The following is a 144,179-nucleotide window of genomic DNA, read 5'->3' as shown; positions in this document are numbered from 1 at the left end:
AAACCCCGGTTTTGGAATTAACCAAGAAATGAGAATGCTGTAAATGTAAATGTTTGTAATGTAAACAAGTACTGATACCTTGTTGTAAGAATGTTTGTATTCTTACATGCAAAGGTGTAATGTATGTAGTATGTTGTATGTTGTATGTGATCTCCTCTTCAATGGTTGAATCCTTGTCTTGAATGCAACATCTAGCCTTGAATGGAGACTTAGAATGATCAATTGCTTGAAGGAATGCTTGAATGTTTGAATGTTTGAATGTCTTGAATAGATATGTTTCTCTCTTTTTTGACCTCCTCAAATGGGAGAGGAAATGTAGTTTATATACTTGTCAATTAGGGTTGAAAGACTGATTTTCCCGACCTTAGGCCGACCAGGAAATATTATTTTCCAATTTGCAAACTTAAAGACTCGAAGCCCCAAAAGAGACTGGGCCCAAAATAGGGCCAGGGACCAGGGCGCTGGGCGCCATGGTCCCACCTCTAGGGGCAGCAGGGTGCAAGGAGGATCAAGCCAGGGTGCTGAAAAATGCAGTTTTTGGTGTCATGAACAAGTTTCGGGGTCTCCATTCAGGTTCCGTGTTGCATCGCCATCGTGAAGACCCAAATGCGGTCGAAATTGCAAGTGTCGCAATTTTAGGACGCTACATTTTTTAATAACTTTTTTTCATTGTTTTTATACTGTTTTTGCATTTTTCTCATTTTTCTTTTTAGGGATTTTTACTACTTTTCTGATTTTTAGGCTTTTTTTTCTTTTTCACTATTTTTGTGCTTTTTCTCTTTTTGCTGATACTTTTTAAGGATAGAATTTCTTTAGATGTGTAGTATTGATAGGCTCATCAAACCAATCTCCTTCTAGTGTAGATAATTTGTATGCTCTTGAACCATATGTTGCTACCACGATAAAGGGACCTAACCAATTTGGCTCAAATTTACCTTTCTTTTCTCAATCTTGCTAATTTCATGGATTTTCTCTTAGAACTAGATCTCCAATATGAAAAATGCATGGCTTAAATCTGTGGTTATAACTTCTCACCATCCTTTGTTGATATGCTTTAAAATTATCTGAAGCATTTTGGCGATGTCCTAAATCGGCTCAAATTCTTGAAGCCTAGAGACTCATTGTTCTTACTCGTAGAGAAGGTATCTCTACTTCTACTGGTAATATGGCTTCTAATCCATAGACTAAGAAATATGGAGTTGCGGCCGTTGGTGTGCGAAAGCTGGTTCGATATACCCATAAAGAAGGATTTAGCTGAATATGTCATTCTATACCAACTTCATTAACTATTTTCTTTAGGATCTTTAGGATTGTTGTGTTTGATGCCTCAACTTGACCATTTCCCTATGGGTAATATGGTGTAGAAAACCTATGTTGGATATGGAATCACTCACATAGTTACTTCATGTCTTGATTCTTAAATGGCCTCCCATTATTAGTGATTATGGTCATAGGGACTCCATAGAAACAGATTATATAATTTAGGATGAATGGTGATATTTGCTTCCCTGTCACCTTTGTCAAAGGTATTGCTTAAATCCATTTAGTGAAACACTTAATAGCAGTCAAAATGAACTTATGTCCATTAGAAGACGAAGGATTTATCTTACCCACTAGGTCAAGACCCCATTAAGAAAATGGCCATGATCCTTCCATAGGATGTATTTCATGTGCTGGTGCATGGATGAGTTTCCCATGGATCTGACATTGTTTGTATTTCTTGGCATATGTAAATGAATCTCTCTTAGTAGTAGGCCAATAGTAACCCAATCGAATGAGTTTCTTAGCTAGTGTTAAACCACTTGAGCGCATGCCACAAATACCTGCATGAAATTTGTTAAGAACTTTCTTAGATTCCTCTTGTTCAAGACATCTCAGTAAAGTGTTATCTAGACCTCGTCTATATAAGGTATCAACAATGATAGTATAGCGGGATGACTAATGGATAAAGTTTCTCTTCTAATTAAGGGATAGGTCAAGAGGAAGGATTTTGTCTTTCAAGTATTGATAAGTTTGTCTATATAAGGATTGACCAGTTTCAGATATATGACAAATCATATGGGTGTTCTGGGATTCAATAGTAGGATTCAAGATATCTTCCACTAGGAATTTGTAATGTTGTTGATTCTCTTAGTTCTGTAAAACAGATGTTATTGTATTCATTGCATCAGCTGCTTTGTTCTCATTTCTTGGGATCTGAGTAAATGATATTTCTTCAAAGTGATCTTCAAATTATTCAACCAGTTGTTTATAAGCCATAAATTTGTCATCTTTGGGTTGATAATCATCATTTATTTGGTTGATTATGAGTTGTGAATCTCCATAAACATGCAATTATTTGATATTCCATTCAATGGCTATTTTTATCCCAATAACCAATGCCTCATACTCTGTAGTGTTGTTTGTGCATGGAAATCGCAATCTATATGATTTTGGAATTGTGTGACCTTGAGGTGTGATGAACAAAATTCTAGCACCTGATCCATTTTGTGTATAGGAGCCATCAGTGTACAACTTCCAAAAATTTGTTCTAACTGTCAGAATGTCTACATCAGGAAATTCAATGTGCAATGGTCTCTTGTCTTGCAGGGGTACTTTAGCCAATTGATCAGCAATGACTTGTCCTTTGATAGATTTCTGATCAATATATTCTATATCAAACTCACTTAATATAAAGACCTATTTAGCCAATCTGCCTGTCAAAGTTGGCTTTCTTAACAAATACTTCAGTGGATCTATTTTTGCTATCAATTTCACATAATGAGTCAGCATATAGTGTTGCAATTTTTGAGTTGCAAATACAACTCCTAGGCATGTCTTCTCAATTGATGTGTAGTTCAACCCATAGCCTACAAGTGTTCTACTGATGTAATACACTATTCTTTCTTTTCCTAGTGATACATTTGTTGCTGAGATATAAAGCAACAATGTTTTGCCTTTGATTGGTGATAACAGTACAAGAGGATTCACCAGATATTCCTTAATTTTCATAAAAGCTTCCTCACATTTCTGATCCCATTTTAATGGGACATTTTTGTGTAAGAGGTGAGTGAAGGGATGACATATATCTGCTAACTGAGAAATGAATCTTTTGATTGATTGCAATCTCCCTTGTAGAGAACGCAATTGACTTATATTCTTAGGTGACTCCATCTCCATGATAGCTTTAACTTTTTCAGGATCCACTTCAATTCCACGAGCCAATATAATGTACCTAAGAAGTTTTCTAGAGGTAACTCCAAATGCACATTTCTTTGGGTTCAATCCTAACTGATATTGTTCAAGCCTATCAAAAATCTTACCTAAGATGTTCAAATATTATTTTCTTGTATGAGATTTTGCAAGTATGTCATCTACATAATCCTCCATTATTTTGTGCATCATGTCATGAAAAATTATTGTGATGGCCCTCTGATAAGTTGCTCGTACATTTTTTAGCTTGAATGGCATGACATTCCAACAATAGGTACCCCATGCACAAATGAATGCTGTATTTTCTTGATCTTCAGTGGCAATTCTTATTTGATTGTATCTCAAGAATCCCTCCATTAGGAAAACATCTCATGACCTACTGATAAGTCTACGATTATATCAATGTTGGGTAGTGAGAAATCATCTTTGGGACATTCTTTGTTCAAATCTTTGAATTTAGTGCAGACTCTTATGCTTTTATCTAGCTATGACATTGGAACAATGCTTGAGACCTATTCTGGATAGGCGACAGGTCTTATAAAACCCACATCCAATAGCTTCTTTAGCTTTGCCTTGAAAAGAAGAGTGATGTGTGGATGCATCTTCCTTAGCTTTTCCTTAACTGGTTTTTCTTTTGGATCCACATTGAGATGGTGCATTATAAGATCTGGATCAAGTCCTGGCATGTCTACATAGGACCAAGAATAAATTATCTATCTTTTTTTGAATAATTCTATGTAGTCTTTCTTTTCTTCATCTGACAATGATGCAATAGGATGAAGGACCTTAGGATCCTTTGGTGTGCTAATATTTATTGCTTATGCTAGCTCTACCAATATAGCAAATCTCTCCTGAAAAAATATGTAGGGAGGGTGTCAAAATTTCCATCTTTTGGTGCCTCAAGGAGGTTTTCACCATCAGATACGTCCTTTATTTTTCCTCTTGATTGATCTAGTGTTGCCATGAAATGGTTTTCAGCACTATGTCTTTTTCCTTGTTTTAGTTTAATTTTGCGACTGGAAAGTTTCACACTCTCCTGGCTGCAAGAAGTGTTACTTGATTCTCTGATGGAAAATATATTAGATGTGATTGGTTCAATGATATTAAGATATACAACTAAGTCATGATCACTGGAGAAGACACCCAATTCAGGGTTTTCTAGGTTATCCCAATCAATCAGTTTTGTATGAAGCAGGGGTAGGTCATAGTCATCGTCATCATTGGGTATTTCAAGGTTCATGACGTAATAGTCATAGTTTGGTGTAGAATAGTTAATGTCATAGATAGAAGTCTCTTGAGGATAATCTCTCCCAAGTGCTCTCCAATTAGCTCTAACAAAGTCAAGATTGGTATTTTGTGATTCCCTCTCAAGTGACTCATCATCTCATGTATTTTTCTCAAACAAATAAATTATATCAACAAATACATCTTTGATACTGTAGGTTCCTTCTAGATTAATTTCAATAGATTCGTTTGTGGCTTGAATTTGACATACTTGTGCACATGGCATAGAGTATTATTTTTCTATCTTCTGTCTTTTCTCAAACTCATCTTCTTCTGGACTAATAGTCATTCCTGCTTGAATTTATATTAGTTCTTCCATACCTTGGTATCTCTTGCTCAGTGTTTGATATAGATTTGATATTCTATTGAGTGACTATTTGTGTTTCCTGTGATGTCACTTCTTGATCGTTCTCATTCTCTTTCTTTTTTTGTCTTGCATATGCCTCTTTCCTCTGAATTTTGATTTCTTCTTGTCTTCTTTCCATCTTTATTCTCTATTTTGTGAAAAGTGTGTCTTCACCTGTAACAACAGCTTGTTCCTCGTCATTTTCTTCACTTGATACACTGGATGATGGGTCTGGACCCCATTCATATTTGTTTGAATCGGTTTCTTTATCATTGTCAAGCATCACACCACTATACCTGACATGAATGTTTTTTAGTAAGGAAAAACAAGTTTTCATGGGCCCCTTAAACCCATTACAACATAAGATCAAAAGATAGTCATTAAAGTACTACAAAAAAGCAAGAGACAACAAACATAGAAAAGACAGTTGACCAGCAAACAAAAGGCTAGCAATAGAAAGACAACAAACAAGACCAACAAAGAAAAGCCAAGGCTAGGTAAAGTTCTTAAGCAACTCGACAGCTTCCATCTCTGGTTGCTCCATGTTCTTAGCATCCACTTAATTTCCTCAATCTCCCTGCTTTGGCTTTTCTTTTTTTTGGTGCTCACTCGAGTTCTTCTACCATGACTGGTCTCCTTGTCTTCAGGGGTGTCTTCCTTCACCTTAGTGATGTCCCTAGAGGCCTTTTCCCCTTGATCACTATCAAGCTTGATGATAAGAACCTTCATGCTTGTAGGGGCAGCCTTTAAGATCTTATGACTCTGCTTCCCAGTCTTCTTGAGCATATTATCAACCGCTTCCATCAATTTTTCAGTAGCCTCAGCTCTGTTCTCTAGGATTTTGAAGCTATTATGTTGGGCATTAATGATCTCCTCAGCATTACTCATTTCTTTGGTAAGTTCACTTAAACAATTAGGGAGGGAGCTAAATTTACTAGTGTCGATAGCTTCTAAAGTCTCAATTTTTCTAGGTTCCTAGGTTTGCTTATCTTTTATGATTTTTATTTCCTTTTGAACCCAGAGGAAAACCTTGTTGAATCTATTTGTTCCATTTTTGAAACAAAGGTCAATATCTAGATGGGATCCATCCTGGGCCTTGTCTCCTGCAGGATCCAAATTAACCTCCAAACCCACCTCCTTCAAATCGGCACTCTTAACTTCCTTCATGGAGGTGTCCTCCCCAGCTAGGCCCTTATCCTCAGAGCCAATCAAGAAGGGAGAATAGTTCTTACCTTCCACATCCTCATTTCTCAGAGTTTTCCTTTTATGCTTCTGGCTAGAGATAAATTGGACCTCCTCGCTATCAGTCTCCATATCATATTTAGTCTCGTCTTCCTCCTCATACCATCTTTCATCATCATGCCCCTTCTTCTTCCTTCTAGCCAACCCCTTACTGTGATCCTCTTGCCCTATTTTTCTTCTTCGCCTGCTCGACTGAGCGATATGGGGGTCGTCTTCAAAATCAACTTCAGTGTCGTAACCTTCACCATCATCATCATCTGAGTCTTTTAATTCCTTGTCTGACTTAGAAACCTCTACAATGTTTAGATGAACCATGGTATTCTTGATGTGATTGTACAAAACCACCATCAGACCCTCATGCATAGCAGGATTGGTTTTGAGGTTGGAGATAGCGTCCTTTATCCCAACATTTAGGGCACAAAACAAATAATATGGGATGGAAATTTTCTCCTTATACCGGAAATGGTTGAGAATAACAAAATGATATTTTTAAACCCTAGTAAATCTCCCATCTAAACTGATAAATTCCATAAATAGAAAGCAAAACCCATTGCCATATCAACTTAATTACCTTAGGGGAGTAGTAAGTGTGACTTCCCTTCACCAGCCTGGCTTTCTCCTCCTCGTCCTTAGGGAATTTTTTCACTGCAACATCTGATAGCTTCCTATCCCTATGGAACTTGATACCATCCATCGGTAGACCTGTAGCCTCAGTGATCATGGTCTCATTCACCTTGACCTTTCTACTACCAATGGTCAAGGTGCCCTTATTCCATCCCTTTTTGAAAATCCTTGTAATTTCTAGCCATTTCTCTTGCATTTTCTTCATAAAATCAGTCATTTTAGCTCTTGCAACACATCCCAGACTTGAGGACGGTCCCACCATTTATCAATTTTGGTTGCCTCTGTTCTTTTGCAATTTCCTCCCATTTTCTTAAAGATTTATGTCAATTGTGAATTCTAGGAAATACCACTCTTCGTTGTGGACTTTCTAATTAGCAAGGAAGAAACCACTAGAAGCCAATGGATATTTCTGAAGCTTCCACTCCAAAAGGAAAAAAGCACCCACAAAGCATGCGAGGTGATCCAACAATTATTAACGTACCTCCTTCTCGGCTACATACAAAACCATTTCATGATGCCACGACCTCCTCTATCATCTCAAGAAATGATTTCAAATCTGGCCTTGCTTACCATGATATCTTTCATAATTTAAAATGTCACATGCCACTCGAGGGAGCTCCCCCTCACTATTCCAAATCTTGATTTGCCCGCTCCATACTACCTCATTGGTGGCCCAGTCAGCACTCCTATTGGCCTCTCTATAATTATGAGAAATGTAGCACTGATCAAACCCCTCCAGCATCTCCCTGACCAAATCAATGATATTTTTAATCATCCACGATGGTTGGTGTTTACCAAGGACGCAATTGATAATGTTTTTAGAATACCTCTCTAGCCATAACAATTTGACAACTAGATTGTGTGCTAATTTGATAGCTTGGAGGGCACCCATAGTTTCAACCAGATGATTAGTCTGGTTCCTCAAGGGAAAGGCAACAACCCCAATGCAAAATCTAGCACCATTCCGGATAACTCCCCCACAGCCAGCAAGCCCTGGGTTCCCTTTAGCAGCCCTATCGAAGTTAACCTTAAACTAGTCATTAGGAGGAAATAACCAGCTACACATACTTCTTTTGAGTTGGTTGGAATTGATGTCCATGTAGGCTGGGATGTTCCAGCTTTTGAGAACATCAAAATCCTCCTTACTATTGCAGTAATGATCTCCCCTAGCCATCACATTCTCAACAAAATTATATTTTATCTTGGCCCAAACCACCTCAGAGGGGTTAAAATCATTCCTGAAGATTTTTTTATTCCCCTCTTTCCAGATACCCCAAAGGATATGTAGAAAGGAAAAATTCCATAAATTTCTTATGGTTGGATTGTTTTTATTGCAGTGCTAACTCCTAAAACAATCTTGAATCTCCTCTGGGAGCACCCAATTCAAACCCTAATGCTGAAAAACATAGCCTGGATAGGTTGGACATAAGGATAGTGTATAAAAATTTGGTTCACAGATTCCTCATCATTGAGACAAAGATAGCATCTGTTGGGGATGTAGAAACCCCTCTTTCTCAAGTTATATGTGGTTAGTATCTTATTTTGCAAAAGAATCCATAAAAAATATTAATTTTAGGGGTCAAACCTAGATGCCAGGCCTTAGCCCAACAAGGGCTAGGGTCTTGAGACTAAGCCAACATAAGAACATCAAACACCATAGAATAAATCCCTAAAGAGGTACCGCTCCACACGAGGTGGTCCTCCCTTCTAGGATTTAAAATTGCATGGTTGATCACTAATTTTACCTGCTTTAGGTTGGGATCAATAGAGCTGAGGTCCACCCACTTTTGATCTCTCCAGTAGTCAGCAACTTTAACACCGAATTGCTCCTTGCATGTTTGGGTGATTACCTGAGAAACACAATTATTATTGAGAGGAGCTCCTCCAATCCAAGCATCATGCCAGAAATTCACCTTCCTACCATTACCTATGGCCCAAATGTAGCCTAACTTACAATACCTTTAGCATGGATAACATTGTTCCAAATAGTAGAGCCACTCGGTATCTCATCAGAGGCAAGGAAATCTTCCATGGTAGGGACCACACATAAGTATTTAGCCTTCCACTCTCCATTTCCCTGCTAGATTCTCCAAATTTGTTTGGCCGTAAGGGTCTTGTTCAAGGTTCCAATATTTCTTAATCCCAGACCCCCCACCTTTTTGGTTTTGCAGACATTCTCCCAAGCAATGAGGGAAACTCTCCTCTTCTCCTCAACCCCGGACCGAAGGAAAGCTTTCTAAATTTTCTCAATAACATTTGAAAATTTTCCAAGAATTTTGAATAGGCTTAAAGCATAAACCAGAAGACTCTGGAGAGAAGATTTTAAAAGCTGGATTTTACTAGATTGACTAAGAAGGGTCCCTTTCCAACTAGCCAACTTTCTACTGAATCTATCAACAAGACTGTTCCAAAACAAATCTGTAGGTTTTGTGCCCAAAGGAAGACCCAAGCAAATAGAAGGGGCCTTTCCAATTTGGCAACCAAAGATCCAAGCCATCCTGTTATGTCTATCCTCTAGGGTGTTGAAGAAGAAAACAGACCTTTTCTCCCAATTAATCATTTGACCCAAAGTAGAACTATAAATTTTGTGAAGGTTCTTCATAGTGGAAGCTTCTTTGATCGATGAAATGCCCATTAAGATGGTATCATCAACAAATTGCTGGTGGGAACAGGATTTGAAACCAAAAGAGGGAGAGACTCCCAGTAGAAGACCCTGAGAAATAAATTTGCTAATAAATCTACCCAGACATTCAACCAGAATAATGAAGAGAATGGGGGAGATGGGATCCCCCTACCTGATGCCCCTAGAAGTTATAAAGAAGGGGGAAGACACACCATTCACAATGACAGAGAAAGAAGGAGTCGATATAAGTTGGTCAATCAACTGAATAAACCTATCACAAAAGCCAAAATCACCAAGCACCTTACCCAAGAAGCCCTAGTCCACACGATCATAGGATTTAGACAAGTCCAACTTCATCAGGAATCCTTGTTTCTTTGATTCCACCAGTGAGTGTATGTTTTCACGAATAGTAATGATAGAGTCAAGGATTTGTCTACTAGGAACAAAGCCACTATGTTGGGGTGATATGATAGATGGGAGAATCATTGGCAGTCTTCCAGTAACCACCTTCGAGATAATTTAATAGAAAAAATTGCATAAGCTTATCAGATGAAACTGATCCATCGATTTGGGAATCAAATCGAAAAAAGTAGCATTGAGTTATTTTAATATACTCCTAGACCCAAACAATTCTTGCACTCCTTTAACCACATCACATTTGAGAATGTTCCAAAAGGTTTGAAAGAAGAACAGCGGGAACCCATCCAAACCCAGAGCTTTATTGCCATTAAAGGAGAAAAATGTTTTCTTAACTTCCTCCTCAGAGGGAATGGCCACCAAAGCCTTATTCTGAACATCATTAATGATGGAAGGAATGGTCTCTAAGAGGGCCCTCTGAGAAAGATCATCCAGACCACAATCCGCTAAGAGAAGAGATTTGAAAAAATTCCTGGCTTCATTCTCAATCTCATCGCCCTTCCTTTTTTCAATTCCACCAATTCTCAACTTTGAGATCCAATTAGCAGCCTTATGTTTCATAGCAATCATATGGAAGAACCTAGTATTTTTGTCCCTAGCTTTAAGCCAAAGAGTTCTGGACCATTGTTTCCAAAACTCTTCTTCTCTTCTGATAATCTTATGACACTTAACAAGCACTTCATTTTCCTCCTTGATAAACACTTTATTATATCCACTAGTTTGGATTTTATCCTGTATTTCCTTTAGCTCAAGTTGGGTTTTGGACTTGGCAACAAAAAGATCCCCAAAAACTTCCTTGTTCCATTTCTTTATATTATCTTTCACATGCCTTAGTTTTTTCGCCATTCTATACATCGTGGTTGTAGACGTATAAAAATGACCACTTTTCTAAATGAATATTTAATGTTCATTTTATTCTTGTTCCTCTATTTAATTAAATTCAGTTTAATTAAATCATCCACATTCATCTATTTGATTAAATAAGTTATTTAATTAAATTCACCTGGACCTTTCATATCATTTAATTGAATAATCACTTTATTTAATTAAAATCTCCTTTCTACTCTTTTTAATTAAATTTACATTTAATTAAATGGTTCACTTCAAATAAATAATTCTAATTTATTTAAATCCTCCACTTGCATCTATTTTGTTGAAATAAAGCAATTTATTTTAAATGAAATTACCCTCCATCCACTTGCATTCTCCTACATCTCCCACTTGCATTCTCCTACATCTCCCACTTGCCTCCCTAAACCCCCTTCTAGATTCTTCTAATCACTTCTAATTTAGCCTAATCCATCTCCTAAACATTGTCACATCCCTAAACAAAGGGAAGTCACTTCTCAAACCTTTAAAGTCTTCAATAACCATTAAAGGCTTTATGTCCTCAATAAGTTAACCATTTAAGCCTCTTACATAACCATTAATGGTTAACTCAACCTTCTTACATGGTTAGAGACTTTTGCATAACTCAACCCTCATTTAACCCAGGGGTCTTAGCAAACATTCATTGCTTTGACCATGGTTATTCCTTTAAACCTTGCACAAGAGTTTATCCTTTGGGTAAAAGCTTTATCCAATGGTTTTTCTTAACCTGACCTTAACCTTTACCTTCTAAAGTAACCATGAGGTCTTCTCAAGCATTTAATGCTTCTGGCATCTCCTCTCAAGCAGTCCCTTGTTGACAATTGTCACCATTTCATTGGTGAGAATTGAGTGCGTGGATTGATAACTTTCAATCCCAGCCCTTAATAAGATTATCCAATCTTGACCCTTCATTGCCCTATTTTTCCTATAAAAACATCCCTCATTCTCTCATTCTAGGATCCAAGTTTTTAGCATCACACTTATACTCTTTTTTATCAAGCATTTCAATCCCTCTTTGAATATAAATAGTCTTATAAGCATTTTAGAAGTATTTCTCTTTATCATGATAATCATATTAAGCTAGTATATCATGTTAGGATAGTTCTTTTACTAATCTTTTTATCTTATCATCATATGCATACTAGTTTAATTCATATTTGTTAATATCATGCATATTTGGGATTGCATTCATGTTAGATTGATCAAAACATCCCTCATTCTCGTGATTGTCACCCCTAAGTCACTTTGCTCAGTAATCTGAGAGCAAAGGCATTGGCTTAAGGGGTCTTGTGAGATAGAGAACAATGGAACATCCCTTGGGAAGTTGAGCTATTCTATACAGCTCCATAACTTGCACCAAGAGTCCCATTGGTGTGTGGACTAAGTCATGATTTCGTAATTTTCGTTTCATCAAGCCGTTTTTGCCGCATACATTTCTGGCGCCCACCGTGGGGCATAACCCCATTTATCAAATCGTTTTTGATGCAGGACTAACTTTGAATTTTATAGTTATTGTTTTCCATATTAATCAATAAGAAGAGAGAAAATTTGACATTTTTACAATCATTAAAATGAATATTAAATATAAACTTCAAGATTTTTGTTTAATTTGAATTAATAGAAAAATATAATTCAATAAATGCATTAATATCCTACCTTGACAGGAACTAATAAATATATTCTCCACTACTTCAGATGATGTTACTACATACAATCTAACCCTGCAATAAAAGATAATTGAATATTAAAAATTAAAAATATGAATTTAAAAAACCAAATTTAAGCAAATCTCAAACCCTAAAATTTCGACCTCAGCTTAACAGAAACTTCAATAACTCTTTTTACTGGTAATTATGATATGATATCTTAAGCTTAATCACATGACCGCGGTTATTCTGACTTTAAAACAGACCTTTCGTAATGCGCGACTAACGCGTGTGTTAGTCAATCCATACTACCATTTTGAAACCAAAATAGACACATCCATATCACATTTCCTCTACACAGTAATACCGTAAAGACATGCAGGCAAAGCAACTAATTGATGCTCTTCAAGATTAAAGAAAAGAGAGCTCCTACGGTCAAGCAAACATTGCTTTATTCTTCCATTACATGAGACCTAAAGCAAACCTTACAGTCAAAAGCAACGTATCCTCATTGTTGATTTATTCAAAGTAATTGCGGCCCACTCTTACTTTTCCCAAAGTAACGGTTTCTCATTCTCTACTCTACCGACATTTTTAGACAGATATGTATCACTATTTCAAAAGCAGGGTGCAGGCGAGATACGAATGCTTTGACTGAACCAGAATTATGGATTTGTTATTATATTATAAAGAAGAGAATAATATGCATACCATTGTATAGTGTGTCATTTGATTTGTTATGTGATTGTAAAGAAAAATAATAAAAATAATATTCTCCAAATGTTAATCTACGTTAGTTAAATTCAGCAACAAGACATAAAAATCAATAGATATTAATGTAGGTTAAATAAATTTGGTAATAGGTCAGAAAGAAATAAAATATTAATTTAAGTTAATTAAATTTGGTGATTATATATATGTTGTTGTGAATAAGGTCTTGTATTAAGGTGTTGTATAATTAGTTTCTAGTAGGAGAATTATTTATATGTTAAGTGAATTCGGGACTTAAGTGTCAATTTTGAACTCTTAGTTGTTTAGATAAAATCTTATCATATCTCATCTTTATGACTTTTATTTTTATTCTAATTACATAGGTCATTTAATAATTTGCACTTTAGTTGTGATTAAGACACATAGCGTGATCTTGTCTAATTCCTATTTCTAATCCTTATCTTTATAAGCAAGATCATTTCATTGTGTATTTTATATTTAATGGATCAATCAACCTTGTCTAATGGAGAAAGCTATTCTTTCCATTATCTCTCTTGTGGAAGTTGGTTTGGTCTAGGAGCTCATCTTGGGGTGTTGAGTCACCATAAACTCATGCAATGTATATCAATTTAGATTAACTAATGTTAGTTGTGGGGGTGTGTAAATGAAAGAAAACCTTCTCTACTTCAAGATTATATTAAAAAATGATAGATATGGATATATATAATTTATAATTAAAGGTTATTTTGTAGAGATAAATGTAATAAATAAGACTTATTTAATGTTATGTTAAATATTGTTTAATTTGGATTCTTATAGATTTACAATTCATGTCTTTTATCTAGAAAATATTTCAAGATTATTATAATTTTACCTTCAAAAAGAGTAGAAAATGTATTTATAGATTTTACTTTTAGTTAAGATGTGGTGTCCCAACAAAAATGACTTACTAAACCATGATAAGGCATTTTTCCAAGCTAAGTGACATGTGATGTTCTTCAAATTGTTGAAGGACTTTGTCCAAGTTATGTATTTTCAAAGTTACTATCACATATTTAGAAATCATACATATAAACTTGTATTCAACATTTATCAATTCAATAAAAATATTGAATACTACCCTGTAATTGTTGCATCGACATTGGATAGACCAAATGGAAGAACCATGTATACAAAAACTCTTCATGGATATGTAAAAGTAGTTTTGTTTCATTATTCTAGAGAAACTTGTATCTAGTTATACCCATTGAACCTATCCAAAAATAAAAAGTAGGTAATCCCAATGAGATTATCAAGGACTTGATAAATAAATGATAAAAGACCAATCTCTATAGTTTGCTTTATTAAGTTATATATAGTCTACATAGACTTTGTTTCCCTCCTTTCTTAGGAAACACTACTAAGGGGGAAACCCATTAGCTATCTAAGATTGGATAAATATATCACACTTGAAAAATATTTTCTATTTTTATTTTGACTATTTCCCTAAGTGTAGCGTTAAGTCTATATTGAGGTTGGCAAATAGGTCTAATAAAATTAGTATACATATGATGTGTACAAATCTTTGGGTGCATTCCTTTCATGTCTTTGTAATATTAGGAAATTTATTTGGACCAATTTATTCGAATTTTGAATAGATTTAACTTATGTTTTTATGTAAGATAGTTATTGACGTTTAAGGCTTTTTCGGGTACTATCTTTATTTTTTTCATCTTTGGATCTGACAAGAATTTATTACATTAGTTGTACTAAATAATGTGTTCAATAGGTAAATGTTAGGGTGCATCATGTAGAAGATGGCTGATTTATGTGGAAATGAGATCCCATGCCTATGGATGCAAACTAACATCTAAAATCTACATTACATATCATTGGAACATGAACATGCTTAGTGAAAGACCCAACAGGATACATAAATAATTGAGATTCTATCTTGCTTTGTTGCGATGGATTTGAGATTGTGAAGTGTGTTTGAGATCTAGCTTTAATGATAGAAAAAGGTGACTTCCAACAATAACAATAAGTTACAGTACAAAAAAAACAATAGGATAAATTTGGAAAGAGGTCATAGAAAAGAACCTATGACTACAAACTAAGCCTTGAAGTGGTAGTCTAGTGTGTTGGATGCACTAGAACAAGTGTTTCTATGCAAAGAAAAGGGAGAAGATTTAAAGTAAAAAGGTCTTGTAGGTTTTTCTCTCCAAAATTTATCCAAAAATAGTAGGACACATGTGATGTGTTCCCTATTCTAGGGGTTTTCAAATGTTTTCAAAAACTATGAATATCTATCACTGTATAGTATAGAATCTTGTAACAATCTCTATTGCCAAATCTTAATCTACACATATAAAAATGGAGAAGAATGATTGTGACGTATAGGAGCTTGTCTAAGTCAAACCCCATATTGGTGTTCCCACCTCCACAACAACTACGATTGATACAAAAGTGAGTTTTTCCTAGGAGGACAAAGGCTAAACAACAATAGAAATGTTGAAATAAAATGATTATACCTTAGGTATTAAATCCTCTAATGGAGTCCCACATATAAATTGCTTATGCAATTGTCTTTATAGAAGTCTTGCAAGTGTTTTAATGCAATAATGTGATTACAAAACTTGATAAACATGAAATAATACTTCAATGTTAAATGCTATAATCTACTAATCTAGTATGATGAATATTCACCTATCTATAATTATTTCTCAATAATAATACCATCTTAGACTTATCAATGATAGAAGATGTACTTTATATAGGGTTTATAAGGTATTTTTTAAATATAGGTTAGCAACCAATGATCAAATAAAAAGATTGAGACTAGATCATGCATGATGGAGACCAACTCTCATAGACATATTCCAAAACCTTTTAGAGGGACTAGGGTATTGAGCACCCCACTCCACTTAAAATGGGATTGGAAAAAGGGGTAGTAAATATTAGGATCCAAAACATAGAACCTAGTCTTGAAATTAGCATATGATGACAACTAATTTATGGGTTTAATAATTAAATTATAAGGTATAATAGGGGCCCAATAGGCTTAAAATTATCTATGAGAAAACACAATTAATTAGGGGCCCAAGTAGAGTGTGAAATTGTTAAGGGATACAATTTATGACATTACAATGGTAATGTATTTGAATAAACTTTTACTTGGTTGGATTATGTTTACAAGAAAAAAATATAATACTAAAAGATGGTTTCCTTATATTTTTGTGAAAAATATATAATACTTGTTTGAATGCATTTTTATAGTGTATAGTTTTTGTTTATGTCTAGTTCATCATCTATATTCAGAGAATTGTTATATTATATAGTATCATCTATTTATCATGGTGTTTCTTGATCATAATCGTTACCAATTATGCCAAATTTTATATATTTCTAGAATCAGTTAGTTCATCTACCTATATTTTCTTATTTAAATCTAGTTGATTAGGATGACATAAGGATAAGTATTCTCTAAGGAGATCTACACAAGTCAAAAATCCTCCTAAAAGGTACATGATAATTTTGTTTTATCTATTGCTTTGATTTTTAATGATGGGGAAGCAATTTATTGTTAAGAAGAAATGGATGGCACTAAAAATGCTAAATGGAAAATAGCAAAGAAAGAAGAAATAGACACCTTGGAGAAGAATAAAATAAGAGACTTGGTAGAACTTCTGAAGGGTAGGAATATTATTGGCTACAAATGGGTCCACAAACTGAAGAAGGTTGTTGATGATAAAATTGAAAGGTACAAGGAAATATTGGTAGAAAAAGGATATTCTTAGAAGGAAGGTATTGATTTTCATGAAAATTTTCACCAATTATTAAGATTGTATATATTTAGGTTGTGTTAGTATTAGTTGCATTACTTGATCTTGAGTTAGACAAGCTAGATGTTAAAACACTATTTTTATTTGTAGACTTAAATGAGGATATATATATGGAACAACTAGAAGGTTTTTATCAAGATCACGATAGAAAATTGGTTTTCAAACTTTATAATTTATTGTATGGCCTAAAGCAGTCACCCACAAAATGGTAAAAGAAGTTTGATTCCTTCATGCTGAACCAAAAATTTACAAGAAGTTTGATTCCTTCATGCTGAACCAAAAATTTACAAGAAGTTTGATTCCTTCATGCTGAACCAAAAATTTACAAGAAGTATGACCAATTTTTTTACTTTCAATGTTTAAAAAATATTTTATTCATTGTCTTAGTGTTATATTTTGATGATATGCTTGTAACTAGCAAAAAGATGGGTAAAATTAATAATTTAAAGGCTCACTTTTCTAGTAAATTTGATGTGAAGGATCTAGAAGAAAAAAAATGGGCATAGAAATGCACAACGACAAGGAACTTGTGGTAAGATTTGGTTATCATAGAAAAATTATGTGAAAAAGATCCTCATAAGATTTGGCATGCAAAATGGGAAACTAGTAAATATCCTTTTAACTTCCTATTTTAAGCTATCTTCAAGTTTATATCCTAGTAATAAGGAAGAAAATAATTATATATCTCATATACTGTACATGTTGATACAATAGGAAGTTTAATGTACTAGATGGTATGTATAAGACCAAATATTTGACATGTGATTAGTGTTGTTGTTATATACATGGAAAATCCAAGAAAAGAATAATGGGTAGAAATGAAATAGATGCTTAAGTATCTTAGAGTCACGAGTGATCATTGGATAACCTATAAGGGTTGTAGTGATTTTGTGCGATGTTATGTTAATTCAGATTTTGTGGATGATTTGGATAAAAGGATATCAACTTCAGGTTATGTCTTTAATTGTGCAAATTGATCATTTTTTTGATGTCAAAGCTTCAAGAAAGAGCTAATTTATCCACAACTAAGGCAGAGTATTTGGATTTCTCACATGCATATAAAAAGGTAATTTGGTAGAATGATATTTTGGATGAGTATGGAAAAGTTTGGGACAAAGTGATTGTATTTTGTGATAGTCAAAGTTCTATTCATTTGACTAAAAATATAGCTTATCATATTAGGACTAAGAAAATTGAAATTAAGTATCATTTTGTAAAATAGGTTATTGATGGAGGTGTAGTAACTCTTAAGAAAATTCATATACAAAAATTGTGTGGATATGTTTACAAAATCAGTATAGATAGAGAAGTTGAGGTGGAGTTTGGCTTCTCTTGACTTACAAAAAAGGTGTTGAATGGACATGGAAAGGTATCAGGTAAATTTTTTTCAAAGTGGATAATTTGAATAATGATAATAATAAAATAAGAAAACCATAAAATATATATAATCTTGTCTTTTAGAAAAATAGTTTTTTCCTAAAGAGAAAATTCTTAACCTTTTTAAAGGAATACGACATAGTTTTTCTATCTCTGATGATGATTGTTATCTTGAAGATATTCTATCTTTATTTCCATGAATGAAAAGTAATTGAAATGTAATTATGATAGCAAATGTTATGCTTCCTTGGCATATTGTCAAGGTTTTACCATGTAAGGCTATGTCTTATTCATTATTTTACTATTCTATTTTAAATTTTCTTCATTACTTCTTTGCATCTAATTTGTGATGCAATATTTAATTATTCTAGGTTTATGCTTCATCTTACACAAATGTCAGGGGTAAAATAAAATCATGTCATTTTGAATAGAGATTTATCCACATAATTAGGAGGCTTTACAAATTATTCACGTAAAAAACAAGACTATAGGTGTTAAAATTTAGATTATTATTACAACTATACTTAGATTTATGTATATGTGATATTTGTTAACTATAATAATAATTAAATTAATATATGTATAATATGAATAATATAATAATGGTTACATTTTAGTAAATAATAATACTATAATAATTAAATTATTCTTAAAGAACAATAAATAAAATCTAGATAAAAGCTTCATATTAATGATAGTTTAATAATTGATAATATTAATTAGCTAATATTTATATAATAATAATTAAGGAATAATAATAGTAATAATAATTGATAGTACAATTGACCAATAATTTCTAAATAATATCAATTAATAATAGTGAAAAACAAAGATCATGACTTCCTTCCCCACAAAGACTCTACATTGCTTAAATGCAAAATAAATTCAAGAAAACAAAAATTTAAAGAAATTATTGATATTTAATATTTAAAACCAATAGCATATCTCCTTTTTTTTGACATCTTGGGACCTTCAAAATTTTGAAGGGCCCACAAGAAGGAGACTAATGGCAACATTCAGAAATACACTCGCATTTTTTTCCCAAGTAGCCCACTTTGGAGATGAATAACTTGACACCCAATGATTTTCATGAGGAACCACTATGGGGTATTGTTTAACTCTTATTAGAGATTTCTCATTTATGTTTACAATTTCTCATAATCAGATTTGATGGGTGTTTGAAGTACCATTTTTGGGCTCTTGAGAGAGTTGGTTGTTTGCACATTGTCAAACTTTCTAAACTAGCCATTTTCAAAGAATTATATTTTTCTACCATTTGATCTTCATGTCAGACCAATAATTCCCTATAATTTTATTCATCTCATTGTACCTCTGTGTCAATTTCTAGAGCCCCAAGATATCATTTGATATTTTTCCTAGGTCAAAACCAAAGGCAGATTACTCAAATTTGTTATGAAAACAATGTTAAATCTACCAAAGTGACCCTACTTCTTGATTTTTATTTCATGACCCAATAACCTTCATGTTAAGAGGATTGGTCCTCATGATTATCTGCATATTCATATCCTCCCTCATCTCTCAATTTGATATTCTTTCAAGCTAAAAAAACAAACTAATTTTGTAGAGGTTTGACATTGTCATTTCTATAAAATTTTAGAGAAGGCAACTTTGGCTATTTATATTTTGCACACATGATGGAATTAGGAAAAACGCCTTGGCAAACATACTCACTATATTGGCATGAACCATTCCAACTAGTGGCATTTGATATTTTTTCAAGACACCTACTTTCTGGGCTTTAGACAATTCTTGAATTTGCATTTTCAGAAAGTGCTCGAATAGGCAACTTTGAGCATGAATATCTCTCCCCCCAAGCATAATCATGTGAACCCACATGGCATTTTGATTCTCAAAATAACATTTAGCGTGTGTGTTAGTTTTTGAAACTAAGAGATTATGTTTGATCAGTTTTTTAGGGTTCTCAAAGGTCGTCTAGCTTGTTTTGAGCATTGAGCAAGAAAATTAGGAGTCAATTTTTTTTAGTTTCCCATCTTATATTTTCACCCCAGATGTACTCAATTGAGGTCTAAGCACGATTCCAAGGTTAGTTGTCTTAAAATGAGAAAAAAAAATTAGGTCGGACCCACAAGAGGCTTGGCTTACATTCTAGTGTCGTGAGGATAATCAAGGTTCATTTCAAATGTTTATTTAAATTTTATTTTTTTAATTTAAATGATAATGTTAATTTTTTTTTTGTTTCCAAATGTTGGTGAGCGGGATAATACAAGTAAAAATTATTTAAATCATTTTTAAAAAAACTTAAATATATATTTTAAAACATTATTAATGTTGCCATTTCAAAATTGGGAGCTGAGAGGGCTATATCTTTTCAGCCTGCTACCTTGCAATGAGTTGAGACATCATAAATAATTATAACGAGGGAGAAGAGTAATTGCATATGTGGATCAGTGGTAGAAACACAACAAGTTTGAAAAAGATCAAAAAATAAACATCCTGAGTTTATTATTATATTCCCCTTCCCCCCCCCCGCCACGCCATATTGCGGGGATGTCGAGAGAGTTTGGTAATCCCAAAAATGAGCACAACAAAGACATCCAAGATTACAGAATCCATGATGTGCACAAAAAATACAAATTAAAATGGATCGATAAAGGTAAAACGACATCACAAAGTACACTAAATGAGTGAATTAAAGAAGACATTAACACTACATGAATCGTGGTTTTTTTTGGTGTAGATAGTTCTGATAAATCTCTTGCCTGCTATGAGTAGTGTATTCTCAGTATTGAGAAGAGCATGATGTATGTATGTTGTTCCTATTGTGGGCATATAAAAACTGACACTTGGGCACAGTTGATCTCAATGTATTTCTTCCCCTCTTATATGTGGATTAGACAGGCATAACCATAGGCATTTCCTTAAACCACAAAAATTTGTAATATGTAAGCTGATTTTATGTTTGGATATATCATGCGGAGGGGAGATTTGTATTATAATAGAAATTGTGCTACATTTTGAAAAGAGTTTCAGAGGGTTTTAATGGAAAGTGTTAATGGACTAGTTGGCAGCCAATACATGGATTTGTAACCTTTCTGTAGTGATGGAATAGAAGACTATTTGTCAGATCTTTTTATAGGGATTATTGCAAGGTGTGAACCCTTGGTCTCCTTGTGTTGTCCAACCCACCACTCGGGTTTGTGACATGGCTTAATCGCCTCTTGTGGATTCTATAAGTCTAGTGATTGTATTGGCCATTAACAGGTTGATCTTTTGGTGCAATGGCAACCACTCTTGTAACAAGTGGTATCAGAGCTTGGGTCACAGGTTTAAACTCCTTCGCTTACACTGGGGGGTGGATTGTTGCAAGGTGTGCACTCTTGGTCTCCTTGTGTTGTCTAGCACAATGCTCAGGTTTGTGACATGGCCTAACTACCTCTTGTGAATTCTAGAAGTTTACTAGAATACCAGTTAGACTTTCTTAGGTTGCCTAGACGTCTTATCATGGTGCCTATAGATTAGAAGGAGCTCTTAAAAAGTATGTTGAAAGAACCACATTTTAAGGTTGAATAGTGACCCTTGGGTATACCAAGAAATGGTAATAATGCATGCCTACTACAAGTTGTGAGGTTGAATGAAAATAGTGAAGAGGCAAAGACTTCCAATCAGAATCTTAGACCCCATTTTGAAATTACATTGTCAGATTTTCATTTGATTTTAATCAATAGAAATAGGTACTGGAGCCAAACCATGGATCATAAAATGTGTTTGGATGTCACTCATCAAAGAAAAATAGTTTCCACAGTTCAAGACATGAAACAAAATAGAGAAAATGTAAGGAAGTCAAGTAGCGGAACAACTTCTTACACTAACCTTGAGAGGAGGATAATGCAAAAAAATTTACAAATCATCACAACAGTTATAGAAAAATAACATAAATAGACATAAAAGCATTCATACCACAACATAGTGATTTACGTAGGGAAAACCCTTTCAAGACAAAAACCCCACACTCCAAAAGTAGCTCAATATATTATTCAACAATCAATTATAGATTACAATATACTTGCAGAGCAAGCTCTTCGAAGGAGTACCACTAATCAAAGATTCAGAGGTAGCTCAATATCCATAAGGCACTTACACACAACCTCTATCTCGCACCTCGTATATAGGAGATACAATACAAGAAACTGTCAAACAGTATTACAAAACCATGGGCTAAAACCACCTAATAAAGTATAGCCAACCTTATCTCCAATATAGATTCCTTATGACATGTTAAAACAAACATCAACACATGTCCCTCCCTTTTACAGCTCATTTATGTGTTCGATGCAAATTATATTTCCTATTTCAGGAGTACAAATTTCTGAAGGCCATAACTTGTGAACAGGGTGTCCGATTGATGAACCATTTGAAGCTTCGAAAATCTTGTGAAGTAATCTATCACCTCGTAAACCTCTACACCATTTACGCCCACTTTTCAGGGTATTTTAGAGGGTCTAAAGTCCTCAAAATTAAATTTAAACATTTAATTGCAAGCCCTCCAAAATGAAAACTTTAATATCTTCAAAACTAGTTGTGATCTTGCGATAAAACTTTACAAGCATGCTTATCTAACCAACCAAAAGCTTCTGAGAGAATTTCACACCATATCATGCTCAAATGAAAACCTATTATAAATAGTAACCTGATGTAAATGCAAGGGTGAGACACCATTTTTCCAACATTCTCCCACTTGTCGAACACCTTGCAAGAGAAAAGGGAGTATTAACACAATAAATTAATTGCTAGGGGTCATGAGGCCCATAGACTCTAAACACCATTTGAACTTCTCTATGTTCAGAGCCTTAGTTAAAGAATTTGTAACATTCATCAAAGTTTCTATCTTAACCAGCTTCACCCTGTCATCTTCGACCATATCTCTGATGAAATGATACTGAACATCAATGTGTTTGGTCAAGGTGTGAAATGTTGAGTTCTTAGCTAGGCAGATCGCACTTTAACTGTCATAATAAATTGTCACTGCTCCTTGTTTTATTCCAATGACTGAACACAGTCTCTTAAGTCAAATGGCTTATTTACAATCATGAGTAGTTGTCATATACTCTACTTTAGTAGTAGACAAAGCAACCACATCTTGTTTCTTTCTCATCCAACTAATTGCACCACCAAATAAAGTAAACACATAAGCACTAGTAGATCTTCTACTATCAATATCACCTACCCAGTCTGAATCCACATAACCATGAATATCAAGGTAAATCACGTCTCCAACCAAATTACCATGATAACACAAAGAATATTCTAAGGTACCCTTCAAATATTTGAAGACTCTTTTGACTGCAACCCAATGAAGTCTACAAGGATTAGACATAGATCTAGGCATAACTCCCACTGCTTGGGCAATGTCTAGTCTAGTACAAACCATAGCATACATCAAACTTTCAGCTTTGCTCTGGTAAGGAACTCTTCTCACGTCTTCCATCTCCGATGGGAATGTAGGACATTCTGCAACAAATAATTTTGTTCTAACTATAAAAGGAACACACAATGGTCTACAATCCTACATGTTGAAACTCTATAACACGGAATTCACATACTTACTCTAGCCTAGCCATAGCTTTATGTTCACTCTATCTCTTCTAATTTCCATCTCAAGAATGGTTTTTGCTGCACCAAGATCTTTCATTTCAAATTTAGCAACGAGCTGAGAATTCACTTCTGAAATCATACATTTCCCTTTACCAATGAATAACATATCATCAACATACAATGCAATGTATAAGAAATGATCACCATCAGATTTATAAAAACACAATGATCTAATTTAGAATGCTCAAATCCCAAACTCCACACATATGTATCAAATTTCAGGTACCACATCCTAAGACTCTATTTGAGGGCATACAAAGATTTCTTTAATTTACAGACCAAATTACTTTTACCTTTCACCACATAGTGTTTTGGTTGTGTCATATAAATATCCTCCTCCAAATCACCATGAAGGAAAGCGGTTTACACATCCATTTTCTCAACCTCTAAATCATAAGTAGCAGCAATAGAAATTATTTTTGCAACTAGAGAAAATATCTCACCATAATCAACCACCTCAATCTAAGAGTAGCCTTTTGCGAGCAACCTCACTTTATACTTCTCAATGCCTTCATCTAAGCTAATCTTCTTGAACACCCATTTAAATCCAACAAGTTTTCATCCTTTAGGCAATGTTACAAGATCCCATGTGTCATTCTTTTTCAAAACTGTCATTTCTTCTTCCATAGCAATCTTCTAGGATTTTGCATCATTCATACCTAATGCCTCTTCTACAGATCTAGGTTCATCCACATTAGTATTCAAAGCAAAACTACATCTCCATTCATCAGGTAAATACCTTTCAAGTGGTTTTCTATGTCTTGTAGACCTTCAAACAAGTTGTGTTGAAGGTTCTTCCTCCTCTTCTAAATATTCAAAGCTAGACGAGCTCTCCTCAAATTATAGCCTATCTAGGGGTCTTGATTCAACTCTTTCAAGAATAGAAGGTGATGCAGGAGCATCCCTAATCCAAGAGCAATCTTGCATCAACTAAAAATATTTCCCTTTTGTTTAGTTCTTGTTATGTTCAATGTGCAGTTTTCTATGTTCATGTCGATATGTTCTGGTAGTTGCTTGCTTTTCATTATAGCTCATATTCTCAATTTCCAGGCTTGATCATGTGCTTAATTCCATATTTTCAGTCCATTTGGATTTTTTTCCGGCAAGATATTGCTTCCGGTTTGGTTGTTTTTGAGTTCTCTGGCATTTTTGGGCTTACCGGTTAAAAATTCCTTCTTTTTCGGAGTGGTTTCTTGGCATGTGGATCTATTTTAGGTCTTTCTCAATGTTATTTGATGTGTGGCCAACCTCCCTATTGATCTGCACTTCTTGGTTGTCCTTTTCTGGAGAGATCTCCTTTCATTCTTAGGGTGACCTATTTACACATTTCATTTTCCTGCATTGGTGAATGTAATCTTTTATGACCGACCCGGATATGTTATAGAGGGCATATATATGATTTTATATGATCATTTGTAGGGCAGTCGATGGATAGGAAGTTTTAGATTGATAATTAAAGGTCTGGATGGCTCTAAAATTTCTAAAGGGATTGTAATCTGGCATATTAGCATGTGTGTAACCAGTTGAATACCAAATGTTCTCTGATGAATGTATGATGATGACCGATTGATTCTAGAGGTTCTATGATGATAATATGATCTAATTTTGTAATCTTTCTACGTTTTATTGTTTCTTTCGTTGTGTTACTCTTGTTCCACAAGCTGGTTAGTTGTCTTTAAGGATCCACCGGTCATGGCTACATCACTTGGTATCAGAGTAGGTTGTGGACCTGTTGATGGAGGTTGTGAACCTTGAGGCATTCCTTTGGGTGGATAGATCGTCGATTAGAGGCAGGTTGCAAGTTGGTCTAGTAGATTGTCGAGGAGAGGCAATTGGAATCGGTAGTCATATCGCCAAGTTGAGGTAGTTTACCAGAGCAGATGAGGAGACGTCTCCTAGAAGGATGAACCCCTGGAAGGTAGAGTAGATGATGGAGGATTTCAAGAATGATATGAGGAATGAGATCTGTAATGCATTAGCTAGTTTGTGGAGGAATCCAGAATCTGAGGATGAGTATGAAGAAGTCAATGAAGAGCTTGAGGTCGATGAAGCTGAGAGACCAGAAGATGAAAGAGAGGAAAGATTACTGAGAGAAATCACACAAACGAGTAAAGTTCATAAAGTGGAGGTTTCTAAATTTTTTGAGATGTTGAATCTGGAAGATCTGATTGACTGGATCAGAGAGTTGGAGGACTACTTTGAGTTTGAGGATATCAAGGACCTGCAGAGAGTCCGGTTGGCACAAACTAAGTTAAAAGGGCATGATGCCTTGTGGTGGAAAGAAGTGCAGAGAGATGGAGTTGATAATAGTGAATTGAAGATCATCCAGTAGAGAAGACTGAAGGCTAAGTTCATACTAGGAGAGTATGAGTTGGAATTGTTGAAATTGCAGAACCTGAAGCAGAGAAACATGAGTGTGAAAGAGTATACTGAGGAATTCTACAAGGTGATGATCAAATATATACATAGAGAGATGGATGGAGAGAAGGTGGTGAGGTACATAAATGGACTTGCATTTAATATTCAGGATGAGATAAGTATGTTGAGGATTTCCACAATTGAAGAAGCTTACCAGTATGCTTTGAAGGCTGAGGAGAAGGTGAGAAGAAGACAAAAGAATAACCCTAGAGGGAAGAAAAGATGCAAAGGATAGATGAGTGATAATATGGAGAAGTCGGTGGTTGAAGATGAATCAAAACCTAAGTGGAGTAAAGAACCGGATCAGAAAACACAGGGGAAAGGGAGTGACAATAGCAACAGAGGATTTCCCGACAAATGTTTCAAGTATGGAGAAATCGAACATAGATCTTATGAATGTAAGTAGGAAATCGGAAGGAGTTGTGTGGCAGATGAGAAACTGGAAGATGGATTTATCAGAACTGAGTGTGCACCGAAACAAGGAGAATCCCCTATGTTCAGAAGAGTTCTGGTGGAGGGGAGAAGTGAAGATACTGGACCTACTTTGAGAAGGAGTCTTGTTTGGATTGTGTGCAAATCAGGAGGTAAGTGTTGCAAGGTTATTGTGGATAATGGGAGTACTAATAATTTGGTATCTCAGAAGATGGTAGTGAAGCTTGGATTGAAAAGGCTTAAGAATCCTTGTCCTTATCAAGTGAGTTGATTACAAGATGATCAGAAGTTGGAAGTGAAAGAGCAGTTTTTGGTGAGTTTTAATATTGGCCCTTCTAGGGATGAGTTCTTATGTGATGTTTTGTCCATGAGTGCTTGTCATGTCTTCTTGGGAAGACATTAGCAGTTTGATAGAAGAGCTATTTATGACTGTAGAAGAAACCTAATCACTATTGAGAAGGATGGGTAGAAGTTCACATTAGCTTCTTTCAAGGAGAAAGAAAAGGAGGTGAAGAATCTCAGTCTTGAGAAGAGTTGTAGTGTTGAGAAGCTGGTTTCAGAGGCTATACCAGAAGGTGGCATGAGCCTATAGAAGACCTAGTTGATCAATCTAATTTCAGGATGAAATCGGATGGCAACATGGTTGTTACAGTGAATCGGATGAAGTCTTGTGGTAGAAACAAATCAGAGTTGCAGAAGAATAAGAGCATTGGTCAAAAATAGTGAATAGGTCTGAAGAAAAGGAAGAAAGATAAAGAGAGTCATGAGTTAGTGAATCCGGTTGAGATTTCGGAGGAGCTGAGGAAGAGGTTTGTAGATAAGGAAGATGTTTGGACTAGGAATGAGCATGGGATCTATGTCCCGAATCCTTTTCAATGTTCATGAGATTCCAATCAAGGAACATCTCTTTCTACCTAGGGTGTCTGATATAGGAGCATCCCCGGTCCATGAACAATCTTGCATCAACAAATAATATTTCCCTTTTGTTTAGTTCTTGTCATGTTCAGTGTACAATTTTTTGTGTTCCTATCAGTATGTTCCAGTAGCTGCTTTCTTTTCATTGCACATCAGATTCTTGGTTTGTAGGCTCGATCGTGTGCTTAATTCTACATTTTCAGTCCATTTGGATTCTTTTCCGGCAAGATATTGCTTCCGGTTTGGCTTTTTCTAGGTTCCAGGTTAGTTTTGGGCTTACCAGTTAGAGATTCCTTCTTTTTTGAAGTGGTTTCTTGGTGTGTGGATCTATTTTGAGTCTTTCTCGATATTCTTTGGCGTGTGGCCAACCTCCCTGTTGATCCTGACTTCTTGGTTGTCCTTTTCCAGAGAGATTTCCTTTCATTCTTAGGGCCAACCTATTTACACATTTTATTTTCCTACATCGGTGAATGTAATCTTTTATGGTCAACCTGGATATGTTCTGAAGGGCATATATATGGTTTTATATGATCATTTGTAGGGAAATCGATGGATAGGAAGTTTTAGATTGATAATTAAAGGTTTGGATGGTTCTAAGAGTTCCTGAGGGACTGTAATCTGGCATATTAGCCTATGTGTAACCAGTTGATTGCTGAATGTTCTTTGCTAAATGTACAATGATGAATGGTTGATTCCAGAGGTTCTATGATGATAATATGATCTAATTATGTAATTTTTCTAAATTTTATTGTTGCTTCCATTGTGTTACTCTTGTTGCATGAGCCGGTTAGTTCTCTTTGAGGATCCACTGGTCATGGCTACATCAGAAGGGAATTGAATCGCATCTTCTTTTTTAGTATATTCTAGATACAATGTAACAAAAGGAGACTTAATTTCTCTAAAAATAATATTTCTACTATGTATTATCTTTTGTGAAACAGGGTCCCAAAGCTTGTATCCTTTCACACCTTAATTGTACCCGATGATGATACATTTCATAGCCTTATTCTCTAACTTTGTCTACTGTGGAGAATAAAAAGTTGTCTTTTGTCTATTAATGTCAGTCTTTATAGAATCTATCAAAATCATTAGAGAAAAATTCACCTCCATTATCATTCCTCAAACATTTAATTTTATTTCCAGTCTGCAACTCAACCATTTCTTTAAATTCTTTAAATCAATTGAAAACTTCAGATTTAATCTTTAAAAAATATACCCATGTCCTACTAAAATTATCAATAAATGAAACATAATATGTGGATTTTCTAATCGAAGGAACATCTACAGGACCAAACACATCAGAATGAATAAGATCCAAAAAACCACAAGTTTTATGAGAACTAGAGTAAAACTAAACGCGGTTTTTGTTTTCCATGAATGAAATGCTCACATAAATCAAATTCAACATTACAATCAGTCAAACCTTCAACAATTTTTTTATTTTTCAAGGTCGTTAGACCCTTTTCTCCAATGTGACCAAGTCTTTGGTACCATAACATAGTCTTCTCTGCAGGTAGCTTTTCTTCAAAAGAAAGAGCACCCTTATTTACCCAAAAGCCATGTCTATCCATTGAAGGTGAAACCCTCAAATCTTCTGATGAAGTATCCACAAATTTACTTTTTCCAGAAGCGCTATTACACTCAACAATGTATGCCTCTAAATTATACAATGTGTTGAACCTATCACCTCTAGAAATTACCATAGCACCCTTAATCATCTTACATCCTGCTTTAGAAAAGACTACCTGCACACCCACATCTATCAGTTTTCTCATAGATAACAATTTTCTTTTAATCCATGGATATGTAGTACACTATTAATCCTTTTTATTCTACCATCAGAAAAAATGATTCTATCTTTACCTCAACCAATAATGTCTAAATGTGGATCATCACCCAAGTACACCTTATCTCCATTAAATTCTTCATATTTAGAAAACCAATCTCTATTGGAAGTCATATTAAAAGATGCAACTAAGTCAATTAACCAAGCATCATTACCTGCATGATTCGTCAAAGCTACAATGGATGCATCACCATCTTCCTTCTCAAACTCTGAATCGAAATCAAAATTATTTTTCTTCTTCTTTTCTTCTTTGCAGTCCTTATGGATGTTACCTGGTTTACCACAATTCCAGCAAATGACTTTGGACTTTCTAAGAGATTTCGATCTCCCTCTAGATTTGGACTTATTGTTCTTCTCATTCTTCTTGCCTCTCTCCTTAGGTCTTCCACAAAAAAATAGGGCTTCCTTTGAATTGATGGATACCTTCCTCCACATGTCTTCACAAAGTAGGGAACCCACCACATCTTCAGACTTCAAAACAACAGAAGTACTACTGATAGTCATAACAAGAGAAACCCATGAATTAGGTAAAGAACAAAGAAAGATCTGGCATTTCTCCTCTTTGTCCATCTTAACACCAATAGATACCAATTGAGCCACCAACATATTAAATGCTTCCAAGTGATCTGCAATTCATTCACCCTCTTGCATCTTAGAGGAATATAATTTCTTCCTCAATAAATGTAATTTAATAAAGATTTCACTTGATACATTTCACCAAGATTACTCCATAGCTTCTTTGTAGATTTTTCTTCGTGGACATTGATCAGAACAGATTCTGTCAAGCCCAACCTGATTAGACCCTTGGCTTTTCAGTCCATAACATCATACTAAGCCACCAAATTAGGATATAAGGATCTTTGGACATTCGCATCAACAGCATCCCACAAATCTCAATCTATTAGCAGATCTTCCATCTTTAGCTTCCACATCTCAAAGTTAGTTCCATTAATTTTTTCCGCCTCTATTCTACCTGATGAACTTTCCATCTAAAAATTCTTGTAACAAGATCAAAAAGTGTCTTTTGCACAAGCTCCCACTCAAATCAGGACTAGTTCAAAAAATCCAACAACCCACAACTGAAACCAAAGGTGATCAGGGTCTGATACCACTTGTAAGGAAGTTAAGTAGCAGAACAAATTCCTACTATAACCTTGAGAGGAGGATAATACAAAAAAATTATAAATCATCACAACAGTTACATAAACTTAACAGAAATAGACATTAAAACATTCATACCACAAAATAGTGATTTACATAGGGAAAAACCCTTTCAGGAGAAAACCCCCACACTCCAAAAGCAACTCAATATATTATTCAGTAATCAATTACAATTACAATATACTTGCAGAGAAAGCTATTTGCAAGAGTACCAATAATTAGAGATTTAGAGGTATCTCAATAGCCATAAGACTCTTACACACAACCTCTATCTCACGCACCTCATATATAGGAGATACAATACAAGAAACCGTCAAACGGTATTACAAAACCATGGGTTAAAACCACCCAATAAAGTATAGCCTACCTTATCTCCAACATAGATGTCTTATGATGTGTTAAAACACACATCAACATGTGTCCCTCCCTTTTACATCTCATTTATGTGTTCGATGCAAATTATATTTCCTATTTCAGGAGTTCAAACTTCTAGAGGCCATAACTTGTGAATCGGGTGCTCGATTGATGAACCGTTTAAAGCGTCGAAAAGATTGTGAAGTTCTCTATCACCTCATAAATTGATATTCCATTTAAGCCCACTTTTTAGGGTGTTTTGGAGGTTCTAAAGTCCTCAAAATTAAATTTAAGCCTTTAATTGCACCCCTCCAAAACGAAAACTTAAATATCTTCAAAACTAGTTGTGATCTTGCGATGAAACTTTACCGACATGCTTATCTAACCAACCAAAAGCTTCTCAGAGAATTTTGCACCATATTATGCTGAAATGAAAATTTACTATAAATAGTAACCTGATGTATATGCAAGGTTGAGACATCATTTTCCCAACAGAAAATGCCAAGGAGGTAGTTCAATGATCAGGAGCCATTCTTGATGCGAGGTTGAAAATAGAAAAGAAAGCTTGTATTGTGTGGTAAATGATTATTTACATAGAAGGGATTACGTGCAACTATCAAATCAATTAATTTGATGATTTGAAATATTTTCACATGAACATTAAGGGAAGAATGGTTAAAGTGCAACAATAAGGAAAATGTTTCTCACTCACAAGTCAGAATAGTCACAGAGGACAAATGAAAACATTTCACATGAGGAATTAAATTTGGCAAAGTGACATTTCAATATTATAGAGTTTTGTAGGCAAAGGGATGATTATTTACACTTAAGGAGTAAATAGTGTGACAATGAATATTTGTTACCAAGTAAAATTTAATCATATGTAAAAGAAAAAAATGAGGTAAATATTTTCACTGGGAAGTGAAATAGTTTCACAAAAGATATCAAGTAAGAAAGTGCAAAGGAAATCTTATTCACTTGGGATGAATAATATTTTTAAAATGATCAAAGAAATCACGAAGGGGCAAGTGAAAGGTGTTATTTTATTTTTAGAATGCAAATGATTAAATACAATCTTAAATTACTAGCCTAGTAAATCTCCTTCTAGGGGTATTTTGTTTTACTCAAAGATCATAAATTTGTATTAAATATTAAAGGATTACAATTACAAGAAAATTTCAAAGGTTAAGAATAAAGGGGTAAAGTGTAGCAACAAAGGTTTTTTCATCGAATGGGGCCTATTTTCATGGGGAAGGTAAAATGGGAAAAAACAAACCTAATGTTGCAAGTAGAACATAGGAGGGAAAATACAGATTACAAGAAAAGAAAGATTGAGGAAAAAACAAATGAGAGGTAAAATTAAAGATTCTAGAATCAGTAGGAAAAGATGTTGTTAGATGTCATCAGCAAATTAAATATGGAAAACTTTTCTTCCTCTATTTCTTCTTCTTCCTCCTCATTTTGAAGAGGTTCTGAAATTTTGTATTAGGTAGAAAAGGTTGAACTATGCATATCCAAAAGAATGGACAAAATGTACTGGCTGAAAATATGTTTCCAAATGCAAATATCAATCAAATTTAGAAGCCCAATTAACATTTTTATGAAAATGTCTCCAATTTGTGTAATCAAATTCATATTGAGTTCAATATACTAAAGGTGTTTGAATTTGTCATTGTAGCTTTAACAGTGGTTGTCTGATTTGTTTATTGTCCTCTTTCAAGGGAAGAGTTGAATACTTTAATAAAATTGATGTGGTTTTGAAGGCATGACCCAGATCAATAAGTAGAGCTTTATGACAACATGAGAGAACTTGTTAATGAGATACATTAACATGTAATAATATATTGATTAGATTCAATTTAATGAAGGAATCCTTTATGGTTTTTTATTTGACTCCATGGCCCGAGGGTAGGCACTGATCCATCCTAGGAGCTGAAGTATTTTCAAAAACAACCTTAAATATTTAAAATCTCTTTTATTTTCCCGTCCTTAGGTGTAGGTTTAGAGTTATAATTCATTATCAATTGCATTATAAATGATAATTAACCAAGGATATAGCTAGTCCAAGGTTGCACATAAATTCTTTGGTTAAATCCCATTGAGAATCATCCACATAGTTCAATGCCTGATATCATTTGGTATAGATATTTAGGCATTGTATAGGTATACCTACCTTGGTCCTGTAGAGCCAGAAGTATAGGAGATTTCAATATTTTGACCGAATTTCATTCATTGGTCAAATACAACTCTGAGTCTAAGCATTAGAAAGTGGCTAGTCTTTAGGATTCAAGGAATCTATTGATTTGGGAGCCAAAAAAATAGATGAAGCTCTTACAAAGGTAGGGTCATTCACTTGGTTATCCCTTAAATAGAATATCCTCACAAGTTACAAATTTTCTTCCTTAGGTCTATCTCAGGCTCTTAATTATGTGCTTTGTGACAAGGACATTGACATTAAAGATCATTTGTTACTTAATTGTGATTTTGGGTATGAATGTTGGTCATGGCTCCGATGCAAGTTGAATTGGTTTTCCCCTCTTCATTTTGAGGTGTCTACCGTGTTTGGGTCATGGCCTAAATTGTATCAAGATTCCTTCTTTGCAATCATATGGGAAGTTTCTCCTAGTAATGTGATTTATAACATATGGTGGGGGAGGAATTGGAGAATTTTTAGATGAAAAGAACAAATTTGAAGTAGTTCTTTAGAACATTGAAAGATCAATTTCAAAGGTGGTGTAAGCTCATACTAGCAAATACAAAAAGTTGTATTCTTGCTTCACTTCTTGGGATGATAGTATCCTCAATGCTTAGAAGGAGATTAAGCTATCATTTAAGGGAAACCTTCGCAATTTTTTGGATAGTAAACCCATTAGGAAGGAAATTCAATGAGAGCCTCCCAATGCTTCTCACTACAAGTTGAACTTTGATGGGGTAGTGAAAGGGAATCCAGGAGTTTCAGGTATTGACTGTGTTTTGTGAGATTACAAAGGTTGTATTTTGATAGTAGGAGTAGCATGGATATGAGTTGGGATTAACAATGTGGTGGAAGTCGTGGCACTAGATTTTGGGCATCAATTGGTAAATAAAATTGGAGTAAGAAATCTAATTATGGAAGGGGATTCTATGAATAATTTCATACTACTAATTAAAGTTGAGGCTTAAAACTAGGGAATAATGTATATATCTACAAAATTAGGCATTATTATAAGGAAGCTAACAAGCTAGCTGATGCTTTGGCAAATAAAGGTCGTTTCCTAAATGAAGGGGAGCATGTATATAGTACAAATCAATTTTTTGGGGATCTTGAGCTAGCATTGACTGCAGATAATGATGTAGGACCTCTCATACATGCCTAATAGTGTGAGAGATTGTAGATCTAGTTTAAGGCATGTGGCATGTGTGACACTTATATCCTTTATAAGCATTGGAAGCTACTCATTCCTCTCATTTAGGGTTGTGTCAAATAAACTGCCAAGTGGGTTCATTTAAGGTGTGGTGTCAGCTCTTCACATATTATTTTCGTTTGGGGTGTTGGAAAGATAATTATAAATTTGTGAGAGTGAATGTGGTTGATATATCCAGGATACTTTTCATATCCAATAAACATTATTTTGTGAATTCATATCCAAAAATCATGTGAGATTACCTATAATTCTTGTCACAACTTCCCTTTTGAAAAGATTTTTTGGTTATAAATTGGGCAAAAAAATGGCTTTCTTTTGTATTATGGGTTTCAACTTGATGATGACTTTTAGCTCTAGTGAAGTAACAGTGGAGTACAAGCCCATGAATAGGAGGATTTTTATGACATTGATGGTTGGGCATTCCTTTGTCAGAATTGTATACTACAAATCATCTCAAGCGTATTTTTAAGTGGGATTGTACAAAGGTGTAGCAAGATATTGTCACGGCAATTGGGGAAGATCTTCTTAATGTGAAATCTCCTCATAGTCTCTACCCCTCAAAAGTTGTTTTTATTTTCCTTTCAAACTCCTTTGATATTTTTCAAAATTATGGGTCTTTGTTGTAAGTTGCAATGCAATTTATTAACGAGAGTTTTAGTTTGAGTGAAGATTTGGAAAGGGCAGTTGAGAAGTATAATTTGTTTGAAGGTAAGGGTTGGGTTGGGAGAATTTTCCCTAAGAAATATTTGTCTAAACAATCTACATATGTAAAATTTTATGAGGCCATGAAACTGGGATTGGAGTCAAACAACTGTAAGATCTTTGAGAACAAGTTAGGCTTTTTCTCTAAAATGCTTACTCCACTGGTGGCAGCCCAGTTCTATGATTTGTTTGATGCCCTTCACCATTTACTTTTACATAAAGCTCATGCGCACAAATCTGGAAGGTTTCATGTTAATAAAGATGTCAAGTCAAAACAATAAGGATACATTATGGGCTTTAAATTTTGCAACAAGGGTGAAGAAGGGCACAAAATAGAGAATGAGGAAATAAGGGAAAGTTATCAAAATCCTTAATCATAATTTATTATTCCTATGCTTTTTGTGGATTTTTTTTGCATGTTGTCTAAGTAATTGTATGTTTATTAGTTTCATGGCTTCCATCATACTATTAAATTTATGTCTTACATTTACACGATAAGGGGATGATGGTTTTGTTCCATTCGAAGGCCATTTAGGTTATTAATGGTGATCTTCCTTCAGGCTTTAAATGTAATTTATGTTTATAGCTTTGTTTTGTGGTCAAGGGTTGGTATTTTGATGTCTATTTATTTGACATATGCAGTGTTGTGTATTGTACACTCTATGTAATTAGTTCAATGTATTTACTTTTATATTAACATATATTCAAGGTTCATTCCTTTTATCAAAAGAAACCAATAGTATCAATAGAAGGTAGCTTACATCTTGCTATGAAAGTAGCAACATAAGAAGGAAGACATGATCTCAAGACCTATAGTAATTAGAATGCCATCCTTAGTGCCCTTTCAGAAAGGAATAATGAGAAATTAACTCTTCATTTTCTAATTCGATGCTTCACTAAATAAGAATCCACTTAAAACTACTTCACATGTTTTGCAAAGGAAATATCACTTATGATTCATAAGGAAATGTCACTAAATAGCTATTCATGGCACTTAAAATTCAAATCGTAAGTAGAGTAGCCATATAACCATTTAAAAATGACATTTCATCCTATAATATTTTTCCATAAAACACTTTTTTAGGTAATCGGATTATCTTAAAATAGATTATCAAAAAAGTAAATATTTGTTGTTTATAGTCTTTATGGCCCACCTTCTTTGATCACCTAAAATTTTTACTAAGTAATATGATCTCTATTTTCTAAACATAATGTTACACTTCTCTAAAGGTTATAGTGTCACCAAAGATAAGGTTACCACAAAGACATTTATTAAACTGAAATAAGGACCACATCCATTTTTCAAGATATAAACCTACTCAATCATTTAAATATATTATCATTCATAGAATTGGTTATAGAGAGACCAATTTTATCTTGTACATGAATTCAATGATCAATCACTATCAAAAGGGAATGTTGTATGCTTCAACCATTAAGGTCGTGCACAATTTGTATACTTCAATTTATACCTCAATTACTTCACATACATTTAGCTATAATAAGAATTTCATTTAACATAGTATCACAATTCCAAGAACAAACTATTAGATTTGACATAGAAGTCGAATCAATAATTTTCTCATATCATATGTAAATATGATCTACAAATATATAGGTTGAATAAGGCAACCATATTGTTCTCTAAAATAGAACTCACGGGTTCAACCAATATTCTATGTTTTAGCAATAGACAATAACAAAAAATAACAAACTAGAAACAACCTATACATGTATCAAATGTTGGAATATCCAACATTCCCTCCTTATTACATCATTTCTTTAAAGTACTAATTAGAGAATTTTGAAAATTTTCAAACTTCACATGTGCAAGAGGCTTGGTGAAGATATCAGCACGTTGTTCCTGTGTTGAGTAGAATTGAAGTTGAATGTTGTTCTGCTGAACATGTTCTCATATGAACTGACAGTCAACTTAAATATGCTTGATCCATTTAATAAAACACTGGATTATGAACAAGCTTGAGAACACTCTGATTATCACAATAAGGATAGTAGACTGATTTTTGAGGTATCCCCAATCCTTCCAATATGTGACGCAACCAAACTGCTTCACAAATAGATGCAGTTGTTGCACGATACTCTGCTTCTGTAGAAGAACGAGCAATTGTGGGTTGCTTCTATAGAATAATGAACAATGATGGGTTGCCTCTTACTTCCCCATGAAATTGGTCCTGAACCAAGGAAGAAAACAAATCCAGATGTGGACTTCCTATCATCAACTGAACCTACATAGTCTGCATCTGTATATCCTATCAAGAAGAATTGATCACTCCTTTTATATTCCAGACCATGATCCATTGTACAATGTATATACCTTAAGACCCTTTTTGTTGCATTCCAATGTGGTATTTTTTATTCTTACATGAATCTTGAGAGATAATTAACAGCAAAACTAATGTCTGGTCTAGTATAAGTCAATTAAATCAAACCTCCAATCATCTGATGATAGAGAGTTGCATTCAACTAAGAAGATGTATCTAATGTAGATAATTGCAAACATGATTCCATAGGTGTATACATGGGTTTGGAATCCATCATTCTGAACTTCTCGAGTAGTGTCTTGGTATATTTTGTTTGTGACACAAAGATATGGTGATTTGTTTTCCATACTTCTAAGCCAAGACAATAATGCAGTAGCCCGAGATTTGTCATATCAAAGCCTTCTTGAGATCATTTTTGGTTGACTCAACCATCTCTTCTAAGCTGCATGTGATGACCAAGTCATCAACGTACACATTAATGATTACAATATCCCCCCTTGATCCTTGAGGTAGAGATTTAGATCATATGGATGCCTAGTCAAATCTTGTTTTATCAAATGCTCATCAATTTTGATATACCAAGCTTTAGGAGCTTGTTTAAGACCATATAGGGATTTTACAAGTTTGCACACCTTTTCTTCTTTACTAGGTGCAACATATCCCTCTGGTTATGTCATATAATCCTCTTCATTAAGGTCTCCATTAAGAAAAGCACTTTTTACATCCATTTGGTATAATTTCCATCCAAAATGGGCAGCTAAAGCAAAAATCATTCTAATAGTTTTTATCTTTGCAGTGGGAGTGAAGGTTTCCTCATAGTCTACACATTCTTTTTGGGCATAGCCCTTATATACAAGTCTAGCCTTATGTTTATCTATACTACCATTTGATTTATACTTTGTTTTGAATATCCATTTACAACCAATTGCTTTCTTAGTAGGTGGTAGATCAACAAGCTCCCATGTGTTGTTCTTCATTAGAGATTGATACTCTGCATCCATAACCTTTTTCCAAGGCTTTGATTCAAGTGCTTCCTGAACATTAGATGGCTCAAAATTTTCAACAACTGAAGTCATTAGTGCAAAGTTTACCTCATTGTGGGCCATGTTATGAGTCCTCAGACTTGATGTTGAAGTGTCTGGAACTCCATCTAGCTTTGCATCTTGAATGGTACTAGTATACCATTTTGTCAATGGTTTTGTGACATTGGTGGGTGGTGATTGATTGTCAACAATCTCATCATTTTTAACATTCATATTGAATATAGGAGCACTATCTTCATTAGGTGAAGATTTAGGAGTTGAACTTACATTGAATTCTTCTCATCAAATATTACATCCCTACTAATATATATCTTCTTTGTATTAGGAATCATAAGGCAATAACCCTTAGACTCACTACTATAGCTAAGAAGAATACATTTCATAGATTTTTCATCAAGCTTATTTCTCTTCTGTTTAGGAATTTGCATATAGGCAGTGCATCCAAAAACACAAAGATTTGAGATAGAAGGCTTCACCCCTATCCATGCTTATTATAGAGTGATGCCATCAAGGGCTCTAGTTGGAGCATGATTCAGAAGATAAACTGTAGTGTGTACAACTTCAGCCCAGTATGCACGCTCTAGTTGTGAATCTTTCAACATAATGCTGACCATCTCCACAATGATGCAATTTCTCTGTTTTGCAACACCATTTTGTTCGGGTGTGTATGGTACAGTCAGCTGACGTCGAATACTATTTTCCTTCAGATATGTGGAGAATTCGGTGCTGGTGTATTCCCCCCCTTGATCTGAGTGGAGGGCACAAATACAGTGATTCGTATCTTTCTCCACGTGAGTACAAAACTCTTTGACATATGAAAGAGATTCATCTTTATGCTCCAAACAAAATACCCACATTTTCCTTGTATGATCATCAACAAAAATCTAAAAGTTCTTGTATCCATTATGACTAGGTGGCATGGGACCACATAGATCGGTATGCACCAACTGCAAAGGTTGGCTTGCACAATGTGCAATGGGATCGAAAGGTGCTTTGTGTTGTTTTCCAGCAATGCAGCTAGAACAAACAACACTCGACTTCTCAAGTGAAGGAAGCCCTTTGGCCATGTTATTCTTACAAAGTTTCAAAAAATAACTAGTGCTTAAGTGACTGAATCTATGATGACAAAGCATGGAAAGATCATTGTCCTTAGTCACTAAGACTTGATTATGAACAATTGTATCAAGCCTAAATATTCTACCAGCCTCAATATCACTAGCAACAACCTTTTCATTTTTAGACTTAACTATGATAAGACAAACCTTTTTATCCTTAGTTGAATCAAATTCAATCCTAAGGTTATGATCAAGAAATTGAGTAACAGAAAGAATATTTTTGGTAATTCCTGGCACATACAAAACATTAGTAACCCTACAATGATTAATGCCAAAATTCAAAGAAATATCACCAATACCTTTGATGGCATGAGTGGTATCATCTCCAAGAGTTACCGTACCGTGATGGAGTTTCAATGTGTGAAACCATTCTCCTATCCAGTCATATGCTTTGTAGCACCCAAATCCACATACCATATCGAGGTGGATTGTGAACCATCTTATGATGTGTGGGTTGATAGCATGTATTCCTTGTCTAGAGAATCATCTGCTTTAGTAACATTGCTTTGTTGCTTCTTTTTGTTCTTATGCTCCGATTGCGGTTTCCCGCTTTGAAAGGGATTCTTTGGATTTGATTTGTTGGAAGATCCTTTGTTCAAGGAGTTGTACCAACAATTCTTCACATCAAATTGGACACTTCTTCTGAGGTCTGGATGAATTGCCAGATTTAGGAGGCCCGCTGAACTGCTTCATAGGCTTCTTGCCTTTATGACATGTAGTCATGGCATGATCATCTAGATCAGGTTCCTGACTGATAGATTCTTCTTTTTGAAGAAAACTTACCAACTTCTTGAACGTAGGGGTCATCTCAATGACATCCAAAGTTGTCACAAAGACCATGTATCTAAACGGTAGTACCCATAGAACAATAGGCACCAAAAGTGCATCCTCAGTCTTTTCACCCAATGCTTGTAGCGAGCTCTCAATTCTGCAATCCTTTTGAGAAAGGATTCTAACTGTTCTCCACTCTTCATCTTTAGGTTGTGTAGTTGACTCTATAAATTTAGGATCTGATTCTGATTTGTTGCCTCATGCACCGTCTTTAACTTGTCCCATGCATCTTTGGTTGTGGACGAGTCTCGAATAAAGGGTTGAACAAGATCACACATGTTGAATAAGATTATCAGTTTCACCTTTCTGTCGGCTTGATCAAACTTATTCTGCTCATCGACATCTGTCTTATGGCGTGATGTGGCACTGCTCACCACATCCCAAACTTCTTCAAACTCAAGTTGAGTTTTGAATTTGGTTTTCCAGGTGGAATAATTATTTCTGTGCAGTAGCTAAGAGTCACAGAGAAGAAACTTTGGAGAAATTCATGCCATTGTGATAGAGAAGGAAGAAAAATAGCACACCCTTTTCAAGAGTCGAAAACTTACACAATTCTGTTTAAAGCATAGGCTTAAAAAGCTTTATTTTTATTTTATGTTTCTGACATTCCGCAATGAAATTTATACTTGATGGAGTCCTATACCTCCTAGTCCAGAAACTGATGGTATTGAAATTTCATATTTTGATATAAGCCTATGAAAATAAAAATTAAAAAATAACATAAAAAATGTACCCAAGCAGCTGTCATTGTAGTTCAGACTGAGACGCCTATGTTCAAATCCACCTACAACGCTATGAGCCTCCAATGGTGTGTAATAGAAAAACTCTCAAGACGTTGAGAGAAGCTAGAAACCGTTTTCTTCCTCTATCTATATTGATTGAAAATTAGCCAGTCGAGCCTCAAGCATTAGCCTACGACCCCTATCAATGCCTTCACACGGCCAGGGAAACGAACAACACAATAGATTTTTGACTCCACGTAGCAGAGAACGCGAGCCAAGAAAATATGAGGACAAGATCAGTTGATGACTTTGTCGCAGGCATTGACTATGAGGGCATCTATGTCCAGATATGAGGGATGCAATTGTAGCTTCTCCATTAGATCACTGAGAGTTTCTACAACCATAGACAACGTGGTTGATACGTTGGGCCCTCTCCTCTGCACACTCGAGACACCCACTCTCATTCATGCTCTGGGTTTCATTATTTGATCGGCCTTTCTTGCAACTTTTTAGGTATATATGGCTCCTCTAGCACCATGCACATCTACTATCGCACAGGCATTCGACTCTGCCAATTGACACGTCCGGTGAGAGCATCAATACTGAGAAGCAACTGCGATGATAAAGCACTGTAAAATGCATGCCACGATGAAGTGGAAAAGCCGGCAATGAGGCTCAAATCTTGGATAAGACGCTGATTCAAGTAGTTACAAAGCTCTCCACAAACTTTGCACAATATCGCTAGTTGGCGAAGACTATACCCACACAGAGACCATTGATGACAAATGTTCCCGATCTGCTTATGCCATACGCATTCAAGCATAACTCACGGCCCAAGACCTTCTTGCCGCTCTGATACCATATTAGATTTGGCAAAGTCGAATCAATAATTTTCTCATATCATATGCAAATATGATCTATAGATGTATAGGTTGAATAAGGCAACCGTGTGCTCTAAGATAGCACTCGTAGGTTCAACTAATATTCTATGTTTTAGCAATAGACAATAACAAACTAAAACAAACAGTAACAAACTACAAACAACCTATACATATTCTATGTTTTAGCAATAGACAATAACAAATTAAAACAAACAATAACAAACTACAAACAACCTATACATGTATCAAATGATGGAATATCCAACACAAATATGTTCTCTTGCGCGTATATATATATATATATATATATATATATATATATATATATATATATATATATATATATATATTTTGATTCAATGTCACAACAAATCTAGGGATGATCTTAGGGTGTGTGAGCTAATATTTAGCTCTTACATTCATGTCTACTATAATGTGAAGAGAGTAATTAATGACTCTTTGTTGTCTATATCAATCTTATCATGGACAACAACCTAATTGACTTTGAATTTTAAGTGGGCATGAACGATGAGAGGGGGGTGTTTCTCTATTTTACACTTAATGTGTAGTCTTAGTAACCTCTTTTCCTCCCAAAGCCTATTTATGAAATTATCTAGTTCTCATTTCCTTGGGCATCGTCATTATCATTAGTGTGACATTAACACAAAAAACACTTGAGCTGCCTTTGCAGTGTCAATCTTCTTTATATTTTTCTCCCAAAGTCATTCTCATCTCTCTCCCATGATAACTCAAAATCGAGACAAACAAAATTTTGTATTCAACAAGATAATTAAGCAAAAAAAAGATTGAATAAAGTTAAACTAACAGCTAATTTGTGGGTGTTTCGAGTGCTATCTATTTACTTGATTAAATTCTAAATATGGGTGTGGATGAATACTTTGATGATTGTTGTGAGAATGAAGAAGTGCCTAATGAAGATAATGGATGCTACCATAAGTCTTGCATTTTCTTCTTCAAGATTACATAACTGACAATCATTATTACAACAGCACATATATCTATAAAATAATGTACAACATAACTACTATTTATATAGATAACATGATAATAGAAAAATTTTAAATTTATTATTTTAAACTTTAGATGTGAAAGAAATTATTTTTTATAAATTTTTATTACGAATTATATTTTATTTTAAAAATATAATCATACAATAATTTTTTTAAATATAAATCAGATAATAAATATTTTAAATTTGAAAAGAGGAAAAATTAGTATTAATATGAAATGAAACTAATAAATGTTAAAACTAGAAACACGTAACTAATCAATTAGCCTAGTTGACTATTTTATTTTTTATTTACAAAGACTATATTAACTTGCTTTAGAAGGAACAACCAATTAATGAGTTTAAAAATCTCCACAGTTCAACTGGACATTTGTTGAAATCTAAAATTTATATCCCCAACCCGAAAAAGGTTGACATTCACAAAAGTGACTGTTGTCCTCCATAAGCAGCAGCCTCTATATCTTCACCCTTCTCTCCGCTGTCACTTGGCACTTCTCCGCTCTCAGCCGCCGGACGGAGGTCTCCATCTTTGACCAGCTTTTCTAAGGGTCCGCTCACCTTTCCAGCAACTTCAATTGCTCCTTCAATCTTCCTTTCCTCTAAATTTTTTGCCCACTGCCCTGAGTATTTTACCAACACATCCGAAGCTTCTAACAGACAAGAAACAATGACATGGCCCACCAAATTGCGTAGCATTTCGCCCAATTCTTCCAGGTTGACATAAGAAGTTGGACCAATTCTGAACATTTTTTTACCCAACTCTTCCACCTTGTCATTAGAAGTTGCATCAAGTCTGATCAAGGGACTGTTGAACATTTCTTCACCCAATCTGTTAAGTTGGGTAACCAACTCCTCTGTTCTAGGCTCCACATTGACGACTTCTGGCTGCTTCAACTCTCTCTCCACTTCGAGCATTTCTTCTTCATGAAATATACTGTTCATCAGGGCCATGAAATTCAACGTGCCAAAGATATTGAGAGGGTCCACAACAATGTTGTCTGGACAAAGCATGAACTTAAGAACATCCTGTATCTTACTGTATGCTTCAAAAGCGTCCTTCATATCCACACCAATCTTATGATAAGCAATAAGAGTGAATATTCTTGATATTGCTTCCATCCAGCTATCATTTCTGCTTACTCGACAAAGACACTGATTTTGATCCAGTCCACTATTTCCCATTATTGAATGCAGTACTGTGCAGCTTTGTGCATTTGTATTAGCTTCCTCCATCCTACCCTTTATCATCAAAGGATTTTTTATTTACCACCCAGAAAGTGTATTCCGAATCTGTGAAGATATCATGGCGTTTCAGTATTGCACTGTATTCCTCTACTGAAACGGCCTTCTTGTCAAGTTTGCAGAGATGCTGAACAAACTGGCTGCCGAATACCAGATCCGAGAAATACCAACAAATGAAGCAGAAAAAAAGTAGTAAACTGATTGGTAAAACCAAAATACACAATGGAAGGAGCAGTACAATACAGCAGACGGAAATTAAAATATTCCTTAACTTAAATTTCCGAATTAAGAAATCTCTTGGATTTAAGAAAATATGTAGCAGCCTTAGGTTTAATATGCCCACTACAATGATAGATGGTCGAAGGATGATAGAAGCAATGATTCCGATGAATTCACATTTTTCGACTGAATTACGACAATAAAGCGCTGCCTTGAACCATCTGCAGAGCATGAGCATCCATCCCACTAAAATGAAAACACACTCAGATTACCTCCTCCATTATTATTACGATGAAAAAGAGAAGAACGACATCTCATTTTAACAGCCACAACACAAATTGTGACCATCATTCCCGCACCTGGACTGTACATTGAGCTGATGATAAAGTAGTGTGTCTTCCATGCACGAGCTGCAACCGATGACTCCATCACCTCACTTCTTAACATCTTCCACTCAACGCCTTGACTTTGCACATCTATATCGTCGGGACGGGTAAACTCACGAAAAAACTTACCGGACAAGATGACTGCTCCTAACAAAAGGAGGAGAGATGAGGCTCCGACTAGGAGAACCACGCCAGAAGCTATGAACCACGGGCCTGCTTCACTTTGGACTAATGAGTTATTAACATTCTGCAGAGCATAAATTTCCGTAGCAATGTGAAAAGCCAAAGTTAGAAACAAGGCCGCTACGTTGCTCCATCTCCCTAGGATACCCACCGTGGCCATCCCAGGCAGAAGACATCTCACGAAAACGCACATTGTCAGTCTCGCCGCATCCATTCTCAGTTGGTTGTCAACCAACACTTGCAGCTCCTTTTCATTGGATGTCCCGAAAACATTGACTTTCTGAACATCAACATAACCGAGAATTTGTATGGTGAGAGCACTTAAAACAAACAGATTCCTTGGAACCCAGGAACTTATTCTTGCATTCCAGTAGTCCTCGGCTACGCCCACTACAATGTCCCATAAAATACATATTATAAGAGCAGAGGGAGCAAGTATCATCTTCCATTCATACAGATCATAATCCATTGGCAATCACAACCCTCCTAAACTCAACACAAACAAACCACAACAATGATATTTAATTAAAAGACCAATGCAGGAGATGAGATCGTCTGCATTCAGATGTTAATGTTTCAATATATTTAAATACTAAAAAAAAATGATTTCCCTACTAAGTTGCTCGCCTCTTTTAACTAGAAATCAATTCTTTTCTTAGACATGTTAAATGGGCATCACCTTAAAGCACTTGAGCGGACCTCTTTAACAGCTCGGCTAAATTTTTGTACGAATTATTCTCTTTGAAACATTACATTTACACTATCAGTGGGCGTTAGGCAGCTTTAAAATCTAACCTGGCTGATCCCGATGGGATACCATTATGCCGCTTTATTACTTATACTGTAAGGCCTTGGCCAACGAATTTATTGACGGTTTAAAAAATAAAATTCTAAGTTGGCCTATCTTTACACTATTATATGACGTAAGGATATTTTAGTCTTCACATCATTTAACTTTATTCTCTTCTTGAATAAGAAGTAATCTCGTAACAATCCAAAGCAATATCCAAAGTAGATGCATCAATTCCTACCTTTTTCAAAGTAAAGGCTTACATGTCACTGATTGCAAGCAAGATATGAATAATTTAACCAACCCCACTCCCAAAGATAAAATGTGGGTTAAAATAAAAAGAAGTGAAAGAATGATTGTAATGTATAAAGAAAAGGTTGATGTGTATATTGATGAAATAAATTTAAGACTAATAATATTAATTAATTTCTTATGAGAAAAAAAAGTTATGTTTAATTTAAGATAATTAAATTGATATAATCTTTTTTTATATAATTTTAATTTTTAGTATGATTATAATTAAAGTTAATGTTATGAGATTTTCACAATCTATTTTATTATTTATTTATTGCTTCTCATTCGATTGTGTAAACAAATTTTTATCATGAACATTTCGAATCACACTTTATGATTCATCATCTTTTATGTCTTGACACTCATCGAAGACAACATTGAAAAAAATATTGTGACATTCATCCATGAATACTTGCACATGTCAAAATTAGAAAAATAAAAAATAAAAATCTATACAATTTACAATCTCATTTCTAAATGATAAATAAAAAAATTGATTTGAATCACAATTGTTCTTATACTTGAAATTCTATCCAAAAAGATTAAAGAATTAATTATCACCTTCAATAAAACATTTGTTATCATCTTCATGATGTTAATGTAAAAATTAGCATTCTTTAAGAAGAAAATAATCAATAAATTCTATTGTATTATTATTGAATATCATTAAAATCATTATGAACATCAATCAATAAATTAAAACACTTTAAAAATTAGTTTTCTCTTATTAAATTATTAAACTTGTGAACGTTTAAGAGGATAATATCTAAGGATATAATCAATGCCAATCTAATTATAAATCTATTTTCCATTTTCCACTAGCTTCGGAGTCTGACCCAACAATAATAGATAATTGAATATTAAAAATAAAAAATAATCTAAATATTAAAAACCAAAATTAGACAAAGGTAGAAATCTAAAATTTAGATCCCAGTTTTAAAAAAGCTGATTTACATTTGAAAGGCAAAGATGTGGTCACAATTAATAGATATTTTATACCAGATATAACACTACGAAGTGGTAAATAAATGTGTCTCCATCTTCGACCAGCTTTTCTAAGAGTGGTCAAGAAAGTTGAATTGCTCTTTTGACCGTTAATTATGATATGAAATTCATTTATTATACATTACTCTAAACACTCATATTCTAAAGACTTTGATAAAAATATTATTGATGCTCTTTTAAGATAAAAGAAAAGAGAATTCCTATGGTCGAGCAAATATTGCTTTATTCTTCCCTTAAATGAGTGTTAAAGTAAACATTACAGTGAAAAGAAATATATCCCCATTGATTTATTCAAAGTAATGCGGCCCACTCCTACTTTTTCCAATGCAATGGTTTCTCATTCTTCACTCTACCGACATTTTTAGACATATGTATCACTATTCCTAAAGGAGGGTGCAGGCGAGATATAAATGCTTTTATATGATAAATAAGCGAATATTATGTATACGATTGTAGAGTGTCGCATTTGATGTGTTAGGTGATTGTAAAGGAAAGTAATCTTTTCCAATAAATTCAAGCAAGAAGACATAAATCAATCAAATGTTGATAGAGGTTCAATAGATTTTGTAATAGATAAAAAATTAATAAAATATTAATTTAAGTTAATTAAATTTAACAATTAAATATATATTGGTGTGAATAAGATATTGTATCTAGTTAGTTCTTAGTAGAGGATTTATTTAAAAGTCTTAGTTGTCTAGATAAGATCTTATCATATCTTATCTTTATAACTTTTATTTTAATTCTAGTTACCTAGGTCATTTAATATTTGGCAATGCTATAGTTGTCTCATAACATAGGATTAGAACATATGTCATAATCTTGTCTAATCCTACATCTCATCTTTGTCTTTATAAACAATGCCATTTTGATGCTATGTTATATTTAACCCATTAATCAATCTTATATAATGAAGAAAGTTATTCTTGCCATTTTCTTTAATATGGAAGCTATTTTGGTCTCATAGCTGAACTTCGAAGTATTACCACCATTAACTCCTACAATATATCAATTTAGATTTATTAATTTTCCTTGTGTAATCATGTAAAGGAAAACAAACCTTCTCTACTTTAGTCTTAAATTAATAAATGATAGATATGGTTATAGATAACTTACAATTAAAGATTATTTTATAGAAATAAATGCACTAAATAAGATATACAATTTTGGGTTTAAAGATTGTGGAGTTTTTTTTTATTTTGATGGAGGTCATCCACAAATTACTTTTTGATACTTGATACAAGAGCACAAGTCTTTCGACTGAACCTCTTCATCTAAGAGCCAAGGACTAAGGGGTATCCATTTTGCCAAATTCGCCTCAGGCACAATAATGGCCTTGTCTCTTTTCAAGATGTCAGAGTCATGCAACAAGACTCGAGCCCTGGTGGACTCTTTAAGAACCATTCAACTTTACAAATAGACCAAGGGTCCATTGATAGGTTGTGGAATTTTGATTCCAATAGATTTATAATTAATGTATTTTTCCTATAAAATAATTTGATATATTATAATTTCACCTTCAACACAAATTGGAAATGTATTTATAGATTTACTGTTAGATAAAATGTGTTCCCAACAAAATGCCTTGTAAAAAACATGGCTAAGTGATAGGTGACACTCTTCAAAATATTGAAGGACGTTGTCCAAGTTATATGTGTTTTCAAAGTTACTACTATTGAACATGCCAAAAGGGAGGGGGGTTAATTAGTCTGGACCTCAACCTACTTTACTTCTAATCTATTAAACTTCAAACCACAATTAGCTTATTACTATAATTATGAAACATGAAAGCACAAAGCACAACAACCATATGAGCACCAAATTTACATGTGTAGTGGTGTAAATTGTATATGCATATGATTTTGTCCTCACCTAGACCTCACCTTGGTGCTTCATCTTTCGATGCCCAATTGTTGTCTTGATTCTGCTCACACCGACCCACAAACTCACATTTTCACCTCCTTCCCTACCTTTTCCCCAAATATGGGACCTAATTCTTAGGACCAAGGCACCTAATTCCCTAGTCCTCTCAATCAAGACCCATTTTGGTCCTCATAATGGTCACATCAAGTAACCAGGAAATTTGATCTTGTGTCAGACCACTCTAGAAATCTAAATAGTTTTCATGTAGTCAAACTTATAAAATGAGGTCTACCCCTCTTGTTTGATACCTAATCCATCTAATGATCTTAATTGCACTCTAGTGAATTCAATTCAAGTGAGGAAGAAATCAAACATTCATTAAGTATTGGAGAAGAAGTGAAGTCAAGTTCAAGCATTCAAGATGGCATCCACGATCAATTTTTTATGAAGACATTATATAAGACACCTACAAGATATCCTAAAACTCTTACATGTGGATTCAAGCAAGCTTCATCAAGGTATACATTTTAATTACAAGAATTTTATTTTAAATCTATCCTTTCCATCAAAAAGAAAGAATCTTGTTGCAATTTTCCATTACAATTATCATTTTAATTTCAAGGTTTGTTCCTAAACCGGAGTTTGACCCAAGGCAAACCTATCCACAACTTTTTTCCTCATTTTCTATGTGCATAAAATTGACTCGAGAGTTGTACTTATATATTATGATAGAGTTAATGATGATGAACAGATTCAACTTTCAATATAGCAAAAATCAAAAGACTAGGGTCAATCTCACCTACTTGGTCTCAAAAAATCAGCCCAAACTTTCAAGGGCAGGTTTTGATTCTCTTATTTTACCCAAATCCTTGTTTGTTGCTCTATGTGATAATGTATACTACCCCTTTCTCGATCAAAATTTTAGACTCATGTTTGACTTCAGTTGACTTTTTTAGTGGATACATTATTGTGATATTTTACTTAGACATTATGCGATATGGTGATGTGCTTTAATTTGAGTTGCAGTGTATGTTTTTCATGCAGTATTTCCTTATGGATGTTAAATGTGATTTTTATTGGATTACTGACATGGACTGACACATTTACTTTATATGTGCGATGCGTTATATACATGTTTCGTGTTTGTAAGTGTATGAGGTGCGAGGGGATGATTTTCCTTCACTCAATTTGGTGAGACAGGGAATGACATGATTCTCCTTCACCGATGTGTTTTATGTGATTGTATATATATGCACATGTAGTTCGTTGATACAAGGAATTGCGGGTACAAGTACTGTGTAGGTACGTTGTATCGTCTCCACATGGCTTTGCAGGTCTGAGCATACCTTACTGATCTGATGGAAGTGGAGGAGATGGTCCTAAGACCTACGTTTTACCCTAGTCGTGCTCAAAGTGAGCATCGTTAGTCACCCGTCAATTCCCTATGTTGGTATGTGGGTCGTGTATTTGTTTGATTTATGTAGTTGCATAATATGCGTTTGGTGGAATTGATTATTACATTTTAAAGTGTTTAATTAGATTAAATATGTTATTATACTTTGGTAAATAAAAGAGATAAATTAAATGGGACCTTTTATTTGATTAATTGATTAATCAATTAGTGAAATTCATTAATTAGCAAGTGGAATAATGTTATTTTTAAATTTTAAAATTAAATGGTGTATACATTATTTTTGAAAAGTTTAATTGAAATTGGAAGGAATGAAAATATCTTATTCATTGACTTTTTGAATGAATTTTTTTTTTTTTATTTGGAAAAAAATAAAAATTGGAGAGAATAGACTTTTTCTAAAATAAAAAAAAATTGAGACATGAATGTGATTGGTTGAGAAAATTTTTAACCTAAAATAGTTTTAGGTTAAATTTTTTCTATTTTTACCCTGCTCTTCACAAGAATGAGAGAGCAACTTGTTGGGAAGAAATTTGGTCTTCATCTGGTGGAGGAAATTTGCTCAGTGGGAGAAATCAACTCATCTCAACTGATCATCTAGGATAGCTATTGAAGTTGGTTGTGAGAACCTCTATTTTAAATTTCTTGTTTTGAGAAATTATTCGTGTGTGTGATTGTTTTTAAAGATTTGTATTTTGCAACCAAATTTGATTTCTAGTTGAAAGGAGTAGGATGGAATTTTAATTTAGAAGTTAAATCTCTTTCCCAAACAATTTCTTGATGGTTGAAATTATTGAAATTTAAAAAAAAAATTGGGTATCCTCTGTGTGTTTGAAAACTCAAAATATTTCTTTTGGAAACATTCAATTTGACTGTGAAATGTTAAATTGACTTTGTTTTCATGGAATTGGAATGGAGAGAGTTGAAATTTTGTTCAATTTTACCCTTTGAGGGGTTATGCTGGCAAAATTTTGCCAATATTGGTATTTTGGGTTTTCTGATAAAATTATTTTCCTCTCAGAATTATCTTTCTGAGTTTGTATTCCAAAATTTATTTGTAATGAGTGATTTGTTTGTTTTATTGATATTGTATCAATAAAATTTTGTTTAAAAATTTTTTTATTGGGCCTCTATGAGGAGCCATGGCTATGGATTCCCCATAGGGGGGACCCTGTAGTTACACACAACCGCAAGTTGTGAGCCCATAACCTCGTAAGACTATGGTTACACACAGTCGTAGGTTGTGTGCCTACAACCTTGCGCAAGCTATGTGCCCACACTCTTGTGTGGGTTGTGTGTCCCCAGCCTCGCACAGGCTGTGGACAAGGGAGCAGTGGGACCACCGTCCCCCCCCCCCCCCCCCCTTTTTTATATTAATTTTATTATGTTTATAATATGATATATATATATATATACTATGGATTTTAATATTTGTATATATATTTTATTATATATTTTTATACTATTAATATATGATTGGGATTTTAGTATTATCTTTGGGAGCTACTTGATTAAATTAATATGGTTTATTTTAGGACTACTTATCTATCATGTGGAGGATCAATAATTTTGAAATGGATAATTGGTGAATTAATTGATCGAGTTTATTATTATTGAAACTGTAAAATTATGTTTGTTTAGTTTCAATCAAATTTTGTAAACATAGCAAGATAGACCAAATGAGACGGATAGAAAAACCATGTGACCTGATTTCTCATATATATTTTTATCATGATGTTATTTCTTGTTTGCTTATATGCTTGGCTCATAATGAGTTGTAAAATCATGAATTTAGTTGTTTATGCAAAATGTTGTGTTGTTTTTCTATAATGGTCTTGTTTCGTAAATTGAGTGTAATATTTAGTATCTCAACCTAGGTGGTTAGGTTTTGTGGACAGTGAATTGTTATTGTGTCTGAACTCCTGTGTAGGTGTGATTTTGTGCGTCATATCCTAGGGTTCAGTTGAGTTTGTGTAGTGTCATAAGGGAGAGTGGCTTTCGTTTAGGGGCCGTGCCCAAAGTGGTAGCAGGGTAACCCATCGAAAGTTTCCTTAAAAAGTGATAACTTAATAAATTATTAAGGGGTTTAGTAGATGAAACACTAAGTAAGATAATTATGTCTCGCTCATGGTTGAGTGCTAGTATAGACTCAAGATGCAGCGAGAAGGCCTGGAATGGAAAACCAACAACCTTGTCCTTACAAAAGGATTGTTTGGGTCCACGTGAGACTTGGATGGGGCCGAAAATTCAGGAGAGGTTACCAGGGTAACCCAAGATGGGGGTCGGGACCTATGGAGACCTGACAGGATAACCATACCAAGCTATGTGATGACACTCTTCCCTTATGGTCACTAGTGTATAGTCTTGTTGATTTCACCTGTTATGATGTAGATTCATGATCTACGAGTTTACTGTTATTGAGTTGGTCCGATGTTTTATAGGAGTAATATTCAAAATCTCAACCTAGGTGGTTAGGTTTTGTGGATTTGGTCTAATGTACTTCAAGTAAGTGGTCCGATATTTTGTGTCTGAACTCCTCAAAATAATTTGGAGGAGATTACTGCTTTAAATATTGGACTTCAATAGAAAATTAAAAAAGGATTTCACAATATTGACATTGAGGGTGATTCTAAGATCATTATCAATATTTCATCCTCTAAAAGGTTTGGCCAATTGGCTTCTTCAGTACCATTTTGATCATACTAGGTCTCTCCTTCATATATTTTGTATTGATAAAATGATGCACTATTGTAGGAAAGTTAATACCTTTCGGACAAGCTTGCTAATTGGGCTATTGATAATAATTCCTTTTATAAGGAATTTGGGGAGGATGAATTTTCTTGTGGCAGCTTAGTTGGCATTTATATGCTTTCATTGCTTTTGTTATGTTCATTCACTCTTTCCCATACAATGTTTGGATTTGGATGTCCTTGTTATTCTTTTTTTATCATTATTCCTCTTATTGACCATTATCATTTTGACTTTTGAATGTAAATCTGAGAGATTATTTAGTTTGTGGCCTCTTTAGGGCAGAATTTTCTAGATTGTTCCACCATCTTCCTAGAGTTGGCACGAGTCATATGTGCTATTTCATTAATTGAGATAGCATATTCTTTGTATGAGGTTCTTTTTCCCTTCTCTCTGGTCATATTCTAATACTCTCCACCAAGGTGGATTCTTTTGTGTTTAGCTCTACTTGTTTTAATTTCAAGTGCTTCCCCTATTCGTGGTGTGAATGTATAGAAGTTAAGCTCTTTGCGTTGCAACTTGAAGGCCCAAACTTCTCTACAAAATTAAATAGAGGTAACTTCAAAGTCAAATAGGTGGTTAGGTGGTTAGGTGTAGGTGTTTCAGTTCACATATCTTTTCATCTCTTTTTGTGTATAACAAATAGATGGACAAGTTCTACTCAAGAATTCTGACAAGGTCAATAGTGATGAATAGGTTCAACTTTTGATGGAGGAAAATTCAGAGGACTAGGGAAAATTTGTGCTACCTGGTCCCAAAAAAGTAGGCTAAACTTTTGGGAATGAGTTCTCAATATATTATTTTTCTTAGATCCCAATTGGTGGCTTTGTGGCATATCTATAGCTATCTATTTTTATCAACTTGCTTCAAATATTCCTTGTGTTCCCCTAATTACACAATTAAAATCCAATTTCAACTTAGAAAGAGGGAACCAAACCCTAACAAATGAATCTAATAAAGATTTCAAGCCTTTCCTTATTTAGATTGTGGATAGATCTATTGGATTTACCCTTCTTTCAATGTATGATTTATTTGATTATTTAGTGATTTTATTATCTTAATTTAACCCCTAATTCTTAATTACACCATTACATTTGGTGAACCCAATTTCTACATGCTTATTTATGATTCCTTGTCTCAGGTCTGATTTGTATGCATTCTAAAATTCATATATTCACTCATAGATCATATTTGCAATTAAATTACATAAAATTAGAGGTTAAATTCATAAAAACCCTAATTTGTTACTCTAAAATTTACTTGTGGGTTGCATAATTTTTCAATTACATTTTCAGATATGATTGTTTTTTATAATTTTTTTTTTTTTGATAAGATAAACGAGTTTTACATGGACCCAAAACCAAAATTTTTACAACAGGCGGCCATCAACCAAACAAACATGAAACAACATCAAAACAGGGGAGGAACCCTGAGAAGACACAAAAACAAGGAAAATGCAAACAAACAGGCAAAACAAAAGAGAAAGAACTTAGTTAAGGGAGAGCTCTAGATCCTTGTTCTTTTGGATGGAAATCTTTTTGCTTTCCTCCAGCTCCTCCATAATGAATCTAGAGGTACCCTTGATGTCGCTTCTGCTCCTAGTTCTAGAACTAGGTCCAGTGGTTTTGCTGTCTCCAGCAGCCATACCATCTCCTCCAAGATCTTTAACTGGATCGTTGTGGTAGGATATATAAGCAACAACCATGGCATTAATCTTTTCAAGCCCCTCAATACTGTTGTTCATGACACCTTTACTTATATCAACCAGATTCTTGAGATTTTTCTTAATCTCAATCATGGATTGCTCCACCTTATCAATAAATCGTTATGACATTTTCAGGTATGATTATTATAGCATGTTATGTTTAGATTTTGATGCATAAATTTTTGTTTAAATGTACTTGCATTAGTTAAAAATCATAAAAAATGTACATTGTTATCTATTTTTATCATGCATTTCGCATATATGTTATCATTTGAATAAGTGAATTGTTGTCATTTTGTTTAGTTAGCTCCATGATACATTTATTTCATAGATGTGATAATATATTATCCTCCCTTGTTTCACTTTATCCTTCTCCTAAGGATCCTCCTACCCATGATGATATGTTAGTGCAAAAAGAGACGATTAACACTTCTTTCAAAACTCTCCCTCCTAAAGATGAAGTTTTGATGAATGATGTTGATCTTTCTCCTAAAATGTGTCTCTCGGTATGTGCACATGAGGGGCCAAAAAGAGGAAATGGGGAACAAAACATGTTTTAAACTTTGCCAAACATGCCAAATTCCACTTTGACTTTTTGTATGGGTCAGCCAAAGTTTGAATTTGGTTTGGTAATACCTAACCAAAACAAATATCCATTAATAATGGATATCTAAAATTGATGGATATCCTCTGTGTGACATCATTATTGTGATGTCATATTTTCTAAAAGTGGATATTCATTTTTCTTAGCATAAAAAACATACTTTAGTAAAACAAGCATAAATTTTGTGTTTCTTATCAAAATTTTGATATTTTACAAGAATTGGAAAGGTAATTCAAACACTATCAAATGGATAAGGTAATTTTATTAAATTATCCATTCAAAAATAATTATAATCTTTTAAATTTAATCCTTTATTTTTAAATCTTTAAATACTCACAAATTTTGCATGTACAGATTCTCTTTTTTTTACATTCACCTCCTTTATCTATCACTTGTCTGCCTATACTTATATAAATAGTTTTTATCTACCTCTTCCTTGTCTAATTATTTCACTCCTTTTCTCATTCCATCCAGATATTTCCCAAGTTACATTTATCTGTATATATATCTCCCTCTTTCTATTCCTATCTCTCCCTCTCCCACTCTATCCTTCTCACTCCTTATTTTTGTATCTCTCTATTTATCTCTCACCTCTACCATCTCCTTCCTCTCCTAGTATATATATATATATATATATATATATATATATATATATATATATATATATATATATATATATATATATATATATATATATATATATATATATATATATATATATGTATATGTATATATATGTATATGTATATATATATATGTATATATGTATGTATATATATATGTATATATATATGTATATATATATGTATATATATATGTATATATATATATATGTATATATATATGTATATGTATATGTATATATATGTATATATATATATATATATATGTGTGTGTGTGTATATATGTATATATATATATGTATATGTATATATATATATGTAGATATGTATATGTATATGTATGTATATATATATATATATACATATATACATATATATATATACATATACATATATATATATATACATATACATATATATATATACATATACATATATATATATATACATATATATATACATATACATATATATATATACATATATATATACATATACATATATATATATATATACATATATATATATATACATATATATATATATACATATATACATATATATATATATATATATATCATTGATTCATTATCTCTAGAAATCTCTCTTATTCACCCCATCTCTCCCTCGATTTGTCCTACTCTCTTTATGAATTTCTATCCATATCTATTGATACCTCCACCTTCAAATCTCTATCTCTTTCCCTATCCATATCTCTTTCTATATGTCCCTATATCTATATATCTCTTCCTCTATTCATGATTAATCTACCTCTCCCTCTCTTCCTCTATCGCCCTCTCTATGTATCTATCCCTTTCTCTACCTTTATCTCTTTATTTACTCCCTCTCTATATCTCTCTAGATATCTCCCTCCATCCTTCTCTATAACCCCTATATATATATATATATATATATATATATATATATATATATATATATATCCCTCTCTATCTATCCCTACCTATAATCTCTATTTATCTCTTTGTCAATCTATCACACTATCTACATATGTCTATGTATCCATATTCCTCTTCCTTTATATCTCTCTACCTCTTCCTTTTTGTATCTCACTCTATGTACCCCTCTCTATCCATACTTCTCTATCTCTCTATATATTTATCTTTGTCTTTACCTCTCTTTTTCTCTATGTATATTCAACTCCCGCTCTCTTTATCTTCATTTTTATCTCTATTTTCCTCTCTCATTTTCTATCTCTAGATATGTCTCCCTCTTTCTATCCATCCTTGTCTTTCAGTATTTCTCCCTCTCTCCTCATAGACCTTAATATCTATATCTCTATCTCTTTTCTAGGTATGTCTATCTCTCTCTATTTCTCCTTCTATCTCTCCCTCTCTTTATCTATCCATCTATCTTTACCATTACATCTCTCCTTGTTTGTATCTTTATCTTTATACATATCTATCTCTATCTCTTTCATTCTCCCCCTCTATATATTTATCCCTTATAACTCTATCCATCTCCTCTCTATTTGTTTGTGTCTCCCTCTCTATCTCTATTTTCATCTATGTATAGATCTCTCTCCCTATTGTAATGGAGCTTTATATTATTTCTAATTTAGATGTTTTTGTGTTAGCTATATTTAGATCTTAGTTCTTGAAGAGTTTGAATTTTTTGCTAGGGAGGGAGGGGGAGAGAGGTGTGTGTGAGAGAGAGATAGAGACTGAGAAATGGAGAGATGGGGAGAGAAATGGAGAGAGATGGGGAGACACAAAGAGAGAGGGAGAGGTTAATTAAGAGGAGGGGGAAAGGGGAAGAGGGAAGTATCAACAAAGGGAGAGGCAAAGAGAGAGAGATAGTTGGGGATAATTAGCGGGTAGGAGGAGAAGGGAGAGGTAAAGTATCAACAAAGGGAGAGAAGGAGAGATGGGGAGAGAGGTGAAGAGAGATACATAGAGTTATTAGGGGGAGGGGATGGAAGAGAGGTGTAATAGAGAGAGGGTAATTAGGGGGGAAGAGAATGAGAGGGAGGGAGGGAGGGAGTAATTAGGGGGAGGGGTAGAGGGGGGTGAGGAAAGTATCAAAACATAGAGAGTGGGGGAGATTTTAGACAAAGAGAAAGGGTAATTGGAGGGAGGATAGAATGAGAGAGACTTGGGGAAATTAGGGGGTAGGAGAAGAGGGGGAGAGGGGCAAGTATCAACAGAGGGAGAAAAGGGGAGATGGGGAGAGAAGTCAAGAGAGAGATATAGAACAAGGGTAATTATGGGGAGTGGGAGAGGGGGGAGAGGGAAGTATTGACAGAGAGAGGGGGGGTAATTAAGGGGGAGGGGGAGAGTGGGAGACGGGGATAGAGTTGTGAGAGAGAGAGGGTAATTAAGGAGGAGATAATGAGAGAGAGTTGGGGTAAAGTTAGAGGGGGGATAGCTGTGAGAAAGAGAGGGTAATTGGGGATGAGAGAATAAGAGAGAGAGTTTGGGATAATTAGGGGGTAGGAGGAGAGGGAAATGTATCAACAAAGGGAGATATGGGGAGAGAGGTTCAAAGAGAGAGTTTTAGAGAGAAGGTAATTAGGGGGAGGGGGAGAGAGGGCAAAGGGAAGTATCAAAAAAGGGAGAGAGAGGAGGGGGAGGGAGTGGGACGTATCAAAAAGGGGAGAGAAGGGAGAGATGGGGAGAGAAGCCCCTAATTATCCTCTCTCTCTATCTTTTTGTTTATACTTCCCTCTCCCCCCTCCCTCTCCCCCTAATTATCCTCTCTATGTCTCTCTCTTCACCTCTCTCCACGTCTCTTCCTCTCTCCCTTTGTTGATACTTATGCCTCTCCCTCTCCTTTTATTCACTAATTACATGCAAATATCTCTCATTCTTTCTTTCCCTTAATTATGTTGGAATCAAGGAACACTGAGAGGGGGGGTGAATTAGTGTTTTGCAAATTTTAACTTTGTTAATTTGTTCCTTCAACCACTTAATATATTGAACCAAAAGAAAGATTCAAGAACACAAAGCAATCAACCACAGCACCATAACACAAAGATTTTATACATGGAAAAGTCAGTTAAGGGAAAAACCATGGTGGGGATGAGACCCACAAATGAGTATACTCAAATATAAAGTTTTACAATGATAATGCACATGAATTTAGGCCACATGCATTTAGACACACTACCTGGAGCTCACTGCTCAAGAAAGAGAGGCTCACTGCCTATAAATGAATTACAATATATTACTGAAGTATATGAACTAAATAATAGCATCTACAAATTCCTGATTATAGCTCTAGTTAAGCATATTTTACAAACATTTTATATTATGCCTTATATTGCTCTAATTCGTTGTTCTGCAATAATCCAGAGCACAAATCTCCAACTTGCACACATAAAATTATGTAAATTCGATTACCAAAACCTTTCGCATACCCATCGATATCCAAAATGATCATAACAATTGATCTTATATATCCACAACAAGAAATCACATCCATCGCTAGTGGACTCAAGAACACTTAAAACATTATTGAAACGTTTCCACATAGTCGGCTCCATCCGAACTCAAATACCAATACGGACCAAATAATTATCCACATGCTACCTCAATCCTCAAACAAAATACCTAGATCACAAAAACCATCACCGAAATCAATCCACACAATCTGTATTAGGATTATCAATATAAGACTTCCTTTCTGCACTACCAAACTGAAAAATCGATACACAAAGGCTTCTAATTCAGGAACCAATTACCACCGGAGGCTAAAACTCTGGAATAGAGAAACTCGGACATCCATCTACCTTCTGTGAAATCTGCAATACAAAATGATAACCCAAAAGATGTACCAATCAAAATACTGAGCTTTATCGGATACTTATTCTATCTTATCGGACTTGAACCAATCTTCAATCTGACTTCTAGTGGGATCAAATTACATAGTATAGATGGGATTACTGACTTGGGTTTCCATCAATGACAACACCAAATAACCAGTGTAGTGTCTCTTGCCAACAAATTACCCTCTCTCTCTCTCCTATCTCCCCATTTGCCTTTATAAATACTTAGATCTCTCCCCCCTCTCCCCCTCTCCCTAATTACTCTCTATATCTCTCTTCAACTCTCTATGCATCTCTCTTCCCTCTTTGTTGATACTTACCCCTCTCCTCTTACCCCTTAATTATCCCCAACTCTCTCTCTCATTCTCTCTTCACCCCAATTACCATCGCTCTCTAACCTCTCCCCCCCTCTCTCTTCATTTGTTGATACTTTCCTCTCTCCCCCTCTCCTCCTACCACCTAATTACCTCTAGCTCTCTCATTATCTCTCCCCCCCAATTACCCTCTCCTTCTCACCTCTCTCCCCCTCTCACTTTGTTGATACTTCCCTCTGCTCCTCTCCTCCTCCCCACTTAATTTTGTTCCTAGAAATAGGAAGGAATGTATAGAGACTAGGATAGATCTTAGGGGAGAGTGATTGAGATAGAGGAAGAAGTGATGAAGAGGTAGAAATATAAGTGTAGATCTTGAGAGAGAGATAGAAGGAATGAGGTATTCAATGAGATTTAGAGAGACAATTCTAGAGAGAGATGTATAAATAAGGACAAAAGAGAGGGAGGGAGAAATAGATAGGTGGAGTGATAGGTTTAGATCTTAGGAGAGAGAGGTAGAGAAAGGAACAAAGAGATAACATTTTTACCTTTATTTATTAGACTTGTTAAAATTATTATTTTTTCTATTATTAATTACTCATTTAATGTTTCAAGTATTTTGAGATGATTTTTACAAAAAAATCATGAAAGAGAGAGTTCATATGAAAAATTTGTGAGCTTTTGATGTTTCAAAAATGAACGCTAAATTTAAATTAATTACAATTATTTTTTATACAAAATATTAAAACACTGCCTATTCCATAGTATAGAGCTCTAAATCACCTTTTCGATGCCTATAAAAAATCAAATTTGGATAAGAAACATAAACATCACAACAATGACGTCAAGAAATAGATATCTGTTAATAACAGATATCCATTTTTCTGACAATTTTTTCCCTCTATTTCTCCCTCGTGTTTTCTTTGGGATTTGGCTTGAACATGCCAAACTTGAAAAGGCAATACAAAAAATGTGTTTAGAAGTTTTTATTGCTTTTATAGACTTCGCCCATATGGCTAATGACCTTTTTTTTACTCAAAACTAAAGAAACAAAAAGGGGTTTTTATGAAGATTCTAAAATTTCCACCAATATAAATTATACCTTATTTTGAATCTAAGAAATTATTATTATTCATTTTTTATTTGAATTATGACTGAAGTCCTGATTGATAGGCTAATTGAAAAACATCTATAACTTTCAAACAGTATCACATTTTTTTAGTCTAAAACATGCATCACATTCTATGCTTCACATACTATAGGATTTAAAAAATAAATAAATTTTGCAAAGTTTTGACCAAGTTATGGTGGTCAGACATACGATCTTTTAATATTTTTTAAAAGTTGGAAAAAAAATTATAATTAATTATTTATGTCACAGAAAATTACAAAACAATATGCATCACATCCAGACATGAGTCTTCTACATATATCTAAAATCTTATAAAAAAATATTTATGATTTGATTTTGGTTAGGGTGGTCAGACAGACACCTACTTCTTATCTTTTTCCTGAAATTTTAGTACTACTACAAATTTCAAATTTTGATTCAAATAGTTTATTTTTAGAAAATAACTAGTAGCTTAGAAACTAAATTAAATTTGCTACAGATTCTATTCCTATATATTTTTTAAATAATGTTGATAACTTATTCAAATTTTCAAATCAAGTTGCCTAACTTTGTTTTTGTGCATTTTCATTGCCACATACCCCTCTCCCATGAGAGTTTATTAGAGGAAGAGGATGATATCATAAACGCCTTCCTTAATGTTACCTTACCTTTCATACATGGTACCTCTCCTAGAGAAAAAGTGTTAATGGACATTGGGGTAAGTGCACCAAGATGGCTAACAAAAAAGTGGCCACATGAAAAAAAAATGAAATTTCTCATAACCCGAGTGTGTTCTATGAAATTCAAAAATGTGCTAGGCTTGGTGCCAAAAATAATAAAAAAACAAAAAGCTCCTCAAAACCTGTACAAGTTTTGAGGAAAAATTTCTCATAACCCATACTCGTTATGCAAAACTAGAAGGTTTGGCCTTAGTTCTGCATAACCTGTATATGTTATGTAGAACTAGGAACCAAAGAAGAAGTGGGGAGAGAGAGAGAGAGAGGGGAGGGTGAGAATAGGATTAAGAGAGAGAGAGAGAGAGGGGGGGAGGGAGAGAGAGTTAGAGACAAAGAAAGAAGGGGATAGAAAGAGAGGTAGAGAGATAGGGAAAGGAAGAGAAGGGAGAAAGGGAGAGAGAGAGAGAGAGAGAGAGAGAGAGAGAGAGTAGGGGGAGAGGGGGTAAGATAGAGAATAGGGGATAAGAAGAGAGGGAGAGAATATGAGAAGGAGAGGGGGAGGGAGAGAGAGGGGGAGAGAGAAAGGAGATTGGGAGAGAGGGAGAGGGAGATGGAGAGAGAGAGAGAGAGAGAGAGAGAGAGAGAGAGAGAGAGAGAGAGAGAGAGAGAGGGTGAAGATGGGGAGAATAGGAGAATAGGATAACGAGAGGGAGAGAGGGAGAGAGAGAGAGAGAGAGAGAGAGAGAGGGGGGGGGAGGAGGAGAGAGAATAGGATAAGATAACAAGAGGGGGAGGGGGAGGGGGGAGAGGGATAGGTAGGGGAGAGAAAGAGAGAGAAGGGGAGAGGGTGATAATAGGATAGGATAACGAGAGAGAGAGAGAGAGAGAGAGAGAGAGGGTGAGAGACTTGGCAGAGAGAGAAGTGTGAGGGGGAGAGAGATGAGACAAAACTCAAGGAGGATAATTAGGGCTCAGAATAGATAGAAATGGTGATGGGGGAAGGAAGACGAGAGAGAGGAAAAGAAGAGAGACATGCATGTATACAAACATATATACATATATCTATATAAATATATGTATATAACTATAGATATGCATATATACATACATAAACACATATTATATATGTATGTCTATACATATGTGTAGTATACACTAAGTTTACAAGCATACATTTTGATGTCTTCATAACCTGTACGGGTTTTGTGAAACTCAAAATGATATTTTTCATAACCCGTACTAGTTTTGTGAAAATTTAAATAATGGGTTTTCATAACCCGTACGGGTTTTGTGAAACTCAAAATGATGTTTTTCATAACCTGTACTAGTTTTGTGAAACACAAAATTATGGTATTTCATAACCCGTACGGGTTTTGTGAAACTCAAAATGATGGTTTTAATTCTACATAACCCGTACGGGTTATGTAGAACTATGAATGGTACTTTTTGTTTTTAAAAACCTAAGTGGGTTATCTTGCACATCAGAACCCGTGCGGGTTTTGGCTTGACCCTAAGGCTTGCAAGCCCATTTTTCCTCCATTTTTGTCCCTTTACATGATTTCTCGACTTCATCATCATCACGTTTACAAATGATCAAGTGGGTATCTCTAAAATTACCACCATAATCTCACACGTCTTCTCATCTTTCTGACCATATAAATTTTTCTATTTTTAGACAACACTAGCATAGTAAACATTAATTTTCTTTATGAGTTCCTTGACAGTCCTCACAGACATACGTCTACCATTTTTTAATAACTTTTGATATACTTGTCCAAATTAAAAATAAATTACATATTATTGTTCTATGCTAGATTCTATACATTTTTTTTTTTAAATTTCATTTTTGATTATTTTGATGCAAGTTATGCCCAACACACGAACAGGTACCAAATTTTTAGAATGCGGTAACTTCAAAAAATCATTAAAAAAAACATACTCAAAAAAAATTACAAAAAAATACACAACTTCTAGATCTTAATCTTACCTATCATCCTACCCAATATTTTTGCAAAATACTAAATCTAATTATATATTTTATGCAGCGCACGAAAATAGCTATGTTATGTTTTTTCTAAAAAAATTAGGAACAGTTTTTCGTGCGAGAGAGGTTTGACCCTCTTAATCTTATCCATTTTTTTTTTAAATTAGTATTTTAGAAACTAGATTCAGAGTACTACAATTATTATTGTTTTCTCAACTCCTATTTTTGAGTGCATGACCTTCGAATATCTCTTTGAAGTTCAGGTTTACCTGTTTTCAGAAAAAAGTGGCCACTTATACCCCCCCTTTTGGTCACCATCTTGGTGCACTTACCCATTGATTTATCCTCTCCCAAATTTTTTCCTACCAATGAGGACACATTGGTGCAAGATGAGGTTATGAAAACTTCTTTCAAAACTCTCCCTCCTAAGGATGAATCTTTGAATAATTATGTTCATCTTTCTTCTAAAATGTACCTCCCACATGAGGATCATCTGATGCAAGTGGATGACATTGTCACTACCTTTTCTAGCAATACCATAACCTCTTTTCATTTCAATGAATCTCCCACTATAAATAAATCATTAATTAGTTATGTTTTCCCTTATCATGAATCTTTTATTACCCATAAAGATACCTTGGAGCAAGAGGATGAATTTATTAGCAATTTTCTTGTTGCTCTCCCTTCTAAAGATATATTCTTGGAGAACAAAGAACCTAATCAGGTCAATACCACTCATGTGTCTAGTTATGCAAATCCTAAGCCCATGAAGCCTCCTAATATCCTAAAAGTTACAAAATACATATGTGAAAGAGGTGATATGGAAAGTAAACTAGAACAAAAATATGGCTCTTAAATACACCACACATTTAATGCTTGTGTCAAAAAGGAAGATCTGAATTTTCTTCTAACTTCCCTTCCTTCACCCCCTCATCTTAGGAAAAATGTTTATAAGGAACCTAAGCTTGTTGAGAAGCTTCATGAAACCTTAGCTAATATCTCCCTTTAGGAATTGATTCAAACTTCACCTTAATACCAAAATCTAATTCAAGAAGCCTTACATAAAGTATTGGTTCCTCATCCTTCCTCTAAACGAAATGATATTACAAACCTACAAGATGAATTTCCTTCTATAGTGGTTAAGAATATAAATTATCCCCTTGTGATTACTCCTTTCTTTTATGAACAAAACATAAAAGGTAATTTAATTGATAGTGGGTCGGCACTTAACATTTGTTGTGTTGATGTATTGGACAAGATAAAATGGGATTATTCTTTTGTGTTCGTGGCTTTGATAATGTTCCTAGAGAGTCACTTAGTATGGTCATATTACCTATGAAAGTAGGACCTGTGACTTTACCCACTCCTATTCATGTCATGCCCAACCATCTTAATTATAACCTTCTTCTAGGTAGACCATGGATTCATGCTATGAAAGCGGTTCCTTCTACCCTTCATTGTATAATCAAATTCATATATAGGAATGAACTTCACATTTAATCAAGGTTGATCCTAATCCTTATAATCTCATTCATGATAAAGTGGGATGCAGTTCTCCGTTTAATACTATGATTTCTTCAACAACACAATCTCCTATCAATGACTCTTCCTTAGTAAGGAACGGGGGTACATCCTAATTTACACCCTCCTTCAATGGGTATAAGAGTACTCAATCTAAGAATGAAGCCTTGAAGGAGCCTTATATGTCATTTATCCAAGCTTATTTTCCTTCCAACACATGTCTTGATGATGATGTGTATGGGGTCTCTTTAGAATATGATACTAACAATAAGCCCTCTCCTCTAGACAGTTCAACACATATATCTAATTCTACACATGAATACAATGAACATGGTTTAGGATATGTACACCAAAGTTTTGATGGTCATGAGAAATCTACATCACACTTTTCCAAAGAGGGTATAGGTTTCCAAAGTACTCCTTTGTTGACTTCACCTCCTTCGTTGTCTAATATATCCATTTCTTCTTACAACTTCTCATCACAAGAGAGTACCTTGTGTGAGCTTCTTAAAGCCAACTTTCTTACTCTCCCTTTAAAAATTCAAAGAAAGAATCATAATAAAAATAAACACATTACTTCTTTTTGCAAGTATCATAAAATCCATGGCCATTCTACTAATCAATGTCATAATTTAGTGGATAAAATTCAATAATTTACTATAATTGGTTTAATTGCATCTATTGGTATAACTAATGGTGTTTGCAGAACCGATTCACCAGCTAGTATTATCATTGATGACAAACACTTATAGGTGAATAAGGACAAACTCATAGGCAAGGAGGAATGGTAAACCTCAATGGTTTACTCATGACTTCAATCAGCATGGAGGATTCAATGCTTCCCTAATATGCATTATTGACATGCTTAAGCAGTGTGTTGGTCAAAGAACTAATCGGTTGAAGAAAAAACAGAGTAGCTGACTAGTCAGTCAAGCACACGATAGGTGTTGAGATCAGTTTCTTAAAACTGGCAAATGAAATGATGATGTGGTCACAAGAGGTGACTCAGATTGCAGTTTAGTAGTCTTAAGCATGACCAGAACACTCTGGATAGACAGGTGATCAGTCTGATTGATGATCAGCGACCGGTGGAAAAAGATGAAGAGTTACATTGTTGAAGCGGTGATACAGGTTGAAGAATGCTATCCATCGAGAATCTTAGAGCAGTGACCAGTAAGCTGGATGTGATGACCAAAGGTGAATCAATCATGGAAAGATACCGTCAAACAAAAGGCTAGTGAAGAATATAGTAGTTAACAACCAGTTAAGGTGAGATTTGTACAGATTTTCCGGTTCACATTAAAAGGACAAAACACTACCTAGACGTTCATGAAATTAAGAATTGCAGAGGTAGATAAGGATGAGTTGCTGGCGAGATTGATGGAGAGCACATAGAGAGAGTGCGGGAAGATTTGGAAAGATTTGAATTTCAAATCTATCAAATGTTAGGTGTAAACTCATTGGGGAATTAGTAGGTATGTGTTGACAAAATATGGTATAAAGTTTTTTGGCGAAAACCAAAAAGATTGATCGTAAAATTTACAAAGTGCAATTTTGAAGAGAGGCATTCCAACAAGGTGAGAAGAGGGCAGAATTGCTAAGTGAATAGCAGAATGGTGAAGAGAGTGTGTAGAGCTCGGATAGTGTGAAGAGAAGAGAAATAATGTAGAGCACCATTAGAGTGCAGAGAAAGTGTGATACAGAGCACCGGTAGACTGTAGAGCAAGTGTAACCGGTGGTCAAACCAAAGATCTTCATTTGGATCTGATTAAGCTAAGAGTAGCTATTACAGTAGATCATTCTCTCTATTGTTTTCTAATAACTGCAATAGTAAAGTCCCTTAACCGAGTGGACTTTAACAAGTCCCTTTGTAAAAATCCCTTAACCAAGTGACATCTTAAATGATGATCGTAAGTCCTTTAACAAGGCTACCTCTAACAAGTTAAAGGTTCTAACAGGCCTTAAAGAAAATCCCTTAACTGGGTGGCACCTAACAGTTTCTTTGTAATCTCCTAACAGGGATGGCTCCTCACCAGGTGTACTCCAGAAGAGTGCAAATTTTGTGAGTTTCTACTTACACCGTGCTTTTCTCCCATTTGGGTTTCCACGAGATAAACCTTGGTGTTCATGTGTGTTTGACCTTTTTGTGTGCATGTTTCTTATTAATGTTGATTATTCTGATAAGTGTTAAGTTTGAGTAGAAACATTAATTGAAGGTTAAATCCGAACAAACCGGTATAGTGTTGATTCACCCCTCCTATCTCAGCACTAGCTAGGTCTAACAATTGGTATTAGAGCCTTGGTCTTTAGATTCAGAAGAGATTAACAACTTAAGGAAAGATCCAAGATGATGCGAAAGGAAGGCCCAAAGTTCTCTACGGATAATTATACATTATGGTGTGGTAGAATGAAGCTCTACCTAAGAACCCTAGGAGATCAATACTGGAATCATGTAAGCATAGTGTACAATGAACCTACAGGGGTTCTCACTACAGATCAGATCAAAGAGAAACAAGATAACATCACAACTATGGATGTGATTTCTAGGACTCTATCTGATAATGAGTATGATGAGGTTCATGATCTGAAAACAACCTATGAGATTTAAAATAAGTTGAAAATTGTTTATGGAGGAGAACCTCGTGTACAAAAGGCTAAGGTGGACAGTTTAAGAGGAAAATTTGATGAGATGAGGATGCAAGAAGGAGAAAATATAGAGCAATACAGCAAAAGAATAAAGGATGTGGTAAATTCCATCAGAAGTATTGGAGGAAAACTTGAAGAAGATGATGTGGTCAGCAAAATCTTCAGAACCTTGCTACCACGATATGCCATAAGGGTTTCCACAATTCAGAAACTCAAATCTTTGGGAGCAGTTAATGTTACACTTGACTCCCTGATCGGTAAGTTGATTGCCTTTGAACTGAGCAACCATGATAATAGTATGCCAAATATTGATGTTTCCTTCAAATCTTCCATGACACTTGTACCAACAATGAGAAGAAAAGAAATTGGAAGTAGTTCTACTACAAGAACCTATCATTCTCATGAACATGACAACTTGTTATCTGAAGAACAGGAACAAGATGAGCTTGAAGCTCTAATAGCAAGAAGGTTGCCAATTGGAAAAGGGAAGTATAGAGTTAAACTACCCCTGAAGTGTTTCTCATGCAATAAAATAGGTCATATTGCATCTAGATGTCTTGACAGTGATAGGAAGGATAACTTTAGAAGATAAAAAGAGAAGAGCAAGAAGAAGTGCTATCTTGTAGAAGGAGTTGTCGATGAAGAATAAGAAGGATTTGATGGAGAAGGGATTGCATTTGTAGTGGTAAAGGAAGATAGCATAGAGGAAAGTGATATGGCACTGATTTCCAGTACAAACTGGTGTGGAGACTTGGTAATCGACAGTGGTTGCACTCACCATATGACTGGTGATAAGAACAAATTCCTTAGCATGGAGGACTTTGATGGAGGACTAGCAAGATTCGACAATGATGCTCCTTGTGTAGTAAAAGGTAAGGTATCTATAGCCCTAAATGATAAAACCAATTGTGAAGATGTTTACTGGGTAGAAGGGATAAGGTATAGTCTATTAATTGTTACACAAATTAACAATAAGGGTTACTAGTTGGCATTTAATGAAGGAATAAGCAAAATAAGTGATAAATCTGGAGGTTTGATTGCTACCAGTGAACAAAATAAAGGTAATATGTTCTACCTAGACACCATTCTAGGAAGTTGCCTAATGGAAAAGGTAGAAAACAGTTAGTTGTGGAACAAAAGATTGTGTCATGTTAATTTTGATAGCATAGCAAAGGTTAGTAAAATGAAGTCTCTCAAAGGTATGTCTGACATTATGAAACCTAAGAATTCTATGTGTAAAGATTGTCAGCTAGGAAAGTTGACTGGATCTAGTTTCAGCAGCAAATATTATTCATCTGAGAATGTGTTGGACTTAGTGCATACAAATTTGCGTGGTCCTATGAGGACTAAGAGTTTTTATGGGGACCAATACTTCATGTTGTTTGTAGATGATTTCTCAAGAATGATGTGGGTTGTATTCTTGAAAAGAAAATCGAAAGCCTTTCACATGTTCAAGGTCTTTTAGGCTCGAGTGGAGAGAGGAACCGGTAAGAGTCTAAAATCTTTGAGATCAGATAGAGGAGGAGAGTTCACCTCTCAAGAGTTCATAAATTACTATGAAGAACAAGGGATTATGAGGCAGATGTCTGCACCCAGAACACCTCAGCAGAATGGAGTTGTTGAAAGAAGAAACAGAACTCTAATTGATTGTGCAAGGACTCTAATGATACAGAAGGATATTCCACATGTCTTCTGGAGAGAATCAGTGAGTATTGTTGTGTATATCTTGAACTAGATACAGGTGAAGAAGGGGACAAATAAGACTCCCTATGAATTATGATGTGCATACTCACCCAATGTGAATTACTTCAAGGTATTTGGAAGCAGGTGCTACATCAAGAGGGATGAGTACTCTAGAAAGTTCGAACCTAAGAGTGATGAAGGAACCTTCTTAGGTTACTCCACAAAGAGTAAAGCATACCGGTGTTTGAACAAAAGTACCGGTAAGATTGTGGAGAGTGCAAATGTTGGAGGAGATGAGTTCTTTGAGAAAATGAATAGGATAGCAAGAGTGAACCAGAGAACTATCAAGGATTTGATTACATTGTACTAGTTGAACTTGCTACAGAAAATCCTAATGTAGCTACAAATGAGGAGACATTTGAAGTAGAACCTATACAACCAGTAGAAGAAGCTCCAAGAAATGAATCGGTACAACCAAGGTATGTCAGAAACAATCATTTTGTTGATAACATTATTGGTGACAAAAATGCAAGAGTATTGACTAGAAGAAAAGCAAGGGAGAGTACTTGTCTTCTCTCTAAAAGTGAGCCCAAAACAACAAAGGAGGTTGTAAAAGATGAAGACTGGATCAAAGCTATGGATGAAGAATTGGAGCAAATTGAGAAAAATGAAACTTGGACCCTTGTGTCCAAACTGGAGAACAAAAATGTGATAGGCACCAAGTGGGTTTTCATAAACAAAATGGATGAAACCGGTCAAGTAGTAAGAAACAAAGAAAGGTTAGTCTGCAAAGGGTATGCACAGGAAGAAGGTTTGGATTATGGAGATACCTTTGCACTGGTGGCCAGACTGGAAGGGGTCAGAATCTTGCTTTCTTATGTTGCTTACAGGAAGTTTAAGGTCTACCAAATGGATGTCAAATTGTCATTCTTGAATGGTGTTCTAGAGGAAGAAGTTTACATTGAGCAACCAGAAGGTTTTTCTTAAGAAGATGGAAGAGATTTAGTATGTAAGCTGAAAAAGGCTTTGTATGGGCTAAAACAAGCACTAAGAGACTGCACTCATACCTGATAAGTATAGGGTTCATGAGAACCAACGACAACAGTAACTTGTATCTGAAGAATGGAAAAGAAGGAAAACATCTTATTGCAAAGATTTTTGTAGATGATATCATCTTTGGAGGAGATGATGAAATGAGAAAAGGTTTTGTAGAAGAAATGAAGAAAGAATTTGAAATGTCCATAATAGGTGAAATAAAATTCTTCATTGGTCTGCAAGTTTCTCAACTTAAGAATGGTATATTCATTAGCCAGACCAAATATATAAGGGAAATATTGAAGACCTTTGGAATGGAAGATTCCAAGCCTATTGGAACTCCGATGGTTATAAGTTGCAAGCTTTCCAAAAATGATAAGGCTAATGAAGTGAATGAGACACTATATCAATCCATGATCGGTAAGTTGCAGTATGCAGTGCATAGTAGACCCGATATAGCACAAGCAGTTGGCTTGGTTGCTAGATTTGCTACAAATCCAAAAGAGACTCATATGGTGGCAGTTAAGAGGATATTTAGATATCTTAAGGGGATTGATGAGTATGCTCTTTGGTATCCACATAAGGTAAATTTCAACTTAAGTGTCTTCACCGATGCAGATTGGGAAGGGAACATTGATGACGGAAAGAGCACTAGTGGAGGTGCATTCTTTCTTGGAGATAGGGTTGTGTCATGGACAAGCAAGGAACAAAATTGTATCTCTCAATCCACAGTTGAGGCAGACTATGTGGCTGCTGCAATCAACTATACACATGTAGTATAGATTAAGTAGATATTGGAAGGTATCCAAGAAAAGGTGACAAAACTTGTGGTGATACATTGTGACAATACAAGTGCCATCAACATATCAAAAATCCTGATAATGCACTCTAAAACCAAGCATATTGCAATAAAATATCATTATCTTAGGGAATAGCTATAGGACAAAGAAGTTAGACTAGAATATGTGTCAACCAAGGAATAGGTTGTAGACATATTCACCAAGCTGCTACCTAAGGATACTTTTGAGTATCTCAAAGGTAAGATAGGAGTAACTCCCCTACATGCTCTAAGGTGAGTGAATATTGGAACAACATCAATCTGACATAATTTTCCTAAAAATTTTATGTATTTGGATTGATGATTATGGACTACTCTTGTTAGGGGGAGCAATCATTGCAGTATGTGAAATAGGATGTCTAGACTCCACCTTTAGCATTTCTTTCAAAGTGGGAGTGAAGTCAAATGTGACATGAATGCAAGCCTGTATAGTAAAAAGGGGGAGTGTGAAAAGGGTGAGTAAGATCATCACTCAAGATCCATCAAAGTAGCTAATCAGTCTAGCAGAAGAAAAAGTGACTAGCTACTAAAGAGAAGTTTGAAGTATTGCCATCAATGCCAAGGGGGGAGATTGTTGGCATAACTAATAGTGTTGGTACAGCCGGTTCATCAGCTAGTATTTTCATTGATGAAAAACACTTACCGGTGAATAAGGTCAAACTCATAGGCAAGGAGGTGTGGTAAACCTCAATGGTTTACTCATGACTACAATCAACATGGAGGATTCAGTGCTTCCCTAATATGCATTATTGACACACTTAAGTAGTGTGTTGGTCGAAGAACTAATCAGTTGAAGGATAAATAGAGTAGTTGACTAGTTCGTCAAGAACCCAATAGGTGTTGGGATCAGTTTCTTAAAACTGGCAAATGAAATGATGATGCAGTCACAAGAGGTGACTCAAATTGCAATTTAGTGGTCTTATGCACAAACAAAACACTCTGGATAGATAGGCGATCAGTCTGATTGATGATTAGTGACCGGTGGCAAAAGATGAAGAGTTACACCGGTGAACCGGTGAAACAAGTTGAAGAATGCTATCCACCGAGAATCTCAGAGTAGTGACCAGTAAGCTAGATGTGATGACCAAAGGTGAGTCAGTCATGGCAAGATACCCTCAAACAAATGGCTAGTGCAGTCTACAGGAGTTAACAACCAGTTAAGGTGAGATTTGTGAATATTTTCTGGTTCGCATTAAAAAGACAAAACATGACCCAAAGGTTGGTGAAATTATGAATTGCAGAGGTAGATAAGGATGAGTTGCTAGCGAGATTGATGGAGAGCATGCAAAGAGAGTGTGGGAAGATTCAGAAAGATTTTAATTTCAAATATATCAAGCGTTAGGTGTAAACTCAATGAGGAATTAGTGGGTATGTGTTGGAAAAATATGGTATAAAATTTTTTGGCGAAAACCAAAAAGATTGATCATAAAATTTACAAAGTGCAATTTTGAAGAGAGGCGATCTAGCAAGGTGAGAAGAGGGCAGAACTGCTAAGTGAATAGAAGAGTGGTGAAGAGAGTGTGCAGAGCTCGGATAGTGTGAAAAGTAGAGAAATAATTCAGAGCACCAGTAGAGTGTAGAGCAAGTGTGATGCAGAGCACCAGTAGAGTGCAGAGCAAGTGTAACTGGTGATTAAACTGAAGAGCTTCATTTGGATCTGATTAAGATAAGAGAATCTATTACAACAGATCATTCTCTTTGTTGTTTTCTAATAACTACAACAGTAAAATCCCTTAACCAGGTGGACTTTAATAGGTCCCTTTGTAAAAATCCCTTAATCGGGTGACATCTTAAATGATGATCCTAAGTCCTTTAATAAGGCTACCTCTAACAGGGTAAAGTTTCTAACAGGCCTTAAATAAAATCCCTTAACTGGGTGTCACCTAATAGTATCTTTGTAATCTCCTAACAGGGATGGATCCTCACCGGGCGTACTCTAGAAGAGTGCAGATTTTGTGAGTTTCTACTCACACCATGGTTTTCTCCCATTTGGGTTTCCAAGAGATAAACCTTGGTGTTCATATGTGTTTGACCTTTTTGTGTGCATGTTTCTTATTAATATTGCTTATTCTAATAAGTGTTAAGTTTGAGTAGAAACATTGATTGAAGGTTAAATCTGAACAAACCGGTATAGTGTTGATTCACCCATCCCCTCTTAGCATCGATTGGGTCTAATAATATCAATGTAATGGATAAAATCCAATACTATGATTCCTTCAACAACATAATATCATGATTTATTTGTAAATCTAAGGTATATATCCTTAACATTTTTTCAATATTTACATTATTTCATTCAAGTTTGTAATAGGTGGAAAATTATGGTTTCCACCATAGAAGGGTAAAAACCACTAATTTTACCATTACATTCAAAAGAGTGGTGAATCCAATAGATTTAGTCACAAATAAGTAATGATAACGACTAAAATACTATTTGAATTCAAAGGGATGATGTTGACTTGCCCTCTTTTGTGAGTTGAAATGATGAAATTAGGTTAAAGTGCTGAAAATGAAGGTAAAATTGTGGAAATAGTAAGCTACAATCATCAATGTAAGGCACACACCTAAATTTGAGTAGTATATGCAAATTTAGACCAGATCATTTGAAAAGCTCCAAAAATATCAGGACTGGAGTGCTTGTCACTCTGGTCCCAACTTTTCACACACCAAAGAGGGTTGATTTGTCTCTAAAAATAATGCCTATTCTAAAGATCACAGCTTTGCACTTCTTTCCTACACACAGAAAGAAGGGGAAATAGGTTGAGAATAGGAGCTTGCCTAAGTCAAACCTTGATTTTGGAATTAACCATGAAATGGAGATAAAAGATAATTGAATTGTTGTAAATAAAGATTCTCCTTTTGAGGAAGATGTTCAATTGTTGTAAATAATGTTTTGTTTGTCTCCACATGAGATTAAGGTTTCATGAAGTCTATCATAAACTAGGATATAAATCTCCACTTCAATTCTTGAATTTTGACTTTGTTGCTACTCCAAAGCTTGAATGATGACTGATTACTTGCTCAAATGCTTGAATGCTTGATCTCATTTGTGTATAATGTATGATTGTTATTGTGTATCTCAAAATGAGAGGGGAAAGCCTCCTTTTATACTTTCCCATTGAAAAACTGATTAATTTTCTGACATGAGCTAACACGGAGCTAAGAATCCCACTCATTTTTTAAATAGGGAGAGGATTTTGAAATAGGGCCCAATTAGGGAGGACCAGGGCATGACGTGTTATTACTACCCTAATTTGGGGCTAAGACAAGGTGCCTCGATGATGAAAAAGGTCAAAAATATAGTCATTCCTAAGTAATATGAGCATAAGCAGGTCCCAGTCATGCCTAGGGGTGCAAACATGGTGTAGGAGCACCTCCTTACTCATCAGGCCTCCATGAGGTCAAATATGAAAGACAAGTTTTTTGATGGATTCTCAATGTAAATAAGGTCAATTATGATCATTGTTGATGTAATAAGGTCGTCTAGACCAATATTTGTTATGTCTAGTCATAGGTTACTCATATTGGCAAAATTGCTCAAGATTGCTCACAAGTTGTAAGAAGTTGTCAAAGAGTGCTCAAGGTGTTTAAATGGTCTATTTTTATTTAAAATATGATGAGAAGGTGTTCTTATGTCCATTTGGACCTATTTTGATGTTTTGGGGGTCATAGGTTTGTCTAAGTTCAAAATTGTCAATTATGTCTAAAAGTTGTCATGAGAAAGTTGTCAAAGGTTGTCAAGTTTGGTCTCCAACGTATATATAGTTTGAAGTGTAGTTGGAGAAGTTTTAACCACCATGTGTATGCATAAATATACCTTTGAAAGGTCAAACCAGGGTTGTTGTTAATTGTATAAAGGAAAAATCAATAAAAACCTTGAAACTTACTGTAATTCCTTGTGTTTCTCCATGTGATAGTCTACTCCAAGGAGTTGTTCATTGATAAGTCTTATTCATTTTCTTTTAAAACTAATTTTTTATGATTCTTAAATGATTCTTCTTCCTTTTCCAGGTGGTTTCATTTGATTTGGTGCACTGTAGAAGAAGATATCTTATTTTTTCTAAAAATTATCAAAACCCCAAACTAAGGTAATCTGAGATAGAGGAAAATATAAAACTCTTTATATATTCATGATTGAAACACCATCCAATGGATGTAAAATATTTTAATGTGTATCTCTTTGTATTCTAAGGTTTCATGATGGAGTTGGAATGTGCTAAAGAAGAGTACAAGGACTAAAATCCCTATCTTAGTCTAAGAAATCAAAACTTTGGTGGTGATTTGGAAGGTTAAATGTAAGGTGAGGTCCTTGAAAGGGTGGTGAAGGAATAGAAGGGTGTTTGGAGTGTCTAAGGACATGTTCTCAACATTGGTAACCTTGAGCAAGATAAAGAGATTAAAAACCCTTGATTGTCCTAAATCTTATGCTTGAGTGTCACAATTTGATAGTGACTTGAATTTCTACATTTTACATGCTTAAGAGTGGATTCCCTATCATCATGGATTGAATTTAAAGGGATGAGAGTAAAGAATGACCCCTCAAATCATGACTATCCCCATCTTGTACATGACTGTCCTATAAGTTGATTTTCATCACTATGAACAATGTTGAGATAGCAGGCTGTTATGATGTTTCCTAGGGTGGTTGGGAGGGTTGAGTCAAGTGCTTGGCCATGGAAGCGAGCCTCAATAATGTCTCCATGAAATTCCTTGTGTTGGGGTATTCCTATTTGGAATTGTGATTTATGTGAGTAAGCCTTTGGTAGTCCTAATTGGGAAAGGCCTAGTGTTGTTGGCCATTGAGTGAATCTATGGTGTTTGGTATTGAAGTGTTTGGTCAAGGGTATAAACATGTTGGTAATACCTATTTGGACATGTTTCCATGATTGGTTGGAGGTTGAGAAGTAGGACTGTTTCTTTGGGTTAATGGGGGAAAATTGAGAAACTAGAGGCCTTGTAAGTACCCAGTAGGCTTGAGGGTTGTTATCACCTTTTATATTAGGTGAGTTGGGAGAAAGATCTCCCTAAGTAGTTGAGTTTGTGTGAATGCTTTGCATCAAAGTGGTATTAGAGAAAGGAAGTAGGTCCCTGAATAAGATAGTTGGTATTTGAGAGAAGAGTAAGTAAGAGGTTGAGGACGAGATGTCTTCGAAGAGTGTGGGTACTGATAGAGAGTTGTAGGAGTTGAAGGAGAATAATTCAAGGTTGCAAGAATCCTATAATGTTGTGATAGCAAGGCTTGAAGCCTTAGAGTCCAATCAAAGAAGGAATGTTTATATAGGAGGAGTCTCAAGAAGAAGAAGAGGAAGAGCACATAGATCTTGAAGAGTAGCAAATACTCAGATTGTTAAAGGCAGTAAAAGGTGATCAGTATAAGGCAAGAGTTGACCTACCTATGTATGGTGGGAATCTAAATGAAAAAGAGTTACCTGACTGGGTAGCAGCTATGGACACATATTTTGAGAGTGAAGATGTGCTATAGGATCAAAGGGTTAAAGTAGCAAAGACAAAGTTGAAAAGACATGCTCTCCCATGGTGGGATTATGAAGAGGCAGAAATAAGGAAGAAGGGCAAGGAAAAGATCATCTCATGGGATAGAATGGTGGCAAAACTCAAAGGTAAGTTTCTCCCTAGATACTATGAGGTTCAAATGTTTAAAAGAATGCAAAGTTTAAAATAGAAGGATTTAGATGTGAAAAATTATCTTGATGAATTTTATAAGTTGAGTATAAGAGTAGGAAGGGATGAGGATGAAATTGTAAAGGTGGCTAGGTATCTTGGAGGACTTAGATTCAATATCCAAGATGAGTTGGTGATTTCTAACCCAAAAATTATGGAAGAATGTTTTCAATTGGCACTCAAGGCTGAGGAGAAAGTCAAAAGAAGGCAAGAGAATTCCACAAGAGGAAGAGGCAAAAGCAATAATAGAGGTAGAGGTGCAATTCCTTCACAAAAGAAAACCCATGAGGATCAAGGTGATACAAGCAAAGGTAAAGAAAAATCATTTTCTACTTCTAGAGGTGGATTTGGTAGTAATAGAGGCGGATTTGGTAGAGGATCTAATCAATTCTCTGGTAGATGTTATAACTGCAATGAATTTGGTCATCCTTCTTTTAAATATCCAAAAAATACAACATCATCATCATCTAAGGTTGACAAAAGGGTTGCGTTTACACAAGTAGAGGAGGTTGATAGTTCAAAGGTGGTTGAATGTAATTTTGAAGTTGGAGAGAGTTTGATGATTAAGAAGACTATTTCGAAGACCTCACGAGGACACGAACCCATACAAAGAAGAAGCCTCTTTAGAACAAGGTGTTAATGCAAAGGTAAAGTTTATACTATTGTTGTTGATTTTGGTTCTACTGATAACATGGTTTCTATTGAAATGGTTGAGAAATTGAATTTGGAAAGGATACCTCATAAGAATCCTTATAGATTTTCTTGGGTTAATAATGATGTTACTTTGTTGGTGAAGGAACAAGCAAAGGTTGATTTTCAAGTTGGTCAGTATAAAGATAGTGTTTTATGTGGTATCTTGCCCATGGCATGTAGCCATATTCTACTTGGTATACCTTGGAAATATGATAACAATGCTTCTTATGATGGTAGGAGGAACACTTATACTATTGAAAAGGATGGGGTTAAGTATACTCTAATGCCAATGAATGATGATGCCAAGAGTAAGAGTAAAATAGTTATGTTTGGTAAGAAGACATTGATGGCATTTGCATGAAGATTGCATTAATGGTATGTTATGTTGTCATTGATGTCAATTAACCAGTAATAATATTGTTGATATTGTTGAAATATTATTCTGTAACCGGTAGGAAGAATTTGTGGAGTGAACAGGTATTGATATATATTTGTGAGTTGAACTAGTAACCGGTAAACCCTACCTATTGTTTTTGATAAACCCTAACCGATTAAGTTTGGTGAATTGGTTATATTGGTTTAGGATCTCATGATGAGCGGCAATGATTATGACATGTATGATTATTGTATGAAGACAATTTCAAGTGATTTTGGCGAGCTAATGTAACAGTTTTTTTTCTAGGGAATGAGCAATTATTTGCATATAATGCAAAGCACGTGATGAGTTACTAAGCTCAATGAAGCAGTGATCAAGGAGCGATTGAAATTTTCTTGATTGATGTGCAAAGATTTCTATGTAATATAATGGTCATAATTGAACCGACTCATCTGTAATCTCTATGAGAATTAGGTTTTTGTTGTGTTACTGACCTAATTGATTTGTTTATAAGGTCGATGAATTTGACTTCGAAAAGAGTTGGAAAAGATCAATTGAGTGTGTGGTTGCCGAACTGGATGATGTATCTGCAGTTTGAGTAAAGGAAGATAGGAGCATGCAAAGGATCTAATCAAGTGTAGTGTTATTCAAACAAATCAGTAAACTCCTATTTTTTTCTAACAATTACTGCAAAATTGAAATCCCCTAACCGGGTAAGCTCTAACAAGCTTCGTACTATTCAAATCCTCTAACAAGGTGATCCATTAGCTTGGATTTTCAAATCCTCTACCAAGGTTACTCCTTATAGGCCATTTCTTCTAACAAGGCATTATAGTCAATCCCTTAACTGGGTGGTTCCTAACAGGATTAGTTCTTCACAAAAAATTTGTAAAGATTTAATAGACTAGGCTCCTAACAGGGCGAACTTCAGAAGAGTTCAGATATTTATCTTATGAGTCTCATCTCACCGTGGTTTTTCCCATTTGGGTTTCCACATCAAAAATAGTTGTGTAAAGTGGTGAATGTTTTTGTGGTTATGTTCTTATGGTTGATTTACTTAACTACTTAACTACTTTGATAAGTCATGGTAACCGGAAGCATTGAGAAATGAAATCTGTTGACATATGAAAAAGTATTTGGATGTTTATGAGTTTGAAGTTGTTTATTGTTAATTTGTTGTAACAGTCAGCCAGTTTATCTTATGAGTTTTTATCTTGACAATGGTATTACATTGATAGTTCTAAGTTTACTTTGAGATATTGATTTTGAGATTGGTGAAGTTTGTATCAATTTTTCTATCTACTGATTCACACCCCCCCCTCCCCTCTCAATAGTTGATCGGATACTTATTCTTTCATCATACCATCAATTGGTATCAGTGTATATCAGGTTCTCTAAGTTCTAAGCCTAACATCTTGAGGTAAAGATCTTGCAAATCATGATGAAGAAGGTACAAATTTTAATAGAGAGAACTATAGGATATGGACTGATAGAATGAAAATTTATATCAAGAGTCTGGGAAGCCAGTATTGGGAACATGTCGATACTAAATATGTTGCACTTACTGGGATGTTGACTAATGATCAAAAGAAAGAGCAAAAGGAAAATCATCAAGCATTAGAGGCTATTATCAATTCTTTGTCTAATGCAGAGTATGTATATGCTCATGGTGTAGAGACTGCATATGAGGTATGGAAAAAACTTGAAGAGATTTATAGCGGTGATGAACATGTTAAGATTGCTAAAGAAGGGAGTCTAAGAGGAAAGTTTGATAACATGTGGATGGTTGAAGGTGAGAATATCCAGCAGTATGGTCAAAGGATAAAAGAGTTAGTGAAATTAAGAGTGCAAGAGGTAAAGTGGAAGATTCTACAGTGATCAGTAAGGTATTGAGAACCCTGCTACCATTCTACGCTATCCAAGTTGCAGCCATTCAGGAGCTAAAGTCCATTGACAAAACTAAGGTAACTCTTGACTTCATCATTGGAAAGCTTATTGCTTTTGAATTAAATGGTTATGATGGTAGTGTACATAAATTTGAGTCTGCATTTAGAGCTTTTGTTTCTAACCCATCTGTGAGGAAAACTAGAGATTCCAGTCACAGTTGTGAATCCAAATCTAGCAGAGAAGCTGATGATGAAGACAGTTTAGTTGAGCTTGAAGCATTGTTGGCCTAGCGGTTGCCTAGAGGTATAGGTAAATATAGAGGTAAATTACCTTTGAAATGTTTTGCATGCAACACATAGCTGCTAATTGTCCTAATGGTGATAATGAGCACAAACAAGAGAAATTCAAGAAGTATAAGGGTAAAGGTAAGAGAGATTGTCTTATTGATGTTGATGGTGGTATCACTGATGAGGAATCTAATGGTGATGCTAATGAAGATATTGTGTTTGTAGCCATTAAAGAAGAGATATCAGACCAGAAGGCATTAGTATCGAGGATGGATAACTCTGATGATTGGATCATTGATAGTGGTTGTTCACATCAAATGACTGGTGATCAGAGGAAATTTCTTTCTTTGAAGGAATTTGATGGCGTAGTTGTAAGATTTGGTAATGACTCACCCTGCATGGTTAAAGGTAAGGGAACTATTTCTCTTAATGGAAAGAGAAGTGCAGATGATGTCTATTGGGTTGAAGGTTTAAAGCACAATGTTTTTAGTGTGGCACAACTCAATGACATAGGATACCCATTGGAGTTTAAGAATGGTATGTGCAAAATCTATGGAAGAAAAGGTGAACTGATTGCAACCAAGAAGAAAACTAAAGGTAACCTGTTTCACCTTAATCCTAAAGTCAGCAACTATTTAATTGCAAAGATAGATGATAGTTGGCTTTGGCATAGGATATTTTGTCATACAAACTTTGATAACATTGTTAAAGTGAGTAAGTCCAAGACAGTGAAAGGTTTTCCTCAGTTGGACATATTAGGGTTTCAAGCAGATCTGAAGCAAATATGAACTAACAATTATATGCATATTTAAATACAAAAGATAAAGAAATAAAACAAGACATAGATAACATAGAGATTTAATGTGGTTCACCCAGAATGGGTTACGTCCACCATACATAGCCATCCAATCTTTCTTATTATCCAGCAAAAATAGTACATCAACCTTGCAATGCCTTAAGCATCCTAGCCACTTATAACATGCATTTTTAGGGCAACAAACAAAGTTGTCCTTTTTAGGGTTTTATTACAATGTCGGTTTTCATCAACAAAAAAATGGCAAAAAAAAATTTCTCAAGGGTTGCCGCCCCCGAACCCTCACAATGAGCTTCACCCACTTTCCTGTGGACCGACCCGACCCCAGATCTTGGCAAGAATACATGATGAGTGTACAGTACTTTGCTGATTAGTTGATACATATCAACAATCTCCCACTTGGAGACTGATACTAGATGACACCACTGTACTTGCAACATCCGCTGGATAAAACACTGGGACTCGACTAGTATAAATTCCACAATTATCAATCAAGAAGACCAACAAAAACTGATGAAGAAATCAGCTTCTCCTATGGAACTGCCTTCGTGAACATATCAGCAGGATTCTCACTTGTGTGAATCTTCTCAAGCCGTAACTGACCCTCCTCCAAAATAGTTCGGATGAAGTGGTACCTGAGCTAAATGTGCTTTGTCCTTGAATGAAAAGAAGAGTTCTTTGCAAGATGAATGGCACTCTGGCTATCGGTATACAATGGGCGATCCTCCTGTGTCTGACCCAATTCCTCTAGAAAATATTGTAACCAAATCATCTCCTTGCTAGATTCTGTAGCAGCAACATACTCAACTTCAGTTGTTGAAAGTGCAACAACCTTTTGCAGCCTAGAAATCCAACTAACTGCAGTTCCTCCTATAGTAAAAACATACCCTGTAGTACTCCTTCATGAATCGATATCATCTGCCAGATCAGAGTCAACAAATCCACTCAGAGCAGCATTAGATCCTTTGAAACATAATGCCTTTGTAGTAGTTCCTTTCAGATACCGAAGAATCCATTTCACAGCATTCCAATGTTCCATACCCGGATTACTCATAAACCTGCTCACAACTTCCACTGCATGTGCAATATCTGGCCTTGTGCAAACCATTGCATACATCAGACTGCCAACAGCTGATGAATACAGGATGTTAGACATTTTATTTACCTCTTCTTGTGCCTTTGGGCACATCTCCTTAGTCAATTCGAAATGACTAGCCAAAGGTGTACTAACTGCTTTTGCATCCTGCATGTTAAATCATTTCAACACCTTCTTTATATACTCACTTTGGGAAAAATTCAAGGTTCTATTTTTCCTGTCCCATGTAATCCTCATATCGAGAATTTGCTTAGCTACACCCAAATCCTTCATAGCAAATGACCTGGCTAATTTCTGTTTAAGATCATTTATGTGTTGCATATTAGACCCAGCAACAAGCATGTCATCAACATAAAGCAACGGGATAATATAACTGCCATTATCCAGTCTCTTAAAATATACACAATGATCAGAATGACATCTATGATAACCGTGTTTAGCCATGAAACTGTCAAATTTTAAATACCATTGTTGGGGTGCTTGCTTTAGGCCATACAAATTTTTCTTCAACCTGCACACCAAGTTCTCCTTACCTTTGACCTCATATCCCTATGGTTGCAACATGTAAATTTCCTCCTCCAAATCTCCATGGAGAAAAGCTTTTTTGACATCTAATTGTTCAAAATGTAAATCATCTGTAGCCACAAGACTAAGTACAGTTCTAATTGAAGTCATTTTTACAACTAGAGAAAATATTTCATCATAATCTATTCCCTTTTTCTGTGCAAAACCTTTTACCACAAGTCTAGCCTTATATCTTTTCTAACCTCCTTCCTCCTCTTTCAGTTGATAAACCCATTTGTTAGGCAAGGCTCTTTTTTCTGCAGGTAAAGGGACTAAGTCCCATGTCTTATTTTTCATCAAGGAGTCCATCTCCTCTTTCATGCCTAGCTCCCACTATTGTTTGGCATCCACCTACATTGCTTCTTCATATTCTTCTGGTTCACCAGAATCAGTTAATAATATAGAATACAAAGAAAGAGAATATCTTTTAGGGGGTCTACTTGACCTCGTAGAATGTCTAACACTTGTAGGAGTTTATGAGACAATCTATTGTTGCTGAGAATCAGGTACCTATTGCATTTCATTTTTCAGGAATCTCATCCAACACCACATATTCTTGTTTGTCCTGTTCATGCTTCTTTTCCTGCATCTGTTCTTTATACATAACCTTCTCATTGAATATAACATCTCTACTTCTAATTACTTTCTTATTTTCAAAATCCCATAATCGATAGCCATATTCATCTATCCCATATCCAATGAAGGTAAATTTCTAAGATTTAGCATCAAGCTTGGTTTTGTTTTCTTTATCAACATGGACAAAAGCTTCACAACCAAAAGTTTTCAGAAAAGAATAATTTACCTTTTTACCATTCCATGCCTCCTCTGGAATACCACCATCCAAAGGGGTTGAAGGTCCTCTATTTATAAAATAGACAGTAGTATGTATAGCATCTGCCCAAAAATGTAAAGGCAATTCAGCATGCAATCTCATGCTCCTCGCATGTTCCATGATAGTCCTATTCATTCTCTCTGACACACCATTTTCCTGTGGAGTTCCTGGAACTGTCTTCTGCTTTCGAATTCCATTTAAGGAGAAGTAATCTTCAAATGTTTTACTACAATACTCACCTCCATTATCCTATCTGAGACACTTCAACTTTTTTCCTATCTCATTCTCAACCAAAGCTTTCCATTTCTTAAAAGTTTCAAAAACACCTAATTTTTGTTTTAGGAAATATACCCATGTTTTTTCTGGTTGATTCATCAATAAAAATAACATAATAACAAGAGCCACCAAGAGATGATACCTGAGCCGGCCCCCATACATCTGAATGTACAAGCTCTAACTTCTCACTCTTCTTCTCTTTCCCAACCTTGAGAAATCTGACTCTTTTTTGTTTACCATAAACATAGTTTTCACAGAACTCTAAATCAATCTTGTTTAGTCCTAGCAATAGATTTTTGGAGTGAAGGTTTTTCATCCCTTTCTTACTCATGTGCCCAAGCCTATGGTACTACATTATCGAATATTTTCTTGCAACATCTATTGTTGTTGTCCCTGCAGTAACTTTATCTGTAGCAACTAGGGTAGAGTAAGTGTTACCAATACACATATATAATGTGCCTACCTTCGCACCTTTAGCTACTACTAATGATCCTTTAGTGACCTTCCACATACTATCTGAGAAGGTAACTATGCAACCTTCACTACCTAGTTGCCCTGTAGAAATTAAATTTCTTCTTAAATTAGGAACATGTCTTACCTCCTGCAGAAACCAGTCATTTCCATTCTACAACTTGATCTTTATCTTTCCTTTTCCAACAATTTGACAGGGCTCATCATCACCCAAATATACCTATCCAAAATCACCTTGGACATAATCTAGAAAATATTTTCTATGGGGTGTAGCATGAAATGAAGCCCTAGAATCTATTACCTAGGAATCATTAACAATATCCAAACATAAGATTAAAGTATCTTGTAAAGTATTACTTGCAATATTAGCTTCCTTACTGTCATTTTCATTTTTTTCTCCTTTGTTTTTCTGAGACCAACAGTCTTTCTTTAGATGACCAGGCTTTCCGTAGTACCAACAATCTTTCTTTCCTCTAGATTGAGAGCGTCCTTTCTTTGACTTCCCTCATGACTTCTTATTCCCAGGGCCTTTTCCTCTTTCCTTTGATCTTCCTCTGTTCTCCACATTCAAAACACTACCCGATGATGTTGGAGTCTCACCTGTGCTTTTCTTTTGTATTTCCTCGCTTAGGATAACACCAACAATATCATCAAATATCAAAGTATTTTTACCAGAGATAGAGTTACTTACAGCCATAACCAAGCTATTCCAGCTTTCTGGCAAAGAACATAAAATCAAGAGAGCCCTAACCTCTTCTGCAAAAGTAATTTTTACCGAAGATAATTGACTGGTAATTGTATTAAATTCATTTAAGTGCTCCACTACAGATCCTCCCTCACTCATTTTCAAATTAAACAAATGCTTCATAAGAAATACCTTATTCGAAGTTGAGGGTTTATCATACAACTTAGCCAATATCGCCATCAAACCTACAGTCATCTTTGCTTCTGTTATATTGAAAGCTACAAAGGATGCAAGGTACAATCGAATGGATCCTAGTGCCTTTCTATCTAAAATGTCCCACTCTTCATCTGACATTGTGGTCGCTTTCTTTGCCTTTCCTTCCAATGGCTGCCACAAATCCTTTTGATACAGGTAATCCTCCATTTGCATTTTCCATAACTGATAATTTTGGTCGTTAAACTTTTTGACCTTGAATTTGGAATCCTCCATTGCTCCCACTTAAATCTGAAAGTCCTGCCAATTTACAGAAAACCTCATTCTGATACCAATTGTTAGGGTTACAAGCAGATCCGAAGCAAATATGAACTAACAATTATATACAGATTTAAATACAAAAGATAAAGAAATAAAATAGGACACAGATAACACAGAGATTTAACGTGGTTCACCCAGAATGGGTTACGTCCACCATACACAGTCGTCCAATCTTTCTTATTATCCAACAAAAATAGTACATCAACCTTGCAATGCCTTAAGCATCCCAGTCGCTTATAACATGAATTTTTAGGGAAACAAACAAAGTCGGCCTTTTTAGGGTTTTATTAAAATGTCGGTTTTCATCAACAAAAAATGGCAAAAAAAAGTTTCTCAGGGGCTACCCCCCCGAACCCCGGCGAGAATACGTGCTAAGTGTATAGTACTTTGCTGATCAATTGCCACATATCAACAAGGCAAACCGGTTAATGCTCTATGTAAGGATTGTCAGTTGTAAAAGATGGCATCCTCAACTTTCAAGAGAAAATCCTTTTCAGCAAAACATTTGTTAGATTTGGTTCATACAGATCTTTGTGGACCAATAAGGACAAAAATTATTCAAGGTGACATATGTTTTATGATCTTCACTGATGATTTCTCAAGGATGATGTGGGTCACATTCTTGAAGGATAAGACTGAAGCTTTTGGTAAGTTCAAGGAATTCAGGGCCTTAGCTGAGAAGGAGAGCGGTAAGAAGATAAAATGTCGAGGACAGACCAAGGCGGTGAATTTAATTCTGAGGAATTCACTAGATATTGTGAAGAAAATGGTATCAAATAACATCTTTTTGCACTGAGGACACCACAACAAAATGGTATCACAGAGAGAAACAATCGGTTAGTTGTTGAAGCTGCTAGGACGATGTTGATACAAGGAGGTGTAGCAAAAACCTTTTGGAGAGAACTTGTCAGCATAGCTGTCTACACTATGAACCGGATTTTGGTAAAGAGAGGTAAGAACAAGACTCTTTATGAATATTGGTATGGAAGATCACCTGATGTTAGTTATTTCAAGATATTTGGAAGCAAATGTTCTATTAAGAGAGGTGATTATACTAGCAAATTTGAAGCTAAAAGTGATGAAGGTATATTTCTTGGCTATTCCACCAAGAGTAAGGCCTACAAGTGTTTTAACAACTAGACATAGAGAATTATTGAGAGTGTTGATGTTCAAGTAGATGAATATCCTGAAGTCTCAGAGGAAACCAGTTTGGAGAAAAAGGATGAAGATCCTTGCATTTTGTTTTTGGAACCAAAAACTGTGAAATTTGAAACCGGCAAAGAAAATATTGATGTACCAGTTCAACCAGAACAAATAAATTTAGAGGAAGATGATGATAATGAATAATTTGAACCTGAAGATAATGATCATGTTATTCCAAAATATGTGAGACTGAATCACAATCCTAAACAAATTATTAGGGATAAGGATGTTGGAGTACTAACCAAAAGAAGAATCAGAGAGAATTCTTGCATGATCTCCACTATTGAACCAAGAACTGCTAAGGAAGCATTTGGTGATGATCATTGGGTTAAAGCTATGGAGGAGGAATTAGATCAAATTGAGAAGAACAACACATGGACCCTAGTACCCCGACCGATAAAGAAAAATGTGATAGGTACTAAGTGGGTATTCAGGAACAAGTTGAATGAAGATGGTGTTGTAGTTCGCAATAAAGCTAGGTTGGTTTGTAAAGGTTATGAACAAGAGGAATGAGAAGATTATGGTGAGACTTTTGCACCAGTGGCAAGACTGGAAGGTATCAGAACTTTACTTGCATCTGTAGCACATAAGAAATTCAAGGTATACCAGATGGATGTTAAGTCGGCATTTTTGAATGGGATACTGGAAAAAGAAGTATACATTGAGCAACCAGATGGCTATGCTTTGAATGATGAGAAAGACATGGTATGAAGATTGCATAAGGCTTTATATGGATTAAAGCAGGCACCGAGAGCATGGTATGAAAGGATTCAAACACATCTGATGAAGATAGGCTTTCTGAGAACCAGTGATGATAGTAGCATATATCTCAAATCTGAAGGAGATAAAATATTGGTCAGTGAAGTTTTTGTAGATAATATCATATTTGGAGGTAATGATGACATGAGCAATAGTTTTGCAAATGAAATGAAAAATGAGTTTGAAATGTCTTTAGTGGGAGAAATAAATAATTTCATAGGCTTGCAAATACAACAAATGAAGAATGGTATTTTCATCACATAGTCTAAGTATGTGAAAGAGGTCTTGAAGACATTTGGTATGAGTAATTGTAAACTAGTTGGGACACCAATAGTTATAGGTTGTAAGTTGTCTAAGAAAGATGAATCCATAGTTGTTGATGAGAAGGAATACAGGTCAATGATTGGAAAATTGCACTATGTTGTTCACAGCAGACCGGACATAGCTCATGCAGTTGGCATAGTTTCTAGATTCCAAAATAATCCTAAGGACACATATCTGATAGCAACCAAGAGGATTTTTAGGTACTTGAAAGGTACTATTGACTATGGATTATGCTATCCATATGGAGGAAATTTTGACTTGAAGGTGTACACAGATGCAGATTGGGCAGGAAATGTTCATGACTGGAAAAGCACAACCGGTGGAGCATTTTTTTTTTTGGAGGAAGACTTGTTTCATGGAGTATTAAGAAGCAGAGTTGTACTTCACAATCTACTATTGAAGCTGAGTATGTTGCATCTTTCATGAATTGTACTCAGGCTATCTAGATGAGGCACATTTTGGAAGGTTTTAAGATGAAGATTTCAGAACCTATAAAGATCTTATGTGATAACACAAGTGCCATAAATATTTCCAAGAACCCTATTTTGCATGCATAAACCAAGCATATTTAATTGAAGTATCATTTCTTAAGGAAAAAAGTGCAGAGTAAAGATGTGATCTTGGAGCATGTTTCTACCAAGGAGCAGCTTGCAGATATATTTACTAAACCTCTGCCTAAGACTACTTATGAGTATCTTAGAAGTCAGCTAGGGGTTGTACACCTTCATGATATTAATTAAGAATGATGTAGATTACATCAGTCCCAGAGCTACTTGCAAAATTTTATAGAAGGATTGGCGTAGAAGTGCAGTTATTCCACAGGGGGAGAATCAAGTTGCAAGTTGTTGATGTTGCATAGTGAAATTTGACATTACATGTTTTGCTTTCAATTTGGAATTATTGTCAAAGGGCGAGAAGAATTATGTGATTATGGGAAGAAGAGCCAGTGACAAGCTGAAGACATGGAGAGCATGGTGAATACTTGGTAATGTAAACTAGGCTTCCTATTCACAATCACAGTAGCAATCAATGGTATTGATATTTGTATTGTCAACAATGCCAAAGGGGGAGATTGTTGGTATTTGCATAAAGATTGCATTAATGATATGTTATGTTGTCATTGATGTCAATTAACCGGTAATGATATTGTTGATATTATTGTAATATTGTTCTGTAACCGGTAGGAAGAATTTGTGGAGTGAACCGGTATTACTATCTATTTGTGAGTTGAACCAGTAACCAGTAAACCCTACCTGTTGTTTTTTATAAACCCTAACCGATTAAGTTTGGTGAATTGGTTATATTGGTTTATGATCTAATGATGAGTGGAAATGATTATGACATGTATGATTATTGTATGAAGACAATTTCAAGTGATTTTGGCAAGCTGATGTAATGGTTTTTGTCGAGGGAATGAGCAAGTATATTACATATAATGCAAAGTGTGTGATGAGTTACTAAGTTCAATGAAGTGGTGATCAAAGAGCTATCAAGGTTTTCTTGATTGATGTGCAGAGATTGCTATGTAATCTAATGGGCATACTTGAACCGACTTGTTTGTAATCTCTATGAGAATTAGGTTTTTGTTGTGTTACCGACCTAATTGATTTGTTTATAAGGTCGATGAAGTTGAGTTCGCAAAGAGTTGGCAAAGATCAGTTCAGAGTGTGGTTGCCGAACCGGATGATGTATCTGCAGTTTGAGTAAAGGCAGATAGGAGCATGCAAACGATCTGATCAAGCAAGTGTAGTTCTATTCAAACTGATCAGTAAACTCTTATTGTTTTCTAACAATTACAGCAAAATTGAAATCCCTTAACCAGGTAATCTCTAACAAGCTTGGTACTATTCAAATCCTCTAACAAGGTGATCCATTAGCTTGGGTTTTTAAATCCTCTACCGAGGTTACTCCTTACAAGGTATTGCTTCTAACAAGGCATTGTAGTCAATCCCTTAACCGAGTGGTTCCTAACAAGATCAGTTCTTAACAGGACTTTTGTAAAGCTTTAACGGGATAGGCTCCTAACAGGGTGAACTTCCGAAGAGTTCAGATAGTTATCTTGTGAGTATCATCTCACCATGGTTTTTCCCATTTGGGTTTCCATGTCAAAAATAATTGTGTCAAGTGGTGAATATTTGTGTGGTTATGTTCTTATGGTTGATTTACTTAACTACTTAACTACTTTGATAAGTCATGATAACCAAAAGCATTGAGAAATGAAGTTTGTTGACATATGAAAAAGCATTTGGATGTTTATGAGTTTGAAGTTGTTTACTGTTGATTTGTTGTAACAGACAACCGGTTTATCTTATGAGTTTTTATCTTGATAGTGGTATTACATTGATAGTTCTAAGTTTACCTTGAGAGATTGAATTTGAGATTGGTGAAGTTTGTATCAATTTTTATATCTACTGATTCACCTCCCTCCCCTCATTAGTTGATCGGATACTTATTCTTTCATCATACCATCAGACACTACTCAAGGATGAGGAAGTTGCAGCCAATTCAAGGCTAGAGAAGGTTGAAAACAGTGGTTTGTTTGCAGGGGTAATGATTGGATCCTTTATGTGTCCTTTTGTGTAGGACAAGATCAACAAATAACATGTAAATGTAGGTGTTAAGGAGTAGGTACACTAGAAAGAGACTGAATAAGTACTGGAGAGGGTGCAAGTGCAAGCACCATAAGGCAATTATTGGTATCAACCAAGTGTTATGGTGGTTGGTAATCCTTTTTGGTCTAATGTGCCATTGTGTTCTATTTTTTATCCATTTGTTGTAGGTGTATCAGGTGTGTATTCATAGCACGGAGTTGGAATCCCCTCATGGGACATGAGTTTTTCTATAAGGGGGGTGTATGGTGCAGGAGCACCTCCTTACTCATCAGGCCTCCATGAGGTGAAATATGGAAGAAAATTTTTTTGATGGATTATCAATGTAAATAATGTCAATTATGATCATTTTTTATGTAATAAGGTCATCTAGACCAATATTTATTATGTCTAGTCATAGGCTACTCATATTGGCAAAATTGCTCAAGATTGCTCACAAGTTGTAAGAAGTTGTGAAAGAGTGATCAAGGTGTTTAAATGGTCCATTTTGATGTAAAATGTGATGATAATATTTTATTATGTCCATTTGGACCTAATTTGATGTTTTGGGGGTCATAGGTTTGTCTAAGTTTAAAATTGTCAATTGTGTCTAAAAGTTGTCATGCGAAAGTTGTCAAAGGTTGTCAAGTTTGGTCTCCAATGTACATATGGTTTGAAATGTAGTTGGAGAAGTTTTAACCACCATTTTAATGCATAAATAGACCTTGGGAAGGTTGAACCAAGGTTCTTGTTAATTGTATGAATGAAAAATCAATAAAAATCTTGAAACTTACTGCACTTCCCTGTGTTTCTCCACGTGACAATCTGCTCCAAGGAGTTGTTCATTGACAAGACTTGTTCATTTTCTTTTCAAACTTATTTTTTATTATTCTTGAATAATTCTTCTTCTTTTTCCAAGTGGTTTCATTTGATTTGGTGCACTGTAGAAGAAGATATCTTGTTTTTTTTCTAAAAACTATCAAAACCCCAAACTAAGGTAATCCAAGATAGAGAAAAATGTAAAACTCTTTATATTCATGATTGAAACACCATCCAATGGATGTAAAATCTTGTAAAAATGTAACTCTTTGTCTTCTAATGATTGCAGGGTTTCAAGATGGAATTGTCACATGCTAAAGAAGAGTACAAGGACTGAAATCCCTGTCTTAGTCTGAGAAATCAGAACTTTGGTGGCGATTTGGAAGGTTAAATGTAAGGTGAGAGCCTTGAAAGGGTGGTTGTGGTCTCATAAATTGTACACCCTTGCTAGGGTAGTACAATATCACACTTGGTTTAACACCTGCCTTAGTGTGTTTTCATCTTGCATTGTAATTTCCCTTTAAGCATTTAATTAATTTATTTAATTAAATCTAAAGTCATATTTCTTCACTTCATACATCATAAAATTGGGCCCTTTACCCTAAGTGTGCCCCTTTTTATTTTATTCCTCCAATAAATCATTAAATCATAAACCCTAATTATGTCCTATTTCAACCTTTAAGGCCCAATTTCACATATCAAAACACCTCAAAATCAGCTGTAACTTTGGGATTCTCTCTAATATCATCATATCTAACAACCCTGAAAATTTGGTCAGACCATGTTGAAAGTGCACATGGTCCTCGGCTTTTTTCCCAAAAGTTTGGAGCAAGATTCTATGATATTATAATGCTTAACCCCAAAATATTGGCAGGAAATTCAAATCCTGGGTCAGCCTAAAGATGAAATTAAGATCTAGGGTTTCATACATAAGAGTTATCTTTCTTCATTTGAAGGGATGGATCTAATAATCTAAGAGCAGGTTTTTGGAGCACCAAGAGCCTTCTATGTAGTTAAAGATAAGCCTATGTGGTGTCTTCAACAATATTAAACAACATTTCATCAAGAATTCATAAACAATTAGGAGCCTTGAAGACATTGAAGAATAATAGGAGATCACCGACTCACAATTGGCTTGTACCCCTCCCTTAGGGGTTGGGTATGGTTTCATGTTATTTCATGTCTTTGCATAAGATTCATTAAATCAAATTTCATATTTAAATACATGATTTAGATCTCTTTGCATCATTTATTTAGAGCATTTACTTTGTCAATTACAAGCATTTAGGGTTTACTCTTTAGGGTTGCTCTAGATTGTTTACTTTCATCTTAGGGCCTTGCACACACACAAGATTCATGCACACACTATTTTACTATACAAATTGGCTATTTGTGGAGGTGGAAATCGCCAACATAGGGGTTTTACTGAGGAAAAACCCTATATAGCCACCCAAACCCTTCCTTTTCAGTTACAGGTGCAGAAACGAGTATGTGGAAGGAGTTTCAGATAAGAAAAAGGCACAAGAACCACCCAGAAGTCTTAGAATTGCTCAAAATTGTCAAGGACAGGTGTGTGGTGCCCTTGCATTTTCCAAGACACTGGCATGGCACCATGGTCCCTCCACTTTTCAGTGATTTTTGGCAGTATACATGTTCAGGATCTCAAAATTGCAGTCTGTCAATTACAGCTTTCTGTCAGATTCTCAGGGATAGTGGTGTGGCACCATGGTCCTGGTCAATATAGCTCATTTTTCAGCATTAGTTACACATCCAAATTCCCCCCCCTGTCTTCTTTCAGTATCTTAGTTTCAGATCTGCAAGTTTATTCAATTTCAATTCATATATGCTTCATTGTTCATCTCCTAGTCTAGTTGATTCATCAAAACCCTATTTTTCTCATCATTTGCAACAAGAGGAATAGAAACCCTAAGAGATAATCCTTGGCTCTCCCTTTCTCACAATAATTATCCAAATTGATCTATCTCCCTAGGCTCTTTCGTATTCCCAATGTGTTGGTAAAAGGGGGATTAGGTCCTAGTCACACGGTCTCGCTTTTCTGCCTCCACATTTTGGTGAACCTGACGTGAATCTAGTCTTCTTTAATTCTGATTTGTGTTCTCGTATCTGAGTTGTTTTACTATTTCAAATTCGAATTTACAAATTTACAAGTTTCAATTCCTTGCAAATTTCAAAAATTTAGAGGTCAATTTTGTTGAAACCCTATTTTTCAATTTAAAATTGAACTTGTGGATAGTTTAATTTGGATCATTAATTTTAGATCTGATTTAGGAACACATTTCACTCATAAATTTCATTTTCTAAATCAAAATTTAGATTTCTTGCATTGGTTAAAATTGAATATTTCCATCTATTTTGCATATGTTATCATTTGAAAGAGGAAATGTTTTTGTCATGATGCATTCATTTCATAAATGTGATAATGGGTTAGCTTCCCTTGCTTCAATTTTTCCCTCTTAAAGAACCTCCTCCTACCTATGACAACATTTTAGTGCCTAAAAGAGTTGTTACCAACCCCTTCAAAACTCTCCCATGCTCTAAGGATGAATATTTGAAGAGTGATCTTGACAATTCTCCTAAAATGTGCCATTCCCATCTAGCTATCTTAGGGTAAGGATGATATCATAAACACCTTTCTTAATGTTACTTTACCTTCTTTACATGATGCCTCTCTAAGTGAAAATTTATTGATGGACATTGACTTATCTTCTCCTGAATTTGGTATTTCTAATGGGGCATGTTAGTGAAACAAGAGGTTATGAGCACATCTTTTAAAGATCTCCTTCCTAAGCATGAATCTTTGGAGAAAGATGTTCATCTCCCTCCTAAATAATACTCCCCTCATAGGCATCATTTTGTGCAATAAGATGGTATTGTCCCTAATTTTCCAAGTGATAGCATTTCCTCTTTTGACTTCAACAAAATTCCCACGAGAGATGGTGCATTAATGAAAAATGCTTGCCCTTCTCCCAAAATTGGCAATAACAATAAGGACATCTTTGTGTCAACACATAAAATTGGCAATAACAATAAGGACATCTTTGTGTCAACACTTCAATTGTCAATAACAATTATGAAAACCATAACAAATTGACCCATTGCCTTCTAAAAGATGCGAGTATAGACTTGCTCTCATATTTGTATAAGCAATACCAGTGACTAAACTACACCAAGATGAAGAATTTAATCTATATGAGCATAAGAATAAGCTAAATGGATGCAAGATTATTCTAGATGGATGAATAGTAAGCTATATGAATTTAGGCAATCATAATTGAACTAAATATGCAAAAAGCTAAACTAAGATGCAATAATCTCAAAAATACAATATCTTCAATGACTCTAGAGCAAAAACTGCATAATAACAATAAATCTCTAGGGTGTTTTGAATGAGAGATGAAGGCTGAATTTATAGAGAATCAAAAGAGAGACCAACGGTCAAGATCGATTAGCAATGAGTGGTTGAGATTATTCAAGAAAAAGAATAATTTAAGATAATTGAAATAATTGAGAGATTAGATTCAATTAACCTTGAGATAAATTCCAATTATGGCTTGATTGAAATGCATTCAGATTATAAGTTTGAGTTTGCATTGGAGATGAAATTCAATTAATTTCATGCACTTGAATTAAAAATAGGTGATTCCATGCGATCTCTTTAATTTATTCAAGAAAAGAGTCTTTTCAATGCAACTAAACTTCTCTTCTCAAAAGCTTTGAGTTCTAATTTTAGAGAAGATTAATAAATCAATTTAATTGCTTTTCTGATTTCAAATTATCTCAATTTAGAAAAACAAATATCACAAGTTTAATTTCTCCTCTCAATTCAATTCTTTTATTTTATTTTCAATTTAGCTCTTTCTTTGTGATTAATTCCTCTTTTTGTGATAAATCTCTTTTTTCTTTTGTAAATGAATTCCCTTTTTTAATGATTAAATGGTAAATTTATTAATTAATTAAATATGCTAGGATATTTAATTAAATAAATAGGATAATTGATCAAAATGATTTACATGGAATGATTTAATTAATTAAATAAATATTTAATTAATACATAGTGATTTACTTTCCATGTGATATTTAATGATTGAAGAATTAATTAATTAAGTGCTCAAGGTTGATTTAATTACCTTTAGTTAGGACCTTGGTGGTGTTGTCAATATTAGGGGCCCATGGTTTAGGTGACCATTTTTAGGGTATAACATTTGCCCCTCTTTGAATTAATGTGCGAGAAGTGCATTGGTTCAAAGAATAGTTGATGTCTAGGAGATATTAGTTGTGAACTTGATTGATCACAGACTAGATGAAGAGCAAGGTGTTTAGTTTGTTTTGAAGCGATAAAACTGAATAGACCGTTTAAAGCAATACCAATCCTGAACTTTATTGAACTAGGACCGATGAAGAGAAAAGATACCAAACTTGAACTGGATTGATCAAGAAGTAGATCTTACTGATCTAGAGCTTGATTGAACTAGACACAGTGAGCGAAGATAAAATCAATCTTGAACTTGATGGATCAAGACACGATGAGCGAAGATAAATTGTACAACTTGATTTGATGCGATGAAACTGAACACCTACTTAGATTGAGCATGCGATCAAAGATACTCTTTAAACTCTTGATTAAGTTTAAACAAATAATCAACTTGATGAAAAGCAATGAAACTGATTAACATTAAGAGGCTAATTCAAATGAAGACAAAATCACCTTGATTTGAAGCGATGAAACTCATATGCCCCTAGAGATTGATTTGATTCAGATGATCAAGAAATCTCAACTTGATATGAAGCAATGAAGCTCAGATGCCCCTAGTGATAACGATTTGTTTGATTTTATTTAGTTGAAAAGATTTTTGCTTGACTTTTGATGAAGATTTGAAAATTTTCTCGACTTTGAACATGTGAGGTCATGAGTATACCCCCTCAGGAGCAAAATCAAAAGATAGCGAGGGTACACCATTTTAGGCAATTTTTGGTGATGATAATGACTTGAGCATGAAGAATGATTCAAAGGAATATTTGAAGATTTAGCATTGATTAATGTGAAATTGAGGGCAAATTGAAGAAAGAATGAGCATTTGATGAAAGCGCTAAGTGGTCTCAGTTGTGCGAAATTGACTAGGAGGATGATCTCAGATTTTGATTTCGATCCCGAAAATGGAATGAGGGCGGTCAAATTAGCTTAGGGTATAGTTTTCATGTCTATCGGAGCAAGTTGAAAAATTGGGGTTTTGGCTATATAAGGGGTCTATGTCATTTTCAATTCATTTTAACCTCTCCAAGTTTGAAATTTGAAAAGCCTTCAGTGAAGAGAAATGGCCATGCTGATCTAGGAGCATCGATTCAAGTGCCAGAGATGACATAATCGACCGTGGAACTACAACCTAGTGGTAAGTGATCAATCTTATGCCTATGCATTTCATAAATTTTGAATTTTTGATGAATTTTTTGCATTTTTATGTCGTTGAAAATTCGTGTAACGTCATTTTGTCATGCGATAAGACACCATCTTTTGTACGACAAACTGTCCCTCTCATGTTTTGTTGTTTGAGCATATATATTTTGTCATATGGTGTCATCCCATTTCTCATATAGGTTTTTTCTTCGTAGCCCATATTATCGTGCGAGAGAATATCATTTATCATATGAGAATGTTTTATCATTTGCCATGTATTCCTGACTCATACGAGTTTCTACTACACTGTGAAAACATGTATAAAAAACAATGAGCATTTTTAATAGTTAAAACATGAAATTTTGATTTGGCATTTGGTCTATTTGGATTTGCATGATGTTTAACATGTTTGTAGAGTAATTTGGATGACTTGCTTATGCTTTGTTGTTTGATTTTTGTAGGTTCGATTGCTAGATATTGTGTTTCAGTGTGTCTATCCTCTGATGATGAGGATAGTCTGCGAGCTATCAGATGTAGATAGAGCACAAATTGATTTGTGCAACTTTACTCACCTTTTAGAGATGCCTGATATCCTTGTGAATCACGGGATTCTTACTACACTAGTTGAGCATTTCCATTCAGAGCATAATACCTTTCATCTACCAGTTGGAGAGATGATCATTACACCAAAGGATGTGCACAGGATTTTGAGGATTTCATTTGCTGGGGATAAGATTGACTATGATTCTGCTCAGCGACCTGGTATCTTAGCCTTGAGACGCATATTTCACGATGAGGACATTCTTGAGCGGGCTATCACTTGGGATGATATGATGAGTAGATACGGTGATCAATTTCCGCTAGCATGTGTATTAGGAGGTATGATAGGTTGTTTCATCATGTCGGGCAGGGGACACTAGGGCTTTCTATGTGGCTATGGTGGGGAACTCGAGAGACTACTGACTCAACCTAAGAGATTAGGGTGGAGATCTTGCTTGTTAGCCCACATGTATCATGAGATGGATGAGATCACCTATAGAGGGGCGAAGGGTATGGTGGTAGGATTTTTGGCTCTTCAGATTTGGGCTTGGGAGCATGTCCTAGTTTGTAGACTGATAGTAGATGGTGCCAAAGATCCACACAAGCCGATCGTATATAGATATTCAGGATATGTCACTCAGCCCCATCTGGGAAAGAAAGAGTATTGGAGACGACAACTCGATGATTTGATCGTTGTAGTGTGGAGACCATAAAGGGGTCTGGAGCTGTGGGATGACTAGAGAGCTCAGTGGAGAGACATGTCCATGACTTGACCTCTCATTGGTTGATTAGTATCGATTATTGAGCAATTTGTGGTATCTAGGGTTATGAGGTAGTATGGAAGGCCTCAGGGTATATCACAAGAGTTCACCACCTACGCCTGATATGGTGATGAGGAGAGATGAAGATGGGCCCCTAGGTTGTCCTACGCATTGAGCATACAAGAGCTAGTCGAGTTATAGCGACAACGATGGGACTATCTTGAAGACATTGCAGATGTGGGGGTATTTCCCAATACAGGGTTTGGTTCCAGAGACATCCCTTCCCCATATTCACGGATCTTGTAGAGCATGTGCCTCTCATAGACAAGGCTAAGGATGAGGCCCCTGCACAAGCACAGGTATAGGTACAGGAATAGGGATGGAGAGAAGAGGTTTCTAAGCGGGCAGGAGGTGATCCTGGTGCTAGAAGCAACTGGGTACTAGTTGGGGGGAGATAGCGCCAGAGAGGTGAGGGTGGATCCCTTGGAGCTATTGGTGTGGAGGCTAGTGGTGCCAGGGCAGCAGAGGGTGGAGGCAAGGAGGAGCAAGAAGCTCCTAGAAAGGTGAGATAGCAAAGAGATGAGTAGGGTGGAGAGCGAGGCAGAGAGGGAGGAGGAGAGCCTTTGAGAGAGCAGGGGGCAGTGGACGCACTACAGTCTATGAGAGCTAGATTAGCAGGTTTGCAGTCACAGTTGACAGTGGCTCAGACATAGCTTGTAGAGTGAAACTGATAGCTTGCAGAGGTGAGAACAGAGAGAGATCGTCAGTTGGCTGAGTTCATAACTGAGCGCGATCGTCAGTTCACTGAGATGAGGACAGAGCAAGACGCTCTTTAGCAGGAGGCTTTGCATCAGACTAGCCGAGCAGTTTATTAAGTTGTAGCATATAGTGTAGCAGTTTCAGTAGCATAGTAGGTTGTCCCATATTCTCAGTATATGTCTCAATCTGAGGGAGCTTGGGAACCTAGGCAGGACGCTGGTCAGCAGGCACCACCTCCTCCACCACCTAGTGATGAGGGAGAGGCAGAGAGATAGATTTTTATAGCTCCTAGATTTTGTTATGTACCCCATTTTTGTAGCACTTATGATTCTTGCTCTGATGAGATATTGTATATGACAATTGATATTATTTGTACTCTGAGAATTTTATGATGATATATACGAGATCTTGATTTGATTTCATCATACTTGTGTTGACTGATTTATGAGATGTTTTTCTATATGCTTTATTCTATATATATGCATATCTCTTCAGTATGGATGTATGTAATGCAGATAAATATGGATTTTTATTTTTGTTTCCTTTCATATGCAAATAAATGATAAAAATGTGTAACTAGTAATGCAAATTTTTATTTTTCTATGCAATAATATGAATGCAAACAAGTACATAATGAAATGTATGGATCGATATAAGGTTCTTATGTATGCAGCTAACATCTCAGTACACAAGTACTCAATCAGAGAAATGATGAAAAAGAGACCACTTAGTTGAGAAATAATGATGCTTCAAACTCTCATTCAGAAGACAAAGAAATCATTGTTATCATACCGAAATCACTCGAAATGCATAAAATTTAGAATGAATGCAGCCTGAACCAAGTCACTGGATTTGGAATGCTTAATTTTCATCACTGAGCGTTTACAAACATAGCAGGTAGAATAGAGTTCCTTTCTTTTCATGTGCAATATTAATTATCTTGTTCGCAATGACCCTTTTTTTGTTCATATCCTTGGACAGATTACGCATGCATCCGGATTGCACATTAAATAAATTCCCTCAAAACAGACAAAGAAATGATGCTAAGCTGCCTATAGCATACAAATAAGTGGAGTCAAGGTATGTGTGGTGATTTCACCTTGATGTGAAGGCACTTATCACAGACACCCAGCTGATTAGATGTTTCCAGATCATCGGAATCATTCCTATAAGCATAAAAACAAAGAAAATATTATGCCCCCAATCCTTGTTCCTCTTAGTTAAGATAGACTTCCTCAAGTTACTCAAAAGGAATAATAATCGAAAACCAATATAAAAGACAACAAACAAAGAAAATTTCATGCATATCTAAAACTGTTTAGTGATTATTTTTAGTAATCTTGTTTTGCTTGTTTACTCAGTGATAAAACTCTTTAATAGTTAGGAGATGGGTGACTGACTCAAATTGGACGACTAGGTATCACTGACGGGAAGATGACTTGGTTGATACCACTTAGGACACGTAAAATGCTCAGTCGATTATCCTAAGACTAGGACATTGATTAGTTTCAAGCCATGAGGGTTCCAAAACAACCAGGATGTCACAAAAGTGACTAAAAGATATATACAAGAGAAATCAAAGATGCAGGAAAGCGAGAAATGCCAATGTTGTGTTGATAGATGGAGTGCTTGAGTAAAAGAGGTGCTTGTTTGTCAGGTTTTCACCTGCTTGGCAAAGATCCTTTTTTTTTTTCAGGACATTTTAGGATTTTTAGGATTTTCCCAGGATAGTTTAGCTGTACAAGTTGTTGGAGCAAAGAATACTAAGTGAAGAATTTTTTCAAGTGAATGGTGTTGATTGGTTCACAAAGCTATTCTCCTTCTGGTGTTGAGAGTTGATAGGCACCAGAGCCAAAGACTATAGTATCGATGTAGGGACCCAACCAGTTGGGTTCAAACTTCCCTTTGTTGTCTCTAAATTGTTGATTTTTAGGATTTTCTCTCAGAACAAGGTCACCAACCTGAAATTATTATTGTCGAACCTTCTTGTTATAACCTTTAGACATTTTCTTTTGATACACTCTTAGATGATCAAATTCCACTTGTCGACGTTCATCCAACAACTCGAGTTCTTGCAATCTTGATATTTGGTAGTCTTCATCAGTAACAAGACCTTGCAAAGAAACTCTTAGAGATAGTATTTCCACCTCAATAGGTAAGACTGCTTCGGATCCATACACCAAAGAAAAAGGTGTAGCCCTAGTAGGTGTTCTGATACTTGTTCTATAAGCCCATAGCACAGGATTAAGGTGCAGATGCCAATCCCTTCCATATTTATTTATTGTTTTGTGTAAGATAGTCAGCAGATTTTTGTTAGATGCTTCAACTTGTCCATTACCTTGAGGGTAATATATGGATGACCAGTGTTGTTTGATTTTGATTTTTTTAGAGATCTCATCTAGATCTTTATTCTTGAATTACCCTCCATTGTCAGTCACAATGGATGAAGATATACCATACCTGCAAATGATATATTTAAGGATGAACAGAGCTATTTGTTTACTGGTTGCTTGGATGAGCGGAACCACTTCTACCCACTTAGTGAAATACTCAGTGGCAGTTATGATAAACTTGTGTTTGTTAGATGATTATGGATATATTTGGCCAATGAGATCAAATGACCATTTTTGAAAAGGCCAGTGTGTAATGAAGGGTATGATATCCCTTGTTGGAGCATGTATGAGGTTCCCATGTAGCTGAAACTTCTCACAAGTTTTAGCAAACTTTATAGCATCTTTCTCTATATCTGGTCAGTATTAGCCAGCCCTTAGTAGTTTTCGAGCTAAAGTTAGACCATTTGAATGAGATCCACAAATACCTTCATGGACATCAGATAATGCACCTTGGGACTCTTCATTTTTTAGACACCTAAGCAAAGTACCATCCAAACCTCGCCTAAATAGATCGTTAGCCATGATGATGTATCGTGAAGCATTTTGGATTAGGTTCCTTTTCTCATTATGGGTAAGATTAGTAGGGATAATATGGTCTTGTAGGTAAGAGTAAATGTGGTTGTAGCGAGATGAGTCATGTCCAATAATGGAGCAGACCATCTGGGACTCAGGAGAATCATATGCAAGATAATGTAACTCTTTCACCAGGAATTTAAAGCGAAAATTAGATTCTTGTAACTCTAGTATAGATGCCAAAGTGGTCATAGCATCTATTGCTTTGTTTTCTAATCTGGGAATTTGCTAAAAAGATACAAAAGTAAAATATTTCTTAAGATCATCAACCATTCTCTTATAAGGCATTAATTTCTCATCTCAGGTCTAATATGTGTCATTGATTTGATTGATGATTAGTTGAGAATCTCCATAGATGTGTAATTCAACAACCTTCCATTCGATAGCCAACTTGATCCCATTTACCAAAGCTTCATATTATGCAATGTTTTTTTGTGCAAGGGAAAAGAATCTTGTAAGCCTCCGGAATTGAATATTTTTGAGGAGTAATAAAAAGTATTCCAGCACCATAACCATGTTGATTGAAAGACCCATCAAAGAACATCTTCCATGATTGTTGAGTAAGGTGCATGATGGATTCATCCAAAAATTCTATGTGCAAAGGTTGACTGTCTTCAAGTGGAGCATCAATGAATCGATCTGCAATGACCCGTCCTTTGATGGCTTTGCATTCGACATATTCAATATCAAATGTTGTAAGAACCATGGCCCATTTAGCCAATCTTCCTGTAAGTGTTGCTTTGTTGAGAAGATATTTGAGCGGATCAATCTTAGCCACTAGCTTGATTGAATGCACTAACATGTAGTGTCTCAATTTTTGTGATGCAATGACTAATGCCAAACAAGATTTTTCTATTATAGTATGGTTCATCTCATAGGACGCCAAAGTTTTGCTGATATAATATATAGCTCTTTCCTTTTTATTCTCATCCTTTTGTGCCATAAGTGCCCCCAATGATGTATCGGTAGCTGATATGTATAGGATCAATGGTTTACCTTGAATTGGTGACATCAATATTGGTGGATTAGATAGGTATTCCTTGATTTGCTGAAAGTGTTTCTCACATTCTTGATCCCAGTTGTATGTTGCTTCTTTCATTAATACTTTTGTGAAGGGTCTAGCTTTATCTGCTAGCTGAGAAATAAAGTGTCTAATTGATTGGAGACGTCCTTGTAAACTTCTCATTTGATTGATATTCTTCGGAGGTGGAATTTCCATTATAGCTTGGACCTTCTCAGGATCAACCTCAATTCCTTTCTTTAAAATATTGTAACCAAGTGATTTTCCTGATGTCACTTTGAATGCACACTTTTTAGGATTTAGCCAGAGCTTGAATTTTTCCATTCTATCTAGTATGAGGCCTAGCTCTTGAATATATGTGGATCTCTTCATGGTCTTTACTAAGGTTTCATCAATATAATCTTCCATATTTTTGTGCATCATATCATAGAAGATAGTAGTTACTTCTCTTTGGTAAGTTGCTCCTGCATTTTTTAGTCCAAATGGCATGACATTCCAGCAAAAGGTTCCCCATGCACAGGTGAAAGTTGTCTTTTCTTGATCCTCAGGAGCTATTTTGATCTGATTATAACTAGAGAATCCATCCATTAATGAGTACATCTCATACCCAGCAGTCATATCCACTATCATATCAATGTTAGGCAATGGAAAATCATCCTTCGGACAAGCTTTGTTGAGATCTCTGAAATCTGTGCAAACCCTAATAGATTTGTCTGCCTTTGATACAGGTACTATGTTTGATATTCATTCTGCATAGTCTATAGCTCTGATAAACCTAGCTTTTAGCATTTTTTCTAGCTCAACCTTGACTAGCAGTGCCACATGAGGGTGCATCTTAAGGAGTTTTTGTTTGACTGGTTTAACTCCTGGTGTAATAGAAAGATGGTACATGATGAGATCAGGATCTAGGCCTGGCATATGGAAGTATGTCCATGCAATGTTGATCTTCTTTTCTGAAAAGAGGTTCCTAAAATATTTTAACTCTTCTACTGATAGTGATTGAGCTAAGTGGATGATATGTTGTGTCTCTTGACTCCCAATATTTAATGGTTGAGTTGGTTCGATCAATATAGACGACCTTTCCTGGAAGTGACTTGGCAGTATATCAAGTATCTCACCTTCAAGTGCCTCAGAGAGGTTTTCACCCTTAGGTACGTTTTTTATTTTCTCTATTTTGTATTCTGACACCACCACAATGTAGTTTTTGCCATCAGATCTTTGATTTTTCTTTTTTTGATTTTTGCGACTAAGATACTTGATGTCTGTTTTAGTCATGTTCCCTTTTTGTTCACTGGTGGAAGATTCCATTGGTTCAACTACATTAAGATAGTAGGCTAACATGTAGTCATTGGCAAAGATAGGTACATTCATAGGTTGGTTTTGAAGACTACAATCAATTAGTTCAAGATGTACCAAGGATAAAGTTTGAATAGGTTCAAGGGAGTTCACGGTATTATCATCATAACTTCGGATCAACAAGTTGAGTTCCAGAAGACTACCTTGTGCAAATGTCTCAAGACCAGGAAGAGTTACAACATGATCATTGAAGTGCATGTTAATATTTAGTTGACCTAATCAAACAGACCTACTCCTAGCATCATTCTCTATGCCAGACTGTACTACATATAATGGTTCGACAGTAATAGGATCGGTAGACAGATTCCTGACATTCATGATGGAGGAGTCAAGGTTTGATGTTGAATAGGGATTGTCATAAATAGAACTGTTGTCTGAGTCATCAGAGTCATAGGATGAATTTTCTGACTCTTCTTCAACTGATTGAGTAAAAGTATGTATAGTGTCAATACCTACATCTTTGATGTTGCAAGTTCCTTCGTGATTTGGTTCATTGATCACTTGTATCTGACATACCTGTTGACATAACCTTAATGGCTCTATGAATCTCTATCGTCTACTCCATTCAACTTCCTCTGGACTAATGACTGATCTACTTCTGTAGCTTCCAATTCATCTTGTGCAGTTCCATACCTGATTTGTTCTATCTTATTAGAGGGAGCTATAGTAGGTGGAGAATTTTATTATGTTCTTCCTTCTTTTAGCTTTTGTTCATAGTCTTCTTGTCTTTTTAGTCTAATTTCTTATGTCTCCTTTTGTAGCTTTAAGTGTATCAGCTCTTATGTGCCATATGTAAAATCACTGGACTCTTCTATCATTTTCTAATAAATTTTTAAAAGTAGATTCATATTATTCTTCGAGAGGAGTGAAGTCGTGTTTCGGTTTTGAAAGCCAGGGTTTCTCTTTAACCACTCCTTTAATTTCTTCAGAGGATTTTATGTTGTAGTTGTAGCTGCTTTGAGTGCTTGTGTGCCACTAGCCAAGCTAAATATTGTGGATTTTGATTTTTCTTTAACAGTGTCTACCACTCCATCATTAACAATGTTTCTGTTGTTGCCTTTGTTGTATTTCCAATATTTGTTCTTTTCTTTGGAACTAGAACCTTGTTGTGTTTCTTTCCAAAGTGAGATATCTCATTTCTTTATAAGCACATCTTCCATTCTGAGGGCACTGTCTACCATTTTGTTGAATGAAGGGTACACTTGCATTTAGATATTGTATTTCAATTCATGGATCAAATTGTTGACGAATATATCCATCTTCTCATAATCTAGAATGGGTTGTGAATATCTAGAGTTCATCTTTCTCCAACATTGAAGGAAAGTGAGAAAGGGTTCTCCTATTTTCTATTTGGTATTACAAAGTTCAATCATAGTGACTGGGTGATGAATATTATAGGAGTGTTGTTGTAGAAATAATTGGATTAATTATTCAAAAGTATTGATCCCCATAGGTAGGCTTGAGAACCATTCCATAGCTTGCCCTCCAAAACATCTTTGGAAAAGGTGCATGAAATATGTTTGTTCGTGCATGAACTCCATACATAAGCACAAAATTCTCTGACATGGCCTTGAGGATATGCATTTCCATCATATTTGTCAAACTTTGAAATCTCCACTCATGAAGGAAATGGAGGCATGTAAAGGTCTTTGTCAAATGGAAATGGGCATATTGTGTCCAGAGAATATTGCTTTGATGATTTATCCTTGTTTTTTAGTTTTGTGATCTCAGTCTGTAACACTTGTAATTGTTTATTTACCATTGCTAAGGGTGTCTCTTCCTCTTTAGTTGGAAGGGTCTCAATGTTATAATCAGTAGGAAGTTTAGAGCCTTGCTTTTCTATTTCTAGAAAATAGTCTTCTTTTTCTCTATACATGATAATCTTCATCATATTTTGGAAATGTTTATCGTTTAGACATTTATAACAGTTCTCGTAGGTTTAGAGGCTTCAAAATCACCTGATGAGGAATCACTGTCACTAGTATGGACAATGAGATTGTCATAAGCATCATGTTTAGTAGCTCGTATTTCTTGTTTTGTTCCATATATGGTGGGAGACAAGGGTTCATAAAAAAATGGTATACTTGATGATGAAGGCTTATTACTTACAGGGTCCTCTACGTAAAATGGATTATCTTGATATGAAAAGGATGGTCCTTTGCCTTTGTCGGCTTTCTTACAAGAACTTCTGGTTTGAGTAGCCATTTTTTTTTTGACTAATGTGACCTAGAGCTATATGTGTTTCAAAAGTCAAGATTAAATTGAAGCTAGTTGTTCGTTTGATGTAGTGATTGAGGAAAGTGGCTAAGACTTAGTCTGGTTTCAGGAATGATCTATCCTATGTAAGACATTATCTAAGTAACTTGTTTTGATTTGAGAGAAGTGACTAAGACAATCTAGTTTCAAGAACGATCTATCCTGTATAAGACGTTATCTAAGTAACTTAGGTTTGATAAATGGTTGATTGAACTAGCTGAAAGATGATTGACAAAATCGTGCAACACAACGACAGGGGTACACTATTTAGATTGTTTATGCTTAGGATGATGATAACCAGTCTTATGCTTGTTGTAGATTGTTTTAGGAAAGTTTGACTATTTTGGACTGACAAAATCAGGAATTTGTACGACAGAGTTTATAGACCTAGATGACAGTTTAATGATTTTTAGGACGATGAAAATAGTATGTCGTACGAGTTGTTGTCTGGATTTGTACGACAATTGGGAAGACTTTAGATGATAAACTGATGGATATGATGATTTTTTGTACGACACAAAATAGAGGATCAGACAATAAATCCCTAACCAGGATGACAATTTCTTAGACCTCGTACGACAATTGATAAAGGGTCAGATGACAAATTGTGAGGATTAATGAAGTTTCGTATGACAATACTTATGCAGTAGGATGACAATTGAGAAGACTTGTATGACAAAAGACTGGAGAGAGATGAGATTCTGACAAACAGAGTTTTCAATGATTGACAACGACCAATTTTAGACAGAGACAGAGTTTTGACAACTAAGGTAGACTAATTTCTGACACGGACAGAGTTTTGACGACTAAGGTAGACTAGTTTTTGATATGGACAGAGTTTTGACAACTGAGGTAGACTAGTTTTTGATACGGATAGAGTTTTGACGAATGAGGTAGACTAGTTTTTGATATGGATAGAGTTTTGACGACTGAGGTAGACTAGTTTTTGATATGGACAGAGTTTTGACGATTGAGGTTTGTTTATTGTTTTCTCTAGTTTTAGTATTCCAATTTCAGTTTCAGGGATGAAAATACAATAAACATGCAAGATGTAAAATGACTTCAATCACAGCACGCTAACCCTACAAAATTTGGCTTAGAGAAGAAAACCTTTTCTTGCAAACTTGGGTACACACCCAATAGCTAATCAGAATACGGCTACTAAGTCTCATGCAATGGATTTTCAACACCATATTAGCCAACTCCAAATGCTAATGGGGGCACGAAATGGCGATTATCTTGGGAGAGTTACTATCTCTCTTGCACAAAGATTATCCCCCTTTCGGAGGTGAATCGAGTAGCCTCTATCTTATAGTTCTTAGTCAGGAATTTCATTTGAAATTACCCATTGAAGTCATGCAAGCATGATTGAGGCTTATATCCCGACAAGGTACCAAAACAAGATATAGTCATGCAAACGTGATTGAGACCGCGAGGCCCTACAAAAATGCTCGATATGAGAGATCTCAAAGAGAAAACTCAAATAATCTCATCCTCTAAGACTTTAATCACTAGAGGCCTATTTATTATAGTGATTTGGAATGCTCAGGACCAGTTGTACTCGCTTGGGTCGTTCTCATAGGGTGATTACTTTTTCCCACTATGACAGGCCCGCTAAAGGTAGACAAATCTCAAATTTAGAAAAAGCCTCAAGGGTCTGGATTTCTAATTGTCTGTGCAGACAAGAGCATACTCTCCTACCTCTTAGAATTTTCTTAAAACACAAAAGATAGATTTGCTTATTAACCAGATAACAATTTAGGTGCCTAAAAAATGAATTTAAAGAATACACGATGTTTACTCGAATCTCCTCAGACAACTTGCAAAGACAATGAATCAATAGTCATATTGTCTTTGTGCGACAAGCATATTCTTCAACAAGCATTCTGCAAAAACTAATTAGGCTCTCAAAATGTCTCAAAAAAAAAACAAACAGAAATCCAGGGTCAGCATTAGTGTCATCAAAATTCAATAAAGAACCTGAAGAATGCACTTTGTTTTTAAAACAAAAATATAGAATATCGTACAACAATTCTCACCGAGCCATATGATAATTCGCACATGATTGTACGATACCTACAGTTTGTCGTTCGAGCCTTTGGGAGAACTCATACGATATTTCACAGTAATTGTATGGACCAAAATCCAAAAAATAAATCTGAAAAATAAGAAAAAGTTAGTCTTTAAGGCCTAAAGATGTAGTCTTCTGCCCCACAGTGGGCGCCAGAAATGTGTGTGTGAAAAGTGAAATAAGTATCTGCAAGTTGTAAGACACAACACTTCAATTAATTCATTGCATGCATGGTTAGATAGATATAATCATGAATATGAAAACCATAACAAATCGACCCATTGCCTTCTAAACGATGTGAGTATAGACTTGCTCTCAAATTTGTATAAGCAATACTAGTGACTAGACTACACCAAGACGAAAGATTTAATCTATATGAGTATAAGAATAAGCTAAATGGATGCAAGATTATGCTAGATGGATGAATAGTAAGCTATATGAATTGAAGCAATAATAATTGAACTAAATATGCAAAAAGCTAAACTAAGATGCAATAATCTTAAAAACACAATATCTTCAATGGCTTTAGAGAAAAAACTGCATAATAACAATAAATCTCCAGGGTGTTTTGAATGAGAGATGAAGGCTGAATTTATATAGAATCAAAAGAGAGACCAATGGTCAAGATCAATTAGCAATGAGCAGTTGAGATTATTCAAGAAAAAGCATAATTTAGGATAATTGAAATAATTGAGAGATCAGATTCAGTTAACCTTGAGATAAATTCCAATTATATCTTGACTGAAATGCATTCAAATTATAAGTTTGATTTTGCATTGGAGATAAAATTCAATTAATTCCATGCACTTGAGATAAAAATAGGTGATTCCATGTGATTTTTTTAATTTATTCAAGAAAAGAGTCTTTTCAATGCAACTAAACTTCTCTTCTCAAAAGCTTTGAATTCTAATTTTAGAGAAGATTAATAAATCAATTTAATTGCTTTTCTGATTTCAAATTATCTCAATTTAGAAAAAGAAATATCTCAAGTTTAATTTCTCCTCTGAAATCAATTCTTTTATTTTATTTTCAATTTAACTCTTTCTTTGTGATTAATTCCTCTTTTTCTGATAAATATCTTTTTTTTTGTAAATTAATTCCCTTTTTTTATGATTGAATGGCAAATTTATTAATTAATTAAATATGCTAGGATATTTAATTAAATAAATAGGATAATTGATCAAAATGATTTACTTGGAATGATTTAATTAATTAAATAAATATTTAATTAATATAGAGTGATTCACTTGCCATGTGACATTTAATGATTAAAGAATTAATTAAGTGCTCAAGGTTGATTTAATTGACTTTGGTTAGGACCTTTGTGATGTTGGCAAGATTAGCGGCCCATGGTTTAGGTGACCATTTTTAGGGTATTACAAGTTCAAGGTTCTTGTCCTTCTCAAAATTCCCCACGTAAGCCTATCTTAGTGGTTCAAGGTGGTTATGCTAATGATTCCTTTTTCACTCCTAAGAAACCTATTATTACTATGCAAGGAGGGTATCCTACTAAGAGCCCTTATGAGTATGCTAAGAAAATCACTGGAGAGATTTATCATATGGTTGCTCACACATTCAACACAAGAAACAATAGGAAACCTACTCCTCCTTCAGTTATCCCTACTTCACTTCCTTCCTCTCAACCTATTCTTCCACAATCACCTCGCTTCCACAATCACCTCATATATCACAAAATCTGAGTAAGGAGTGTGATCTCATTAAACAACTTAAAGCTACCCCTGCTAAGATTTCTATTTGGGATTTGGTTCAAACTTCACCCGCTTATCATGGGATGTTACAAGATGCTTTGAAAAACTTAGATTTCACACCTGCAGTGACACCTAATAACATGGCTTCTTTGAGTGATCCTATAAATAAACCCAAAGCTCAAATTGTATTCACACAAGATGAGTTACCTTCTTGTGAAATTCAACATCAATACGATCCTCTTATGATTGTGATTATTATCAATGATAGTGCTATAAGATGAACCTTTGTGTACAATGGATCTGGTCTTAATGTTTGTGGTGTGGACTTATTAGATAAGATTAAAGTGGATTGTTCTCTCATCGAACTTGCTTCTATGTCTATTCAAGGCTTTGATAATGTTGCTAAACAATATTTAGGTTTCATAACCTTTCCTATTAAGGTAGGTCATGTTATGTTACGTACACCTATTCATGTCATGCCTGGTAATTTGACATTTAACCTTCTATTAGGGAGACCCTAGATTCATAGCATGCAAGTTGTCCCCTCAAATTTGCATAGGTAAGTCAAATTCATTTATAACATTAATATATACACCTCATTAGGTGATACCAATCCTCAAGAACCATTCAAATATGGATCTTCTTGTTCAACGACTTCCCATTCTTATCCTAATCATCCTACTTCTTTAAATACATCTACTTCCTTTAATGATCTTTTTCCTTCTAGTACTCCTTATTCTTCTACTCAATTGTAATCTCCTCCCAAGGATATCTTTTCTCCCAAAAAAGTGCTCTCGGATGATGATTGGGGATCTCTAGACTTTAACCCTACTTTTGTAGGAGAGTATAGAGTATCTTGGAAAGGATCTAAGACGGAGAAGGATAAATTTGAGGAATATAAAGAGAAACCTCATTTGTCTAAACAACTAAGTAACCACTTTGTGGTTGCTTCTAATTCAAATGATTTTTTAAATCCTTCCTCTAATCCATATAGCACTAAGACCTATGAGGCACAACCATCTCTTTCTGATTTGGCATCCCTTTATGGTCCTAGTTTTCACATTTTAGCTAAGAGTGGCTATGATGGTAATGGTTGTGGTGCAAATGAACAGGGAATTAAATTTCCTTTAGAACATAACACACATGAAGCTTCATTTGGACTTGGATATAATCCTTCTAAGCCCACCAAAGCATCTAAAATGCCATCTCTCAATGTGAATGCTATATTTAGTAGTGATGATGACCTCACCTTAATTAAATCATCTTCTACTTCTTTCAACACTCATCCCCCTCATAAGGAGATCTTGGTGATGAACAAATCTCTTTATGAATTTCCTCAAGAGATTTCCAATCCCACTTATGAGATTTATCTTCTACTCATTCTAAAATCCATTCTTCTAGGAATAAGGCTCTAATGAATTATACTTATCCCTCTCCTAGGATTTCTTGTGTGCAAGAAAAGTATGACTTGGTGGCCTATTCTTCTCCTATTAACTTCTCTCTTTCTAAAGACTTTTTATAATTCATCATCTTATACATGTTTTTAATCTCACTTATAGTAGAGAATTTAACATGTCATATTCAAATACCTCATTCAATCTATCATGTATTTAAATAACATTAATGGCTATTATGTTCCTCATCAATATGTGACATTGGGAGCTCACTTACTAGGGGCTCATTGTCTTTCCTGATTGTACAATTTCACATGAAATCATAATTTTGGAAGCAACATAATAGCCTATTTCTATCGCACCTCTTCTCCATATATATGAGGGTAAGAGTGATTTCAAACATCTTTCCTTCTTAAGATTAAAATTTCCCCTTTGTGAAGTAGTGTCTTCTATAAGGATTTCTTATTGATTGTAGAGGTGTATTCATATTTGAATTCCTTCTCTCATATTGGAACAAGCATCCCTAATAGAGATCGTACATATCCTTAATTGGGACCTCCTCCTTGGTGTTCGAAGTCTTTGATCATTCATCAATTTCTTGTCTTCATTGAGTAGTATCTTTTATGACAAACCCTTCTATTTTGTGAACATGCATATCCCTGATGAGGATCTCTTGCCTCTTTTAGAAGAGTGTTGCTATAAATAATCTCTCTTTGATGTCATCCATTATTTTTCAATTGGAGTTGTACTTTTGGATTATGTCTCTTACATTTGTTTTCATTTAAATATTTCATCTTGTGTTAGAGAGCTCTCAAATCCTCACACTCTTTGTTGTGTTGGAATTGAAGTTTAGCTCTCTTTCTTACCAAATGATTCTCCATTAGCTTTTATCTTGTATCAAATCTTCTTGCGAGCATTTATCATCAATTTTCTTTAACAATTCGATGTGGTAAACATGATACGTTGTTTCAACTCACTAAAGTTAGCAAGCCGAAATAGGGGGCATATAGCTACCCTCAAATTTTCATTACCTCCCTTAGTAATCATTTAGGTGATTTTGTGGTTTTATATAACATGTGGTTTTGTAGGTGCAATTCCTAACTATGTACTATAGATGTCGTTGGGGGCTTCGTCCGACAACATGTGGATATATCCTTTTTCATGAATGTTTACTTTTCTTTACTTTAGATTGCATATGCATGTAGTGTCATATGATCACTAAAGTGGGGGATAAATGTAGTGTCGTAAATTGTACACCCTTGCTAGGGTGGTATAATTTCACACTTGGTTTAGCAACTGCCTTAGTGTGTTTGCATCTTGCGTTGTAATTTACCTTTAAGAATTTAATTAAATCTAAAGTCATACATCATAAAATTGGGCCCTTTACCCTAAGTGTGCCCCTTTTTATTTTATTCCTCCAATAAATCATTAAATCATAAACCCTAATTATGTCCTATTCCGACCTTTAAGGCCTGATTTCGCATTTCAAAACACCTTGAAATCAGCTATAACTTTGGGATTCTCTCTAATATCATCGTATCTAACAGCCCTGAAAATTTGCTGAAGAATTGGTCAAATCATGTTGAAAGTGCACATGGTCCTCGGATTTTTTTCCTGAAATTTTGGGAGCATAACTCTATGATATTATAATGCTTAACCCTAAAATATTGGTGGGAAATTCAAATCCTAGGTCGGCCTAAAGATGAAATTAAGTCAAAATTAAGATATAGGGTTTCATACATAAGATTTCTCTTTCTTCATTTGAAGGGATGGATCTAAGAATCTAAGAGCATGTTTTTGGAGCATAAGGAGCCTTCTATGTAGTGAAAGATAAGCCTATGTGGAGTCTTCAACAACATTCAAGAACATTTCATCAAGCATTCATCATCAATTAGGAGCCTTGAAGACATTGAAGAATTATAGGAGATCACCGACTGACGATTGGCTTGTACCCCTCCCTTAGGAATTGGGTATGGTTTCATGTTATTTTCATGTCTTTGTATAAGCCTCATTACATCAACTTTAATATTTACATTCATGCCTTAGATCACTTTGCATCATTTATTTAGAGAATTTACTTTGTCAATTACAAGCATTTAGGGTTTACTCTTTAGGGTTGCTCTAGATTGTTTACTTTCATCCTAGGGTATTGCACACACACAAGGTTCCTGCACACAATATTTTACCATACAAATCGGCTATTTGTGGAGGTAGAATTCACCAACACAGGGTTTTGACTAAGGCAAAACCCTATATAGCCACCCAAATCCTTCCTTTTCAATTGCAGGTGCAGAAACAAGTAATCGGAAGGAGTTTTGGATCAACAAAAGGCACAGGAAACACCCAGAAGTCTCAAAATTGCTCAAAACTATCAAGGATAGGGGAGTGGCACCTTGGTCCTACCTAGGAAAATGGTGTGGCGCCATGATCCCTCCACTTTTCAGTGATTTTTGGCATTATACAGGTTCACGATTTCAAAATTCCAATCTGTAAGTTATAGCTTTTTGTCAGATTCTTAGGGACAGTGGCATGCAACCCTGGTCCTGGTCAGTTTGGCTTAGTTTTTACCATTAGGTACACATCCAAATTCCTCCCCCTTATCTACTTTCAGTATCTCAATTTCAAATCTGCAAGTTTGTTCAATTTCAATCCATATATGCTTCATTGTTCATCTCCTAGTCTATTTGATTCATCAAAACCCTATTTTTCTCATCATTTGCAACAAGAGCAATAGAAAACCTAAGAGATAATCCTTGTCTCTCTTATTCTCACAAAAATTAGACAAAGTGAGCTATCTCCCTAGGCTCTTTAGTATTCCCAATCTATTGGCAAAAGTGGGATTAGGTCCTAATCACCTGGTCTCGCTTTTCTGCCTCCATAGTGGTGAAGGCATAGAAGGGTGTGTGGAGTGTCTAAGGACATGTTCTCAACATTGGTAACCTTTAAAAAGCTAAAGAGATTAAAAACCCTTGACTGTCCTAAACCTTATGCTTGACTCTCACAGTTTGACAATAACTTGAATTTCTACACTTTACATGCTTAAGAGTGGATTTGGGGCTAACTTGGAAGTCAGGGGGGGTAGTAGGAAGATTCCCCATCTTCATGGATTTCAAAGTGTTGAGATTTTTTGGTAAACAGATTTGTCACTTTAAATTATCCTTCAAACGTGACCCTGTTCGCCCGAAAAGCAGTGACAATCGTCGCAATAGTTGGAAAGATTGTGGTGAAACCACAATATTCCTCTATGTTTTAGAGGGGCATCTCTCTTGCATGATGGGGGTATTTAGGATTTTTGTGTACTTTTAACTTGAAAGTACATAAAGGAGAAAATGCAAAACTAAAGAAAAGAGAATAACGAAAACCCCAATGGCAAACATATGAACACTAAATAGGATTTCACAAATGATGACTATTACAAGGGGGTTTGAGCATAAAATATGTTTGATATGTAAAGATAAAAGAAGGATAAAAAATCTCAACCTACAAGGAAACAGGTTATCTTATCACATTCAAACCAAGATACCAAGGTATGACTGTGTTTCATCATATACATATATCATTTGAACTATAGATCAATAGATTGCACAATTACATAAATGAATTATCAATTTAACATACAAGAAATTGATAACAATAATTGAGAAGTAGATTCAAGACACACAAATTAAATGCATTCTTGATTATTCGTTTGAAAGTATACAAGTTCAAAAGCTTTGAGTACAAAATGTGAAATCCAAAAGTTCTCTAGCATCTCCCCTTCTGAAAAACTCCCTATTTTACCATGTGAAAGCCTTGAATATATAGGCTTTTAGAAGGAATAACTACTTTCTAACCAACTAGCCTAACTACTTTATGTAACCACTTACAATAACCAGTTAAGATAACTATCATAAGGAAACACTTAGGATAACCACCTAGCATAATCACTTCACATAACTTTCTTAAAATACCTACCCAAGTGATCACTTGTAATAACTACCCTTTTGAAGACAAGTAAGGACTTACCTAACTTTTACAAGAGTGAAGTTCAAATTCTAACTTGTGGTTACAATAAGTAACATAGGTCACTTCTACACTTTTGATTACAATGAAAAACTATGTCATGAGTTATGCAATTTACGTCTCCTATCTTCATCTTCATCTACTCCATTCGCCTTTGTAATCATTTCATGATCTAGCCATTAGAGAACACAAAACACATATCTTTCTATCTTCAAGGAATTCAGATCTAATTGTACATGTTAAACATTCTTTACATAGGGAATTCTTCCACTTGATTCTTGATGTGGGATATCATTTTAAATCATCGAATTTCTCTAGATCCAATTCAAATGATATTTTGAGGTGTAGTCTGCAATCCATATTTTACCATGTACACTATAGTAACCAAATAAGCAAACTACACATGTTAGCTCAATAAAATTTATCAACTTTGAGCCAAACCTATGTCAATCAAAAATATTTCAGATGCAATAATGGCATTCAAAAAAACTCTTGGTATAATAATTTTGATCCATTTCAATAAATTTCCCCCTCCTCTTGACACGGTGCAAATACTCAAATGTTTCTTATCTTCAAATCCATCCTTTCTCATTGAACCCATTAGCACTTTTTTTCAATTGTGTTCTTTGAAATGACATCTCTAAATAAGGCATACTTAATATTTTGATGCATGACCATAACCTATTCAAGAGCATCTACTCTGCATAGACAGGGACAATATTGGCACGGTTTGCTTGAAACTTTCTAGAACCTTATTCTATTTGAAACTTGAAATCCTTTCAATGCATGATATGACATCTCTTTGGAGGTTCTCTAAAAAACATTCCATGAGGTGACATCGCTTCGAGGAAGTCTGTTAAATTATCTACGTGCCTTGTTAGTGGTTCCGTATTTTGCATATCATCTATCAAAGAAGATGCTTGAACGTTTATAAAGCCTTTACAACGAATTCATTTTCTATGAATCTTGTAATCATCTTGTTTCATGAGAGCACATTCCTTCAAGGTTTTCTGTCAGACAAATAATGTGTGCCTGCACTTCCACTTTGCATGCATATCGGTAAGGGAAATCACAACTATAACATTTGATGAATGTTCCTTTATCTTAGGTGCTTTGATGGACATCCATAACTTGTTCAAGGGCATCCATTTTCTGCAGGCAGGGAGGATGGCGGTCAAGGTTGCAGTTTTTAGCTTCCATGCCTGTCAATTGCTTTTCTTAAAAGTCTCTAAAATATTTTCAACACATTCATTTTGCGCCTATCCTGCAATCATCCATTTCATTTCTCAAGATGATAGTTTTGGAAGCATTATGTCATATATTTACGAGAAGAGTCTATACATTCATATTTTGTATGCATGTATCCAAAACGGATTTGGGAACTTTCCATTTTGTGCTAGCAAATAGAATGTTGGCAAAGGTTGTTGCATGGTGGTTTTACACCTGTGACTATGTATTTGCATCTGATTGAATGTTTCAAAATTTATTTTTTTTACCAAGTTAATTTAGTGCATGTTCTATTTCAAGGGTTTAAACACCATCGAGCCATATGCCTTATCTATGCTTCCAAATTTTCCATTCATGTTGACTCTGGCAATTGAAACTCTAATATTTGATAAAACCCTCCATTCATTATGCTCTGATGAATGTTTATTACCTATTCCAAAGCTCGAGTTTTAGCACAAGCGGGAAGGATTCTAGCAAAGGATGTGGAATTTGGCTTTACACTCGCTGCTTGCATTTTCTCGAGGGATTCTACAAACTTGTTTGACAAATGAATTTTGTACATAACTTACAATATTTGTATTCCAGGATAAGACACATCTCTTTAATGCATTATATTAGACATCTCATGTGCCATGAAGGTTACCCATTTTATTTGAATACTACAATCACGGTGTACCATGAGACAACATTGTTTTCAGACATGCTGTCAAACATTTAAAATGCCTTGCTATTTCTTCGATGCATGTCCATAGTTGTTACGAAGCTCCCATTTTTTTGCTAATAAAGAAAATGGAGACAAAGATTGTAGAGCTCAGCTTCGCACCCGGCACTTTACGTTTTCTTGATGGTTACCAATTTGTTTTACCGAGTGCATGTAGTTTCAAAGTGATATAAGAATCAATTATGATAACTAACTCTTCCTTGAAGAATGTGTTTGTGCTTTCATAAACTTGCACAACATTTCCAAATCACCGATGAAATAATAACTGCCTTTTCTCTTAAGAATGTATCGGCTCTTTGGCAACTCGATCAAATTATCGATAAATGAGTTAAAATAACTAACCGTGAGAGTGCATCAGTGTTTTTCTATAATTTGTGAAGTTAGAAAACTTGCAAATATTACTTCATTTATCCTTCACATATTCAGTCAATCAGTGACTTTTGAAAGTGCTACAACTTGCCAATGAGTTGATGGGTAGTTATAATAAGCTGACTGGTCTCTTTGGCCGTTTTTGTAACACAACAAAATGGTTGACAAGGATATCATCTGGTATTGGCAACTTGTGATTCTTGAGAAAAATAATGATTATATCAATTTGAGTTTACTACATTTGTCATTTTCTTTGTTGGCCCTCTATTAATCACAACAACTTACATAATTTGGATTGTGACTCAATATTTGCCTTTGAAATATATTTGAAGTGTGATGCAGAGCTATTTTTCTTTAGTTTTTGCTTTATCTGAAAATCCCTATATAAAGGCATACCTACTATATAGAGTATTTCACTTGATAGAACTAAAGAGCCTTCTTTAGTGAGGTGCACATACATTGTAATTTGAATCTCCTAATTTGAGATGCATATTTTTAATCATAAATTTGAATATCTCTTCTCTTTGATTGAGTGTGCATCAAATAGAAAATTTGACCATTGACTCAGGAGAGTACCTACAAAGACAACCTGAAAGTGCCCGAGATGCACATTGGTCAAATTAATTCAAGTATAGGATTTTTGCACAATATTTTTGAAATTATTCTGTCAAGTTCTAAAACAAGGTAACAACTGGCTCTGACTGGGGACAAGGATCGTAAGGGACATAGGATGAACCCAAAATCACTGGCTCGCAAACTAGTGTACTATCCACTGGGCAACAGAGTCAAGGAGAGGAGACAACAAAGGAGACCAACTAGAGAGACTGGACACAAACCAAAAATGGGACAAACACAACTAAAACTACTAACTATAATATATACATGGTAGACAAAGCCTAACTCAAATTTCTCCAAGATAGTCATACAAAGCCATTTACAGGTTGGGAGAAATAGGAACCTATCTGGAAAAGTGATGAGTATTTGTATAACACCTGGAAGCTCCACAGGTTGAGAGGGTCAACATGTATAAGATGAAAAACATCTTTGTCCAATGAACCAAACAACCATCTCTCATCATAAATATGCGGGCTCTCTTGAACGATTGGGTGCCACTTTCTGTTATATTGATTATATGTTCTGGAATCATGTTAAGCATATCAGCCTTCTCTATCTGGAGATCTTTTTGATGATTTGGATTGAAAACCATTAACCCATGAATCAGACAACCTTCATATAGCTTGTGACGTGAAGAAACTTGTGTAGACACAACCATCGAGTCCTGTTCTTGAGTATCAACTTGAAAATCACTTGTATAAATACACTCATCTGAAAACAAAGGATTGAGGTACACACTTTCACCATAGCAGAAGTCATCATTTGAATCCTTCAAACACCAATCTGGGATACAAACACTATGAGAGTTAACTTCATTGGCTTCCTTCATTAGATCATCCATTACCTCATTCCTTGCTTCACTATTGGCACAATTCCCAAAGCTATCCTTTGATATAGGTGAGTCTTCTTGATCTAAAAATTCAAAAAGTGGATTGCTATGAATTTTGAATTCTTCATAAGGCATAAATAGCACTTCCACTGAGGTTGATACACCTACATAGATTTCACTTTCAGCTTTCTCAACAATACCCATATAGCCTTATAGCCTTCTATATTCTCTTGACTCAAGGATTCTTCTGTATGAAACTCTTCATGAAATCTAAAAACTTCATACTCAGGTTGCATGTATGATAAAGATTGGATGCTCAGTGACTCATCTTCTTTCACTTGGGGCTGATCTAGAAGTTCATCAATATATTCAAAAGTAAATGTCTCCATTTCTGCATGAAAAGAGATATCTGCAAAGTTCCAATTGTGGTTGCCTCTCCATTGGTCATGGTAATGAAAGGTTTCTTAGAAGTTACTGAAACTTTGACATCATCTATGCTACTATCATCTCCATTGATTGGTGATGGAATAATAGGATTGTCTTCTCCACAAAGGAAATCATCATCCAGAGCATTGAGAAACCAACTAGGAATAATGACTACTTGAAATTCATCTTTATGCATCTCTTCTTCACATTCTCTTCATCCTTGGGCTGCATGCATGCCTAGAAAGCATTTGATACATCATATTTAGGCTCCTTATTTTTATATTGATGAAAGACTTCTTCTTTCTTGTGGTAATCTTCATAATGCTCATGGTATCCATGGATGCAATCTTCTTTTTCTTCATCACTCACTTCCTTTTGATCTTTCTTTTGACAGGTATCCTTATGAGTTGATGTAGCTTTATCTTCCTCAACACATGTATAATGTGATGGATCTTTTTTAAAACTTAGATCACAAGAAATCTCATCAAGAATGTGCACATCTTCAAGAAAATAATTTTCTCCCTTTTCTTTTTTGTTCAATCATTTGCAATTTTTGAAACCAGGAAGGATGCACTTTGTTAGGATCAAGTTCCCTATTGCCATAGAAGATTTTCAAAAATTAAAATTTCTTAGTATCATCAAGATCTCGATTTCTTTGAGCAGATAGTGAAACAAAAGGATCTTTTTCTTCATTATTGTTGTTGTTTACCTCTGGTTCAAGTTGCTTTCCATAATAGAAAGTTTTCAAGAAGTTGACTTGTTCAAGATCATCAAGACTTTGATTCTGTTGAGCAACTGGTACAAGAGAAAGAGCACTTTTGTCTCCATCTTTCTTGATTGTTGTTGATTTGGGTAAATGATCATAAGCAAGAAAACCAATATCTTTTCCATCTTTTTCTTCAATCTTTTGCAACACTTGACATAAGGTAGGGTGAATCTTATCAGGAGTAAACTACATACCACCATAAAATCTCTTCAAGAATTCAACTTGTATGGGCTCATCACAGACTTTCTTCTTCTGATATGAGTAGTCTTCATCATCACTTTCACTATCACTTTCCAACTTTCTTTTGTACCAAACCATTGTTCTGGAATGTGATCTTTCAAATAGAGTCACCAACCTTCATTTTGAAGAACGTACCTTGAAATTTATGAGGAAAAAAAAACACTGATATTTCGCTCCCAGCAGAGTCGCCAAAAATATGTTGGTAAATAGATTTTTCACTTTGAATTATCCTTGACCTTATTCGCCCAAAAAGTAGTGACAACCGTCACAATAGTTGGAAAGATTGTGGTGAAACCACAATCTTCCTCTACATTTTAGAGGGGAAGCTCCCTCGTATGATGGGGGTATTTAGGATTTTAGTGTACTTTTAACCTGAAAGTACATAAAGGAGAAAACACAAAACTAAAGAAAAGAGAATAATGGAAACCCCAATGGCACACATACGAACACCAAATAGGATTTCACAAATGATGACTATTACAAGGGGGTTTGAGTACAAAATATGTTTGATATGTAAAGACAAAAAAAGGATAACAAATCTCAACCTACAAGGAAACAGGTTATCTTATCACATTCAAACCAAGATACCAAGGTATGACTGTGTTTCATCATATACATATATCATTTGAAATGTAGATCAATACATTGCACAAGTACATAAATGAATTATCAATTTAACATATGAGAAATTGATAACAATAATTGAGTACATTCAAGACACACAAATTAAATGCATTCTTGATTATTCTTTTGAAAGTATACAAGTTCAAAAGCTTTGAGTACAAAATGTGAAATCCAAGTTCTCCAGCATCTCCCCTTCTGAAAAAGTCCCTATTTTACCATGTGAAAGCCTTGAATATAGAGACTTTGAGAAGGAATAACTACTTTGTAACCAACTAGCCTAACTACTTTATGTAACCACTTACTGTATATGGTGAAAATGGATAACAATAATAAGGATATTGAAAGGCTAAATGAATTCAACCACAAAAACCCTAGCCTAACAACAACAAAGATCCACCATAACATATGAAGATTACCTAAGACAATGCAAATCAAAAGAAATCACAAAGATTATACCATCAAATGTCCAATAGGGTTTTGATCTCCATTCTTCCTATCTCCATTGATCTTGCTTGATATATTTGCTCTCAGATTTTATGTGCACAAGAGCTCAACAAAGAACGGAATGTGGTTGCAAGTAGGATCATAGTGTAGTCAAGTGCATAAAATTCATTAGAATGGTTGATTAGGGTTTGATAATGAAGGAAGTATCTCCTTATATAGAAGACACTATATGAAATGGAGGGATAAGATTGAGAGGTGTAAAAGGAGGTCGGCTATGATTAGAGGGTAGGTAAAAGAAATAATAAAATAATGAAAGGGGTAGGTAGTGTATGAATTAGGAGATGAATGACATGTGTCATGGGTAGAAAAGGTTAATGAATTAATTAAATAAATAAAGATTCATTTAATTAATAGAAGAAATGGGATCAATTAAATAAATAAGATATTTATTTAATTTAGGAAAAAGGATAATTTAAATAAATAAATGTATTTATTTAAATGAGAAATAAGGCTAGAAGAGGATAAATGAATTAATTAAATAAATAAAGATTTATTTAATTAAGAGAAGAATTAAGCTTAGATAATTAAATAAATAAAATATTTATTTAATTAGACTGGACAATTTTGGGTGTCTACATTTTGCCCCTCTTTGAGACAATGCGGCTTGTCGTGTTGTTTCAAAGAAGATAAGATGAACTGATACAGAGTTGCCCCAAGATAGGAATGATATGCCCCCTCAAGAGATTGGATGAAAAATTGTGAAAAGATCGCAGACAATCTCTCGATAAGAAAGAAAGGCTAGAATGAATTGACCGGATAAAGTGACAGAGTCACGGGATAATGAAGACTGACTCAGGAGACGAGGGCTAGGGCTAGGGTAGTCTATAAGATAGACCATGGGGGAAAATACATCCTCATTGTCATCTACACATCCACGAGAGCAGAGTGCAGAGCAAAAATAGAGCACCAGCAATCAGCAGTGATGGCCTTCATTCATAGATTCGACCGCGTTCACCGATTCCAGAGGCCAGCAGAGGCAGGAGAGCCAGTAAGTACCACCAAACCTCCTCGTACTTCGATGCATTTATTATTGTCATTAATGCATGGTAGATAGGGAAATAAATGCGCTTAGAATAGGGTCCAAAAAAAATGTCCAGGCGCGTTTGTGCTCACGAGGCACGTCTGTGTTTGTGCCAGGCGCGTCTATGATTGAAAACGCGTCTATGCCAAATGCGGCCGCGTCTGTGATGTGTAGGCACGTCTATGCCAAGAAGGCACATTTGTGTTGCCCAGGCGCGTCTATGCAGAGCATAGGCACGTCTGTGTTTTTCAAGCGCGTTTGTGTTTTTCAGGCACGTTTGTGCAATCTTCAAGCGCGTTTATGTCAGGAAAGTGTGTTTGTGTCCAAAAAATGTGAATTTGTGTCTTCTAGGTCAAATCGGCAGTTCTGTGATGAACATATGTTGTCGATTGGATAAGCTGCTGAGAGGATACACTCAAGCAGGTCCTCTAGGGAAGACTAGAATAGATCAAGGCACTTTGTGATGAACAGTGAGTACCAAGATAGAGTACTTTGTGATGAACAAGGAGTACAAATGTGAGTAGCACTTTGTGATGAACAGGGAGTGCGAATGTGAGCAGCACTTTGTGATGAACAGGGAGTGCAAATGTGAGCAGCACTTTGTGATGAACAGGGAGTACCACTAGGATAGAAGCAACACTTTGTGATGAACAGTGAGTGTCACTAGGGTAGATAGCAATATGCATTTGGATAAAAAGTAGCATTTTGTGATGAACAGTGAATGCCACTATGACTGACATGATTGATTTGCTTGACTGCAGGAGTATTTGCCTATGCTGGAGTCATGGGAGAGATTCCCGTCGACTCAGAGATTGTGACCTGAGTTGACAGCCGAGGACCGAGCAGCGATTGAGGCTATGGGATTGAGACATGTGTTGTATGTGCCTGAGTTTCGGGTGAACATGGGACTGTTGACTACGCTCGCGGAGAGATGGCACTTCGAGACATGTACATTTCATTTGCCGATGGGGGAGATGACAGTCACCCTTGAGGATGTATATAGGATCTTGAGGATACCAATCGATGGGGAGCTAATCCCATACGATCGAGATGGAGACAGGGAGGCCCTGAGATGAGTGCTCCAGGACCCAGGACTAGAGATGAGGGCTGGACATGTGGCTTAGGATACTATGACAGCTACAGGGTTAGCGCTGCCAGCAGTTATAGGAGGAGCAATCAGTGGGTTCCTGTGTCCGGATAGGGCGACACAAGGGTTGGCTGTAGGCTAGGGAGGTGCACTGGAGACACTAGTGACACAGCACACCAGATATGCTTGGGGACCGTGTGTGCTGGCACACCTCTATTATGAGCTGCATCAGTTTGTATACCACGGATCAATGGGATTGGGCTGCAGGGTTGCATTGTTGTAGGTGTGGGCTTATGAGCATCTACTAGTGACGAGACCGATACACTTCAAAGGCAGAGGTCACAGACGCAGTTTTGTTCACTTGTATGACATGATCACGTCGCAACCACGGATTGGCAGGTTGGAGCATTGGCGATGAGTGATAGATGACATTGACATGGTCATATGGAGGCCATACCTGGGATGCAAGCAGTGGGAGGATGATGCGATTGAGCTTCCCTACACCTTTCGGAGCAGGTACCTGATTGGGCGGACGCCCTATGTGCTGGAGAGGCAGCTAGTGGACCAAGTTGGCAGGCAGTTTGGTAGGATTCAGCGGATGCCACGGGGTTCAGGCATGTATGCACGGACTGTGAGAGATCAAGCGCAGTTTGGACCCCTATTATCATATGACCAGGTTGTTATGCAGCTGGTAGAGATGATGCCCCTACCCTGGGACATGTGGCCAGAGATTGAGGATGTCGGCATGGATGTCGAGTACACAGCATATTGGGTAGAGCATCCATTCCCACACCTGACGGATTCGGGAGAGCCATTAGATGGAGATGGTGGTGGGGATGATGATGATGGTGGAGGTGATGGGGGCAGAGGCTGATAGAGGAGGAGGGGAGTAGTTGGAGAGATGAGGGTGGCACCACGGAGGGAGGGTGGAGAGAAGAGGCAGGCTCGGGTGGTGAGGGGTCGCGGTGGATTGCCGCTACAGGTGCCAGCAGCACAGGGTCCCAGACAGGTGCAAGTACAGGGACAGGGACAGATACAGGAATAAGTACCAGTACAGGCACAGGCACAGGGGCAGGCACCCGTACAAGGGGAGCCACAGGCAGAGCCACAAGGGGCTGATGCAGAGGAGGATGAGCTGATGGAGCTGAGAGAGATCTGCCAGGGATAGGCAAATGAGATCCAGGAGTTGGAGAAGGAGAGGGATAGGCTCAGGAGGTGGCTCTAAGATACTGAGTGGGAGTGAGACCAGGCCATTCAGTGCTACATAGAGGCTGAGACAGCACTGAGGGCTAGGAGATAGGCAGCAGAGGACACAGGGGCCGGATATACCTATTTTTTTGCGGGCCAGGGAGGAGATTGCCTACTGGCGGGATCTCTATTATGGTGCAATGCCAACGGATCAGTGGGCGAGGAGCTTCCATAGACCATCGCGGACAGTGACAACTACGGGAGGGAGTCGGAGGAGACAGGCATCGAGTGGTGGGGTTATGGGTCCTCCACCACCACCAAATAGAGGGGACAAGAGGGATGATTCTGGGGTGAGTCCTTCAGGGGCTCAGATTCCATCGAGGCCAGGTGGCTCCGAGGGAGGGATTTCATCATAGCCGTAGAGGGCTAACTATGTAGCAGTATTGTATCATTTTTGTATGATGATGTAGACACCTACGGGTGCTTTGTAGCCATATGATTTTTTTGACATCATTGTAGTATGACACTTATGATATATATATATATATATATGAGATGAGTCATCTTTGTGGCAGCTATATGCATGTGTACCTATGTGATGAGATGTTCTTATGTGATGCTTGTTTTATGGATGCAAATATGTACATGATGAAATGCAATATTTGTTCTTTTATGTTTTATATGTTATGCCAATGCAAATGTGAATGTATGTAATGCAAATGATTATTGTGCTAACAGGTGTTGTGTGTAGGATGTGATGCAGTTGTGATATCTATATGTATGTATGAAATGCTTATATGTGGTAATGCAAGTGCAACTACATGAAATGCAAATGTTTTTGGTGTGTCATTATACTCAGTCATGTGATAGCAGGCTATGCGGACTCGAGAAGGACGATGGAAGTCAATCAAGAAAGGGGGATGAAAAATAGAAGATATGAAAGTGAAAGAGCTTCTTGTGCATTATCATCATTGAGCTTTATTATGGCAAGTAGGTTATGACAATCGAGGCATATGTTCGACCCAAAAAGTCATTGTACCTGTTTGCATGGAGATAAGACAGTCACAAAAAAGGAATGCCCCAGTTCATGCTAGGCTCTCAGTGTCCTCATATCCTTGGACAAGTCATAGCATTACTAAAAGACAATCCACAGACAGCAAATACAAATAGGTGACGATACCCCATCCTCGCCTTTCTAGTCAAAGACATCCTGGAGATAGAATCTCTAGTCAGAGACATCCTGGAAAAGCTAAAAGATATGTCACCAAAAGATAAAATCAAAAGAAAACCAGGACTCGACACCAACATCCACTGTAGTCCTCAAATTTAGTGTCTCTTGTCGCTTGTATAAGTCTTATTTGATTGTGGTCACAATATTTACTTTCACAAATAGGATAGATAGCACGGAACCATATGTTGTCTGAGTCTATTGAAAGATTTGATTTGTTGAAGATCATTGTTGTTGCTGTGTCTCATCTGAAACTGACTGAATCCATGAAACTGATACTTTATTGTGGATCTGTGATGCAAATGCTACTTTATTGTGGATTGTGCATGGACAGACTGAAGGAAGCTGGAAGAACCTGTACTACTCGAAACATCTGATGTTCTTAGTTCCACACCCATCACTAGATGTAGGATTTGCCTTAGCCACAGATAGGGTCTGATTTATTATGGATGGAAAGGGAGGTGAAAAGGGAGATTTATTATGAATGGCTAACCAATCTTGGGTAGATCAATAACAAGCCATGATGGGAATGGATAAGTTTAGTGTGGATGAATAGGTTGTGAGTGTGTGCAAAGTGAAGGATGAAAGTGAATCCTGAAGGAGGGAGGAGCAATGTCTCTACACATGGCGCTGGTGACCCAGTTTTCACCATGGTACTTGTCCAGGACGCCACCGAAGTGGTTTTCACAGTTGGATGAAATTATTTCTCTTTTCTTTTTTTGATTTTTCAATGTTTTTTTGTGTCACAAGGCGCCTGTTTGCTAGGTTTTCACCAAGTAACGATTTTTTTGTTTTATGAATTTTTTGATTTTTTTTGAATTTTTGAATTAGGATATTCCAAAGAGCTATGTGTAGAACCTGCGAAGGTGCATGCTATTGATAGGATCCTCCAAAGGTTCACCTTCTGTAGTTGAGAGCTGATATGCACCAGATCCATATGTTGCTGTGATGATATAAGGACCAAGCCAATTTGGTTTGAACTTGCCCTTCTTCTCTCTGTCTTGCTGATTTTTAGGATTTTCTCTGAGAACCAAATCACCTACCTCAAATGTGCGAGGCTTAACCTTGTGATTGTAGTTGTGACTCATTCGTTGTTGGTAAGCCTTGAGATGATTAAAAGCAGTTTGTCTTCGTTCATCCAGTAGTTCTAGCTCTTGTAAGTGAGAGACCCTATAGTCTTCATCACTGATGATGTTTTGCAAAGAGACCCGTAAAGAGGGTAGCTCGACCTCAATAGGCAAGATGGCTTCAGCGCCATAAACAATTGAATAAGGTGTAGCTCTTGTAGGTGTGCGGACACTTGTGCGGTAGGCCCAAAGTGCAGGATTAAGTTGGATATGCCAATTACAGCCAGCGTCGTCGACTGTCTTCTTTAGGATTTTAAGGATTGTTTTATTAGACGCCTCAACTTGACCATTACCTTGGGGATAATATGGTGTGGAGAAATGATGTGAAATATGGAAGCGGTCACAGAGTTCACGAACATCCTGGTTTTTGAAGGGATGCCCATTATCAGTGATAATGGAAACAAGAATATCGTATCAACAAATGATATAGTTGAGAATGAACGTAGCAATCTATTTTCCAGTGACTTGTGTGAGAGGCACGGCTTCAATCCATTTTTTGAAATACTCTGTGGTAGTGATAATGAATTTATAACCATTGGAAGAAGGAGGATGAATCTTGCTTATGAGATCGAGTCCCCACTGACAAAAGGGCCAAGGAGACACAAATGATGAAGTTCTTGTGCTAGCGCATGTATGAGGTCTCCATGAATTTGACATTGCTTACATTTCTTGACAAACTGATATGAGTCCTTTTCCATATTGGGCCAGTAATATCTAGTCCTGATGAGTTTCTTGGCTAAGGTAGGACCACTAGTATGTGGACCACATATCCCTTCATGTACTTCATGTAACGCAATCTAAGCTTCGTCACTTTCTAAACATCTAAGAAGAGTACCATCTAGACCTCGTCGGTATAGGATATCAGCCAAAATGACATATCGAGAGGATTGGCGAATGAAAGTGCAACATTGGTTATTTGATAGATCAGGAGGTAAGGTATTGACATGAAGGTATGTGAAAATGGAACCATATAACTGGGACTTAGTACCGACAACACATATCATCTCAGTAGGAATGATTTCATATGAAGGAACCAAAAGGTTATCCACCAAGAACTCATAGCGGGTCTCATTTGGAGGTAGATCGATCAGTGAAGCAATTGTAGCCATGGCATCTGTGACGAGATTCTGCTCTCTTGGTATCTGCTCAAAATCTATCTTGGTGAACTGTTGTTTCAAGTCATCCACCATTTGTTTGTAAGGCATTAATTTTTCATCTTTTGTTTGTTAATCATAAGTTGCTTGACGGATTACAAGTTGAGAGTCCCCAAAAACATGAAGTTCCTGGATCTTCCACTGAACTACAATCCGTAATCCAGTTGTTAATGCCTCATATTCTGCTATATTGTTAGTGCAAGGAAATGATAAGTGGTATGATTTTGGTATAGAATCCCCTTGAGGAGTTATAAAGAGGATGTCGGCTCCTGCCCCATGCTGTGTGTATGAGCCGTCGAAGTACAGTTGCCATGGCTTTGTATGTGACATTGTCAAAATAGATTCATCTGGAAATTCTGAACTTACAGGAACATCATCTATCATGGGAGCGTCAGCTAATTGATTTGCGATGGCTTGTCTTTTTATTGCTTTTTTGTCCACATACTCAATGTCGAATTCACTCAGGATCATTACCCATTTGGCCAGTTGCCCAATAAGTGTTGCTTTATTGAGAAGGTATTTCAATGGGTCTATCCTTGCAACCAACTTAGTCTTATGAGTGAGCATGTAATGTCGTAATTTCTGCGAAGCAAAGACCACGGTGAGACATGCATGCTCAATTGGTGTGTAATTTAGCTCATATCCCACCAATGTGCGACTGATATAGTATACTGCTTTTTCTTTGCCCTTAGCAATTTGTTGTGCTAAGAGTGCCCCCAGTGCCATTGGAGTAGCTGATATGTATAGTAATAGAGGTTGATCTAGAACTGGTGGCATCAGAACTAGCGGATTCAGAAGATAATCTTTGAGTGTCTGGAAAGCCTATTGACAATTATCATCCCATTTGAATTTGATGTTTTTATGGAGAAAATGCTGAAAAGGATTACACTTATCTGCAAGTTGCACTATGAATCTTCGTATGGACTGGAGTCTACCTTGTAAGGATCGAAGTTGACTGATATTTCTTGGTGGTTGCATCTCCAAGATGGCCTTGACTTTTGCTGGATCAGCTTCGATTCCCCTTTTGGATACAATGAATCCTAGAAGCTTCCCGGAGGTCACTCCAAAGACACATTTCTTGGGGTTTAATCTTACTTTGTATTTTTCCAACCGATCAAAGACGACTGAAAGTATGTCCAAATGTGTATTTCTGTCAATTGATTTGCCCAAGAGGTCATCGACATAATCTTCCACGGTGACGTGTATGAGGTCATGAAAGATAGTAGTCATGGCTCTTTGATATGTAGCGCCTGCATTCTTTAGCCCGAAGGGCATGACATTCCAGCAGAAAGTTCCCCAAGGACAAGTGAATGATGTTTTGTGTTGATCCTCAGGCGCGATCCTTATTTGATTATAACCAGAGAATCCATCCATTATTGATAGTGAGATCAACAATCAAGTCGATATTCGGTAATGGGAAGTCATCCTTTAGACAAGCTTTGTTAATGTCTCTGAAATCTGTACATATTCTGATGTTGCGATCTGGTTTACTGACAGGCAAATTGGAAATCCATTCGGGATAATCAATTAGGCATATGAATCCGACATCCAATAATTTCTCAAGTTCTGCTTTGACTAGTAATGCCACCTATGGATGCATTTTTCTTAATTTCTGTTTCACTGGTTTTGCCCCTGATTTAACTGTCAAATGATGCATTACCAAATCTGGATCCAATCCAAGCATATCAGCATATGACCAGGCAAAGTTGATTTGTCATTCTTTGAAGAAACTTATGAATTTTGACCTTTCGGACTCTGTCAACGATTGAGCCAAGAATATGTTGTGTGGAACCTCTTCTGTACCAATGTTTGTTTTGATAGTCTCCTCTACCAACATGGATGACTTTTCCTGATATGATGCTAGGAGAATGTCGAGCCTTCCATCTTCAGGTGCCTCAGAGAGGTTTTTGCCCTCAGATACGTCCTTTCTTTTTACTTTTTTGGGGTCAGACAGCGCCACAGTGTGGTTTTCACCATAAGACCCTTGGTTTGTTCTTATTTTCACATTTTTGCGATTGGAAAGTCCGACACCCTCACCAAAATATGCCACACTATTGAGTTCTATAGTATATCCCGCCTTATGGTCCCCAGGAGGAAGATCATCTCGTATGCCAAGATAGTCAATAAAAGCTTCATCATTTTGGAATGTGTCAAACTGTGCAGGTCCTTCATGATCCCAGTCAATGAGTTGGTGGTGAACAAGGGGAAGGCCTTTAACGTCTTTGAAGTTTGCGGGGCTAAGAGTGAAGATGCAGTTATATTCGGGTATGTCAAGGTAATTATCGAGGTCATCGATGGCACTCTCCTCATCAGTCTCAATCATGACCAAATCCAAATTATCATCACTAGTAGCGCATTCTGGGACAGGTGTTCTCATCCTATGTGATTTCAACCTAGAACCTTGAGACAAGGACTGTGTGAAATCCTCATGGGTTGTTTCTTGACCAACTCTAAACTTGTTATAAAATTCCTCTTCTTCTGTGGGTTCATCTGGCTCTCTGAATATCTCAGTGAGCTCGTAGTCACTAGAAGACTTATCTGAACCCCGTTCCCATTTGTTGGAATCTGTAGAATAGCGATCCGCTTGTTGAATTTTGGCAGCTTTGATTTGCAAGGCTTCTTATGTCCTTTAAGTGTGGACCTTGGAAGTCAAGAAACCAAGTCCTTTCGAGCGTTCCTTTTTAAATGTCAATTTAGGTTGTAAAGGTTCAATGATGCCTTCCTTTCGTAACCCAAGAGGGCTTTTTCCATCATACCCAAATTTTTGTTTAATTTTGAAGCCTTTGCCATATTTCTCACATGGTAGATTGATGTGATCTTGTGTGTCATCTTCAATGTCTTTGTAAAGCATTTTGTATAGATCTTCCTCTTCCAGTTCGCCCCATCTTTGAAAGGTAGTAGGGTCCCATTTAAGTACCATGATGGATACTTGCTTGTTAGGATGTGGTCTTCCATATTCTTTTGGGGAACTCATGACTTGTCGTAAGTACGTGGTCTGATTTAAAGTGTATTCCCCCATGCCTTTGTCTTGAAACTTGCCTTTAAGCTCACCTTGTTTTCATGTCGAAGGTTTTAATGACTCAGGATCAATGTATGCCAAGGAAGGAACAGCTTCACGATTACTGGGAATGATGGTCTCAGTTTTTTATCTCAAGTTATTGCAGTATATGACCGGATTAGGATCACCGTTAACTATTACTTCTATTCCATTTTGAGGAAACTTAATGCATTGATGATATGTAGATGGGACTGCCCTCATTTCATGAATCCAAGGACATCCTAGCAATATGTTATAAGTGAGATCTAGATCCAAGACTTGACAAACCACATCCTTCATAACTGGCCTAACTCTGAGAGGTAAGGTGACTGTGCCCTTGGACGAACGCTCTTCATCATCATATGCCTTGATGGTGATTTGATTTGTAGAATTCACAGCTTTATCAGAATATCCCAATTGTTTAATTATGCTCAATGTACAAATGTTTAGACCTGCTCCTCCATCTATCAGGACTCATTTTATTCGATGTTTGTGCATGAAGGCTTCAACGTGTAGCGGTGCATTATGTGGCTGACTTACGGAGGCGTCATCGGCTTCTGTGAAAGTAAGGGAATGTGGAACAGAAAGGTATCCCACCATGGCTTGAAACTGGTCCACATTCAGATCAGTAGGAACGGCAGTGTCTCTCAAGATTTTGTCAAGAATGGCTTTATGAGCGGGGGATATGCGTAATAGCTCAAGGATGGAGATGAGCACGGGTGTCTTCCCTAACTGTTCTACAAGGTCGTATTCAGGTTTAGTTGATGAGGAGGCGGTGTTCTTGGCTAGAGCACCTTGCAAAGTGAATTTACCTCGACGGGTTGTAACATGACATTCAGAGGTAGATTCGGAAGAAGATCCAACACCTTTTAGGACAATCCTGGGTCTCTGGGTAGAATTCTCAGACGTTTTGTCCTTGATGATAATGGTAGAGACATAGTTGTCCATCGAGATGTGATTGATGGTTGAATCATAGTTATAGGATGCTCTGGTATAGTTGGTTTGGTCATCTGTGGCTTTAGCTTTTCCCTTGTCATGCTTTGGGAATGGTTCCTTAAACATCTCATGTTCTTGATTGGATGAGTGTCCCTCAATTTCAATGTCACCCCTATCAATGAGATCTTGTATGATGTTCTTCAGTCGATGATAATTTCCTATTTTATGACCCTTTCTCTTATGAAATTCACAATACTCATCATCATTCCACCAATTTGGTTTGACCTTTGGTTCATATGGAGGAAAATTTGGAACTATGATTACCTTGTTTGCCACTAGCTTTTTAAAAACTGACTCAAGTGGTTCTCCCAAGGGAGTGTATTTCCTTCGTGATCTGGAAGTTGTTTGAGTATTCACTTGATTGTTTGTAGAACTTGTTCCAGAAAAAATGATTTTGGGTCGTACTGTATTGGCATCAACAACGCCATCATTGACCATGTTCTTGTTTTTGTTCCAAAATCTTGGCTTGTCTTTTCCTTTATAGTCATCTTTGTTTTCCTTGAATATCTTAATGACTCCTTGTTCAATTAGGACCTTTTCTGTCGCTAAGCCTTTTTCAATGACGTCCTTGAAGGTGGACAAACAAGCTTTTCTTAAGTCATAGCCAATGTCTTTGTTAACATTTTGTGTGAACATTTCTACCATTTGTTTTGGTGGAATTTCACAAGAGCATCTGCTGGCTAGATTTCTCCATCTTTGTAAAAATGATGAAAAAGACTCTCCCTCTTTTTGCTTGGTGTTGCACAAAGTAGTGACTGATATGTCTATCTCTATGTTGTAGGAGAAATGTTGAATAAATGCCTCTGCTAAGTCACCCCATGACTTAATACCAGGTGGAAGTTGGGAGAACTATTCCATAGCTTGATCACCTAGGCTTTGTGGGAATAATCTCATCAAATATGTCTCTTCTACTGCTACCTCAATGCAAGCTATGAAAAATTGTCTTATGTGTGCCTTAGGATCCCCTTTTACTCTTTACTTATCAAACTTAGGTGTCACAAAGTGTGTAGGAAAAGGAGGCATTGGAATGCTCTTGTCAAATGGATAAGGACATAAGTCTCTCATTGTGTATGTTGGCTTCGGTGTATTTATGTCCTCCATTTTCTTTTGTAAGTCCCTAATTTGTTGTTCCAAATTGCTCTTAGGTGGAGATTGACTTCTTGGACCATACCCCATGCTTGAGGCACCAATAGGAGGAGGAGCATGTTGCATATATGGATGATATTTATCATACACATGTTCATATGGAGGAGGTCTATAGCGATGCTGCGTATATGGACCACTTGGTATAGATTCATGTTGAGGAACACCATATCTATTTTGTGCATGTATACCATATTCTACAGGCATGTGATGTTCTAATGTGTTACCCCCAAATTTGACACGGGGTTTCCTTGTGTCCAAATTTTGAGCATGCCTTTGAATATCCAATTGCTTTGGTGGTTGATCCTTAGCATTGGTATGTGATTGAGCATATCTGTCTGCATAAGACTTCCATAATGGTCTGGGAAGGTGAGTATCATATGCTTGACCATGTGTATGTGGGACCTCTAGTTTTTGAAACAAAGATGATGGTGATTCAGGTACCATATGTGGTCCTCTATTGCCTCCACTATTAGGTCTCCTTTGATCCATGTTGGAGTGAGGTTGTTGCAAAGGTCAATTTTCCATTATTTGAGACATGTCAAAATCATGAGGTATCTTGGCTCCACTTTGTGCCATCATTTGTAAGAAGTATTGTCTATCCCTCCTCATTATTTCTTCAACCAATCGATTGAAATGGGGATTCATAATGGATTCTTCCACATCTGTTGAATGTACAGAAAAGTTGTCCATATCATCATTGTGTGTATCATTGTTTTTTGTAGTGTCCATGTTCTCAACATTTGGAATGTTTCTATAGGCATCCATGTCAGGTAATGTAGTATGATCAGAATTGAAAAAGATATCATTGTCATACTCATAAGAACTCATGTTTGTGGACTCTTCAGCCTCTTTAGTTTCTCTCCTAGATTTTTGAAGACGGTTTTCAACCATGAACTAGGTATTGACCGAGATGTGTGAGACTAGATGAAAATGGAAAAAGTATGGAAGACCAAGAGTTGAATGGAATGTAAATGAATCTGAGGTGTACTTGCAATGTCCAAAGTGTAAGACCAAGTATGTATGTAGTAGAGTAGGTGTGACTTCCAAAGAGAGGATAGTTTCTCTTGATGAGGTAAGTTCACCTTGACTCTAAGTAAGACGAAATGAGACCCAAAGGTAAGAAACCTTGATGAGGGACCACTTAGCAAAATGTTGTTGTATGTAGTGTGTTGACAGAGTATGATGAGGACAAGCAAGTGACCTTTTGATTCAAGTTTAGACAATTGTGAATGTAAAGTGAGATGTGAAGCAATGATGGACTTTGTGAGACCGAAAGACAGGTTGAATGCTAAATGAAACCCTGGAGAAATGACCTAGGAAGCTCAAGAATTCTGAAACTGACTGTGTTTATTTGTTGGATTGTAACAGTTTTTCAATTTTGAACACAGACGCACCTGTATACTTCACAGACGCGGTTTCCTAACACAGACGTGGCTTTGTTTAACATAGACGTGCTTCTGAGATTTTTTTGCAAAGTGCAATGTTGATTCTGTAAACACAGACGCATTTCTGCCCTTCACAGACGCGGTTATACAACACAGACGCTATTATGTTAGACACAGACGCGTTTCTACAAAATTTGTGCAATTTTTTCCAATCTGTGAAGTCGTTTTGTTGTGACCAAATCTAACTGTTTGACTATTTTTTGTGACAAGAGGACACAGTGTTGATGAAGACCCAATGTTTGCAAGTGTCTAGACTCAAAATGACTCCAAGAAAAGTGTGTTGTTTTGATGTAAAATTGTTTTGCATACACTTGAAGACACAAAAGACACAATGTTTTACTGTTTGGTTTTGAATGTTTTGAATGTTTAAAATAAGTCAAGCACAATTCTTATGGCTAGCCAAGACAATAGTTATTGATCCCACATGGGGTTTTACCCCCTAGGCTACGCTATTCAGAGCGGATACTTAGATGCTTGACCTCACTGGCTCCACCCTCGGCACTCACTTCTCAGGTCAGCCAAGCATCAGTCCCCATGAAAACTCCCTGTGGTGAACTTTGTATCTCTACTAAGAACCGTATGTGTGTGGGCCGCTACCAGAGGGCCAACCTCCTGCCCCAACAACTAGAAGGATTTGGGCATCTAAAACAAAAAGGTGCTAGTAAGGGCATTCGCTCGTGTGGCCATACATGCGGCACTTTCAGCTCTGTAAATACAGAAGGCTCCCAGCCGGTAGGGGTTACGCCCTACAACTGATCAAATAAATTTGATCAAACAGGTTTATGGGGAGACATAGTGTCGGTATGAACTAATCAGCACACGTTATCCATAGTTTTCACCATGAATACAATTGTTTATAGTGGTTCGGAAGAGGTGGGTTTTCCTCGCTACCACTTGGGTCGTTCTCTTCTCACTAGTAGTCCTAATGACCACACGGGAAGATAGGCCCTCTAAAGATTAAACAAAAAGAGCCTATTGCTCAAGACACAAAAGACAATGATTCAATTTTAGTGCACCAATTGAAGTGTTTGCTAGTCTATGAAAACAAGGCACACAATAAAAATCCAAAAACCCTTGCCAAGGACCTGCAACAAAGAGTTGTTAGTAGTTTGGATTGTTTCAAATAATCACCCCTTCCTGCAAGCACACAAGTTAGGTAAATTTTAAATCCAAAAGACTTTGTCAAAATAAGGGCCTTCAACCAAACGATTTTTCTTTCAAGACAAGCTGCACCAATTTCGTTAGCTAGATCTGAAAATGTTAGCGCAAAATAAACCAGATCTGAAACCCTAAATGTAAAACCCAAAACTGAATTAATAAACCCAAAATTTGAAACCGATGAACACAGACGTGATTACCCTCAACACAGACGCGACTTCCTGACTCAGACACGGTTCTGTGATGCACAGACGCGGCTCTAGAATGTAGACGCGACCTCTGGACACAGACGCAGCTAAAAACGCCACAGACGCGACTTAATAACACAAACGTGATTCCTGGAACCTGCAAAAAAAAAATATTGCTGATAACACAAACGCGATTCCAGGTGTCGCAGACATGCCAGAAAATCAAAAACGCGATCTGAAAGTATGCAGAAGAGAAAATATCAAAATGCTGCCGAAAACGTCAGATCTACAACTTCAAAACACAAAATCTGCAACAAGGATGTTAAATGCAAAAGGGACAAGAGTCCCACCGGGCGTGCCAAAATGTATATGGTGAAAATGGATAACAATAATAACGATATTGAAAGGCTAAATGAATTCAACCACAAAAACCCTAGCCTAACAACAACAAAGATCCACCATAACATATGAAGATTACCTAAGACAATGCAAATCAAACGAAATCACAAAGATTATACCATCACATGTCCAATAGGATTTTGATCTCCATTCTTCCTATCTCCATTGATCTTGCTTGATATATTTGCTCTTAGATTTTATGTGCACAAGAGCTCAACAAAGAATGGAATGTGGTTGCAAGTAGGATCGTAGTGTAGTCAAGTGCATAAAATTCATTAGAATGATTGATTAGGGTTTGATAATGAAGGAAGTATCTCCTTATATAGAAGACACTAAATGAAATGGAGGGATAAGATTGAGAGGTGTAAAAGGAGGTCGGCTATGATTAGAGGGTAGGTAAAAGAAATAATAAAATAATGAAAGGGGTAGGTAGTGTATGAATTAGGAGATGAATGACATGTGTCATGGGTAGAAAAGGTTAATGAATTAATTAAATAAATAAAGATTTATTTAATTAATAGAAGAAATGGGATCAATTAAATAAATAAGATATTTATTTAATTTAGGAAAAAGGATAATTTAAATAAATAAAGATTTATTTAATTAATAGAAGAATTAAGCTTAGATAATTAAATAAATAAAATATTTATTTAATTAGACTGGACAATTTTGGGTGTCTACATTTACAATAACCACTTAAGATAACTATCATAAGGAAACACTTAGGATAGCCACCTAGCATAATCACTTAGCATAACTTTCTTAAAATAACTACCCAAGTGATCACTATTAATAACTACCCTTTTGAAGACAAGTTAGGATTTGCCTAACTTTTACAAGAGTGAAGTTCAAATTCTAACTTGTCGTTACAATAAGTAACATAGGTCACTTTTACACTTTTGATTGCAATGAAAAACCATGTCATGAGTTACCAATTTATTTTACCGAGTGCATGTAGTTTCAAAATGATATAAGAATAAGTTATGATAACTAACTCTTCCTTGAAGAATGTGTTTGTGCTGTCATAAACTTGCACAACTTTTCCAAATCACCAATGAAATAATAACTGCCTTTTCTCTTAAGAATGTATCGACTCTTTGGCAACTCAATCAAATTGTTGATAAATGAGTTAGAATAACTAACTATGAGAGTGCATCAGTGTTTTTCTATACTTTGCAAAGTTGGCAAACTTGCAAATATTACTTCATTTATCCTTCACATCTTCAATCAGTCAGTGACTTTTGAAAGTGCTACAACCTGCCAATGAGTTGATGGGTAGTTATAATAAGTTGACTGGTCTCTTTTCCCATTTTCATAACACAACGAAATGGCTGACAAGTATATCATCTGGCATTGGCAACTTGTGATTCTTGAGAAAAATAATGATTATATCAATTTGAGTCCACTACATTTGTCATTTTCTTTGTTGGCCCTCTATTAGTCACAAGAACTTACATAATTTGGATTTTGACTCAATATTTGCCTTTGAAATATACTTGAAGTGTGATGCACATCTCTTTTTCTTTCATTTTTGCTTTATCTTAAAATCCCTGTATAAAGGTATACCCACTATATAGAGTATTTCACTTGATAGAACTAAAGAGCCTTCTTTTGTGAGGTGCACATACATTGTAATTTGAATCTCCTAATTTGAGAATCTCTTCTCTTTGATTGAGTGTGCATCAAATAGAAAATTTGACCATTGACTCGGGAGAGTACCTACAAAGACAACCCGAAAGTGCCTGAGATGCACATTGGTCAAATTAATTCAAGTTTTGGATTTTTGCGCAATATTTTTGAAATTTTTCTATCAAGTTAAAAAACAAGGTAACAAGAGTAAATAATGATCCCTCAAATGATGATTGTCCCCGTTTGTACATGGTTGTCCTAAAAGTTGATTTGTGTCCCTATGAATAGTGTTGAGATAGCAGGGTGTTATGATTTTTTCCTAGGGCGGTTGGGAGGGTTGAGTCAAGTGTTTGGACATGGAAGAGGGCCTCAATAATGTCTCCATGAAATTTCTTTAGATGGGGTATTTGTATTTGGAATTGTGAGTTATGTGAGTAAGCCTTTGGTAGTTCTAATTTGGAAAGGCCTAGTGTTGTTGTCCATTGAGTGAATCTATGGTGTTTGGTATTGAAGTGTTTCGCAAAGGGTCTAAACATGTTCATAAGACCTATTCGGGAATGTTTCCATGATTGGATGGAGGTTGAGAAGTAGGAGTGTTTCTTTGGGTTAATGGAGACAGATTGAGAAACTAGAGGCCATGTAAGTACACAATAGGCTTGAGGATTGTTATCACCTTTTTGACTAGGTGAGTTGGGAGAAAGATCTCCCTAAGTAGTTGAGTTTGTGTGGATGCTATGCATCAAAACACTAAGGTATGGACCTAACGCGGTCAAAATTGTAGAAGGGTGAAATTTTAGGATGCTACATTTAGCCCCCACTTTAGCGAGAGTATGAAGTCAATCATACTCTCGGTAAAGTACAAGGGTTCACATTGAAAAAATTTCACCAAGTCACCAAGAAGGAAAGATACACCAAGCCCCCAGTGAACTTTAGGATCTTACAACTTCGATGACAAGGTAAAAGGGAAATAATGAGAGAAAGAGAAAGAGAGAACCATGACTACCAACTAGTAAGGTTCTCTTACTATGAGTCATGAAAAGAAAAATACCAAAATTACAAAACAAAGGACTAAGTTCATTAAGTAACTTAAGTATCAATATATGAAAGAGAGAGAAAGAGAGAGAGAGAGAGAGAGAGAGAGAGATTATTGAGTGGTGTGAGATTATGCTTGAAGAAACCAAGATCAAAGAGACCAATAGATAGCACAATGGCAAGAGAGATAAAATATGACAAGAATAAACTGTATTCCTATCAAGATGCAAAAGAGATCAACTATATCATCATTACATACAATGTATGATAATCCTACTTATAAAGGAAAGACTAAGAGATAAGAGAGTACACAATAATGACATGTGGCTTAATGAGATGCAAGGGTAGGTAGGAGAAATAGTAAAATATTCCACATGAGGTGGATCGCCTACCGAAGGTGGAATTATCATGCCACAATAAGTGGATATGATAAAGTAACAACAAGATCACACCATAAAAGGTGGAAATTCTCCTACATACACACTCCCAATGTATGCACATCTCCCTAAGTGTCTCATATGAAAACTACAATGTTATGTATGTACCTGAGTAAACTTAAGTAAAGTGTAATTATATCCAAGATGAATAAATAATTACACCAACACCCCCCCTTAAGTGCAACTTAGCAGAATGCACTTAATTATACAATGCAACTAAGAATGCAAGATGGGTCTCGACTACAAGGCCATGTTAGGTAGCCATGTACAAATGCAAATGCAATCTCCCATAAAAGTGGGGAAAGAGAGAAAAACCCAATGGGAAAAAACCCTCCCCCAAAAGAGAGATGAAAAATATACAAAGAAATCTCAAAGAAGTATGTGAAGGAAAAAACCCCATGTGAGGAAAAAGTCACCCACATATGAGAGAAGAAGAGAGCTAGGTATCCCCCCCTCAATGTAGAATCTACACCATGGTAGAAGTTCGAAACTGAATGAAGAAATTGCTCAATGAACGTCAAACAACTTTCCTCCCCTTAGGAAGAAACAAAACCAAAGGTGTATCCATGAAATCTCCCCAATCATAAAGGGGAGATGTAGGAAAAAAACTCATGATGAATGGAATCTTTGAAAACTGCTCAATGTTGGCATTGAGTTGTCATTGATGTCAACCGATATGGTGAAAGACAAGTAGTTTTTTTGACTATCAGTGACTTCACCAATATGAGGTGAGATGCATGTGTACATGAGAATGTTGAGTGATAATCGGTAGAGCTTAAATTGGTCTGGTGTTTGGTTGCCTATTTATGATGAAGAGACAGAATGTTAAATTAATCACAAACCACCAAAGGTGAAGATGTGCTACCAGTGTAGTGTGCACTGCTAGTTAGCAGGAGGAGAAGGTATCACCAATAAAGGTGTGTACCGGTATGAATTTGCTAAATGATCGATTATAAACTGACCTTGTGTTGGTGAGCTGATTGATTGACCATTGTGATGTCATGTGGAGCTGAGGTCAAAATCATGCAGAGGTCGATGAAGCCTTCATTGACATAGCTGTTGAAACAGCTAGTCGACATTAATGAAACAACCAAAAATCATGGGATTGTAACTGACTGATCTGGCTCAAGGAAGAAAGAATAACAGAGGAATATTAGGGAGTAGTTGGTGCTTGGATCAAAGCAAAGGAATCAGATTGGAAGAAGATCTCGAGAAGGAAACTGTTGAGCTTTTTATGAGCCGACAGATTTCAAGGTAGAAAATCATGTACGAGATTACTATCGTTAGCAAGTATGCATTGGATAATGGAAAATGTGTAAAGATATATTCCTCGAGTACCAATGATCGATCCAAGATAGACTAGATCGGATCTCATGCAGATTGTGTCAGGTAAAGGAAACCCTAACCGCTCCAAGTTTGATTTGAGTCTTGGCAGGAAAGCTCAAGTTTAAAAATGATGACTTGAGACTATGCTTGCTCTTGCTGAAGAGTGAAGACAAATGTAAAAATTTTGTCTCAGAGTTGAAGAGATAAATACTTCAAGTGTTTACGAGCGAATATTTGACTAATAAGGAGATGCAGAGTAAACTAGTTTAAGGAACAACCGATGGAGTGTGCATTCACAACAGAGGTGACAAACCGGCAGAAGATGTGCTTAATTAAGGGTGATCGAGTGTGAGTAGAAGGTGAAAAGACATTGTGAGAGGGGACTTAGACAAGTGATCAGCAAAGTCAGGTTGTAGAGTGAGTGAATAAGTATACAGACTGATAAGGCTGAAACCGGCAGAGAAGAATATTGTAAGGTTGCAAAACTTCATTTACAACAGTGATTTTATTTGTATATCTGAGTTTTATTTTATTTTCACTAAGCTGTAGCTTAGTGCAGGGGTTGTAGCTCCTTTAGGTTGTATCCTATAAATTGTGCAGGGGTTGGTGCTCCTTTGATTTGGTGCTCATAAATCAAGGGTTGGTGCTCCTTTGGTTAGTGCCCTAAATATTATAATGAGAGTTTCATTGTGAGGCAGGATTGGAGCAGTAGATCTCCAATAGCTATTCTCACTGAGGTTTTTCCCACATTGGGTTTTCCTCATATATATCTGGTGTTGTGTGATGTATTCGTGTTCATGTGTGATGTTGATGTTTTAGCTAGTCCTTTCACACACTCTAATTGCATTGTTTAAGTTACCAGTTAGCACTCAACTTGTCCTCTACTTTACCAATATCTCTTTGTTAAAGAAAAAGAGTTTAAATAACTGATTCACCCCCCTCTCAATGATCCATTGTGTCCAACAATTGGTATCAGAGCCTAGGTTCCCTATTTTTGTCAAAAGCATTCTCTAGCTTGGGTAGATCCTGTCAAGTATTCACAATGGAAAGAAATGAATCCGCTTCCTCAAAAGCTCCTATATTTGATGGTGTCAACTATGCCTTTTGGAGTAGAATAATGGAAACCTACTTGTCCTCTCTAGGTTGTGATGTATGGATGTCAGTTGTAAATGGATATATAGTTCCTAATAATCCCCCTACTAATCTAGATGCTAAGAGGGAATATGAGAACAATTCTAAAGCTAAGAATGCCATTCTTAGTGGGTTGTCTGATAATGAGTTTGTTAAAGTCATGCACTGCTCTTCTACCAAGGAAACTGGGGATAAATTGCAGAAGATATTTGAAGGCGATGCTAAAGTCAAGGAAGCAAAGTTGCAGACATTGAGAGCACAGCTTGAGGGTTTTAAGATGAAAGATGAAGAGAAGATAGCTGACTATCTCGAAAGGGTTGATGAAACAACGAATACCAGTAGAGGGCTTGGAGAAGAAGTAAAAGATGAGTTGGTAGTAAAGAAAGTACTTAGATCTCTTACATCTAAGTATGATAAAAAGGTCTCATCTATAGAAGAAGCAAAAGATCTGAAAGTCTTTACAATGGATGAGTTGTATGGCTCCCTAATTGCTTATGAAATGAGGACTACTAGTACTGATGTTGTGAAGAAAGAAGTTGCATTCAAGACATCAAGAAAACGAAAAGAAGAAGCTTCTCATGACGCAACCGGTGAAGACTCTGATGACATCATGGAAAAGTTTGTCAGAAGACTCAAGACAAGTCCAAACAAATATAAAGGTAATTTTCCTTTGAAATGTTTCAACTGTGGAAAAATTGGACATTTTGTTGCTAAATGTCCTTATGGTGATAAGAATGAAGATGATCAATCAAGTGGTGGGAGATCATATAGTAAAGCTTAGAAGAAAAATTTCTAACAGCATGGTAGAAAAGGCTATCGGATGTAGAGCAGACTTTACTCACATGAATATGATACCACAGATGAGGAAAGTGCCTCAGATGACTGCTACAGTGGAGATGATGTAAGAGAAAACCTTTTTATGGCTCAAGAGGTACCGGTACCTGAAGAAGCAGAAGAGGAAGAGAAAGAAGGAGAAGTAGACCTTCAAGCAGAACTCATTAGTGCCTTAGATGAGCTAAAGAAAACAAGAAGAGACTTAAAGAAGGTAAAAAGGGCTATAGCTAAAGAACAAGAATTATTGGAGCAATCTCTTGAAGAGTCCAAGAGAATAATTGCAGATCTAAAACTCCAGTTGGAAGAGGCCAACAGGATGTGTGAAGTCACTAGTACCGGTCTGAGTGGAAAGGAAAAGGAACATCAGAATCTGGAAGCATAAATAGTAAAACTCCAGAAGGACTTAGAGAAAATTCAGGATGAAATAAAAGTGAGAAGCAAATTTGAAGGTAGCATTGAAGCCCTGGACAATATGTTGAGCAAACACAAGCAATCCAAAGATACCGGTGGCTTAGTTTTTCAAGAAGGTCAAAGTTCAAATAGAAAAGACACATCTGATAAGGAGATACAATTC

The sequence above is a fragment of the Cryptomeria japonica genome, chromosome 3 (assembly GCF_030272615.1).
Source record: "Cryptomeria japonica chromosome 3, Sugi_1.0, whole genome shotgun sequence".
NCBI lineage: Eukaryota > Viridiplantae > Streptophyta > Pinopsida > Cupressales > Cupressaceae > Cryptomeria > Cryptomeria japonica.
Note: the sequence above shows the minus strand (reverse complement) of the source record.